General features: G+C 49.3%; 2 protein-coding genes across 6 annotated transcripts; both read left to right on the forward strand.

Moving 5' to 3' along the window:
- Positions 1–253: 253 nt before the first annotated feature.
- Positions 254–38,700, forward strand: LRRC27 (leucine rich repeat containing 27). Its single transcript, XM_075155403.1, has 11 exons — positions 254–501; positions 1,348–1,624; positions 1,947–2,077; positions 5,202–5,260; positions 12,507–12,659; positions 18,213–18,456; positions 30,312–30,435; positions 33,652–33,771; positions 34,299–34,362; positions 37,315–37,923; positions 38,618–38,700. Exons 2-11 carry the CDS (start codon positions 1,412–1,414, stop codon positions 38,698–38,700), a joined length of 1,800 nt encoding a protein of 599 aa, XP_075011504.1. The 5' UTR covers positions 254–501; positions 1,348–1,411.
- A 2,470-nt stretch (positions 38,701–41,170) lies between these two features.
- On the forward strand, positions 41,171–106,796 carry PWWP2B (PWWP domain containing 2B). 5 transcript variants are annotated; one of them, XM_075155318.1, is made up of 3 exons: positions 41,171–41,341; positions 49,353–51,006; positions 106,246–106,796. In XM_075155318.1, exons 1-2 carry the CDS (start codon positions 41,187–41,189, stop codon positions 50,986–50,988), a joined length of 1,791 nt encoding a protein of 596 aa, XP_075011419.1. In that variant the 5' UTR covers positions 41,171–41,186; the 3' UTR covers positions 50,989–51,006; positions 106,246–106,796. The 5 variants fall into 5 exon arrangements, with proteins under 5 accessions (XP_075011419.1, XP_075011420.1, XP_075011422.1 ...); XM_075155319.1 differs by lacking the exon at positions 106,246–106,796 and adding an exon at positions 103,814–103,923; XM_075155321.1 differs by lacking the exon at positions 106,246–106,796 and adding an exon at positions 62,969–65,581 and having other exon boundaries at positions 49,353–50,404.
- Positions 106,797–141,943: the final 35,147 nt, after the last annotated feature.

The following is a 141,943-nucleotide window of genomic DNA, read 5'->3' on the forward strand; positions in this document are numbered from 1 at the left end:
GTGCCCACCCCGCGCGGGGAGCAGGGGGCGGCCTGGCCTGGCCTGGCCCGGCCTGGCGGGGCGGGCGGCCGCCTGCCCGTTGCCGCGGAGACGCGAGGCAGCGGCCGAGCGGCGCCTCCAACGGCCCGCACCCCCGCGGCGGCCCGGCCTGGTCCGAAGAGCCGGTCGCGGTCCTCCTGCGGGCGGGCGGCGGTGCGGAGCCAGCCTCGGCGGGCCGTGAGGGGGCCGGGGCTGCGCCTGCGTGCGGTGCGGTGCCCGCGGCGGGGCATCACGGGGACGGGGAGAACCCGCAGGCAGCGCGGCGGCCGCCCTCGCCGGCAGGAGCTGCCTCCGCAGGGCTGCCGCTGCCAGGGCGTCCCCGCTGCCGCCGGGGCACCCCGCGTCTCGGGGCGCGGGCCCGCGTCCGCTCGCCTCCCGTCTGGAGAGCCGAAGCACAGGGCGCCCTCGGGCGAGGTTCGCCAGAGCGGTGTGCGTGCCGGGCAGGCAGAGCCGGGCCTGCAGGTAAAACGGAGCGCAGCTGAGCGCCTTAGCGGGGCCCTAGCACCCGCCAAGATCAGTGGAAATTAGAAAGACTGCCACACAGAGAATGTTCTCGTCTTCGCCTCGGTCTGTGGCACGGAGAGGGTCGCACGCCGGCCCTCGGGTCGCGGGGGCCAGGGAGACCCTCCCGGGAGCGCAGGCGGGCGGAGGAGCTGTAGGTTTGCTGCTCGCTGGAGGGGAGGGCAGCCCTCGCTCCCCGGGAGCGAGTGCCGTAGAGCCGGCGCCTGCCGGCGGCTCCGTGCCGAGCCCTGGGGAAGGGAGGGCGGGGGACGCCGCGGCGCCCGGGGAGGTCTGCGCTCCGCTGCAGGCCGAGCAGCTGAGGCCCCTGCGGCACCCGCCTCCTTGGAGAGGAGCTGGGAAAGCCCCCCCAGCCCCGCCACGCTCCTCCAGCGAGGTACCGCAGGAAGGGGCGAGTGCCCGTGTAAGACCTAGTAGACAGGGGAGGAGGAGGCACTGATGAGATAAGACCAAGAGGGCAGCCAGGAGAGTTGGCAGGACAGTATGCTGTCAGAAGAGAGATTATTTACTGCGTATATGTGCGTCAGTGTTTCTGCCAAGCCTACATATGACGTCGTGGGGGCGGAAATAGCCACAAGGGCCGATTGGTGATTTTTAATATTTACTATGCCTTTAAATACACATTATGATAAATTCTACCATTATTATAAGCGTCTATATATAAAGAACAATTTGACTTTTATATCATACAAAGAACACATAGCACTGGGGATAATCTGCAAATTAATAATATAAAAAACAAACTTGCTTTGTGTATGTTCTCTTTCCCAAATGCATTGTTTTTCTCAGCTCATTACCTGCCTTCAGCTGAACAGTTTGAATTACTGAGTTGGTATTCCAAGCTTGCTGACAAATGGATGACAACTACTCCAAAGAGTTTAACAGCAGCGGAGATAATTTTGGAGATGAACATCTCAAAAAGAGAAATTCATCTGGTTCTAATTCATCAGAAGTGATCAGGAAAGCTGTTGAACAGTGTCTGTTGTCATCTTCAAGTACTCTTGATATCAGCAGAAAAAATATTAAGCATCTTACTGAGGAAATACATAGACTGCCCTGCATAAAGGTGAGTAAATTGTTACGAGTAGTTCTGATACCCTTGGCTTAAGTATAGCACAGAGCAGTTAAGGGCTCATTGCTTTGTCAGACCAGTGGAAAAGCTACAGATTCTTAGCTATGATCTTTAATCCCTGTTTTTTTTAAAGAAAAAGTCCTTAATTAAATCACTTCCATGTGAAATTAGAGTTATGTATCCTTTAATCCCCTTTAACAGTGTTCTTTCTATAAAAGCATAGAGCAGTTCACAGTTTTCACGTTCGACATTTTGCATGCCAAGGAACGGCCCCTCTCTTTCTGGTTTGAAACATGTTTGTGTTTTTCTTTGGTAGTACTTTCATCTGGAAGGAAATGTCATATCAACGATTCCTGAGGATTTATTTCAAAAGCTGCCACATCTTGTTTGGCTGGATCTCCGGAATAACAAGATTAAAGCTCTTCCCCCTGGAATCGGTTATCACAGGTAAGATCATTGGTCATACAGATAACTTAATAACAATTGTATTTGTCTTCTATTTGCCTTACTGTAATTTCATTGTAACAGTCAGGCTTTTATATGCTTTTGCATTTGGCGTTGACCTCAGTGCAGGAGAGTGGTAAATAAGGTTAATTTTGTTTACTAAAACTCAGATGAACTGAAAGGTCCAATTAATATTACACAGTGAATTTCTAAACTCTTAACTTTAGAAATGTAAGACCTGTTAGTCTTTTCACGTAGGTTTTGCACCATTTTCATTTTATTGACTGTAGGTGACTATTTTCAGTGTTGTAGGTGGGGTGAAAACGGGGACCTACAGTTACAAACATCATGTCACTCCTAACTGACAATGAAGGACAGTTTAGTCAACGAACATTACCCATTAATCTGGTTTTGGTGGTTGTCTGACACGGTATTAACTGTTGGAAGGATTAATTGGCTGTCACTGACTGGGAGTGTGCAATACACCGTATTGCTGTGATCCTGAGAAGTGCTGACGTTGGCATGATTGCCAAAACTAACTTCTCACAATTTTTTTTAATGTTCTTGGACGATTCCTTGCTTCTCGCTCCAGAAGTGGAGGAGCACAAATCACAACATATGGTAATTTACAGGAACAAAGAAATGGCTTTGTTACTGGAAGGAAAAAAAGACCAGCACTGGACAGTTTACTGGTGGTTGTGGTTCTAAAAGAAATCTCTCTGTGAAGAGTGAGTAAGGAGGAAAAGGAGGCGACCCTTGAACAGTATATGCTACAGAATTTTCCAAATAAAAAAAAACACCACAATTTCATGGCATCTTGTGATTGAAACAAGGTGCTTAAAGATATTTTAAGATCACTTGTTTGTAAATCATTATATATTCAACTTGTGATTAGAAAAATACAGTAAATGAAGTTTATGCCTCTAAAAAATAGCTGGAAAATGTCAAGTTTAATGATGTCTTCAAATCTTTTAAATACAGCTTTCATAAATTATTTTTAAACTGGACAGGACTGATAGTATTTTAATATGGTTTGTAAATTATATGATCATCATTGCACGAGTGGTTGAAATCCTTTGAGATTAAGACATTCTCTGTGTGCATCTTCCTCGAAAATAATGTGTCAGTCATTAGTTCCTACATGTATTATGCTTTATCTTGTTTGTATTTTTCCACTGACTTCAAACAGCAGCTCAGCTTTTAGAAAATGCTCATTAGAAATATTCACCGAATATTACTTAGCTTTCTCAACATTATTATAGTTTCATTTTATCCTTATTACATGTTGGAGCATAAGATATATTTTAAGATGTTTGGAAATTCTCTGGGTATCCTTTTCTAGAAGCAGCCGAAAGTGTCATTTTTATCAAAAGAGACTCACTGAAACATGGTGCTGGTTTGGAGCCTGATCGATTGACCATTCGAGTTGTTCATGAGTCTTTTCACTGATTTTAATAGATATTCTGATAAGAATTTCTCCAGGTCAAACAATACCGTCGCCTCAGTTGTGGAAATGGTGTCTAGCCTGGCGTGCAGGGCGGGAAAGTACCACTCTAAGGCTTTCCTCTCTAGAAATCTCTGCGAGATCTGGATGTTCGGCTGGGCAGGGATCAGCCAAGGGCATGTCCCACATCACTGTTGCTGCAGAGGTTGCATTCAGGCCGGCGCTGGCGAGAACGAGCATTTGCCATGGCGCAGGGCCTGAGCTCTCCATGCACAGGGCCATAAACGCCGAGGGGTTCTGAGGCAGCGGGATCGCCCCGGTGTACGGTGGTGCCTCAAACTGCGGGCGAATTCGGCTTTCAGAGTCTGGAATCTTCTGTCACTTTCACTACGGTTTTTTGCTTTGAACAAAATTCAGTACTCCACATCAAAAATGCGAACATGAATACAGTGCTTTCATTTTTTGACTGAATTGAAATGTCTTAAAATATTGCCACAAATGTTAATCCGGTGTTGAGCAGCTGCCAAAATGTTTGGTTTGTTTTTCTTTCCTACAGGTAAAGAAATATTATAACAGAAACTAGCAAGCTTTCTTCTTGTTTGTTTTGTTGAATTTTAACAGTAAACAAGTCAAATTGCAACACTAGTAAATAAAAACCCATTAACTTTTCTGTTAGGATGATATTTCATGTTTGGTATGGACAGCACCTTGTCTGTAGAATATCGTTTGATCTGATATGTTGCTGGATATTGAAAGCTATTTGAAAGAATGCTATTAAAATGGCAAAATGAAGCAGTCAAAAATTAGGAAATAGGTAAAGTATGGTTTCTGTATAGTCTCCCATTTCATAGGGTGTCAGCGGCTGTGTGCTACAAGGGGAAAAAGAGACAACCTCCCTGCATTTGGATGAAGTGTTCCTGTATCCCAAACACGCAGTAGCCCAGAGGTTCCCATGAGAGACGCTCCAAACAACAGTGTGTACAGCAACTCCGGGCATTTTACTTGCTAAACAATACCGATTGTTTTCTGAGCGCAGTCATACTGACATTTTTTCAGAAGCTTAGGATTTGTCTAAAGTTAGCAGATTTTCAGCTCTGTCAAAAAAAATTATCTTTATGTGACATAAATGCCAGAAATGTTGTATGTGACCTATGTCAACCTTCTAGGCTGCTTCCAAGAAGAGGAACACTAGAGCTTTTCAAAAAAAAAGTTGACGAAATTAAATACAAATAGGGCATATTTCCTTCTAATCTCATTATCAAAAATGGCTGAGCAATTTTAGCTCAAATTTAGCCTGAGGAATGCACTCAACCCAAACAGTTGAAGCTCAGCAAAATTATAAACAACTGAAAATGATGTGTTTATAATTGGAACAGTCAGTATCAGACTTTAAAGTGATAAGCAGGCTTTGCAAAGAAAGATCAGATACTAAATACTGAAGTAGTATACAATAAATGGACATAAATGCAAACTTCAGATTGTCATACGAGAAAGCTTTAGGGTGTTTTATTTTCCAGCACGGATATTGGCGATGGACAAGTGTGGATTTGCTTTGTGGAGTCCTTTCTGTAGTAGGAAACAAAAGCAAGAAAAAAATTAAGAAGGAAAAATATTCTTGTGTTTCTATTTAATTAAATGAACTTTGCACTTACAGTTGCTACTATTTTCTGTTTTATTGAAAAGGCAATTGAAAACTCTGCTTTTAGAAAGGAATCCTATAAAAGAACTACCCACAGAGCTTGGTAAGTACTCACTTCTTTTTTTTGAAGGTATCATAGACATATTTTGGCCTATAGTGTTTATTCTGTGGTTAGACTTTAAAATACTTTGTTGTAAATTAAATTCTTTAGATAAATAAACGTGCTATGAGAGGGGGAAGTTTACTTATTTATAATGATTCTCTTCATTGATAGATTCTCTTCATTGATAAGAGGGGAAAATTCTGTAGTGTTCTAATCAGAAATGTTCAATATTGTTTCTCTGACTAAGGCTGAAGTAAAAAAACATGTCTCGAATGTCAGACATTTCACGTATCTGCATAGTAAGACACAAATAACTACATGTGATTAGAGCTGAGAACTTCTACAGCAGTTTCTTATACTTAAGGCTGTCTTTACAGTTTGTAAATTCATTTTACTAACTCTTTCTGCATTAGCAGTTACTACTTTGGAATAACAAATATTTCCAAATCAAATGTTCCTAAGGAAAACAGGTTGCATGCATTCCTGGGATGTTCCACCTGGGACTCCTTAGGCTCTTGGAGTCCTCACAGCATAAGTGTTGAGGGTTTTTTTTTTTATCCCTGTTTGTTATCTGAACTGTAGGGCTCCTTGCTGTAGTACCGGGAGATTAACCTCCAAAGCTGCATCTGGAGTCTGGGCTTGTGTCACCAAAACAAATGGCTTGAACTGAAGATGGCCAGGCAGTTAGGCCTAGCTTCCTTCTGCTTACACAGCTGATGTTCAGACTGAACTTCAGCATACATTTTGCAGCTGCCTATGATAGACCATGCTGGCTCCTGTGCTTCATTGAACCTCATTATATTTGTTTCCACTTTCCAGTACTCTCTACATACAGTATCTTACCTGCCTCTGTCCCTGAGATGATGTCTCTGCTAGTAAATAACATGTGCCCAGGAATATCCCCAAGTCCTGAGGCCAGCTGTTCCTATACAATTACGCTGTCTTGGCCCCAAACAGGGTGGCAGCATGCAGCACTCCTGTGGAGTGGATCTGGAGCATCTTAGTTTCCTGGCCTTACGCAGGAATTGCCTGGGAGAGGCCTGGCTGGTACAGGCAGATGTGTGTCAAGGACCAATACAACCCTTTAGTGGTACAGACAGTTGTTATCTGAGGCCCGAGAACATTCCCTAGCACTATTAAGTTTTCTGTTACTTTAATAAAGCTTTGCTATTCATACTTAATGCTGTGCAAGTGTGGTCCCTCCTGCTCCTTGGGCAATGCATTAAGAAAGCAACCAGACTCAGCAGTAAATAGCGTTACATCACCACCATTCTAACCCTGTATATTTGCCCAGATTTTGGCAGAAAATTGCTGATGCAATACTGACCCTCTTGCTTTCCACCTAGTAGTTATTCTGGGGCAGGCTGGACTGGTCCCTTTTTGAGGCTTCTGGCACCAGAGTCTTCCACGCAGACCTGGTAATCTTCAGCTCTCTAGGGCTCTGCTTTCTTCAGGCCAGCTACCCATGGGCTTCGGGCCAGCTCATCATCTCAGGTCAGGCCAGATTCCCCCCTGGCCTTTCTGAGCTCTGTGCTGAAGTCATTCACAACCAACGTGCTGGAGGGTGCAGGCGTGCTGTGCCCTGGCTGACCCGATGGCGTCTTCATACGTGCATAGGGAAGAAGAAACCCAACTGACCCCTGCGGTTCAGATGCTGTTCACTCAGACACAATTCACACGCGCTACCAGCTCTGCTGTACTAGTTAGCTTTTAGTTTTGCATCCCGAAGCAGGGCTTATTCCTGTGGAGTCTATCTCCTAGAAGAATTATTTGAAGTAGAGCTTTGAACAGGGGACCAAAGCATGTAAGAGTGCAGGAAAGTGGCCTCAAACTGGAGTTGGACTTGGTGACCTCTGCAGTCCTGCTGTTGCCCATCTGGCTGCTGGAGAGGAATGGCTGGTAGCCCAGGCAGGGGAATGACAAAGGGCATCGGTTGTTCTGTTCCTGCTTCACACGAGGCAGCCTCTTCCTGGAAGAACTCTGCTCTTTCCACCCCGAGCTGAGTGGTGACTGAATCAAAAAAATACTATTTGCTGATTGAAACATACTTGTGTTCCTCAAAGTAGAATGGGCCACTGGTATGCTCACCTTTCTGCAGCAAAACTTGTTTTATGCAATGCTGTTTTCTGGACAGATCCTAGATCAGGAAACTCTTCTACTGTAATACTTCAATCGTTACAGGTTTCCCAGATTGGTATTGAGACGAGGGAATTCCTACCATATGTGGCACTTACCTGTTTCCCCTGGCTCTGTGGATGAAAGGTACCAAAAAAAGGACGCCAGCATTCCTGCTGTGTTGGAGGTTTTGTTCAAGCCACAGCAATTGGAAAAGAGCGCTGCAGGATTTTCAGGGCGGGTTTTGCTGGGCAGCAGCGCAGGGATGGCAGATGGCCGGAGGCATTTGTAGAGGCTGGCAGCAGCCAGGCTTCCCAAAGCTGTGTATGTGCAGTGATAGCCTGGCTGAGTAGGGGTGGCCCAAGCCAGGCCCGTCCGCTCTGCCAGCTCTCCTAGCAGAACTTTCAGCATCATTTGCCTTAATCACTTGCAGGCATCCACTTCGGTGTTTCTAACAGTCACAAGGATCCTGGGTAAGGCTGGCAGGATTGTTGTGCTGGGGTGATGCTGTCCTACCATATGCCTTACTTTGGATGAGCTTTCCCTTGGCAGAGCGTGTGTGTCCATGGCATTGCCACCTAGCAGTCATATATACCACAATTGCTACTATGTAATACATATACATGCACACATGATTTGCGGAACCGTACTCCCTCTGCCCCACAGCAACTGAGCTACTTCAGACTTGACTCATTACGTAGTGGACAGTGTGAGACTTGGACTGGCACAGTGATTTGAACCTTAACTAGAGGATGGTAGATGTAATGCAAGGATTTGCCTTAATCCAGGTTACCAAAGGCTTCTTATTTCTCTGTGGTGGAGCTGTGCTTGTCAAGACTTTCAAGTCCCCTGTAGGTCCCAGGCAGCCTGCATCGCAGGCTTCTCCAGTCACAGGGACCCGAGGAGATTACCAACCAGTCTGCCTGGTAAGCTGGTAGAAAACCTGGGAATTGTGCCTGTGGCATAGTGAGGGGTTGTCAAAATCTAGTATATTTTTACAAAACACTCCTGTTTTGACAAGACAGCTTTTTCTGACAAAACCATGTTTCATGAGCTAATTCCCAGCCCACTTTTCCTCCTACCGTTCCCTATTGCTCTCTTGTCTGTACACTTGCCATCATAACCACCTATATCAAGAAACAGAGTAGGAGCTCATGCTGACAGCGTCAGCACTAACTTAAGTTTGAGTTACTGTCCTGCAGTGGCCGTTCTGTGATTCTTTGTCTTCTCTTTTCGTAGTAAGTAGAACACCAGTTCTATGATGCATCAATACCAAACAAAAAGTTTGCAATGTAAACTGAGATGAGTTTGGAGGATGATCCATGATAACTTTTATCTCAGCTGTTAGTCTCCATTTCTTACGTGTATTTTTCATCTAGATCTGGAATGAATTTGCAATGTTTGCCTTCATTCATTGAACTATTTTTTGTTTGTGGTGTTTTTGTTTTTTATTAAAAGCTACCTGTTCAGTGAATGAAAAATCTTTGGAAAGGGAGCAGAAGTCTGAATGATAACAAAACAGTTTTGTTATTCACCTGTGGTTGTTCCTAGGGCGTTTATACTGGTTCATCTGATTTGTGTAGAGTTATCCTGTGTTCTGAATTTAATTAGCAAAGATGAAAAATTCATTGCCAGCCAACATGTTTCAAAAAATGATCTCAGACTCTAGTGTACTGTGTGCTAGGTGGGCAGTGTTGTGGGAAACTTGGGATACATGCCTTCAGTTTCCAGGACTACCAGTGGCTTGCTGGAGAAGACAGGAGAGTTACCTGGCTTTGGATAAGTCACCGGACTGCCTATACCTCAGTTTCCTCTGCTGTAAAATGGGGATGACCATACTGTTATAAAACTCTACAAGCCTATTAAAGAAAGCATTGCATAGGAGCTAGGTAATATTATTGCTGCATCTACATGAGTGTTCTCTAGAATAATTTAGGAACAATTCTAAAGCATGAAGAATCTCAGTAGGTGATGCAGTTTTAAATTTAAGTAAATGATTTTGAAAAGGATGCTGAAGGGTATAGTGCCAATTTGCCATCCTCCCAGGCATGCAAGTGAAGTCAGTGCACACTGCCGCATCATGCAGCATGAGCTGTAGCTGCATGTCCTGTGTAACTCCCCCACTACATTCAAATCATGTTCAAACCTGAGTGGTTTACAGCAAGATAAAAAAGAGACTTCACTTTTCCAATACTGGAGTCATCTGTGTGATTCACTTTGATAATTTCTATTTAAAAATAGATTCAATTTCTTCATACTAAACTATTTTAAATCTAATTGTATTCCCAAATAGTTCTTTACAAGGTGCATTTTCAAAGCCATTTCCTCTTAATAATGTAGCTCTTCCATTTCTGCGTTTGTATTTTATGATTATTTGAAGTAATTTTCTAATCTGTGAATCGTGACTGTATCAAAAGGCATTCTGGTAATTGTAGCTCACTTAGCAAACTTTTGTTTTTAGATTGGAGGTTTATTAAATTTACTGTATTCTAACAAACTTCAGCATTCCTTATCATCACTGCCATATTGACCACAATCAATATGATTGTTTAGAGTTGGGAATGCTTGCTTGTTTGACAGCGATACACTCATATGAGCTCTGTGGATATATTTCTTCACAAAACCAACAGCAGTAATTACACAACAGTATATGTAGTCTCTGTGCAATAAACACGGATTTTCAATTTTATGTGCTTTTGTTACTCTAACTTAATTACGTCTACAGCACTGCAGGTCTGTTGTATTTTTAGTTTGTGGTAAAGTAATTCTTCCTTTGCGCTTTTTTTTTGGCCAGTTTGTCTGCCAACATTTCCCTTGATCTGTGGTACCAGGAAGGTAATTCCTCTTTTCTGACCTCTCCTCAGAACTCTTCTCCTTCCGCAAGGTGTTGGCAGGCTGATTCCGCATTGTTCCCTCATAAACTTAACTTACAGTAAAAAAAGAATTTGTCTGTTTTGCAGCCAGAATGTGGCACACATGTGGTGCAGTTAGATTTTCATCTAAATGTTTCCCCAGGGATTTCAACAAATAATTTTTTCAGTCCCATTCCTGTTCAGTTTCTCTAAATTACCTCAGTTGCAATTTGAGCGCAATTTCAGAATAATGATTCAGACAGTTCTGGTTTTCATTCGTTCTCAGTTTGAGTTCAGCTTTAGCAGACTTCAAAGTAATAGTTCTAATTAATATTTGAGAGTTCTAGTTCCAGCTGTGGTCTGTGCAGGGGAAAAAAGTTTAGAATGTTTTTGAGATTTGAGCTGAATTTTCCTTAACTCTCAAGTAAATAACTTCGTTGGTGTTGTGGACGGCAAAACTCAATTTTTCTTACACTACTGATAAGTTACCAGCCGGCTCTGACCCTGTGGCTGATCAAAAAACCAGATAAACAATGAAAAACTGGAATGTAAGTGAAAAGAAGTAAGTTTTAGGTGCATTTGTCCTCCATTTCAGTGAAGTTGGAACAATTCTGCATTCCACAGCAGAATAGAATGTTGCAGTAAATTCCCTGTGTAGCTGTGGTATAGTTTCACATGGAGCAGGTTGTACTTACTGTCTGCTTGATGTGGAGAATCCGTTTCTGCTTGGATCTCAAGTCTCTCTTCCAAGGGAGGGGACCCAGAGGGTCCAGCAGTTGTCCCCATCGTGATGCTTGGAAGAACTCCTTTGCGCTCCCCAGATTCCCGGAGAACCCTAGTACCTACTTCAGCTGCTCATTGCCTTCAGTTGCTGTCATGCTGGTTTTTATTTTTTCTTTTTAAGTGTACTTTCTCAATATTGCTGTAGTTGACATTTCTAGAGAAGTAATGTCAAATGGAACTGTTAATCACATTGTAAAATTTGTTTTGTAACATTCCTTTCAGCTTTAATTACTGGTAATTTAGAACCACATAGCTGTGCTGTTGGTAATATATTTGTCATTTCTGCAAGTAAGGTTTTACAAAAACATTTTAAAAGAGCAAATACACTATTTAATACTGTAATGAGTAAAGCAGATAGACACAGTCAGAATTTTAAGCAGTCAGTCTGTAGAAAGTGAGGCAGATCAGACTGTACAGTTAAGCCGTGAATGGAAATTTAAAGTGTGACTCCAATAATACAATATGAAAAATATATTCTGAAAAATATATTCAGATTGACTGGATTGAGACTGTGTTGTTTTCAATACTGCGCTTCCTACACAGTTATTATAAACCATATGTCAATCTAAAATAAATGTCAGGACAAAACATGACATTACCTTTGTTTTAGAGACTTGGTACATTTGTTTTGAAAGGTTTAACGTATTTCAACTGTTGTGGTTTTGTTTGGATCAAAACTGACTGAAAGTAGTATTTAATTCTGCAAATCTAGTTAGGAAGGCAAAATTGCTAATTTTATTTTACTTCTATGAAATATAATTTATAAATATTTATAAATATAAATAATCAGCATAAATCTGATTTCTGAAATTGATTGTGCGTATTTTGCACTTTGTTCCCATTTCACCAGACAGTAAGCAGAACATGACAGATAACTTCCAGCCTGCTAGTAATCTTTTTACGTGTGCAACTTGTGCTGCATATACTTTTGCTTATGAGACGAGTAGGAGGCTGCGGCAGGCCTGTGAGACACACGAACTCATTAGCCCTTGGGAGGCTAAGGATTTATGTCACTCTCTTGTTTACTGTGGAGGGATGGTGGCCCTTTGTTTTCTTGGGCAAGAATAGCTAATAGCGAGGCTAGGAGTGAGAAGCAATATAGACCCAATGATTTCAGAAGTAGAAAATCAGAACAATGCACTAGAAAGAAAAGAAGGAAAACTTTAAAATCTTTGATTCCTTTCATATTAAAAAAATAATACAGGGTAAAAAATTGATTTATCAACACCACAAATTACACTCATTTATGAGTAAAAGCATAAGATCAGCAGCTAGGGGATTGTACTGGTTAGCTAATGATGTAATAATGGTAATTGTAATAGAAATCGTAAACACAGTAAATACCAGTCATTCACTTTGACTCAACTACTATGTATATCTGAAAACTCGCCCATCTTTCAAAATGTTGAAAGGTTGGGCCCGATGACCTTTCAAGGTCCCTTCCAACCTGGGCTGTTCTATGATGCTGTGTTTGCTAAATTATATCGTTTTCACAGGAAACTTAACTTCATTGACAGCCTTGAATCTGAGACACTGTCCCCTTGAATTTCCACCTAAAGATGTCATACAAAAGGGATTAAAATCCATCCTGTGCTTTCTTCGGGATTCTGGGAATGGAAAGCCTTTCTGTATGGAGCCAGCCACTTCGGGTACGTTGGAGATGTATTTGTGTGCATTTACTGTAAATTGTTTTGAAAAAAGTGTGAACCAAGGAATGCTTTCCGTGTGGGCTTTTTCGCTAATGGGTGTCATCCAGCTTTGCACCTGAAAGGGATATTGCCAGCTAGGATAAATGAGGAAAAAGAAATGCTTCAGTGTTGTGATAAAAAAATCAAACCGTGAATCTTAAACCCGTAAGTGGAGAAGAAGAGGTTGTATTTGTGTAAGAGGAAGTCTTAATTACATGTGATGTAGTTAGAGATGCAGAAGATGAAGTTTCAGCCGAGGCTGTTCTGTAGAATCAGCAGAGAAGAAGCGTGAACAGAAGGTTGGGCCGTTTCATTAAGATGAAAAATGGCTAGTGTATGTGCCAGGCGCTTCACAAGAATAGTAGAGAGGATAGGTATAGAGGTAGATGACATTTTATAGGAGGAATTAAGATATTAGGGAAATGAAAGAGGACACGTAATTAGCAGAAGACTCTGGAAAAAAAAATGGAAATACACTACCTGGCTTACAGAAAAAAGGTGGAGCTGATAAAATTACAGATGGGTCAGCGTAGCTTCTATTTCAGGATATAGTCAGGAGGTCTGCGGTGACGAGCCATGGCTGGTCAGCCAGCTGCAGGCGGATTGCAGAACCAGCTTTCTGCTCACTCTCTGTCGCCAGTCTGCTCGGCCTTTGGCACGAGGCAAGAGGAAAATGAAAATATGTATGGAGGAAATTCCTTCTGTCTGCCTGTGTGTCATGAGGAAGGTGGGGACATAATTATCAAATTTGTAGACAATCTGAAGTACAGACCAACGTCTTAAAAAATTTAGTGCACTATAAATACACTGTAACTAATTTTTACAAGCTGCTTGATATTGTTCATCCACATACTAGAAGCCTGAGAGTGTTTTCATATTGTGTTTGAGCTCACATTCTTCAAAGACAAGCACAATTTGCTCTTTATCACACTTCCTCCTTTTTTCCCCACAGTATTGCAGTCATAAATTTACATTAAGAGGGTAAAATTAAGAAGTTGTCAGCAGAGAGGAAAAGATGCAACATCATTTGCATTGTTTGTGGTTCGATAGATTCCAAAAGTCATTAATAATAGAAATACTGGGCATATTCCCACAGAAAACCTCTTCTCATACTTAAGCTTTCCTGTAATGAAGGCTAATTACTGTGGATACCATTAGTATCAGACTGGAATTGGAGGTGTTAAAATGTGATATCGTTTAAAGGGAACGCAGTAAATTCAGAGTATGAATGTGCCACTTAAAATGCTAAGCTATATGGTGAAATGTAAAAATATCAGCTCAAAATACCATGATACTGAAAATGAAGTCAAAATACTGATGTAAAGATAATGACTTTTTTTAATTCATCTCAATTTCATGTATGGTGTCATTAAAGGAACCATGCGCATTTCCAGAACTTCACGTGATTGTCTTCATGTTTTAAGACCTTGTTTATAATTCTTGGTTTGAGACAAATTATATCCCAGTGGTGTTACTTAATTACCACTATTTACCTTCAAATTTCACCACATTTTAGTGTGACTTGGGAGCGAGCAGTGCATTTTTCTGTATAGACAAGTCTTATCTGCGTTACTAGTGCTTAATGTTAGTATCATTTTTTCCATATTGGTGGACATTTATTTTAGCATGCGTAATATGTAAACATCTGCTTACTTAACATTATAAGTCATCAGGATCTCAAGTGAAGTTATGGACTAAGAATACCGTCTGTATTAGCCTCCTAGCTTGGCTTTTATACTTGCAAGAGAACTTCTTCCTATGCAATCTGCAGATGGATTCACATAACATGTTAGAGAAGTTAAGTGGCTCAGCGGGTTGACAAGTTAAACTGTTTTCCCAGAAGGCCTAAATCAAGGCTTGTTTCAGACCACATTTTGTTAGCTTCACACTGATTTTGATACCTCCTCAAACAAGGATCATGCTAGATAAGAACCATTGTAGGTCAAGAACGAAGTTAACTGGAAGAGGTACGCTAGGAAGCAAGCCCAGCACCTGCCTGCATGAAGTGTTCCTGATACCTGCCTCAAGCCACATCGTATCACAATTAGCGTAAATTCATCATCTGGGAAAATTTACAGTGTCTTCCAGGAAGGAAGCCAGTGATATATCAAAGTAGACCTTTTAAGGTGCAAGACTGCTCTTTTAAATATAGTTTACTGTTTTAGAAGTCCAGTCCTAGTTTAATTTTTAATGTAGTCATAATAATAGAGCTAGAATCCCAAAGTTCTGTTTTTCATGGAATTGCCCATGCTGCAGGAACCAGCACAGGCCATTTCTAAATATTATGGAAGAAAATCACAGATGTCCTCTTCCTAGGAAGGTAATCAATGGCCTGTGGAAGCAGATGAGTTTCATTAAGTGTTTTGGGTTTTTTTTTTTGTTAAATACTAGCATTTTAATATAGGAACATACACTAGTCATTTGACTTATTTTCTGCTGTACCTTCTGCAGAATCTGTCATGTTTGCTGGTGCATCGTGCTACATTTGTTTACAGAGAATACTAAAATGAAAGGGGAAAAAGCTCTTAGCTTCATTTGTGCTTAATGTAGTTGAGGCTAATGTTTGTTTTTCTGGACATAGGCCTAATGCCAAGTGTAGGTGTTCACTTGGTATTTCCATGAACAGCAGAATAACATTTAGAATCGAAATAGGAAAAACACTTGGGAGTGGGAATAAAATGCCAAACATTTACCATTAATTTTCAATGAGAACTAATGTGGCTCTTGGATATTCAAAATTATGCCTTTTATAGACTTTCAAAGTGTTTTGGTAACAAGTCCTTACCATGGTTGAAATACATTGTAATGCTTCAGTCCAATTAAACTAAGCTTTCTCTAGCATGCAAGTGGACTTTTAGTAAGCAAGTTATGCAAAGCTGAAGCAAAACTTCTGCACAACAGAGGGCAGATTCTTACTGTACTTATTGATATGAATTCTCCCCTTTACAATTAGGAAACTAATTTATCTTTGAGCATTTTTAATTGTTACCTAAAGTAAAAAATTTAGGGTAGTAACAAAAGCATGTCTTTATGTTAGACTAAAGTAGTAAAACCCCTGAACAGAAGAAAATACTCATCTTAGGGACATGTGGCTGAGTTTATTTATGTACCATACTCGTAACACTAGTGTAGTGTTAGGAGCTCAGTAATGAGTTGAAAGAGGTTTTCTTGATTTTGTTTGCAGGCTATGAAAATAGGCTGTCTACTCTTTATCTTTTTATCTATCTGCGTGAGGTGAACTAGTATTATTTTTCAGAGATCACTTTCTATACTCAGCTGTAATGACTTAGAATTAATTACAGCTGATCACTCTTCAAGTTAGTATGTGAAGTGAGACTTTTGTTTGGAAATTAGCAGAGTAGTTTCTGACAATAGTGTGATGTTTGTATTGTAAAGTGGACTACTACAGCTGTTTTTCCAAGTTCCCTTACACATTTGTTATATGCTTCCTTTCAAAATAAACAAGTAATATACTTGAAACACTAGTTAGTTATTTTGGTTTTTAACTCCCCTTCAGTGGTACACAATCTTGAAAAATTTGAGGATTTTGTTAGTATTCTTCAAAATAGCAAACCAAAAACACTTTTTCTGCTGATTTTTGTCTGCATAAGAATGTGGGATTGCATTCTGTTCTACTTAATTCAAACACAATAGATTAGTATGACAAAACAAAATTATAAATTATGCTCTGGAACAGCATTGTAACTTAATTATGTTATCATGTTTAATGTTAGTTTAGATAGTGGTATATTTAAAGAAAAACAATCCCATGGACTTTAATATTTAGAATCTGTGGGCATGCACATGAAGTTTGGGAACCTTCTGTAATATGCAAGAGTTTTTTGCTCCCTCCCACATGGCCCATCTGTTCGTGTTGGATGAGAGCAGTGTGTAAGAAGTAGTATATACATACTTCATGCAGAGAGGATAACAGAATGTACCTTGGAATAATGCTTTTTCTCTAAAATGTGAGAAGAGGAGGGAGATGAAATCCAGTGTGTTTCTTCTCTAGGATTCAGGGAACCTTCTAAGTCTATGGTTTATATAGAACCAAACCTTTGTGTATCTTACGATCTCTCAACACCGCAGCTCAACGAGCTGCGATATATTTAGCTGTTGTGGTTATTGTTTGGGCAGCAGAAGATCTAGGGTACGGACCTACCCAAAAAAGTGGATGAATTCTGTGGCGGTCTATTGCTGAGCTTGGCACCTCTGTGGGTACCCTAATAACTTACTGGTAACTGTGGTTTGTGTACTTAAGTGTAAGTCAAGCTTTGGAGTGCAGCGTAGACATACCCTAGAATTAATCATTGTCGTGTAAATATGAAAATTCAGTTGTATGTGAAGATTAATACCTATAAAGGTGTAATTTGAGATAATGCTAAATTTGTTTAACCTGAGATGCCAGTTGGGATGAAATGCAAGGTGTGCTAAAGCTTTCATCAGTACTTTGGTTTTTGTCATTACGTTACATATTTAAATTAAGTATGTGAAAAGATCTTTCCTGTTTTGACTCACAGATTGCATTTGGGCACTTGTAGTATGTTAATGATTATTGTATCTGCTTGCTTTGCCTTTTTACTTCCTCTGATACATGGAACATATTTTTAACTTCTATTCATCATGCAGAGAACTGTCTTTAATTCAGTCATACACAGTTCATGTAATACTTATTTATACCCAAATCTACACTGGCAGGCTATAAATGCTGCAGAAAAATGAAGTGAGAGAAAAAGTTAGGTTTATATACAGCCTTAACTCAATCCTTATATGTACATGTATTTTGTATCTTAATTTCCACTCTATTTTTTTCCTCAAAGTAGAGATGCCAGTATAAAGCTGGGATTTTCCGCTTTCATGTCCTCCTCTGTTTCAGAAATCACTGTCATTTATACAGTATATTTGACATGGCCATATTTAAACCTTGCTGATGTCTGTGGTAGACTCTGTTTAGTTGCACGGCCCAGCCCTGAAGGAGGCAGGGGCTCCGGCGGTGAAACGGAGCCGTGCTCTTTGGGTCGCACGTGTCCGTGGTAGAGACAAGAAGGGACCGTCGGCGAGTAAGACTATGGACGCTACTCTCAGAACTCGATTTCTGCAGGGGCGTTGAGGAACGTGGCTCTTAAACTCGGTGTAAGTCAGAGGTATTGAGCACTTCACAAACATGATTGTAACGTTGAATCAGCTTCTGCATGGTGGAATTGTTAAAAAGCTGGGTGAAGAGTTTACCAAATTATGAGATACATAAATTATCAATGAAAAGGACGCCCCTGTTCTGCTCACATTCATCAATAGACTGTTGGCTTCTTCCAGAACACAGATTGTTTTAAACTTGTGAAAAATCTTTGAGAATAAAATATGTATAAAAAGGAGGGGAAAAAAAAGACCAACAGTTCCCACTTGTGTTAGATTGATTGATTGACACTATCTAACTGCTGTGTTTTGCTTAGGAAAAAATCTAACTTAACTTAATTGATAGATAGGATTACAGTAATCTCCGTTTAATTCCAACAGAAATGCCACCCGTTGAAAAGCTAAACTTAAGTGAACTGTGGCAGTCCAGTTTGGATTTGTCAGAGGAGTGGCCTAATGAAGAGGAAAAGCTAAGATTTCAGAAGCTGAAAGAAGAAATTATAAAACATGAAAGAGAAGAATTTCTTGCTGATGAACGTGTAGGTGCAGTCCATGATTTTACTGAAGCAGGGAGAAACCACAGAAAGAAAGAACAGCTCTACTTGGAGTCAGCTAGTCTTTGCAGGTGACTAAGCTTCACACAATGGTATATGATAAGGATCTTGCAAGTGCTGGAAAACTCTGCGTTTCTACTGCAAAATATAAAAGCAGCTTAATATGCATCATTATACTCATTGTCAAATACGTATTTGATGAATAAATGGTATTTTTGACATAAGTATATAGAATACAAAACAACTTTTATATTAGATATTTTCTCCAAAATTAAAAAACACTATCAATCTTTTATATTTTCTCATTTACTTCCTTTTTTATTCCTATTTTGGTAATTGTACCCTTGAATGTCCAAATTCATTCTACTGAAAAACAACAGAATTTTATAATAGAATTTTATAATAGAGAATAACAAAGGACTGTAGAATCTTGCAGCTAACTTTTTCATTTCTAGTATATGCGATATGCTAAATAACTAAGTATAAATACAAGATGTTAAATTCCTTTACATTTGCATACAAAGCATTTAATTAATGCTTTATTTGTCATATTTCACAATATGCAAATAATGCAATCCCTGTTTGGGAGAATTTGTTGGTGAATTCTTTCTGAAAAATGATTTGTGTAAAGGAGAGAATAAGTATGCTGGAAATGTCCTTAATTTTATTTTTTTCCAACTATTTTCAGTATTTACCATGATATCAATGATTTTTTTCCTCCCCAATATTCATGAACACTTTTATTGTTACTTAAAAATTATTTATTAACACTAGTTTTTAATAAACTAGAGCTGACTGATTTTTTTTAAATATTGACCATTTGATGAGGTTTCAGATTTCAAACAAAAATAGAAAGGGATTTTTACATTTTCTGTGAATTTTCTTTCTTGCCTTCTCTTTCACTCCTCACCCTTTTGCATTTGCCTCCCTCCATCTCTCTGATGTCACTCCCAGAAAACGTAAAATACTGTAAGTCAGTAGCAAAAAGCCATGTGCTTAATTAGCATGGAAGGGATGGGGGAAATCTCCAGTAATCGGCAATTTATTGATTTGGGAGAGTTGCTGACTTACCTTGCATTCTGTGTTCGCTGATAGTCCTACAGCTTTTCTGATGTGACCAGAACCTTGCTGTGTGCCTCAACGCCAGCTTGCAAACCTTGCATTGCCTGAGTTCTCCCTATTCACTACGTTTTATGGTGTATATTTTACATGCTGTTTGATATTGATACTCTCACATTTTAGGGTTTTTTGTTTTTGAACTATCAACAGTACGGAGAAAATCTTGCAGAATTCACGGTTTATGCTTATTTTTTTCCTCACAATACAACCTTGGGCTTGCAGTGGTTTTTGTGAAGTAATTCATTTGGTAAATTACTTAACATGTTTTTAACTTTAAATATTTTAATGGGTATATTGAAATAAAACAGACTGCGCGTATGCAGGATCACTAGTAAATAAAAAACTGCATTTTGAGTGTGTATATCACCATCATTAAATGTGCTTAGCTTTCTATTGATAATTAACCATATCAAACTGTCCATTTTAAAAGGAGGATGTCCACACAGAAAAATAAATTTATTGAGTTTCTATCCTATGATAGGACAATTCAGGCAAAGCAAGCTGAAAAGTGCAGATTAGTAGCAGAAAAGGAGCTGAAAGAGGAACAAGCTTTATTTGAGCAAAGGAAAAAGCAAGTATTACAATGTCTTTGTCTTTTAAAAGTTGTTACTTAGCTTGTTACTTAATAGATTGCCTAGTTGACTATTTATAAGGAAGGAAATAATTTCAAATATTTTGCACTGCAAGTGGAAATAGAGAGAGTGCTTTTCTTTACAAAATACGGTGCTTCAAGGCAACAAGAAAGGTGACTTACGAAGCTTCTTACCAACTCGGCCATGGAACTCCATGAATTCCCATTCCAACTGAGCAGAAAATAAATCCATTTCAGTTAATTCATATGTTACATTCCATGTAAACTTAAATTCAACTTTATCTTTGCTGACAGAAAGCTACAGCTAGAGGGCAAACTCTGCATATGACATAAAAATGTGATCTATCTAGGGTATAAAAAGTATATGTATTGAACAAATTTTGCTAAAAGAATTTGTTTATATCTCTGCATCTTTTCCCACTATATGCATACATTTGGACTGCTGTTGAGAAATCAATCTGCTTATTACAGCCTGGACCCAAGAAATGAGAAAATGTTAGTCCTAATTTGTATCATCTTAATACCTTTTTTCTTTTATAACTGGAGTTCTGAAAGTCACATTACAGAACAAATGCATCTCCATGGCACTCCTGGAAGCACCAGATGGTTGTGTTATGAAAGGGCAATGCCCTGGATGTGGTGGGTACACAAGGTGTTCCAGTGTTTTGGGTTAAATCCCGTGTGCTTTGCTGCTTCCTGAGCATCCCTGCAGCAGGAGAGAGGGAAAAACCAGGAGGAGAGGAGCAGGGCCAGGGAATTCTTGCCTCCCCTTCCAGTCAGGCAGGGAACGCTGTTGGTTGAGCAGGATTGCCCGCTCCTAAAAACGTGTATCTAGGTGCTCGTGACTGGGCAGTGAGCAATCTTTCGGGCCAGTGCTAGTAAAAATGAGCCCGCTTCTACTGCGAGTTACTTAACCAGTTGTGTGCACAGCGGGAGAGCGGCCACTGGGAACAAAAGCTGAGCTTTCACATGCCGTGACCTCCCCTACCTCTTAATCGTGGCTGTCTTGTGGTTTTTTCTGACCCTCATTCATTCTCAGGTGAGATGCTGACACAAAGGAAGTGTTCATTTAGCTGCTTGGACTTCGATGCGAGCGTTCCCTAGCTTTATGAACAGTTACAGACAGAATATAGGGGTCAAGAGGAAAACACTGGAAAGACTTTAGGAAAGTGTCCATACCAAGAGACTGGGCACAATGCCTACTGTTTATTATTAATTTATTGGGCATTATTATAGTTGACAAGTGTTTTTAAAGAGACAGTGGAAGTGAAGAGGATTACTCTGTTTATGTGCCAGACAATGGCAGTACAAGGAGAAGTAGCCTGAAACTTAGGACTGAAAGAAAGAAGAACTGGAGAATCACTGCGGACGTTCAGAACCAGAGTAGATATCTTATTAATGAGACCTTTGTTGATGAACCTTAAAAATGTGATGGGTCAGATTACGTTATCCAGTAGAACTTTTTGTGGTACGACCGTCCACTTCTTTATGTTCGCTCAAATTTACCCAGTTTAACTTACCAAGTTTAAACTACAGTCCAGAGATGAACCGTGTAGCTTGTTACCGGTCCTGTGAGCAGCTTCGTTACTCTGCTTGGCTCTTGTTTGAATCTGTGTCCTGCTCTTTGCTGCTGTATTCCTCCACTGAACTGAGAAGCGAGGGTGGGTCTTTGCAGTTCTCGTCTTCCTTTGGGAAGTTAATGTTTCATGAAGAGGCCCCTCTTTGTTTCTCTGTGTTAGGAATTGGTATGTCTAATAAGTATCATATATTTTTCAGCTGTAAATGGCTAAGCATGTGAACAAGAGTAGTAACATTCACCTCTTAAATTATGGCTTTAAAGGTTTGATAGAAATTAACTTTTTCAGAAATAAAGAAATGCTTCAGGAATGGCGCAGCCAAGCGAAGTTGATGAAAGAAAAAAAAGAAACGTTTAGATTTTCACCTACAAATGCAGATATGGTATGTAACAGAAAATAGCAAGGTCGGACACTGGAAAAAACAATCCATTAATGATACCCTTTGATTTATTTGCTTTGTAGCCCATATATTTAAATTTAAAACTTAAAAAGAGAAGACCAGGACTTTAAATGCCAGCACTTTGGCAATGGCTTTGCAGACCCTTTCTCAAATATCCATGTGGACTATGGCTCCTGCGTGAAGTGCTGCAGCCCCATGTGCAGTGTAGGAGTTGCCAGATCCTTCAAACTGCTATTCAAAATCTGTAGTGGCTCCAATAATCAGGCTACTTGGAGGCGTTAAAACAGAAGTGTGTATGTTGAAATATGTTTTTTTTTAAATTATTGAACGCCTCCAATATGAGATGTTGCCTCTGCCAAACTGAATTTGAAGTCGGCTGGATTTTCTGGTTCCTCTGGGCATTTGTAAATGCTGGCATATGAAAGGAGGGGACCTCGCTTCTGGTTCTTTCAGGCCTTTGTATACACTCAGAAAAGTTTTTTCTCCAAAGTAACAAACATTAAAACAAAAATCTCAAAATTATCCTGTTAGTTTTGCCATTAGAGATTCTTACAATGTAGCAAAAGATGAGATGCTGAAAATGAATACACATGATTTTTCCAGTGCTCTGGTGTGAAAGTAAACTGCCACATAGACACTGAGTAAGGCAGAGATAATCACTGAAGGAACTTGGAATGCTGTGAGAGTTTTTCTCTTGCTGTGAAGAGTTCTTTCATCTCAGTTTCATGATTGCTGGGCATATTACTTCTAACCTTGGAAGTGTAGAAGTATACCCAGATTTTTCTGACATGTCAGTAGGTTTTAAATTGAAATGAATTACACTCCTCAGTGATAAAAAGGGGATTTGTACAGGTTTAGTGTTAAATTTTATTGATACCTGCTTAGCAATACCTGGTGCTCAAACAATAAAAAAGGATCCTTGTATAACAGATTACAACTTTTCTAGAAATGTGGGAAAACTTGCAATTCAACATCTGACACAACCAAACAATCTTTTTAATATATTTTAAAAATAAAAAACAAAGGAAACAAAGCAGCCACACTTCCAGCTTACTAGGTTTTTTACTGTTTTTTTTTTTAACCTCATTTTTTTAAACTAAGCCAAATTATGTTACTAAATGCATCAGTGCTTGGAGAAATGTCTTTTTGGGCTGCGGTTTATCAAATAGGAGATTACATAGGTTTACCATCTAACTGTAGGCGTCTAACATAGGTGCCCAAGTTAGGAGCCTCAGCTCCCAGTGCATAGGTAAAGGCAGGCACCTAACATTAGTGATCTGAGTCATCTTCCATTTTCACTGACTATGCAGGAACCTGGGCTTCTGACTCGGGCAGTTTATTCATGTTAATACAACTCTTTTTCACCTTTCTACTCACCCATAGTGTGCCATTTTCCACCAATTCAACAGTATTTCTTAATCCTGGCAGCAGAACTTTGCTTAACCTGCAGAGCCGTGGGAATGCATTGGAGACAGCCTGCTGGCAAGGCAGCAGTGTATCGACAGTCCCCTTTTCTCTCACTGAGCAGCAGTACTAAAGATCGCATTTGGTTACTTCAGCAAAATAGAAATTTTGATTTAAACAGATTTTTTTTCTATACGATACTATATATGATACAATACTAAAACATTTTGGAACTGATGGCTGGAAAAGTGATACGAGCAGGATTTTATTCCACTTCATGCATCTTCAAGAGTTGTTACCTAAATTTCAGTTACCAGACATTTTAACCTGATTTTCTCAGACTCTGATTATTCATTGCTGCCTTTTATTGTCCTGGAAGTTAAATATATACATAAATGTAATGCTTCTATCTATGTTAATGTCATCGGCCAGTCTTACCACAGAAATAAAGCAAAAGCAAAGTAGGTTTGCTGTGGTGCCAAAGGAGGTTTGCAGGACAGTTTTTATGTGCACGGGCAAAGTGGGCTGCGGAGCAAGTACAGCCATATGTTCCAAAGGGTCAGCTTTTGCAGCTGCGTCGTCATGAAGTAAACAGCAGTACTTCACCAGTGACTTTACTGGCACCAGGAGCCCCTTCTGATTACTGGGTAGGATTAATAATACTTACTTATGCTTAACTAATTTTACACAGGCTTTCTGGTGTAAAATTATCCTTCTTGTGTATATGGATCAAACCAATGTGGGTCACTTATTTCCTGCTTTCTCTGCACTTCAAGCTGATGATGTAAGTACGACAGTTCCAGAAACTGGTTTGTTGTGTAGCAATATTCAACATCAAGGGTAATTACACAATACTCAAAGCAGGAGCATGACCAGAAGCAGGTTGTGTGAAGAAAAATGCATCTTTCTGCTATGAACAGTAGGGGTCAGATCTGAACACGCAGATTGTTTTTTACTGAAAACTTACTAGCTGAATTCGTGCTGAAGCCCTGAGAACTTTCCTGATGCATAACGGCTCCCGGGGGTTCCACTGCCCTTGTTGAAGCTGTGCAGTTTGCTTTCTCTGTGTGCAAAGGTCTTTGTTTTGGCCAACCTGACGATTGTTTTTAGGACTACAGAGATTCAGTTAGCATAGAATAGAATTGAATTTTGAATGACAAGAGAAGGAATAAGTATATTGTTATGTGATATATCTAAATATTCCTCATTTTTCTCTTCTATGTTCCTACATAAATAAATGGGGAGAATAATCTGTTCACTCACAGAAAACAATTCTTAAATTTCTCCTGTAAAAGTTTTTTTTCTTTTTAAAAAACAACAACAACAACAAGATATTTAGGTACTTACAATGATATAAGTGATACACATACACAGTGATAAAAAACGATGGGTTTAAAATGGCCTAAACCGTACAGGACATGAACTCTGTCTGAGCTGAAGTGTTCGTGAAGGTAAATACCTGCGTGTGCACGCGTTGGACACGGGATGGCACTGCAGGACCACATACAGACTGATGCACTTACTGTTACGCTCCTGTGTTACTATCGTTTACATTAACACCTGATAAATACTGACATTAATAAGAGCTTTGCAACACGTTCTCATATCTTTATATTAACAATCTTTAAATTTTTTTTTAGTGTATTTCTTTGATCATCTTGTTAGAAGCAGTTTTCATATTCCTTGAGTGTTACAGAGAATATTCCTTTGTTTAACCCTAAAGATTTTAGTTTTCAAATTGTTCTTGTTGGAATGGAGGGAAGAAACCACAAGGCAGCTACCCTTACTTAATAAAACTTTAAAATATTTTTCCTAAAATTATGGGATTGTCTTGGATTTAGAATCCTAGTTTTGAGTAATTATGATAAAGGCATGGGTGGGTGAGTAATGGTTGCTTGTGGTTGCCATTGCCATTGCATACCTTGACTTTCCCAAAAGTAAATACTCTCTTTATGTGTATGTGTCAAATCAACGTGAGCATGCCATGTCATTTCTGCTTTGTCTTCACCTTCATTGATAATGTCATAAGGGATAGTTCTGGAAATGGATTTGTTCTATGGCTTTCTCCTTCTATTAGTTGATTGACTTTCTTTACAGAAAGTTGAAGTGGTTACAGAAGATAGTCGTAGGCAATACTATTAAAATATAATTGGCAGTTTTATTGTAAGCCAGTTTGGAGGTAAGCTTTTGCACTGAGAAAAATGAAGTGGCTATAAAATATTTCAAATCTACTGCAATAATTTTTCTCGGTGCAAAACCTTGGGAATTTATTAACTTGAAGTGTAGGTAAGGTGGTTTGTCTGGGAAATAATTTGGCTTCACAGAATAGTGTTGAGTTTTTAAAGGCGTTCAACCTGGCAGAACAAAACCAAAATTTTTTTGTAGCTTTATTTGCAAAATGCTGAGGGAGGGGCCTAACCCTATAACCAGGTGCTAAGGACCAGGTTTCTGGGAATGTGAGAAGTTGAATGTGGAGGTAGGGCTTTGACTTAGCTCTTCCAGAAGTGACTCCACAAGGCTATTGAGTCAGTATCTGTCCGTATTTTCCGTTAGAGATGTATTCCACAAATAACTGAACATCCTCTGATATAAAGAGATAGAGACTGTGCAGCCCGGTGGTCAGAACATCTGGCAGAAGTCTGTTAGGGCAGGTGCCAGCTGCTTCTTCACTGGGGCAGAGGAGGACACTGAAGCTTCCATAACGAAAATACAAGGTTTCGGCTCTTCTGAGCCTTTTCCCACCCTCCCTCCTGGAACTACTGTTTTCTTACCAAATGGTCCTATTGTCCTACCTGCTTTTGCTCCCTGGATTTGGCTAACGTAATTAGAAAACAGATGCTTGGTCTCCCTTTCCCAGGCTCTGGTGATCTGGGCAGTGGAACCCCCGGGAGCCGTTATGCATCAGGAAAGTTCTCAGGGCTTCAGCACGAATTCAGCTAGTAAGTTTTCAGTAAAAAACAATCTGCGTGTTCAGATCTGACCCCTACTGTTCATAGCAGAAAGACCTGTTACTAGACAAGGGTTGGACTTGCAGGGTGTTGCCACTATCCACACACAGCCAGTACGTGAGAAAATACATTAAGTATGCTTTCTCAGTAACACGTTTTTAAGACCGATGCTTTTCCACAAAATTGACTTTATATTTTAGTTAAATGGAAAAAATATTGCCGAAACATCTTCAGTTGTTTCTACTTATCAATTCAGGTAATCAAGGGCCATGCTGCCACATTGGTGAAGGTTTTGGGTTAGCAGTCCCAAAATGGGATGATGGCAGTTTTATGAACTTCACCACCACAAGCTACTTTTTATCTTCTCAGATAACTCAGGATGCAATTCTATGCCATTGACCCGTGTTCTTGAAGCTCAGGTATCATTACGAATTATAGCTACACATGCCATTAGGATAGCTGTCTCCTGTGGGCTACTAAATGTGATACTGAAGTTACAGGTGAAAGTCATTTTCCTGTTCTTCAGTAATATGAGATTAAGCAAATAACCTCTTTCAGCTGTAATTAAAGGTAAATGCATATCTATCTGGAAAACAATAAGATAGGACAGAATTTGAAAAGATAGAATATGTTGCCAATTGCAATTACTGTTAGTACGGTATTCTAGATTTGAAAATATATCTATAAATTTCCCAATTTTTTCCCCCTTATTTTTGGTCCTAAACTTTGCATGCTGTCATGCCTGCCACCACCTTGATATCTTTCGACCTGAGTACCTTTTATAAAACCATTCTGTGCTTCTACTAGGAATAAAATTGACATATTCTTCAAAACAATTACTGAACCATCTAATTACATACCAACAAAGGAAACTCAGTTCTCTATGAGCAAATCTGCAGGCCAGACACTGCTGCTGGCACGTCTTGCTTTTCACCTAGGTCTAGTCCTCACTGCGAACGCCGCCTCTAAAACACCAACTGGTTTTAAAACTGTTTCAGAGAAAACAGTCTTAAGGTGGTGTAAGCCAAGAAGTGTAAAATGTCATGGCACCCTAAGGCTGTTTGCTAAACTCCTGAACTGCACAGGTACGTGTTTAATTTAGCTAGAATGGATTTGTAAAAGACCGGGAGAAGAACAAACCACGCAGACCAAAGTCAAGAGTTTCTGAAAGAGTGTCGGTGCAGCAAGTTTTACGAGATCTTAGGAGGTTAAGATGTAGCTGGATGGCACCGTTACCAGCCCTCACAGGAGGGTGGTCTGCCTGGTTTGTTCTGAAGTCATAAAGTAGTATTTTTTAAGTTTTTCACTTTATGGTAGGAGTTTATGTAAAGCATCAGTGTTAATCTGAATTTAAATAATCTAAACATGTTTTTTTCCCCCAGATCTTGGGGAAATAAGACTCTTGTAAATAAATACAAAAAAAATTGCATTTCATCTGTGAATGTTACAACCTAATTGAAGGCAACAAAAACATAGGAGTACAAGATGCAGACTTCAGTTATAGGACTCTGACTTCAGCTGTTGTAGTCTTAGCAGAACTATGCAGAATGAGCATAGTCATTATGCAACTGCCATTGGCCTCCACAGCATCGTTATTATTTTAGCAAAAAAAAAAAAAAGGGGGCATTCAAGCCAAGCCTTCTCACAGCTTTGATTCTTGATTTACTAGACGCTGTATTAAACCCTCTTACAGAAATGGAAGCATGTTCATGCTGCGTGACAAGTGGGAAAACATACGGAAAGTGTCTTCCTAAGGGCACGTCCCCAAAGTGTTTTACGGCATCGTGTGGCGCTCGCTCCCGGCCCTGAGCTGCCTGGGAGGGTCCATAACCCAACGTCAGTCGCAGCATTTCCCCAGCAGTCACTGGTCACGAACCATGACTTCAAAGAACTACAGCCTTTACAACATTTTTAATTTCAATATGAAACCAGTTTTTAATTGCTATCATTTCCATATGATGTGTTAGCATTATATTTTGCTGTAGATACCAAAAAATGCACTATATGCCGCTGATAACCTCAATTACTACACCATAAAAGAGGGAGCTGAGAAACAGGACCGTACACCTGAAATAATGGAAGAAAGGTTGCTGAGAGTAAAAGATGAAGCTACAAGGTGAGTGCTAAAAAGATAAAATTATAAACTGTTCCTACATAACACTATTGATGACTTCCATTTAATTTTGTTAGTATGAAAGTATTCATTTCTTCTTTTGCTATCCTGTGAAATAAAAAATCTTGCACCCTAATGAACAAACACTGGGACTAAAAGAGAAATCAAAAGTCAAGTTAATTCCAGGCTTGCTTAAAAAAAAAAATTTTTTAAAAGATAATCACTGGTGCTTCGAGACTTGCACCTGAGCTATATGCATTTGCTCCTTCGTGTGCAATGCAATACCAACACAAGAAGCATGCTGTTAAAGCAATTCTTACTTTATTATAGTAATAATTTATAAAATAGTTGGTTTATTATTAAAATAGTATCTCTATATCATCTTAATACAGTGAGTGTGAGCCAGAGGGCTGATTAGAAATTGAGTATCTCTGGTCCTTTTTGCAAAATGAACTAAACAAAACTCAACTGATTGATGGCCTCATCTTGACAGGCTCGTCCTGCAGTATAAATTGACATACTTTTCTCAGTTGTTCTAGTCTGTCAACTGGGCTGGGAAATACTTAAAATCATTCTTCTTTATGAGTGTTTTAAAAAAAAGAGGAGAGAAGTATGAACATGTCCCAAATTTTTAAGAGCCTGTAAAATGTCTGATGCTATTTTTAGAAAGTATTCAAATTAAGTTTGAGGGTTTTTTCTATTTGGTTTTAATGTATATGAGGGGAAAGCTTGAAAAGTTCTGTTTGTTTTTCTGACTACAAGATGTGTTGGTTTGCTCCATTTTGCACTTCTAAAAATTTGCTTCTTTATAGGCGGCTGTAACTTGACTAACTATACGTTCTAGTTGATAAGCTCAGGACATAACTACAAAGAAAACTGTAATTAGCTTTTAGGAAAAACACACTATATTATGCTATCTCGTAATATGGAAGAGAGGTGGATACAGATACCACGGCTATGGCCAGACAGGTCTGATAAGCACAAAAAGTAATGTACTGTAAATACATTTATTTAGCCGTCATTGATATTTCAGTCCTGTTCTTGTATTAGCTTTCATACCTGCATGACTATCCCTAGTGCATTGGAAAGGGCTGTTCTGTAGTCCTCTTTTTTGTATTTCTGCTGCCCAACATGATTAAAGTTACAGGCGAGACAGTCGAAAGTCGTTTGCATGTGCTGTAGATGGCTCAGCCACTTGCACTGGGTACAGCTCAGTTGCCCCTTCAAATTCTTGTTTTGTTAGCATGCGTTCTGCAGCGTTTCATTTCATTTCACTTGCTGCTTGTGCTGAACTCCCCATCGGCGTCCCCTCCCTTGAATTACAGGACCTCATTCAGCTTCCCTGACCTCTCCTTTTTTCCTTTTTCATTCCACTGCCTTCTTCACTGAAAGCCTTCCAGCTTCTACAGCAGCCGTGCAAAAGACCCACCAAAACCAGTCTGCTGCATTACCAAACTCTGATCTATCCCCAGAGCACCATCGAGCTTATGCACTGAGCTAGGCAAGGGGCTGATTTACATAAATAACTAAACAATAAAATAGATCCCTGCAAGTGTGAGAGCCAATGTAAGATACAGCAGTGCAAGACCACCACGTGGTGCGTACACCACAGAATGCATATTAAAAAAGGCAAAGGCACAGCATTTGCTCGGTTTACTCCCTGTGTCTATATTTATATTTTTGGCAGAAATGTGTTGAAGTATTTGAAACAAGAAACAGAACAGTCAATGAATATAAAGCAACTGAAATAATAATTTTATCATGTTTACTTAGATCCTTCAGAGAAAAACTGGAACAGCGGGTCAAACAGCACATGCAAATGATGAAAGCAAGAGAAGAAAAATTAAAAGGAACATCCCAAGGGGAAATGAAGAAAGCAAAACAAGACATTGAGACAGTGAGTATCCTCTCTTTTTCTGGAAGTAGAGTAAACACAGTGCTCTGTGCTGATCAACATTTGTAAATTTGACATTTTGTTAATTTCACAAAAATCTCAGGTACCAAATATTTTAAAATTAAAATTGTTAAAAATTAAAAATTGTATTTTTGCTCATGCTAAAATTGTGTTTGTGTGTGTGTACATGTACACAACATGCACATATATAAACAGACAGAAACATCTATAACGCTTTGAGTCTTTCAAAAGCATAGCCAAAATTCTAAGGTAGAAGACAAAAACCAAGAAAAGCATAAAAGACGGCCAAAGACTATTATAAAACTCAGTAGGCAAGGATGATGATTTTTATCACGTGCTATACAAGCCATTCAATGCAAGTGGTTAATACAGCAAAAAGTTGAAATTCAAAATTATCCATTTACAATTGGAAAGAGGACTCATAAATCTCTACCTTGAGACATCAATAAGTGTCCTGATTGGGAAGAGAAAATTGAGAGCTGTCATTAAAGTTCGTGTAAGTGTAAAATCTATTTGCTTATTGTAACGTTAGGAATTATTTTGTCTTGACTGAAAGTATTACTTCAGTTTTCCAAACTGCATAGCTAGTCAAAATGAAGTTATATATCTCTCAATAAAATGAGGCAGTGCTTTGCATTTAGTTTGTTTGCTGTGCATAATCAAAACACTCAGCTCAAAATCAGTTTTGCCTCAGGAGCCCGGACTGATTTTTGATTCCCGTGGGTATGCGATTGCTGCTGAGACTGACTGGCTTCCGCAGGGCTGGGATGGCGATTGCTGTGAGAGCTGTGCCGGAGCGCTCTCCCCAGGGACCCGCAAGCCGGCAGCTCACTCCGCTGTCCCATCTCCTTTTTCTTCTGCCTGCCGGGTCATTCTGTGTGTGTAATGTGCTCAAGTGATGATTTTGGCAGATTCAGAAAAGCAAACTGTCTTAAAAATATGTTTGCTGAGGACAGAGCAAGTACAAATGCTCTACATGGTTCTTTGAATGCCATGGCGCATTGTGTAGGTATCGTGCATTGTAATCAAGCAAGAAATCACTTTCATGAATGTGTAGAGGTACTATCGGTAGTACAAAATCTGGCAAAGCCTTTTACCAGTAAAGAATTACATTGTAGTAATAAACAAAACCCTCTTATAATGCAGAAGGAATGTGAAACGGCTCCAAAACTGTTCACTTACTCCAAAGAGGAGCAGCAGTCCATCAAAAGACTGTTCCATTGCAGCTCCTTCCCACGCGGTAGTGAGAACTTGTGCCTGTGGGGAGTCACCTATGTTTGAACCTTTCACTTACGTGCGGGCTTCCAGGTCCCGGGGAGTCCTAGCAGTCACCGGGTAGAAACACTGGAAACACACACGTGGCTGTAGCTGTGCCAACTGATCATGTGAAGGCCATGGATTTCGTAGCCTTATATTTTTGCGGTGTTTGCGCCACTTTACAGTACGTGTACTTTCGGAAAAAGGAATCCTGATTTCATTCAAAGCATCTTTTGGCCTCCAACCCGAAGTGATCTAATGCACTGAAAGCACAGCCTCCCTGCTACACCTAACAGGGCAAACAAGTCACACATAGTGCAAAGCGCCTGTCCCTGTGCCAGGAAATCGTGACGCTGTTCTAAAACTACCCAAGTCCCTCACGTTCCACAGTGTCACGCACTGCACAACGCAAGCTGCATGCTCCCAAAATGGAACTCGTCCCTCAAGCTAGGTATAAGAGTCGCGCATGACAACATCACCCTGGCATTTAGGAGTGGGCTCCGTGTGTCCCATACCGTGGGCTCCTGGCGCTCTGGGAGGGTCTCTCTGCTCTAACGGGGTGGCACGCAACCGCAGTTCAGGATGGGCTTGGTTGCCTTCACTGTTTCCATTAGCAATCTGCCCTTTTGTTTCCCAAATACACATTTGAGAGCCTTGATGCTGCTTAGGAGATCCTGTTCCTTAATCAGTACCCCCAGGCGCTCAGTAGCGTGGTGGTTGGCTTGCAGAATGTCTTCTGGTTAGCTGCAATGTCAAGTATGTCTACACAAACTGCTGCGTACCCACAGTTACGAGCCTTGCAGAGCAGGGGAACTGCTCTGTCTGCAATGGCCTGCTAATATTTTAAAAGTGGTAATTACCACCCAAAAAGGAATGCATCACGATGGCAACTGGGAAGCTATGGGACTTGAGGAGCTTGAGCTCATTCACCAAATCTGAATGACTTTCAGCTTCACAGCATGCCATTAATATGTGGTGCCTCGTGCTGGCACAAAGGAGCGCGTTTTGCAGAGTGCACACTTCAAACAGTGGAAAGATGCAATTCGATTCGCTTAATTGTTTTCATTTTTTTTAAGTTGTTTTAAAAAAGGTATGTGGAATGGACTGTCAGAAGCCAAAGCCTGCGAAGATCTACTCGTGGACTTCACTGTGAGCTTTTGTGTATGAAATGTGTGTGAACTTGGCATGATGATCTTAAGTTACTTTGGAACCCCCAAGGTTATTGTGTTTTGAATATGACTGTATTGTATTCCATAATATAGTGAATAGCAAAAGAAATAATGTTTTGAAGTCTCTGGTTGTATTTCTAAAAAGCAGAATATTTTCATGAAGACTTGTAAGAGCTTTACTGAATTTCCATCAACTTTCAAGTTTATTACAATTTTGTGAAATATGTAAGTGAATGAATATGAATCTTAATCTGGTAAAAAGTGTATTTACGTATCAATATTGAGCTGAGACTATTCACAAATATATTTATTAGTAATAAGTTTAGTTTAGTAATGTCGTTACTGTTAATTACTTTCAAAATCTGTTTAGCTTTAATGCTTCCAGCCCTTTTATAATCGATAGCTTCTTTATTCCTACAAACTGACCTATGCATGTATTTGCACTAATGAGGTTAAAAAACCCTGTTTTCATTTCAGCTATTCTAAAACATGCACATATTTAAATGTTAGCATGTGCATGGGACTGGAGATGTAAATCCCAGCACATTCATATGCTTGCACAGTTAACATGGATGGACAAGTCAATTTAAGTGTGTACTCCAGCTATTCTAGGTGTTCGGCTTCATGTGTATACAAATCGAGGCTGCAGAAGGAGCAGGTGAAAATCTGGCCCAATAGACCAGTCCGTAGACATATGCACTACTTTCTGCTCTTAATTACACATACTTATATATCCATTCTCTATTCTTTTTTGTTTTGTTTTAAATCCAAGGTTGAAGATCTGCAGACCAAACTAGCAAAAACAAAAGGAGGACTCCCTCTCCAGGAGTATCGTCTCACGGCCTTCGCGGGGGAGTTGCCACCTGAGTCACCCAGAATGCAAACTCAAAAGGTCTTTTCCAGTAGCAAATTCTGATTGCCTGGAATTGTTAAAGCATGAAATGTTTACTTCATAAGAATGAGAATTACAAAAGCCTCCTCCTCTCACTTAGTCTTCCCGACTGCATTTGACAATGTTAAACCTATAATGATAATCAATCTGCTTTAACCAACTGTAAAATTTCTCTTTTAGAGATTGTCTCTTTTAGAAGATTTCTGGTACAGTGTTGTAAAGTGTTTTCTTCAGCCTGTCTGCACATTCTTCTCAAGAATGCTTATGTAGGCTTACAAAAACCTCTGAAAATAAAATTCAAAAAATGTCCCTAAGTTTGGAGCAGCCGTTTTACTAATATGAGGAACTGCACACTCTTAGTTATTTCATGAATAACACATCTCTGGCCTTGCACTGTATGTCCTAGTCATATCCGACCAGTCTGGGTTTTCATCACAAACGCTGTGTTTAGTGTTAAATCATAACATCAGACTTAAAGCTAGTCTTCAAATGTAGAGTAACCTTATTTGCGTTTTACTGTCATGAAGGCTGCATCCTTCTCCTGGACAAGAGGAACCTGGCGGGAGCCCTTCTCAGGGTGTCTGTACTTTGGTTCGGAGCCCTGCTGATGTTTGGGAGCTGCCCCTTCTACACCTGGGAGTCTGTGGTGTGGCCCCTCAGATGCCGGCTGCAGTGAGAGCAGAGGATCAGAGAGCACAGGCAAACAAGATGCAGTAACAACTGAGCCTGAATCCCAGCAGTGTTGCTCCTCTGAGATACGTGGAACTACGCAACGCTAAGACTGGAGCTACCAGGACGGGATATAAGGAGCTTTTACCTTCTACTCCCCCAAAACGGCAGCAATACTCTGTAGGGGGCTTTATTAGAGAGATGTGTTGCAGGAGCTGAACCAGTGCAAGTGATCTTCCAGTTCCACAGGAGCCCCGGGAAGGGGGTCACGGTGCTGAATTTCACAAATAGCAGAGGTCTCCCCCCGTCCCGTGCTTTCTGTGTTCTCCCTCTGTCCCCACTGTCTCTGTCCCCTGCCATGGTCCTGTCATTTGTCCTCCTGGGACAGCAGAGGTACCTCAGGTGGGTCTTGCCTCCACTTGCTGCTAAGTCTACATGCCTTAAAACATGGGCAATTTTAGTCACGGGAATAAACAGTAATGCCACTGAACCTCTCTCTGTGGGGGCAAAAGTGGCAGTGTTTGGCGGGGAAAGATGAATACTCAAAAGGTGGAATTTTTTTTTAAGGAAAAACATGGAGCAAGCCCACCCGATTCTACGGAGCAGAGGTTCTTTAATGGTAAAGATGCACTAGGGCTGGCAGGGCTGGCTGGTGCTGCCTTCAGACCTGTCCTAGGGCTTTCTGCGCTCCTATGCCCACCTCGCTGGCTCTGCCGCCCAGAATTACACATCTTTGTCTTCCTCATCTCATATGGGTTATTGACGAGGCTCGCTCAGCCAGTTCTGCTGCCACACAGATGGAAAGCTCAGAGCAACTGACTTTGGTGCACTTTTTCTGAATGGATGCTATTTACAGGGATGTTAGTTTGATCAACTTTTGACAAGGTTTCCTTTGAATGTCCATAATATGTGTGTTTATGCAGTCTGTCCACTGTTTCCATATTGGAAATTGTGTATTGATTTATTCTGTATATTCCGAAATGGTCTACATCTGGCCCAACCACTGGATTTAATGAGTGCATGTCACACTAGAAACTGCCTTAATTTCTGAACAGTTCTGGAGGTAGACTTTCTGTAAAAGTGTATCACCCTGTTTTGGTTGATGCTTCAAAAAATCCTTTTCCTTCTGAAAATTAGTACAGATTTCTTTGTCCTTGATGACATCAGAACTTGCTTGCACGTTGCTCTCAATGTATTTTCAAGGTTTTGCAGATAGTCAAGGCTGCCTCAGAACTACAGCTTGTCCTGTCCTGCAACTGCAACATTTAAAAATTTCCGTAATAAATAATACCAGATACCAATTCAGTTGAGGTTTTTTGTTTTTATTTTGCTGTTTAGATTAACCAAGAAAATAATGCGTAGTACTATTCATGTGAGGAAACATTTACTAGCCCTTTTTGGCAAGTCTCTACTTGAAACCTACGTTAAGCTCCAACAGTTCATGTTTGGGTCTCAGTCCTTTCTGTGCAATGAGGATTAAGCTTTAGTCAACAGCAGAGGCACTTTATTAATTCCATTATGAATCTAGCGTACCTGACTGTTCAGCAAGTCAGATAAAAATGGGATCCTTCCATAAAAGATTAGTAAAAATACACACATTATTTGCAAAGGATGGTTATAAAAGTAAGTTAATGGATGTGACTTATCAAAATGTAGATTTCAAAGAAACGGAAATGAGTGCGACAAGTACTGCACTGAATGCAGAGCTGAACGAGTGTGGGTTCACACACACGTGAACCGGAGTAAGGGTGAGGGTTTAGAACGTGTCTTGCTCCTGGTTCTAGCTCATGTTGTCTGTAGTTATCAGTAAAAGCATTAATTTACGTACAGCAATCCTGTTTGGCCTATGTGTAAACCCTAAAGAAACCCTGAAGGAAATACTAGTACTAGTTACAGAACTGCACTGTTTAAGTAATTACCAAATCAAGGTTAAAAAATGGGTTTTCTCTACTTTTTTTCCTAAAAGTCACATTTAAGAAGGACTTGACTTTGCTTTTTCATGCTTTTGACCTTTGTGTCTTTGAAGTGGAAATCATCCCTTAAGGCTGAACTGGTGGATCCCAGGGGATCTGTTGCATTTGTAGGTTTGTGGCCATTCCTTCCGTGTGAGGTGTCGCTGAATACACTTCCAAATATATCGGAGAGAGATTTGTCTTGCATACTTCTGGATCAACAAGTGATTAATGAGAGGCAGTGACTGAACAGAACATTTCAATTAATTTTGTACAAACACAAATGAGATGATTGATTTCTGTGCTGGTATTATTGGTACTTGCTCATGGAAAACTGGGAACGGACACTTCCACTCCAACAGGAGGGCTGAAATTAATCCATACTTGTTTACTCTGTTTTCAGGCATGCCAGACCTCTGAGGGGAGAGGAAAAGAGGGAGGATCACCAAACACAAAAACTAATTGCTTTATCCTTTTGTTTTGGCATGCTTTACAGGCAGAGCACAGCAGGTCTGGCAGTGCCAGTGCCCAGCACGGTGCAGTTTGACTGTACCAATAACGCCTTTGGCTCTTGATTCAGTTCCACAAATAATACTGATTTGTGCAGGTATCGGTAAGTATTTAACAAGCCAGTTGACACATCTGCAACCAAATGTCGCTTTGAGACCGTAGGAGAATCAGCTGCTCCTGGGTGTTTATTAAGGCTCAAGGCTTGGAGCTTTTCCCAGCCAGTTTCGGTTCTGTGGTCTCACTGTCACTTTCTTCTGTTTTTCAGGTGCTATTGGGGCTTTCACCAGTTAAAATCTCAGCGTGTCCGGGCAGAAGAAAAGGCTTAAAGCCTTGAAATTTGCAAGTCGAGCTTTCCCAGTTAGGAGCTACCCTGCCCTCTTGGGTGCGCACCACGGGTGCTGGCCGCCTGCAGTGACGGGTGACGTGCCGCCAGCTGCCGGTGGCCAGGATCAGGGCGTGGTGGTGGCACCGAGGCCGCGGAAGGGCCTGGCTGCGGGCGCTGGGTCGGAGCCCCAGGAGGAGCGGCAGAGGCCGGGCGCAGCCGGCCTGCCTGGTCGGTCCGGGGGCTGCAGGCTGGCAGAGGGGCGAGTGCCGGGGCTGTGCCCGGGTCAGCGTCGTGGCTGGCTGTGCGTGGGTCTGCGGCGCTGCGGCTGCACCCCTGCGGTGCTGGCGCCGCGCACTCTGCAGGGAGCAATGCAGAGGTACCCGGGCGGGTTGTCGGGGAACAGCCTGGGCCCCACAGCCCGGCTGCGTTCAGGCTGCGGCGCGCAGCCCCCGCCCTGGGAGGCATTCCTCCCCCGCCGGCAGTGCCGGGAGCGCAGTGCGAACACCCCCTGCAGGCGGCTGCGGCTGCGCCAGCTCGGGCTCCGCGCCACCCGCGACGAGCTCAGCCCCTTCCAAACGCGACGTGCGCCTGGAAGCAGTGCGGCGGGGCTGGCTCAGCACCGCGCCTGCACCGACACGGCCAGACCCGCGTCCCTGGCCCGGTTCATCCACGCCCCCGACAAGCGGACCCTGGGCAGTGAGGCACCGTGCCGCGCCTCACCTCCCGCAGGAGCGTTACTTCTTCTGGATCCCTTAGTCCCGACGGCTTTGTGTCTTTTCCATACCGTGAACGGCTCAAGCTTTCATTTAACGCTCGCTCTCCAAAGTCCACGTAGGAAACCAGGCATTTTGGTTTCAAATAAACCCGTTTCTGTGCTGCTCCCACAACATCATCAAGAGATTTGATCGTTGTCTCTGTGCTAGGAAGAGAGAGTATTATCCCCATTTGGCAAATGGTTAACTGAGGCAGAGAGGGGCTTAAGCCAAAACTAATGAAATTGTTTCTTTTCGGGGATGTTAAACCAATGCAGCCGAGACAATGTCCTTGAAGCAAACACCCAGAAAGAAAAAAACTCAGCGCAAACCATTATGTTTGGCAAAGTTAACAGAAAGGCGGCTTACATTGCAAAGTGTTGGGTGACCCTAATTTTCAAGGATTTCAAGTCACAAAGCAAGGTAGGAAAACGCTACTGCATTTTGTGTACAAAGGAATAGAGAGAATTATCTGAACCTGCTGTGCAGCCTCACAAAACACGCTTGATAACATTTCCTTTACAAACGAGGAAAAAAATGCAGAACTTAAGTGTTAGCAGAAATGTTTTCTCTGTTCCCTCGTATTTCAAAAGCAATGTAAATGGCGTCTCACTGCTTGACTTTTCAATATTTGTCAGACGATGTGCAAGCTTGTTGCAGGGTGATTGCAGTGAATAAGCAGCAGAAAATCTACCCGGAAACAAAAGTGGAATTCAATTGAATTACTTCACAGTGGTGAAGTGACAGAAGTAAACATTGGAGACAGGTGAAGTAAGTAAGATTTAAATTGCTATCTAACCTTAAAATCTGAAGTATGTTTTAGTAACTTGGGAGAAGTGATATTACAGATATTATCTGACTCTGCTGAAGTCACCTGAAGTTTTCTCAATGATTAAGTGGCCCAAATTTCTCTCCATGTTTCCATGCTCCACAGAACAATTGTGTCTTAGAGCCATCGTTATGTTTCTGATGTGTGCAACGCAGATGGGGAAAAATACCATGGGTTGGCACAGAAGATCACCAAAGAGTATTTTGTATGTTGCTGACATACTCACGATACACGTATTTCTCACTTCGGACTCCTGGCACAGCTGGCACAAAGGCCAGTACGGTATTTCCAGTGAGTCTGTCTGTAGACCAGTTTCTGAGGTCTGTTTGTTGCTGATGAAACTCTGAGCAGATACTGACAGATGGACAACTCTGAGCTATCACCGGGATGAGAGCGTGGAAGTCGCTCAGAGCAGTTGTTGCCTCCGCATCATTTGGATCCAAAATGTACTGCAGCTGAGTCAGACCTGAGGATTTCGGCTTTCGTTCGTACCATAATATGTCTCAGAAAGTAGGAAGGATCTTTCAGATGTATCTGGTGTTAGAAGGCGTTTGGCAGAGGAGGCCCTTCTGGTGCTTTGGTAGCACTGGATTAGCACTGGTATGAACTGAGGTTTGAGCAGAAGCCGGTCAAGGGGTGACTCGTGGGAGCTGGGGAAGGAAGGCTCCTCTCCGGGGAAGTCTGGCCGCAGAGGAGGCAGATTTCCATCGGTAACAGCATCCAAGTGCTGGGATCCTCTGGCATCTGTAAGGCCCACGACTGAGCTGGCTGCACTCACTGGGTGGTGACTGCGAGACCCTGGAGCGGGGGCAGCTGGAGCCGATTCACCCAACCTGCTTTCCGTCATAACCTGCGGGTGTTTCTAGTGATTGCGTTTTGATTACTATTCTAAAACAGGAAAACGCAATGGCATGTAGCTTGATGCGCAGTCTGTTTCATTTTGACAGAGGCCACTTGTTTTTCTAATTGTAGTGTCGGCAAAAGGCACTGTAGGTGCCTAGAGTCAGACCCCCAAAACAATAAAAATCTACCCAAGAGATGCCTTAATACATACATTTTAGATTTTTCAGACTTCCCATAAGCCTCTAAATTCACGTACAAGCGTTTTCTTACAGGTGTGAAAAGCTGCAGAGCACTTGGCCTCCCGAGGTCCCTCCCACCTGGAATTACCCTGTCCTTCAAAGATGGTGACGCCTGCCCTTGTCATCCGGACAAGCAATTTCAGGTTTCCAAAGGGAACGGTGGAAGTCACCTCCGGGCCCGGCATCCCAGCCCCTCTGCTCCCCCACAAGGTTGCTCTGTAATGCTCTGTTTGGGGTCATTCCCTGTATTCGGAAAACGTATTTTCTTGTACGTGTTCTTAGTTATTGCTAATTGTACCAATAATCTTGAACGTGTACAAATATTTCCAGTGTGAGTACATTTCCTCAATCTCGTGTATTCCAAACAAACGGCGATGGAGTTTAAACACCTCCGCTAAGGATCAGCCCGGACCGAAACCGCCCCTTCGGCGTCTGCTCTGCCCCAGGGGCGTCTGCGGTGCCTTCCTCAGAGGTTTTGCTTTCTGCTGCATCGATTCACCGGCAGAGCAACCCCGGGAGCGCCACGGGACGTGCTCCGAACCCTGACGCCGTCCCGTGCTGCGAACGCAGCCGAGGGTGGGCCAACGTCCCTCTGGTCCGGGCTATGGGCCCGGCCCTCCCGTCTTCCCCTCGCGACGCGTCCGCCTTGGGTCCCAGCAGCCCGCGCTGCGCTGTGTGACGATGTATCCCGTGGGTACATGATGACGTCGCTCCGGTGACGAATGCCCGGACCGGGGTATCCGCTTCTCAGCGGGACTCCTGTCCGGCCAGGCCAGCCGGGGCTGCACCCGCCGCTGTGTCTCCGGCGCCCACCCTGCCCGGCGCCCGCCGGCCGCGGCTCCCCCCGGCGCGGGCCCAGCCGGGCTGTGAAGGACGCGGCCCCGTCCCGCCGGCGGGGGGAGCGCGGAGCGCGGCCGGGGGCTGCGGAGGGCCGGGGGGCCCGGGGGCGGCAAGGGGCGGGGCGACCAGGGCCCGCCCCCGTCTGGCCCCGCCCCCCGCCAGGCTGGGGCCTGCGCGCCGCGCGGCCGCCAGGGGGCGGGCGGGGCCGGCCCGCTGCGCCCGCCCCGCCCCGCCCCGCCCCGCCCCGCCCGGCACACGTGCGCGGCAGCCCCGCCCGCGGAGCAGGGGGCGCTGGGCCGCCCGCAGCCGCGGGGGCGGTGCCCTGACGTCACGCACCTACGGCAGCGGCGGCCGCGGGGCGCCCGCACCGTGAGGTCATCGCGCGGCGCGGCCCGGCCCGGCCCCAGCGGCCGCCGCCGGCGGGGGAGGGGCGCGGCGGCGGGCGGCGGCGGCAGCATGGCCGAGGCGGCGGCGGAGGCGGGGGCGCCGTCGCCGCGGGTGGGCGCGTGGCTGCCGGTGCTGGTGGAGCAGATGGTGAACGACACGCTGGTGGTCACGCTGAGCTGCGGGGAGCGCCGCTTCACCGGCGTCCTGCTCGACTGCACCAAGAAGTACGGGCGGCGGCGGGGGGGACCGGGACCGCGCGGGGGGGGGCGGCCTGCGCCGGGCCGGGCCGGGCCGGGCGGGGGGGAGCGCGGCGGGAGGAGCGGGGCTGGCCCGGGGCGCCGCGGCCCGACGGCCCGCCCGGGGTCGGAGGCCCCGCGCTGCCCCCACCGCCGGCGGCGCTCGCCCTTTGTTCGCCCGGCCCGGCCCGGCGGGAACAAAGCGGCCCGGGGTCGCCTGCGGGCGGGAGCGGGGCCCGGCCGGGGCGGGGGTGGCGGTGCCGGTACCGTCCCGCTGCCGCCGGGGCCCGCGGCGGGGCCGGTGCGTGGGAGGCCGGGCCGCCCGCGGGCGGCGGGCCCGTCCGTGCGAACGGCGCGGCTTCGCCGTGGCCCCGCCGGGTCTCGGCCTGGAGGGAGCGGCCCCTGCCCCCGCCGCCCTCCCGGCCCCGGTCCCGCCGGCCGGCTGCCGCGGCTGCCCGCTCCCCGCGCTGCGGGAGCCCGCCGACCTTGCGCCGCGACAGCGGCCGCGTCGCCTGGCCGCCCGCGGGAGGGGGCAGGGGCTCTGCCGGCAGCGTCGCCCTCCGGTGTCTCGTTTCGCCGTGGCACCGCGGCCCCCGCGGCCCCGTCCTCCGCCGCGGCTCGGCTGCGCGGGCGTGCGGCTCCGGCGCTGAGGAGGCCGAGACCCCCTCTGGGGCGGCGGGGGCATTCCTCTAAGGCAGGGCACGGGGGGCTGGCCTTCTGCAGGGCCGGGGGGACGCTCACGCAGCGGATGCTTTATTTCCAGGCGATGCTAACTTCTAGCGCCTGGTTAAACGCACTGGTGGTGGGTACGGCTGTCCTGGGACCGAGGCGCCGAAGCTTCTCTGAGCTGTCTCGAAGTTAAGAAGAGGGCTTTGGTTTCTGTCTGCTCGATAAATGAATTGTCGGGTTAGTGCTGGGTAGGAGTAAGCCAGCTTCACCTCTGTAATTCTTCTCAGAAGATGTATGAAGCAAGACTGCTGCACTTAATTTTCATGGTTTATTTAGTTTCACATGGCTATCCCAGAAAATTGGAGCCAGATTTTCAAAAGTATTCAGGCATCTAACTCTATTAAGAGTCTATAAACCCTGCCTGGTGTCTAGTTCCAGCCAAAACAGTGAGCGGGAGGCATCTCCTCAGTCAGTTCAAAAAGCCAGCTGTTTCTATCTTTTCACATTCCAGTTGTCTTCCTCATTAGCGACAACACACACTTTTTAATGTGGTTTTTTTTTCCCCCTAACCTTTCCCCATGATTTTTTTCTTCTTTCTTCCCCGCTCTACCCCCAGTGGATCCAAGAAGCGGCCAGATGGGTGTTTCCCCCCAGGCTTTAAGGTGCTTCCGGAGCCCGTCGCTGCCCCGGCCCTGTCGCTAGTGATGCTGATCTCTGCTGGGGTGGGAGGGCGGCAGACGGCCCGCCGTCGCCTGAGCGGTGGAGTTGTCTCCGAGGGTTGGTGCTCGTTCCGCTGCCATCCCGTAGACCGGGAGACCTGCGGCATGACCTTCCTGACTTGAAGTGGAACGGGGAGGGCAGAAAGAAGGCATTTTGTTGATGTGTTTAAACTCATGAGGAGGATAGCTGCCCCCATCTCTTCCCACCCCCAGAGTAGTTATTGTCTCTAATGATCAGGCTTGTCTGTGGCGAAAGTGGGCCTTTGGAGGGGCCCGCCTGCCCCCAAGGTTACACAGGGGTGGGATTGCTGCCCCCTCTCGTCACCTTAAAAGAGGCTAAAATCTTTGAGTGGGCCCGTTGGTGGTCCTAGCCCATTGGTACGGTAGTGCTGCTTCAGGTAGAGAAATGGGAGGAAAAGCAGTCTGGCTTCTGGGTGCCACCTGGCACTGCATTTTAAATCGTCTCTTTAGGGCTGCGATGGAGTGGGAGCACATCCCGCCTGTCTCTCCAGGAGCCTTGGGTAGAGATCTCAGCCTCCACGAGTCTCTCGCAGCACTGGAAGGAAAGCCTCTCCCCCTCTCCCCGTGGGGCCGGAGGCCCAGGCGGTGGGCCAGGAGGTCTCCCCCCTTCGGGCGTTGCACAGAACTTGAACACAGAGCAACTGCTGGGGCTGCATCCCATCTGTGGTGGTCCTGAGCGCTGGCTGGCCTGTGATGACCATAGTAAGCCTGTGACATGGTGGCCAACACGTGGCTGGAGAGCCGTGGCCTCTGATCATGCCTGGTCAAGAGGAAGGAAGTGTTGTATGTGAGGCGAGTGCCTGGCTCCTGGTGGACCTTAGTGACCTTGGGTAAGCATGGGGAATAGGCTGAAAGCACCTTCTCCTGCAGCGACCCTAAATTTGGGATGCGGAGAGAAGAAGAGGTCTTGCCCATCACATTAACAGCAGACTACAGGAGTCGGTCTGATAGTGGTTGGAAGGTAAAGGTTGAGATGTGTCCCAAAGGCAGGAGGAATTTGTCAGCTTGGTGCTGAACTTTGAAGGCGCCAAAACTAGTCCAAAACAGAGACGTGGCAAAAGCGTTTTCCCTCCTGCTCCCCGTTGCCATGCTGATGGAGAGAGGCGTCTCGCTGGCCTGCGCCCTGTGCGGGAGTTACTGCGCGCTCTGTGCCTGTGCCCCCGGGCAGCAGTCGATGCCGTGCGGGCAGAGCCGCCCCCCCGCAGAGGGGGGGCCGTGCAGGATGGTGGGACAGGACTAGCAGGAGACAAGCGACCTGAATGGGTTGTTTTACCTGTACAGAAAGAGGGGAGAACCCCAAAAGAAAGAGAGGGAAAGCCTGCATGGTAGCTCCTCAGCTTTCTTTTATGTTTTAAACTGTTTTTAGCATTACATAGAGGATGAATCTGTTTTATTTCTCCTAAAATGTAGCGGGGACGTGGGGAGCTAGGCAGGAGGCAAGCCTGCGACCCCGAGCACCCAGGAGATCCCTCTCCATCCAGGTCCCACCGTCGGACTCCCGTTATTTTAGCTGCGAAGAAGCAGGCGCAGGTTTGAACCCGAAACCGCCTGCCCGGGTTTGCGGGGGCTCGGCCCGCAGGCAGCCTGCATGGGAAGGGGAGTGGCTGCGGGCAGGAGCCTGCCTGCCTGCCTCCAGCCTGCCCGCTCCCCTGCGCAGCGGGGTGCCTCAGCCTACCTTCTCCCCTCTGCCTTTGGGAACAGTGGGACGTAGTTAAAAATACATGCCTGACTTTTCCAATAGCCATGGAATTATTTGAAGAAAAAAATAGTTATTGGCTTCCTACAGGCATCCCCTTTTGACCACAGCCTAGAGAGTGCGTGCAGCAAGTACCAGTACTTATTATCGAGTGACTGGCGGTTACTTTGTTTTAATAAATTCACTCCTCTAGACAGTAAGCTACATAGCATCCATGCTCATGAGATTTAAATGCGTTTTGACTGCAGTTAAAGTGTTTTTGGTAACATGACTTGGCAATTTTGTTCAATTGAACTTATAATTAGTTGTTTTTTAATTATGCATTAGTATAAACAGGAGGACGATGTCTTCAGTTCCAAGCAGAGGTTGGATTGTGGCAACTTAGTCCATTTAGCTACGTCTGGTCCAGAAAGGAGGATTATAAGCATGGTGAAATCACATTCTGCAATGTTTCCTGGTGCTTGTAATACCTGCACATGCACTTATGCCCCTAACCCACCTTCATCTTCGTTGAATGGGTTTAGATAGCAGAATCAATAGTGACATTAAGTAGCTAGAAATACATTAACTATACCCAGATTTGTGCAAAAAAGTCTGGGTGATGTAGGGAAAGCTAGTGAAATTGATATTTCTCCTTGTGGTAAAAGTGAGCTTCTCCTGGAAAGTGAAGTGTGTCAGATGAAACGTTTCTTGTTCTGCAGTGGGTGGAAAGACACCGGAGCTAAATCCTCTTACAAGGAGCTGTGCCTGCGTAGAAGGCGGCTTCAGGCTGGGTGAGGGGGGCGGCAGCGGGCGGAGCACTGGGGGCTGAGGGCACGGTCCCTGGCGAGCGATCTCCAAGGGCAGGACTTAATCACTTTTAGTTGGTCTTCCTGCAGCTGAAGGAGCCTGAAGGAGCTCGGCCTTCCAGTGCATCCCCTTAAGGAGTACATAGTGGGGAGGGATAGAGAAACTGAAAGCAGCCTTCAGTGATGGTGGTTGGTTGGTCATGCCGAACAGGCGCTGCTGGTGCCTGCGATGCGGTGACGAGATATGAGATACCTGTGCGTGGCCTCCCTGGAGCTGTTTTCCCTCCCCTGTGCCTGGGAAGTAGGGATGGGGTGCACATCGCCGCGTGGCGGGGCAGGCAGGTGGGTAAGACGGCAGAACTCTTCTTGCCTCTGCCGAGAACTGGCGTGGCAGGCAGACTGGAAAAGGGATGATTCCTCAGCAAAACTGATTTCTTAGCCTTTAGAGGCACTTGCAGTATGAATGAAAAGAGCTAGAGGCCCCTCGGGAGCAAGCGCATCCGTCACCCATGCGCCCTTGCTGTGGCAGCGTGCCGGGGCACCCATGCGGTTACCTCGCGGCAGGCAGGGGCACCGGGTTCCTGGTGTCCTGGCTGGAGCCGGAGGCGCCGCTGGAGGAGCTGCAGGGGCTGTAATGTACCACGGCTGCCCTTGCTGTCTGCCCATAAGAGCGCCTGGTCCGGGGAGCACGGCTGCCGTGGGAGGTGCTGGGTGCCCTGCCGAAGCTCCCTGAGGCAGGGATGCTTGTGAGCGCCGGCAGGGAAAGGAGGGAGCCTGTGCGCTCCCGCCGCGCTGCCTCTGCACCATGGGAGCTCCAGTACAGGAAGGCATGTCAGGCCGGCAGCTGGGGTCCCAAGCCCAGAACAGGAAGGACTTAGCCGCTTAAGTCAGCACACCAACCTGCGTATTTTACAATTCCCGGCACCCTGTGCTGTGGCCGTGCAGAGCGCGGCTCTCCCCGGCGCTGTTGGATGCCATGGCGGGATGCAGGATGCAGTGGTGGGCTGCCCACCCCAGAGCCAGCGTAGGAGCAGTCGTGCCGCACCACTGTGCTGCAGCAGGATTTGCAGAGCTCGTCTGTCGCTGCCCGGGCATGGCCCTCCCTGGCAGCGCTGCTACCTGGGCATGCGGAAGCCACTGCTGTCGAAAATGAATCTTAAGCTGCTTTGTTGTTCAGCCCGGCAGTTTGTGTAATCCCTTGGACAAGGCAGGTGGTATATTTTCTCTCAGACCACTGGTGCTGCTGCATCTTTGGGCTGAAAAACTACTGAAGCGATGCCCTGGCACAGGGTGGTGGCTGATTCTGGGTGAGGAGTCCCTGCTGCGGGGGGCTCTTCCAGATGGCTTGGGCTTTTTTCCTTGTATTTTTGTAGCAAGTCTAAAATAGCAGGACCCTGGCCTAAAAGGCTTCTGGTTAAAACGGCTTAACAGCCATTGCGCTTCTCTGAAGCGCTTGTCACGAGCTGCCCGCGCGGTGCAGGCCTGCTCCCTGCTGTCCCCGCCGGCCTGCGCCCCTCCCCAGCCGGAGCGGGAGGGCTGCCGAGGGCCCACGGCTGCCCCCAGTCCCACTGCGGTCCGGGTTAGCCTTAGTCGAGGGCCAAGCGATGGCAGCAGGGCACAGGTACCTGAGCACAGGCACGCTCGCTTCTTGCCCCGCTGCGCTCCCCAGGGAGGGCATTGACCCACGTGCTGCCGTGAGGCTGGGGTCTGCGGGAGCACGTTCCTGTGGCGAGGTGGGCTGTTTCAAACCTAGCAGGGTTACAACGTGCTCATACGTTAACTTTGCTAGCATAAATCATCCCGTGAAGTTACCCTTCGAGCGCTTTGCTCCTGCCAAGCGAGAAGCTTCGTGCCACACAGGATCCTCGGGAAGGATTTGTGGATTTGACGGGCCTGCCTGCACCTTTGCCTGCTCGGAGCCAGACTGTGGAAAGCAGACAGGATGAGGGCTTGCCTGCAGGAGCAGAGAGAGCTGGGCTTGTCTCCATGCGAGGAACAGAAAACTTGTACAGTTTTCTGGTGTGACCGAATTAGACAATCTCATTGCATGAAATAACCAAAATTTATAGCCAGAGCTTCGGAAATGATATCATTTTCAGTTGTTTTATGAATGATGCTGACATCTTTGGCTGTACAAACTGTACTTGCTTTCTTGGTTGTCATTTGAAAGACACCTACATTCTCAGTTGTCTCTGTTTAAAAAAAAAAAACCTCTTGGAACAAAAACATTTTGTTCCAAATTGTGCAGTTTCAACAGCGTAATCCTCTTGACTCACTAGCATTCGAACTCTGAGCTTCCCAGTTAAACTAAGCTGTCATCTAAACAGCAAGGTCTTGCACTCTTGGTCTTTGAATAATGGGAGAAGACTTTTCAGAGTCCAGATAACTCAGTGGTTCTTTTTATTTCAGAGAAGGGAGGTGACTTGGTACCAGAATCAGAGTAATTCCTGCTTGCTTAGTTTATGCAAGCTTTATTTTTAAACTTGGTGGGAGTCTTCATGGAAATCAGGTGAGAGACATACAGTCTGTAGTTGTCTGAGAAAAGGAGAATGAAGCCAGTGGATTAGAGCATATTAGATGGGATCCATGTTCCCCATTCTCCTGTGATCTGCTTAAAAAGCCCCACTCTTTTTGTCTCTAATCTCAGGCGGTGCGTGACCTTTGGTAACGCTGCTTTCTGCTGGTGCTCCTGGGAAGGAGACACCTCCTCGCCTGTGCCTGGTGAGGGGGAGTGAGGTTTTTAGGGTCCGTCCCGCAGCAAAGCGATGCGGCCTGAGGGCAGGGCTGGGGAAGGCGCTGGGAGCCCGGGTGCCTGGAGGGAGGGGGGAGGCTCCTCTCCATCGGCGAACCTGCGGTGGTGACTTTGTGCTTCCCTTGATAAGGGGATGTGTGACTGAGTGGATGCCTTCAACTTCTCTTCAGTGCCCTTCTGCGTAACGGTTGCCAAAGTCCTCCTCTGTAACACCACCAAGAAATTCCTCTCTTGCTAGAAATTCCTCCTTCCTTTCTTGGAAGGAAAACGATGGCTAGCGAGGAGGGGAATGGGGGAATGTAGCATCCTAAACGAAAACTAGTATTTGATCTGTGACTGTTCCCCATCTCTTTGTGGCTTCTTTGTGGCTCACCCATATAGCATTTTGTTATTATTAAAAAAGCTGAAACACCTCACTGGTGGTGTACTCTCTGGAAAAGTATCTCTGGAAAGCCAAGGCAGCGAGCACTGCCCATTCTGACTGGATGTTTCAGGGCAAATATTTGTCCAAGTGCTGTGTTAGCATAATATTTCTAATGTCAGGCCAAGGGCATAAATTCTGGTGCAGAAACCCAGAGACATGAATCGTAGTTGTGTGTTTCAGTGTTTCAGTGGATTTGCTTTTGCCAATATCTGTGCAAGATATTGTACAGAGACTTTGGTAGCCTGTAATGAGACTTAGCATTGAACAATAGTACATCATCATTCTTAATCCTGCTATTCTGAAGTAGTAGTGTATTGCTTATTTTAACAAATAAAGTCATACGTGGAAAGACTGGGGGCAGAGGAGCAGAGATGTGTGGACCTGTGGCTTGAACATGCAAGTTGTACATCCGAGTCAGGTTGTTCAGGTTTTGAATAAGAAGCTGAAAAATCAGCCGTGCAAGTACAGTGTGAAGAAAGGAAGTTTAATAGCTCCCAGAAGGCTTGCATAATCTGTACCACAGTCCCCCTCGTGGCTTTACCAGCCTATTGATAAAATAAACTGCTTTGCGTGATAAAACTTAAAACTTCTTAGAGCAAAACTCTGTGCAAAGGGTTCATGGAAATAGAGATTTTGATCTCCGTGCCTTTTCTTGCAGAAGAGTAGGACACCTTTCCTAAATTTTGAAATGCTGTTATTTTCTTCAGTGGCAGAATTGGCTGCCTTGTCTTAAAAGTCGAGGGAAAACGTTGTGTTCTTAATATGTGGAAGTTGTGGGGTTTTGCTTTTTGCTTTTGTTTGGTTTTGTTTGTTTGCTCTTTTAAAAAAGAAACTAGCATGTTTGTTACACACAGTCCTCCCAGAGAAGTGCCTTTCAAGCATCCTGACTCTCTGTCTTTTTCCCTCCCTGTCCTTCTCGCCCCATTTTAGATCCGGATTGTTTTGTCTCCCGTCCTCCTTTCCCAAGCACGAGGACCCTCCTGCTGACGCTTGCGCTAACGGAGTTGCTGACGGTGGAGATGCTGTGCAGGGCGAGACGGAGCCACAGCCCGCTGGGGAGAAGCCTCCCAAAGGAAACGGTGATGAGCAAGTACCCCCGCTCCTGCCTCCCCCGCCGCCTGGCAGCCTTCCTCCTTACCCCCCCTACTTCGAGGGAGCTCCCTTTCCTCGTCCGCTATGGCTACGGCACACGTACAACCAGTGGGTTCCTCAGCCGCCGCCACGGACTATAAAGAGGACGAGGAGGCGTTTGTCACGGAATAGAGACCCAGGAAGGCTTATCATGAGCACTATCAGGCTGCGGCCAAGACAGGTGCTCTGTGAGAAGTGTAAAAACACTCTGAACCCTGAGGATGCGAACACAGCTAGGCAGAATGCTAAAACCAGGAGGAAGCTGAGCATTCAGGACAAAGAGCAGAAAAAGCACAGTGACTCCGACTACACGGAGAAAAGGAACAAAAGAGAAAAGAGAGAGGATGACAAATTTTCTGGGGAACTAGTACATCGAACACCGGTTATAAAAATATCCTACAGTACTCCACAAGGGAAAGGCGAAGTTGTAAAAATCCCTTCCCGGGTTCATGGCTCAGTCAAACCGTTTTGTCCAGAGCGAATATTGCAGAACGGAGGGGAGGACCAAGAGGAGACTAGAGACTCTGAACGGTGTCGAGAAACCAAATGTTTAATGGACAAGTCAGCAAGCAGCCAGCTTGCTTCCATTCCAAAACTGAAGCTCACGCGGCCCGTGCATTCCAGTGCGGATGTCCCACCCCCAAAGATACGGCTGAAGCCCCATCGCATAAATGATGGTCAGAGTGTTTCCATTTATAAGGCAGAACTTATTGACGAAATAAATGTCCTTCAGAACAGCAGGGAGTCCAATCCTGGCGCATTTTACAATGATGAATCCACAGACAGAAGTTTAGCTGAGGTATCTTCAGGAAGTTCATGTGAAGATGAGGACTTTAAAAGATTTCCCCAAGGTAAAGATGGACATGATAACTTGGCTTTCCTTATGAATTACCGTAAAAGAAAAGCAGATTCTTCTAGCTTATCGGTGTGTAGTAATGACAGTCTAGATGAATCCAAGTCTTCTAGTTCAGAAGTAACATCACCAGAACTGTGTGACTTTTTGCCTGGTGATGATGCATCTGTCTCTTCATCTTCAAAAGATGAGCGTAAAATTGTGCCACCACTAACAGTTAGACTGCATACCCAAAGTGTGTCCAAATGTGTCACAGAAGATGGAAGAACTGTTTCAGTGGGGGATATTGTTTGGGGTAAAATTCATGGTTTTCCATGGTGGCCAGCACGTGTTCTTGACATAAACCTTAGCCAGAAGGAAAACGGGGAACCTTCGTGGCGAGAAGCTAAAGTATCATGGTTTGGTTCTCCAACGACTTCATTCTTATCTGTTTCAAAACTCTCTCCTTTCTCTGAATTTTTCAAACTGAGATTTAATCGCAAGAAGAAAGGAATGTATCGGAAAGCTATCACAGAAGCTGCAAAGGCAGTAGAGCATCTGACTCCAGAAATAAGAGATCTCTTAACACAGTTTGAGACATAACTTTGCCTCCAGTGTCAGGTGAGTGCTTGCTGGACTAATGCTTCCTGTGAAAAACCTCCTTGTTTTTTAACCTACGTTCCACTGTTTGCATTTGTTTTTCCTTAAAAGCTGAGGTGGACAATTGTTAAACTTAAATGCCTGGCTGTTGGTGGTGGTAATTTCAGAGGTGATGAGAGCCTTTAGTTCCAAACGTTTGGGGGGTCCATGGGAATTGGAGCCCCTGCTCCGATTCAGGGGAGAGTACAAAGCAGTTGGCATCGGGAGGAAGCAAGCATCGCTTGCTCAAAGAGCTAATAAAATTGTAGTCATCTGTCAGCGCCGTTTACAGCTAGGATGTGGCGAGTATTGAGGATACTTCATTTGCATCAAAACTAATCCTCTGTGGTTGGAGGACTAATAGCTCCCAGACTTTAAGTTTCTTTGAAATATCTCTTAGTTCAAAAAACTAAAACTCTTCTTGGGATCGAGGCTATATTTATCATATCTAGATACTGATGCCCAGCAGTTACCCATGACAGTTAAAGGGCCCTTGGAGGCCCTTTGCTCCCCTGCAGTTTCTGTGACCCCTCTGGTATTGATTTCTTACGAAGACACTTTCTTTATGGCTCTTCAAAATGATTGTACCAAAAACTGTCTTTAACTGGGGAACAATATTTCAACATTTCTCACAGCACTTGGGGTTTGGCTTGTGTCTGAAATGTTGGGGCGTTGCTGGGGAACGGCCTGTATCATCAAATTAAATTATTTTGGGCTTTACCTGGAACCTCTTTGTTTGAGGACCTAAGGTGGGAACATAAACATGGGAGCTGATTCTCTGTAATGCCTCCACGTTTTGCTTTTACTGGTTGCAAGCATGGAGGGAGATGGGACTCCCTTTCTCATCAAACAGTCAAAACTTTGCCCAGGATGAAAATTTGGTACCTAAAAATACAGGATGTGGTGTGACAGGGAATAGAAATACCATCTGTAATTTCAGTTGATGCTGCCTACTACACTGCCCTCAGTGAAATCCATGGGAAAACTCCAGCAACTTGAATAAGATCTAGAATTGTTTCACGACCTTCCAGTCATCACTATCTGGATAAGACCTCGTCTGTGATACTGTTAAACGAGGGGAGGGATTAACTTTTTGTCTGAAAAACATAACTAACCATTAGAGTGAGTCTTGTTGTCAAAGGTCTTGCTTTATACACTGTGGTTCATTATGTTGTCACCTAAATTTTTCTGCTCTTTTTTGTGCTAGAAGGACTGTGTGTACACAAGCAGCTACTACTCTTGCTGTAGACTGTCTGTTCTTCTCTAAGCTATTTTAATGCAGTGGGACTATGATGGTCAGTGCTCATGTAAATCCTGAGGGGGGAAAAAGGATTTTTTTTTGTACCCTCTGTCATGGGACTTCACCACTTGCTTGAGTGTGATGAAGGGCTTGATTTGCTTGAGTTATTATTCCATCCCAGCAAGCCTGGCTGGAGTAAATAATCAGAGCGTGGCATATTCATCCTGTGTGCTCAAGGTGTCTGGACGACTGGACACTCGAGCAAGTAAAAATGTGTAACTGCAGCAGCAGCAGCATTTAAGCTTCATCCTTGATCTTGGCCCTTCAAATGCTGCTTAACTCTAGCTAAAGACTTTATTATATCAAGAGCATTTGGGTTGGACCCAAATTCCTATTAGCTAGATCTGGACTATAAATAAACCTGATGCTTAGAATACGCCATCCTCACCAATGAAACAATCATGGTCAAAATCCATCGCTCCTGTACGAACAGTGCTCTATTTAAAGGAGCAGCAAAGCTTCATCCTTCTTCTGAACTGTCTTCACTGTGTTTGTATGTGCAGTTTGGGACAGCTTTAGCAGAACAGATGTCGTCACCGTTACTGACAGCTGCCTTTGCTGTTGTGAGCTCTGGGTGGGCTGGTATGCCACATCTGGTGGCTTCTGGGGAGGAGAAGGGGCAGGGTGAAGAAGCACCTAATGCTTCAGATCAGTCACATTGGCCATGCCAATCAGTCCGCGCGGAGTAGGAAAGTGCGTGGCTAAGAGGAGCTCAAAGTCCAGACCTGGAAGTCAAAATGGGAGGATATTTGCCCAATCACGTGTTAGCCTGAGGAAAATGCTACCTGTTCTCACCAGTAGGACCACTGCAGATGTGGTGCTAACAGTAAGACCCGGCCATGAGATGGGGGGTGAAAGGCTGTAGGGCAAGGCCTCAAGGAGGAAAAGAAGCACTTGCTCTGGAGGAGACCTGAATTATTGCAGACACGGTGGGCATCTGAGCTATAGGTACAGAGCAGAAGGGGTGGAGCAGGTCTGTAAGCTGGGGGAAAGAACAAAATGTTGAGAATGATAAGAAGAAGTTGATGGGATGGTCTGGATTAGGCTAGATCCTTCCTTCCTTCGGTACTCTTCAGCCAAGCCTCTCCATGTATATATCGGTATATAGATAGATTTAACACGTATTGCCATTTCATTGGCCTCCTTCAGCTGGCTTTCTACGGATGATTTTCTGCCTTACATGTGTCTAAGGTGAGCTGCCCGCCCAGTCTGCCTGTCTGGCAATGGTATAATAGCTGGATAACAACTGCAGTTGCTCAAAGCTAGAAAAGCAGAACAAAACTTCCCATGTTCCGCATGTTACACTTACTTAGATTCCCTATCAGATCAGCATGTCTAGTGTTTTGGTATGTCACGTACAAAACAATTCATTATTTCGGAGACTTCCCCTGTATCTAATTCTCTCCATTCAGGAGGACTGAATTTTATTGCTTTCCTTGAGTTTTCCTAAGGTGGAACTGAAACGTTTCCATCAGTTGCTCATCGGCTGTTCTTTCCTGAAGGGTGTAACTTAAGTTTTCACTAATGTTTGCAATTCCTGGGTCCTAGGACCACAGTGACACTTGAGCTGCAGTTAAACATCCGAAAGCTTTGAGGCCTTTTCAAGGCAGTACAGCCTTACATCTGGTTAAAGTAGTTTCTAAGAGCAGGCATCTGACTGGTAATATTGCATGTTGCCGCTGTAAAATCCTTCATGCTGCGACTTCACTGGCAGCTGCACTAGGGCTTGTTATCGTTAGCACAGAACAAGAACAAGAGTCCAGGAGGTGTCTTCAGCAGCAGCGCTTTGCTAATGCCGGTTATGCTAGTCCTGGGCATGGCAGAAGTTTGACTGTTGACGTTTTCTGTTGTGAAGCTTTCTGTCTTCTGGCATGTGATGCTGTTCTGCAAAGCGTGGAGGGTAATTACTGGAAAAAATGTTCAAACAATTCAGGTAATTTGTGAATGCATATAAAACTGGAAGCAATTGCAGTTTTTTAAAAAACTTGATTTGAGTTGGAAAAGCTGGTATGAGCATTTTATGTTTTTATTATTCTGTCCTTATATTTTTTTGCAAAGAAAATACTTTATTAAAACCCTGTCATTAACTGACTAGTAAAACAAGGTTTCTGGAGAAAAAACAGACTAGCAACCCGTAGAAGTCAAATTTGTAAGACCTTTGGTTTAGAGTAGTGCCAGGAGAAAAATGCCCACGCGGCATCTTCTCATGCCGCTTTATAGCTCCTACCGCGTGTCACGTGCAGAGGGCCGCTGTGCACGCTGCCCGTGCTGCAGGGCGGGCTGCGCTGTAGCTGGACACTTGGTGAGTTATGCTTACCTGGTTTTAAAGCTCACCTCCGCTCGTCATGCTTTTATGACCGCAGGCTCTGTCGTTAGCAGAAGGTGGCTGTGGCCGGACCCAGGGCTCTGGCAGTGCCAGGGTAATGGGCAGCGTTACTTGCGCGCGGAGCCAGGCCCCCGCGCTGTCGGCGGCCCTGTCCCGCAGGGTGGGAGCCGGGGTGCGGCCTGATCCCTCGCCATGGCGGCCTTGAGCACAAAGGCTGGTTGCCGCAGCCCGGGGCGAAGGAGGTTTGCCTTTCTCTCAAGGAAAGCCCGTCGTGGGCCAGGAAGTCGGAGCGAGGCCGGGGCCCAGCTGCCCTTGGCGAGGCCTGCGCTTCGCAGCTCTGCTTCCTCCCCCCGCGTGGGACGCCTCAGGCAGCACTAGCTGGGGTTGTGCCGTTGTGTTTGCTGCTCCGTGGGGTTGCTGCGGCTGCTCGCTTCCCTCCCCTCCTGCCCGTGGCTGAGAGCTGAAGAGGGGGGCCTGGGGGCGCCAGTGCCGCAGAGAGGTGGCCGGAGGGGCAGGGGGCACAGCTCGGGGCACGGCCACGCGTGCCGGGAGAAGGCCAGAAGCAGCTGAGCCTGCTGTTCGGGGAGAGACAGTAGTGTCACCAGGGATGGACATCTCGGAGCCGTTCGCCCGGGGCAGTACGAGCTCCCCGTGGGGCAGCGGTGGCCGCAGCAGTGACCGCCCGCACAGCCGAGCGAGGGGCAGCCGTGCTGCCAGCCCATCCTGGCAGGGGTGGCTTTGCTTCCCCCTGGCTCCTGCGGCATCCCGCCCCCCTTCCCCGTGTCACTGCCTGAGGCCGTGCTGCGGGCCTGCTTGGACGCTCGTCATGCGTCACCCGCTTTGGTTGCAGGGCTCTTGTCTCCAGAGCTGTTCCAGAGGGTCAGAAGGTCTCCCGAGAGCTGGAGTGTTGCCTGCGGCGTGCCGAGCACGTGTTTCTCAGCAGGGGTGGTAGGCCCATGTGTGGGACCTGCTCTGAGAGCTGGACCTGCGGGCTTCGGCACTCCTGCCTTGGCTTTTTTCTCAGGAATAAGAAAATCTCTTGTGCTTTTGCATTTTGCTTTCTCTTCACTTCCATGATAATGTCGTATTAAAACGTGCGCTGTGTAAGCTTCAAGTTCCTTGAGCCAAACATATTCCACAGTGATGAGCACCCCAGCTTATTTCTGGTTTTGTAACAGAGGTTTGCTGGCGTACCCAGGGCGTTGCGTTCAGCCTGTCAAGGGCTGTGTTCCTACTGAATGGCCCCCATGACAGATCTCCCCTCCCTGGTCACAGCCCTTTCATGCAGTAAAACTTTTTGTAAAAACTGCTTGTAAATTTTCATATACATCTCTGCGGGAAACAATGTATATTCATCTGCTTTTTCAGTCTGGAAAATCCTTTATTCTTCCTCACTCTCTTTATCCCCCCCTACCCCCAAGCTGCAAGCTGTGGCTGTGGAACCATTAAACTTGAAAATAGTGGCTTTTGAAGGTTTTAATTTTACTGCTATTAGCTTAATAGACCCTCAGTATCAGTACATTTAGCCATTCATCACAAAAAGCACACTGCTACTATGTACAGCAAAATCAAAGCTTATTGCATACTTGCTATATATAGTAAGCTCTAACGTAAAAGTTGGAACATTGGGTTATGACTTCACCTTCAAAGATGTTCAGGGCTTTGTATGTGCATGTAGCCAGTACTGCTTGCCAGCAGTTTATGAAGCAACATAAATCACTCTTCTTTTTTCCTTTTACCTCTTCTCTTCTGCTCTACCTGTGACACAAAAAGGTTATATAACTTTATATAAAGTTGTGGTGACTGCTGTGATAGCTAATTTTTTAAAAACACCTGCCTGGTCACGTGAAATATTTCAGCCCAGAAGATGAATGCTTGAGATTTTTCTTGGCCTGGTTTCTAGATGGTTCAGTCAACTAAAACCAAGCATCCAACTTAATTACTGTTTCTCAGTCTTCCTCCAAACTCCTTGGAGTCAGCGTCTCTGCATACTAATGCAAAGTAGGAGAACGAGTCTAAAATAGACTGCACTGCATACTTGTGTGCCCCAGCACTGGGTGTCTGAAGCCGCACGTCTGGTGGCATCCTCCTGATTTTCCTGTTCCCGAAAGCACTTGCATGTTTGGCTTTGACCACTGCGACTGCATTTGGAGACCTCTAGATCCATGCTGCTTCTCCCTATTTGTGCCATCTGTTGCCCCTCTTTCCCTCTGCGCTCTGCTTCCAGGCGTATTTTTTGGAAATGCCAGCAGGCCATACATTGTGCTATTTCTAACTGCCCACAAGCTGCGCAGATGCCCAAGAATGCGATCGGCTTACGTGAGCTGTAACTTCAGCTGCCGAAGGAGATTTGTATCAACCGAAGGGCTTAACAGCTCCCTCGGAAGCACAGCAAGCTGCTCTCTGGACTGAGGGTCTCCAAGCCCCATCTGAAGCTTTGGGCACCTGCTGGTTGTGCTAGCCGAGCATGCCCGCGGTGAGCAGAGAGGGTGGGTGTCCCTCTGCGGTGTCAGTAGCCTGCTGTGCGCTCAGTGCTGGTTGGGTCTGTGCAGGAGCAGGGTCTGTGCTGGGGGCTCGGGGCAACGGGTGCTTTCAGTGGAGTGCGCAGGGGGCCAGGCTCCGCAGAGCATCCCCCGCTGCTTCCCGGGACGGGACAGATGGGCCACGTCCACGTGGTGAGGAGAGCTGTCTGGACGAAGAGCCTGGAAACTTGCTGCTTTGAAAAGTTTTACAAATAATGTAAAAATGAAATTTCTGCAGCTTTTCCTGAATTGCATTATGTAGTCATTTCATTTGTAAACTCAAATGGAGGTGTCTAAAACTGCGGCTACAATTCCCCTTTCCACACCGAGCACGGCTGACGTGCAGCTTGGAGCGAGCAGCGCTGGTCAGCCGAAGGGGTAACGCCCTTACTGAGGGAGTCCTCTTGCCTCTCCGGGTAAGGCTCAAAAGTTCATCCTACTTCTGTTGCGGTTAAGCAGATATTTGCAAAGTATTGAGCACCTCCAAGTTGCGCATACAGAAAGGCTAATTTGGGGCCAGAAGGAATAGGGGATTTTTGGAAACTTGGGGATAGCTCTGTGTAGAGAAGGGTGCTTGTTACTCTGAAGGAGAGGAATGAACCAGGTCTTCATGCAGGAGCCGTGCATTGTTAATGGCACGTGCAGCCGCTTGGCTCGTGAGGCCTGGTGACACAACAGGGTGACACAGATATTTCCCATTTTAATGCTCAGGTGTGAAAGGTAGGACTTTGACTCCCAAAATCGATGTGAAGCCTCTTAGACGTTGAAAAACTTGCAAACTGTTGTTTTTCGGCCTTGATACATGTTTTGTTTTTTTCTGTAAGTACCCATCGTTGACACTGGGATCAAGGTGAATGGGAGTGTGTGGACTGAGTGACAAACTCTAACTTCTGCCTAATAAAAGACTTAAGGAAGCTGCTTGCCTGTATCCTGCAAACTAGATGAGGATGAACTGGTGCCAGGTTTATTTTTTTTAAATCTGCTTGATGCATCTGTTTTGCACTCTGTATGTACCTTTACAGAATATGTGGGCTTTGCATTAGCTGGTTTATGAACTTTTGCACATCCTGAGATTATGTACATCTGAAATAGGCTTCTTATGTCCAGCAATGATGACGGATATGGGGCTTAATACCTTGACGTCAGGAGTGCTTGTGCTTTTCATACCTACAGTCCCTGCACCCCAAATCTCCAGCTCTTCAATCAGTTGGAAGGTGCTCCCTCACTTCTCCTAGTGCCGACTGCCCCAGAGCAGGAGCAGCGTGGGATCCTGCATGCACCGGCAGCGACGTCCATCTGGCTCATGAGGGCGAGGGCTGTGTCTCCCGCCCGTCCCGAGGCCGCCGGGCTGGCCCCGGTGCCCGTGGGCAGCAGAAGGCGCTTTGTGTTCCCATCCCTACAGATGCGGCATGGAGTGAAGGTCCACGTGTGGCTCCTCTGCCTGTGCAAGCGAACGTGACTCATCTCGCCTTAGCAAGAGGGTCACAAATGCTCTCCGGCATCTTGTGCCTGAGCCTTTCCCACATGAACTCTGTCAGCTGCCCTGCATTAGTCGTATAATCATCTCTTGGTCACTGGGTATGCATGTCTGTCTGGAAGGGAGGGGCTGGGCTTTTTTTTAATGAAGGCTTTTTTTCATTAAGTTGATTAATTTCTGAAGGAGCGAATGCTTTTAACTGATGTACCAGTTCCTGTTTAATCTGCATTAGATTCGTGCTATTGTAGGATCAGACAGACTTGTTTTCTTTATAAAGCGTATTTCCTGTGTGCTCTCTGCAGTTGAAGAAATGAATAGTAGCAAAATTACTGGTTTAACTTCCCTTATGAATGATGATTTGCTCTATTTTGATTCAAGCCAATAGCTTGAGCCTTTTCTTTGCGCAGAAAGCAACCCTTCCTAAAAGCAGAAAACCCTCGAACCCAATACAAGATTTTTTATAGAGATGCTCAGATGATAGAGTTTAATAATGGAGAACATAGCTGCCAGCCTGTTCAAGCCAGCTGGATACTCATGCCTTGGGAGTTGGAGACAGTTCCAAAACCCCATCTGGCAGGTCAGGGATGGGGGTCCCTGCTGTGATCCAGTAATGTGTGATCCTCCTGTGATCCCTGCTGTGATCCCCCACTCGCCCCAGTCCTCCTCCCGCAGGAGGAAAGCCTGGGAAGGAAGGACTTTCCCAGACCACTGCCAGCAGTGGCCTCTCTGCCCTTCCCCTCGCCTTCCGATGGTGACTCCGGCTGTTAAGCAGGTACTGTCTTTAGAACCCAAGCCCTGCGGGAGCCACTCAGCTGCCTGTCAGAGGTCCTCGGGGTTCCCGGCCCTCCTCCTCAGGGCTGCAGGAAGACACGACCACTTGATCCTCCGGAGCTTGAGCCAGGGCTGCCTCGCTGCCCTTCCCCAAGGGAAGATGTCTGGAGGGAGACTGATTTGGTGATGCTCAATTACAGCCTGCTGTTAATTGCATTATGATTAGAAAATATTCCTCACAATAATTTGCTTGGGTGGAGAAAACGACCGGGCTTCTTGCTGATGTCGCTTCCCAACCTGCCAGGATGCACAGGGTAACCGGGGCTTGTGCCGCTCACAGGGCTGCGATGGGAGAGGGTTTCAGCGCACAGCGCTCCGGAGCTCTCCAGATAAACCGTCTGAAGGAGATGGGTTCCTCAGTCTGGCTCGGGCACGTGTGTGTCTCGTGGTCTCCCCCTCGAGCCTGTGAGTGTCTGCTGGTGGTGGCGGCGCAGCCCTGGGCGCCCGGCAGCCCACCGGTACGCGCAGGAACCCCTCAGTGCTGCCCCTGGTACTCCCACGAAGGCACAGGATCCCCTCCGTGCCGCGGAGCGGGTGTTAGGCATGTCCTGCACTTGTCTCACCTGAAGGGTCAAGGCGCGAGTCCCCCGAGCGGGGCTGCGGGCAGAGCTGGTGTCAGCAGGGTCCCCACGCATCAACACACTCGGGATGCGGTAACCTCAGAAGATAAATAGGCTTTCTGCACTCTGCTGCAGCTGTTAAATCTGAATTTGTGAATGGCTTAATTTGATCCAAAACTTCGTTTTTTTATTATGAATAAGCACTTGGCTTCAGGAGAGCTTTCTTGGCTTTTCTTTCAACATACAGCTTAGCACACAGGCTGCTAGATCATGCCGTCGTCCTGAGTCAGTCGGTCTGTTATGTATTCATTACTCATATGTGTATCAAGGCTACAGCAATGTCAGAATGTAGTGTTTGAGCCGCTGCTCCATCTTGAAGATTTTTTTTTTTTAACACAAATCTCTGAAGTTTTCCAACGATGAAGTGAGAGCATATGAGTGACTGTCGCTGTGTTGCTCCTCTTGAACACGTTGAAAACTCCTGTGGTCTGCTCAGGGGTTGCTTAAAACAGACACCTGAGCTCTTGTAGAAGGCAGCCTCTGCCCCCTTGCCGAGCCTGGGCTGCGGAGCTCTGGGTTCCTAGGCTGGGGACAAGCGCGCGCCCGTCCGCAGGCACACAGAGCTGAGCAGGGTAGTGAGGTTTTGACATTTCGAGAGGTAGAGCATCAGCTGTTTTAAAGCAGTTTGCCGTTTCGCGGGTAGCACCAACTTTCTGCACTCAGAGGAGATTTTTGCCCCCGGGTAACCTCGGCGAGCAGCTGCAGTTCGGCCTCATCCCTGTCCCTACGAAGGGGCAGCGTCTGCCCTCGCACAGGCAGAAGCCTTCGCTGGGAGGTTGTTTGGCATCGTGCTTCTGTTAGGATGCTTCCTTCCTCCAAGCGTGAAAATCGCAAAGAATAAAACCAGCCTGAGGGCTTGCTGTTACCTCCTCAACAAGGAAATGCATTTTTTTCTCTTTAGACCAAATATTCTCAGTCTGTAATCTGTCTCTAAAAGGGTCAGCTTTTTGCAAAAACCATTTGAGGGATATTCTGCCAAGTCCATGGACCTCACTAAGGCTTTGGTAGGCGTAAGATAATAAGCCTGCAAGAGAGTTTGTTGTGTGCTCTTGAAAATCTCGCCATTCATCAGAAGGCAAATGAATAGATTCTCCTGCAAGATTAAGTATAAATCTATACTCTGCCGACTACAGGTAATAGAGCCTTGTTGTGAGACATCCCAGTTTCTTAGGAGCGGGATGATTCTGCTAAATACTGAAGGAGTTTATGAAACCTGATTGCAGTTCTCTGGAATATAGGTTTTAGGGCAGATGTTCATGGTGTATTGAATCAGCTCTTTGAAGTCTCAATTGTATGGGCAATACTGAAGATCATTCTGGATGCTGAGTCTGGGCAAATCGGTGTCGCTTTTGGTTCCGTGCCCGCAGAAGAGGTGCTGCTGCGTTTTCAGCAGTGTTGGAAATGTGATCATCTTCCTGTGTTTGGCGTTGGCGTTCTTGGTTTATTGTGCTCTGTACTTGTAAGTCACAAACTTCAACTGTGAGGAGTTTTTAAAGGTCTTTGATCTTTTGCTTCATAGCATTAAATCCTGTTTGTCAGGAACACGGATTTGAGCTCCTGTGTCCTGTGGTTCTGACTTGGCCACGTTAGTTGATTTGGCACAGACGTGTGTTAGGGCTGGTCAGACTTTTGAACTGGCTTAAGCTGAATGGCGTTTGAAGTGTGGTGCAGTGATGCTTTTGCAGATGAAAAGTGTAAGTGTAGATCTCCATGCCATTTTTTCATTAATTTCTGTATCACGGAGTTGTTTCACATGTCTTCTGTTTCTTCACTTGATCTTGAAGACAAATGGATCCTCCTTTTGAACTCTTTCAAGGCTTCCACTCTGTAACATGACTTACAGGGCCAGTGCAAGTAGCTCTTGCGTGCAGGGGTTCAGATGAGGACTTCTCTCTTTCGTAGTTTTTTGTTTTGACAGGCACATCCCTCTCCAGCAGATGTATCTTTTCCAGGCTGTCATCTGCCCTTAGTCGTAGTGGCTGGTATCTGGCGAGAAGGCCAGATGACGACAGTGTACACATCAAGCGTGGGTAGCTTCATTACCTTTCGGCAGCTATGATTTGGAGTGCGTGGTTTTGCACTTCTGAATTCAGAACGAGCATCTCGCGTGCTCTCATTGCCTGAAGGCTGGTCAGTCGATGGATACAGCCATCTTCGGACGGCTGCGCGGGGGGGGAGCAGCGCGTGGTCCTTGGAGAGACGCTGGCCGTCCCAAGGGCTCCGCAGTGCTGCTGTGGCATGCACTTGCTTCTGCAGCCGGAACCGAGCAGTGGTCCGGGGTGGGAAGGGGAGCCTGTGGCGGGTGGGGGGTCCGAGGGGAAGCGGGGTGTCTTTTACCTCTGGAGGCAGAATGAGAAGGTGGCGTGGCTGCTTTGGCTCTTCATTAACACGCGATTGGGGCGCTGCGGCAGCGGTTGATATCTTGAGCAGTTGCAGGTACTTAGAAAAGCTTCTGTACGGCTTGCTCTCAAGGGGAAAATAATCCTATTTTATAGACTGTGTTTGAAAAGTGGAGGCAGACGTTCTTCACGTGGCGCTCTCTGTAGGGACTCGTGGCAGATTAACCTACAGTAACCCACCCCGAATGGGGACTTAAAAGTCTTTAAGCCGGAGACTGAAGATTTATTATCATCGCTGAAATTCATATCATGACTATCTTGGAGAAAATTCCCCCTCTTACTTTGGGTTTGTTAACTTGACGAGTTTCTTCCAAAGCTGTAGCTGCTGCTGGTTTTGCCTGCTGGGCCAGCTGGGAGCAGGAGAATTCCTGGCTATATTTAGAGGAAACCCGGAGCGTGTGCCTTGCCGCTAACGCCGGTCCGTTCCGTGCCGCCTGCAGTAACCTCTCCCTCTTTCGCTTTCTTCAAGGTAACAGAAGATAAGAGCACAGCTGTTCTCCTAGAGGGTCACGAAGTCTGTAAACATCCTGACACGCTCCCCAGGAGAATCTGGAGGTTGCCGTGCGCATGGCAGGAGGACGAGTTTCCTCGTCAGATTGCACTGCTTTTCATCTGGGACAGGTGACAGGCACCGGGACTTGGAGTTAGGTGGCTCTTCTGGTGTGAGGCTGGCAGGAAAGTCTTAAGGATATCTTACCCTAAAATGAGAATTTGACAAGTCATATGGCAATGAACTAGGAGAACAGCAAAAACCACAACTTGGAATGTATTTATGACTTAAAAGTTAGCTATTCTTGATAAAATCCCAAAAATTATTGCTGCTGCTTATTTTACTTACAGATTTCACACACTTGTTAATTTTAAAGCTATCAAACTTTTACTCAATACTGTACTCTGAGAAATGTAATTGGAGCAGGACATGCAATAGAATGAAATCATTGTAGTGTCTTAAGTACAATGGACTCACTTTTGTGTCTATTAAAACTTGGAAAATGTGCAACACATAACTGTGGCTGTCTTGCATATGTTAAAGCTTTTTCATGTCCGTCCACTGCAGAGCTGAGAGAGTCAATGTTTTCAGGTACGTGAACCTTGGATAGGTTTGTGTCCTAAACTGGTGCTTTCTTAAGTCACCTGAAGCAGCAGGCAGCGCAGCCTTGGCTTGCTCATGCTGCATGCGTAGATGTGGGTGGTTAGCCTAATGGCTCCGACTGGAAAATGAATTAACGTTTTGAACTCACTTCTGTGTTCACACCTAGTCAACGAGTGTAACTTAAGGCCTCTTGAACACATGTTATTGGATAGAAAGGATCTTTACCCTTACACGTGACCAGAAATGATTAGCAGTCTTTAAAAAACAGAAAACAAACGGCCTACAGCTTTTGTACCAAATTTAGAGTACAAATGGTTTACAAACTAGAGTGACCTGTGGACAAGCTTTTGAAACTGTATCGGTTAACTTTTTTGGTTTTGCATTAGTCTAGCTTTCCCTTGGATTCCCTCAGTCTAGAAACATCAATTTGTGGTAATCCGTTGCTTCTGACGCCGGAGAAAACAGTTCGGAGTTGTCCCTGCTAGGTAAGATGTTGTCTGCATGTAGAAGATTGCCTTCGAGCTACAGGATCGTTGCACAGATGCTGCTTCCTGTTTGTTCTTAATCTGTTGCAGCAAACACTGTGATGAACTATTGTCGAATTAGGAGAACGAGCGGATCGGAAAACATATAAGCTCGTGTTTTCCTGGTTCATGCTGGTTCATATTGTGGTCTTTTCAATGTCAGCAAGAGAGGTCAGAGCTTCCCTTTTCTGTTTAACAACAACAAAGTTTAACAAGAAGAGTTCAACCCAAAAAAAAACCCTTCTGCTGAGTCTCAGTAAGAGCATACAATGAGTCAAAGATATTTCCCTTAAAACAGTTGGAAGACTGTGGTATAAAACATGCAGACTAAATGCAATGCTGAAATAGGACATCTGTCTCCCAAGACCGATTTTGGCCACCTCTGCAAACAAATCAATAAGCTTCCTGTTTTCCAAAAATAAGTGTAAAAAGGACAGCAGTATATAGCGAAGGAATGTGTTCCTGCACCTTGTGTAAAGCCTTTATGAAGCAGTTGTTTACCTGGGCATCCACTTTGCCCATCTCCAGAGCAGACTCCTTGGCTGGCAAAGATGCTCTCCTGCAGTGAGTACTCCCACTCATGGAGAAAACAGTTCTACCTTTCTCAGCCCCTGTCTGTCCGCCTTCAGGAGTTTCTTTGTGGGTTTTTTTTCTAGCATCTTCTCGAGCTAGGCCTAGGGTTAGCTGATGGCTATGTGAGGTAGTTTTTGTGTTTTCTGCTCACACAGTTCTTTATTGTACAAAATCCCTGCCAAAAAGCGTTGCCAAGCTTTTTGGCTGTAGCATTACAGCAGTTAGCTGAAGGGAGTTACAAGCAGCCTTCTGTTCATTTAAAAAAATAAAATTAAAAAAAAGGACAAACAAAAATAACCAAGCCCCCACTCCCTTACGCTCTCGGGAAAAGCGCTTGTCTACTCCCATCTTTAGTGAAGGGCTGCTCCTGCCTGCGCGTGGAAAGGCTGCTCTGTGGTTGAAGGAGATGCCAAGAACAACAGGTGAGTCCTGGCCGCTTTCCTGAGAAGACTAGCAGATGTCACTCAAGTCCCGTGAGCAGGCAGAAACATCCTTAAGACCAGGCGTTGAGTCTCTGCTGGGTGTGAGAGAGAATTACGATACCTCACGCTTGGGGCCACTGATTTTCTCTAGGCTTGGGAGAAGGGTTGAGAAGGTAAGCTCAAGTCCAGCGTCCGTCCTCTAATGCTGGATGTGGTCCCCAGGATGGAATTGTTTAAGAGGGGATGTCCGAGAGTTTTTTCCCATGATAATTTGGCTCTGCAGTGAAACCCCTGGTGCACATAAATGTGCTCTGCCAGATGTTTAACCGTACAGTGGAAACCTGTCTGCCTTCTGCTTCTGCCTTGATAGTCACTGTCATCTCGTGCCCTCAGAGCAGTTGTGCTCCTCTGTGCTGATGAGGAGTACCTGGTATCCCTGCGAGAAACCTTCCCAGTCTTCCCTTGCAGGTTGCTGTGTCCTGCTAGTCGCCTGTCACCAAGGGCGCAGCTTCTGCTGTCCTTACGCCTGGCTGTGTGACATTCCTGACATTGCTGGGCCCTGCAGAAAGCAAACAATGGGCTTTTACTGCCTGAGACTCCTTGCCAATGCAGAGGTGAAGGGAAGAATGTCAGTGTTACGCCCTCGCCAGGTCCTGTGTCAGCAGCCGAAGGTTAGAAGAGCTGGTTTGCTGCCATTTTCTGCCAGGAGGGCTGGGAGAGACCCTCCTCCGAAGAGGACTGGCAGGTTGCGTGTGCTGGGACTCCTTTTTTTGCCTTTACCCTCGTGATGCCAGGTGGCCTGACGCGCGCGTGTCTGTGTCAACACCAGCTTAAAGAATGAAGCAGATGAGTGGAATTTAAGCACTGCAGGTGAGTCATCTACTAGGAACTGCTACAGAGAGTTTGTAAAAACACAGTAACAGAGAAGACGGTGCTTAGGAGGCGTGTGAGTGGATTGGGCGCTGGGGTCCTTCTCTGAATCGGTGGTTCAGTGCCAGCGGTGGGTTTAAACACCAGCCTTAAACAGCCTCCCAACAAAAAGCAGAAGTTTGGATCTGCATATGGGATCTGAGGAAGCTGGCTCACTTCACCTCAGTGAAAGATGATTTTTCGGTTTTGGCAGGGCTTAAAGAAAAAATCCTGTAGCAAATTGCTTTTTTTGCCTCAGCCATTCTGCAGATAAATGAAAATAATTTCTCAGCAAATGCAAAAGCATAAACCAAGAGCACAGTGATGTTTCATTTCTTAACTGATTTTATAAAGCTAGTGTAGAAGTTTCTAAATGTTATTTTTAATAATGTGAAGTTTGAATGGCTTACTTTAGTCTTTTATTCTGTCAGAGGAAAACCTCCGTTGCGTTAAAACCTAAATGGCAATGTTCAGGAATAGTAAGTGGTCTTTAGTATGCTCTGTGCTGCCCATTGAACGTCGTTAACAGCTTCCTATGTGCTGTGAAATTCCACTTTTTGTTCAATTTTTAAGGTTTCCCTCCTTATACTTTTAAAACTTGTGCATGGCTTTAGGAAATGGTGGGCCTTTCAGTCCATTTCAATTCTTGTTACACTAGAGGCTTATTATAGTCTCCGCTGCTCCGCACTGTGGTTTTGGAGGTTTCCTCCTGAACCCTACAGCTGTGCTTCAGCTCACACAGCTGATTTCCTAAATGCAAGCCCTGCAGAATCTGAGTATGATTTTTGGGGGCGGGGGGGAGGTGTGTGTGTGTGTCAGTATTTTATTCTGACATTATTCAAACCAATATAAATGTATCAGTATTTTTTGTAATAAGGCATTTTGCTAATATTCTGAATCTATAGATTAGATTTTGTGTGCATAATCTGCATTCCTTTTACTTGGCCTCATGTCTGACATGCCTTGAGCCAGTTTTCAGTCCCAAAAGCCCCCTCAGCACCCCGCTTTTCCCAAGTGGAGATAGTATTTTCTGCAACTGGAGTGTGAGCCTGGTTATTTCTGTTGAAAAACATGATTTCTTACCAAATTTTTGTAACCTATCTTTTCTGACTTGCTAAACTTATTAAGAAGAACCAGCTGTATAGGTGGCCTAACAATAGTTTCTGTTGCTTCGTGAGCTGTTGGTGAGGGCTGGTGACAGCGCTCCAATGCCCATTTGGGAACCCAGCCATCGTTCAGAAAGTGGTGGCTTCCCTCGGGGCCGGGGGCCGGGTGGCACCGGCGAGTGGGCGAGCAGGGAGCCGCAGTGTCCCCCTGACCGCTGTGCCTAATTACCTTGGTTGGCACTAATCCCTGTGGTAGCACAGCTGTAGGGTCGGGGCTGGGGCCCCGCGGTGGGTGCCCCGGCGCCCGGCGTCCCGGGAGGAGCACCACGTAGGCGGAGGTGAGCCGGCCGTGCTCGGGAGCGGCGGTGGTGCGGGGCCTGCTGCCCCGAGGGCAGGGTCCCTTGCAGGCTGGGTTAGCGAAGGGGAAGGATATTTTGCTGAGCTACTGTTGGAATTGCGGCACTTAACGACATGCTATTTAAATAACCTTTTGTTCTGTGCTAATAAAGCCATCCCAGTGACTTGCAGAATGAAAAAAACCACACGGTTTTGATTCCATCAGGGATCCTAAGGCGCAGCCGAGATTTCTACTTCTTGCTTTATCGTGGCTCGTAGTTAGCGTACTGTCCGCTCCACGCCGGTAAGGGCTCGCGGAGCCGCCAGAGCTGTTGTACCCGCTGCCCGGCAGCGTCTGCAGCAGAGCGGCGTTTGCCTGCGCTGGGCAGCGGGGAGGGCTGCTCCCGCGGGGCTGTGCCATGCCGGCTGATGGCGGGAGCGGGGCCGCGTCCGCTGTTTTCCGCTTTTCCCGGGTGCACAGGGATGTCGCGGGGCGGTGGGGCTGCCTCCCCGGCCCGGACTCGCCTCAGGACCCTTGCTCTGCAGGTCCTGTGCTGCGGCCCCATAAACGCAACCCCCTGCTGAGCACTTGTGCCGGTACTGTGGTAGCAGGGATAAAGGGGACTGACATGATGGTGGCAAAACATCGCAGCACCTCCTTCTGTCCAATTGTCATCGTGGTGTTTTCCTAAAGCTTCTCCTTTTGTCTCCCTTCCCGTTCCATGCTTTTCTGTGCTCCGTTCTCCATTCGGACACTTCCCGGGGGTCCGGGGAAAGCCAAGCTCTGCTGCTGGGCTCCCGGCCTGAGCTCCGGTTTGTGCACGAGGCACCGGCCTGAGCGCAGGCGATGGGGGTCGTCCGAGCTGACGGGCATCCCGGAGAATTAGACACGGGCGCCGGCTCTCCGGCGGTGCTCCAGCAAGCCTAATTGAAGGGGAAGCTTGCTTTAATCCAATCAAACGTCTGTCTTGTATGGAAAATATTTTCTTTCCCATAAACTCAATTTTTTTTTTTTTTGAAGTGCATATTATAAAACACAAAGTTGGGCAAGTTGTTTTTAAAACTAATTTCTCAGGAAAAACACATAAATTGTAAGCTGTTTTTCATTAGACACCAAAACCTGAAGCATTTGGCTTTGATAACCAAAGCCTAATGTGGCTTGAAACAGAATATAGTTGAGATAGAAAATCTTCAGTGCAGCTGAACTGAGTGCGGGGCAAACCCCCACCGACGGGCCTGGGGGAGGAAGGGGGGGTTGATTTTCTTTGTTGAAAATCCTCGGTGTCAGCGGTGTTACACTGGAGGTGTGTGATGTGCCCAGGGGCACAGGGGGTCCAGCGCTGGAGGAGGCGTGGGGCCCTGCCGTGCCGGCGGCGGGGGCTGCTGCGCCGGGCATCGCCGATCCCCCCGTGCCGGGCTGCGGGCAGCGGGTTTCCCATTGCCCAGCCTTCAGCGGGGAAATGAGTTGGGGCACCGAGGGACGTGGTGCGGGCGGCGGCTGGGATGGGGCCACTTGTTGCCGGCAGCCCGGGGTGGGGACGGTGACACCAGGTCACCCAGCCCCCGTGTGAATGGCTGCAGAACGGTGAAGGTGGTTCTGGTGCCGGTGGAGGAGCCCGGCCTGGGCAGCGGCGGGGGCTCGTGGGGAGGAGAGTGGAGGGGCCAGGCAGGGGGACGCCAGCCCCATGGGGGGCCAGGGGTGGTGGGGGTCCCAGCCCTGCGGCCCCACGCAAGCGCATGGGACCTGGGTGCGGAGCCCATGTTTACTGCGGGATTGAAATTTGGTCTTGTTTTGCGTCTTGTTGCTGGTGTGGGGGTGGGGATCCTTTCTGCTTTGATTCAGTTTATGACTTTTCTCCACCCCATCATTTTGCCCAACAACGTCGTTTGCAGAAGCTTCTAATGATTCGGCATGGTTTTAATTTGCTTATGGGTGTGAGCTAATGAGTGGTTTGAAATCAGGCTTTGCTGGTTGGTGCGTTGTCACTGCGTGCTCCTGCTCGGCTGGACCCTCTCCCGCTCGGCACCGCGGGTTTGCCGTCGGGGAGCCGCGGCTTTGCCGCAGAAAGTCCTGGACGCGATCCTGTGCTATTGCAAGTGATCAGTGATGTAGTTAGTACAGGGGCATCATAGGCACAAATATCTGTATCAATGAGTTTTAAATAAGAATCCTCATGTTGCTGTAGCCTCTCCAAACCGTATTTATTTATAATTTCCACAGCTGAAGCTCTGTTGCTAAAGAAAAATTGAATTTTCCCAGCGGCGCGGAGGCTTGGCTGATGAGTCACCGCGCTTCATTAGCTAATCTTAGATCTGCTGTGAATTACTCAGTGACAAAGTGGGCTGAGAAAATGCTCGTTTTGAGTGGATAATTTTAGAATTTGGGTCTCTTCCCTGGCAGGGGAGGGTGCGAGCGCGCGGGGGGTTCAGAGCCGCTTGTGTAGGCGCGTGCTGCTCTCCCGAGCGTATCTTAAAACATAAAGACAAACCGAGGAGCCTGTGCCACTTTCTCGAGTTAAAGCCATGTGTGAATTCCAGTTATGTGAAGATGCTTTCAAATTCAGGCATAGCTCAGTGTAAATAAGTACGTATTGAATTAGATGGATTATGTAGTTGGGGTAATGGCCCTAGCGAGAGGGAGTTGGGGAGAACGGGGCTATATTAGCAACATTAAGTGTTAAAATCTGTAATGGGGGAGCACAAAAGTGTTTTGGGGGGAATTCAGTGGTTTTCAGCTTTTACTCTGCAGATGATGATGTTTTCTTCTGAGGTCCCTCAAAAGGTGACTGAGAAAGCGAGATCATACGTGTTCTCTGTGAAATGTCTATGTTTCCACTGGAAAATGTGAAGAGATCGCGAACCCAAAAAACCTGGTCCCTGCTGGGTCCCTGGGGCAGCACAGCAGCACCGCCGGGTTTCCACGGCCAGAGCTCCGGCGGCCGCGGGGCGATGCCCGTGGGCAGCTGCCGAACCGCAGGACCTGGCGCTCTGCCGCCCAGGGAGCGCTCCGTGAAGGGCCCCGCCAGGCGCCGTGCCACCGCGCACGCTGCCACGGGACGCCGCGTTACCGGCGCCATGCTGCCAAAGTCATCCCGTGTCGGACTGAAGAGCTTTTGACTCTGCATCCGTCTGCTTCTGGAGGAGAATGCAGAAAATGTTCTTGAGGACTGTTATAAAGTGGCCTGGCTACCAGGAGGTTGCTCATTTACATGGCTAATTTGCAGTCTGGAGTGCAAGGAGCAGTAAGTCATTTGTGCGATGATTGCCGCTTTTAGCCACGGCAGTGTTTGTTCTGTTTCCTGAAAGTTGACTTGTCAACACAATACTTTGTGATTCGGAGTTCCATGACACTAAACCGATTTGAGAATCATTTTATTGGCTTTGTTTCCTCTGGTATCAATAGTTAAGTAAGTATTGCGCTTCCATTATTAACCTTGTTCTGCATTAAAATTGGACAATTAGTACTTTAATTCTTTCTTGTCTCTTGGCTGGTTTCTAACCTTAGTTGCTCAATAGGTTCACGTGAGGGACTTGGTAAGAAGATGTTGCCATACAAATCGTGTCGGCAGGTCCTCCTTTATCCGTGGTTTCGCTGGTGTATCGGGGGCCCCCCAAGCCCACGCTGCTGGAGCCCTGCCGGTTCCCTGCGCGTGCGCCCAGAGCAGCAGCGGCCGTGCCGTGCAGGGTGACGGCCCCGTCCCGCACCTGCGGGCGTCTCGGGGGGGACGAGGCCACCGGCGGCCGGCGCTGTGCCGCAGCGCGGGGTCTCCTCCCCGCGGGAGCTTTTTGGGCGGTGGGAGGCATTTCCCAGGGGAGCAGAGGCATTCCTGTTAGTATAATACTTTTTATCTTTCTTTTTATTATGCCTTGCTTGTGGACCAAAAATTATATCAGCAGTTTCCCAAGCGGCAGTTTCCACTGTGGCTTGAACTAATGAATTTTATTGTAATATACAGGTAATTTTTTCTTCCTGGTGCCAGACGTTGTCAGCTGCTAATAAACGCTGCCGGGCTCAGCCCCGGCGGTTTGTCCCTGACATATGAAACACGTCTTGGTATGATAATTGCAGCAATTTCAAGAAATAGGAGTAGGGGTCTGGACAGGAATTGCCTTTAGAAACATCTGTTTCACCTTTCTATCTATGACCTCTTTCTGAAAAAATCTTTTAAATTAAAAAAAAGATTGTTCAATATAATACAGTCCCTAGAGTGACTTACAAATGGCTGTAAAAGCTACACTAACGCAACTTCACCCTTACAAGTTGATACCCAGTGGGATGAAAACTCCACGGCCGCCATCTGCAAACCTTTCCTCACAGAGCATGGAATTTGTAACGCCAGTTTTTCCGAATTTCATCTTCTCTGATGCTGCCTTTCCCTCCAGTTTGATTTGTCCTCCCTGTAACGTACCCCGGGCACCGGCTGCAGAGGCATGCGAGGGGGTTTGCAGGCTGGGCACGCGCCGAGCAAGGTCGAAGTACGCGACGAGTGCTGTGTGCCAGCGGCTCTTCTGCACCTTAGTCCAGGGCGATGCTGTGGACGGGTGTTGGGGTGGCCCCAGAGGTCCAGACTAACCTGAAAGCCCTTCTGCAGCAAACATCTGGTCTCGGATGATCCTGGCAGGACAAAGGCTGTCAGGAAAAATGGGGCGTTTGCTCAGTGCCGGTCGGCGTGTCAGCAGCCTGCGGGCAGACCCGCGGCAGCGCCGCGTGGAGGGGGACCGGCACGGGTATTGCCTGTTGTCCCTCCGCTGACCATCCCCTGTTCGGTGCTGCGGAGCTCAGAGCGGTGGCCAGGATGCTGTGAGACGTGTCCATCTCCACATCTGGCTGTGCCCCAGCACTGGTCCCTGCTGGGCATGGGTGCCACGGCTGCGGGCACCCATGGGGGGGTGAGCTGACTGCTCCCGCAGCCCCCCGAGGCGGAGAGATGGGGTTTGGTGGGAGCCCGTCTAGAGCTGGCAGGTGATGGCACAACCATGGGTGGGTTGTGCCCGCCGGCCTTCGGGGGCTGCATGGGGCTGGGGAAGGGGGGGCGTTTGCACGAGGATGGGATGGAGAACAGGTTATCTGTCAGGTGGAGCACTGTGTGGTGCAGCTGCTTGTGTCCTGACAGCCTGGGGAGCAGGAATGGGGGGTGCCGTCCCCCGAGGGCAATGCGAGGGAGCGGTACGCCAAGCCAACGTCAGGCCACCTGGCGCAGGTGGGAATGGGGTCTCTTGCGAACCGTGCAGCCAGGAAGAGTCTGGGTTTGGTGCCAGGCTGCATAAGCTTTGTTACGTTCAGAGACTTGGAAAACGTGACTTCCCACCGGAGAAGGCTGTTTGTCGGATGGGGAAGGCCTGACTCAGACCCTCTTCTGCTCTGTCTGCAAACTTCGGCTGGCTCTGCATCAGACTGCTGTGCCAGGCAGAGTCAGCGCAGAATTTTCCAAAGGAGCTAAATTTGGCTGTGCAGTGCAGTAGAGAGGGGCGGTGAGACACGGGAACCCCCCCGGTCCCTGCGAGGGGACAGCCGTCCTGCCGTGCGCAAGGTCCGCGCCTGCTCGGGCCGTGGGCTGCAGAGCTGCTGCGGGAGCTGCAGGCACGGCGTCTGCCCTGCGTGATGCTGAACACGTAAAGCAGAGAAAATCAGCAGCTTGCTGACATGCAAATTGATATCTCCTCCTTTGTACAGACTGCAGAAGGCTTTGGAAGAAAGCTAATGCTTGCTTGGCTTAATTAAACCTGTTGGATAACGTTGTTATCTTTGCTGTTTGCTATGCCTGGTCCCAACCCCACTTCTTGGAAGGGTCTGTGGTAGAATAGGGTCCTGCTGCTGCTCTCACTGGGGGCAGCTTTGCGCCTAAATTCAATTCATCCTTATTTCCAGGTTAAACTGTTCTTCCCATCACAGATGTTAATTATCAGCTGTAATTAATGTTTCCCCCCCCCCCCCCATCACAGATACTTGGGACTAGTTATGATCAGCCAGTTAGGATCAGTTGCTAGTACACCAGTGATGGATGCTCTTTTTTGGGTAGAATCACTAGTGTTTCCTTTGTTATGAACTACTGATGTCTCTCTGGGAAGCGTGGAAAAGCATTCTGTTTAGAAAAGCATTTTTTGTGCAGGGCTTTGGGCTTTTCCCTTTGCTACAAGTCAGCAAACAAAATTGTTGTTTACCAGTGCTGCCCGTACACGTCATCTGTCGCTACAAAATGGGACCTGTAATTCTCTACATGAGAGAACGAGTGGCTGTGGCCAGAAGTCAGGACTTCCATCCTTTGGGAATTTATAGGTACAATAATCATTCATTTTAGAAGTACTTTGCATCTGCTGCAGAAGAAAAATCCAGACACGTTTCACCCTCAAATAGGTCACCCAGCCTTGTGTTCCTGACGGTCTCGATCGAAGTTGGACCTGGAAGGTGCTGCGGGGAAGTGCTCCCGGGCAGGGCTTGCCAGGGCAGCCGACATATGAGCATATCCCCCTTCTCTAGCTCAGATAAACCTTACCAACCCTGCCACCCACTATTCAGTGTTACAGGGAAAAAATGTAATGGCTGATGGATGGAGGAGAGCCCAGCGAGGAAGGGACGCAGCTTCGTAGGGACAAAGTACTGGCTGGAAATTAAGCAGCCGACTGTACTGAATGGTCTGGAGAAACCGAAAATAAAGAGAAGTGAGGTCAGGCAGTGGGAACAAAATAAGGAACACATTCCTGTCCAATTGTGTTGTTTTCCTGTCTAGAAAATATGTTCTTAACACTCACATCCGCTGTTGGGGCTGGAAGGAGCGTTGTCTCCGGTGCCAGTGAAGGTCCCAGCCATGCCCTCCATGCCCGTGCTGACACGATGCCTTGGCACGGTGCTCGCAGGGAGCGCGGCGGAGCTCGGCTCCGCGCCTCTGCTCCTGTTACCGGAGGGTCCAAAGCAGTTTCGGTGGGGCTGTGTTGCTCTCACACCTACGGCAAAGCGCTGCCAAACTTTGTAAGGGACCTCTTAACAAATTACTTGTCCCTATGAGATTTGAAAGCAATTCTGCAGTCTTGCAAAAATTATATTAATGTCTGCTGTAGCAACTTACCACTCATCTCACTCAATTGACTTAAAACACAGTACCGAGTAATCAAATCACTAATGCACTGCTGCAGAAATGCTTAAAGAAGAAGAAAGTGCCACTGAGGTCAATAAACTTTTTTTTGCAGCAGAACTTAAAAGCCAGACCAACATAGGGAGCCTGTTATTCCAGTAATTCAGATCATCTACTTGAAGGAGATAAATGAATTGTTTATCTACTAGAAATTTGGGATTTCAGGCATTTTGTTTGGGCTTTTTAATTGCATTTATTAGGTCTTGCTAACTTAATTGCAAGCACTAGCAGTAACTTTATCGCTGTTACTTGCAATTATCTTGGGCAGAGCATTCCAGACGGGGCTGGCTCGTACGCTCCGGCTGGGTCCGGCTGCGGAGGCGGCGCAGCCCCGTGCTGCAGGCAGGCGCTCCCCGAGGACGCCCCTGCACCGTCGTGTTGCAGGGAAGTTTGACATTTTTGGTTTGATGTCTGTAACATAAAGGCAAAGCCGGCCTCATGGCCCTGACTTCCCTCGGGGCTTTGCTACGTGCCCCGCTCTCACCAGCCTTCCCGGCGGCACACCGGGAATCGGTCTCGCTGTGCCCAGACAAAGCCACCCTTTCCTGGCTTCGCTCATTTGCTGCCAAAGCATCAGCAGCAAAAGTCTGGTGGCGGCGAGATTTGGGAGGCGATGGAGGAGCAGATCAGACCTGTGCCCCGGGCACCTCTGCAGGGAAGAGCGCAGCGAGAGCTGACCCCGCCGCGGCAGGCGGCCGCGCCGGCAGGAGCCGGGCTGGCTTTGCAGGGCCGGCGGGTTCGCAGCAGTTGCCGCTTTGCCCGGTGCGTCCCTGCGGGCGCTGAGCATCCCGAGAGGAGATCCCGGCAGGCGAAGGGGAGGAAGAAGGGGGATGGAGGGGTGGGAGGCGAGGGAGAGAGTCTGCGCTTCTCCTGGGAGGAGACTGAAAAGTGGGGTGTCCTCAAAGCTGCCACAGAAAAGTGCTCTCTGCTCCCGTTCTCACCTCGGGCTTTTCAAGCGCAGAGCCTGGCTCGCGCGTTGTGGGAGGTGGCGGCGCGAGGAGGCCGGCAGGTCTCGGCAGGCGATCCGGCAGCACGCGGCACCGCGCGGCGGCCTCGGGGAGAGGCTGGTGGGAGGCCGGGTTTATGCTTTTCATGGCGACGTTCAGCTCCGAACCCCATGGGACCGAAATTCAGCGTGCTGCCAGGGGAGAAGCTCCATTTTGGCTTTTCATGCAGCTTACGTATTTCTCCGTGCCTGGCGCAATGCGGATGCAGCAGCCCAGGGATGGCGGGAGGTATCTTCACTGTGTTTTTCTCAGCCTGGGTGACAGTGGTGTGATTTGGGGAGCCTTTTGCCTTGCTGTGTCCAACGTGCAAGCCCAGGCCAGGATCCACGGTACTGCTGTTGGTTTGTTGTTCCTTAGCTGCTGATAATTATAAATATATTTATTGGGCAGCTATTTGTAATACATTCAAGGCTCCTCATGTAACAGAGGCAGCAGGCTTGCAGGCAGAACAGCAAACGGATGCATTACACCGAAGACCTTTCGAAATAAGTCAAGTTCTCAGGCCCAACCCTCTAAGAAGAGCCCTTCAGAAGTTGATGGAAATTCACCCTCTCTGTGGTGGGTGAGCCAGGCTGGTGACAGTGCCTTTGCTTGTCTAGTTTGAATAAGCATAAAGCTGTTAGAGATGGAGGCCAAACCCAGAAATTGCTCGGATTCTGTTCCTCCATACCGTTAGCAATGCACAGCTCTGATTTGCAGTGCAGGCAGTGCTGCAGAGCGAGGCCTGCGGATGAAAGCGCCCCAAGCCCCCCGGGCACCCCAAGCCCTGCAGCCATGCTCCGGGTTCCTTTGCAGCGCTAACTCCACGGCGCTTCACCTGTCACTAGCCGAGCTCCGCAGGGGTGGGCACAGCTCCCGTCCGCCGGTGCCGGGTCGGCACCCTGTGCCGCAGGGGCGTTCGGTGGCGGTGCCTCGCCGACGCGCTCCCAGGCATCCTCTGCGCCGTCCACGACGCAGCGGGAAGCCTCCCAGCCGGGGGAGTCGTCCCATGCCTGTATGTGCAAAGGGTCTGAGTGCCCCGGCAGGACCCCTCCGGCAGGCCATGGCCACCGTGCCCTGCGTCAAGCCCCTCGCTCCGGGAGCCACAGCTTTCTGCTGAAGGGAAACCGAGCCCAGGCGATGCGGGAGGAGACCCTGCGAGTGCCCGGGGGGTCAACTGGCCAGGCCCCAGAGCACAGAACCCCCCCAGCTGCTGCAGACCCGGGATTTTAATGGGACACCCGTTTAGCTGCTGTTGTGGGAGAGCCCCTGTCTTTGGCCAGTATTGGTCCCAGTGGGATACCTGACAAATTAAGCTCCTCATCCCTTCTGCCGAGTTGATCTAAAGACCTCACCCCTCAGACAGCCTGATTGCTAGCTGTGATTCAGTTAGCCAAGATCACAGAAAAGGAAAAAGAAATTGTCTGTTGCTTCCTACAAAGCAATGACCTCATTTATTCATGGTAGGAATAAATCACTCCTTGATCAACGCCCAATTACACCAGCCAGCGAAACCTTGTGCATATTTACAGCTGATATTCCAGAAGTGGGAGGGTTGCAATCCAGCACTATGCTGATCATGTTAATAAAGCCTCTGTGCCCTCTCCTCTTCTTGTAGTTTGGGTCGGTCCCTGCCCGGGTGTGGCGGGTTACTTCCATGAGCGTTTCTGTGTGGTCCTCACAAATGGAAGCCCACTGGCATGCAGATGCCCTAAATACTAGCGATGGGAGAGGCTCGGGTGGCACTTTCATTCCTACCTGCCACTCTGGGTGTGATTCAAGGTGCTTTTATTTTTGAAGTCCTCAGCGGGAGTAAGACTGTGAAATGCCATTTGTGCCTCTGAGGGTGGCTGGCGTGGGGACGGCCACATGGCCGGGCCACCAGCGAGGGCTCCGGTGGCTGCTGCACACGTTGAGTAATTGCCCACAGCAGGAACAGCACAAGGAGTTCCGCTGCATGCGAACTCCTCCTCTCCACGGGCATGCTGGAGAAGAGCCCGAGGAGCGATGCAGGGACAGGGGCAGGGAGGGACGCGGCGGCGCCGCGGGCGGGAGCCGGCTGGCGAGGAGGGGGCAAACTGCCTCAAAATGAAATCATCTGTGCAGTGAAAGGATGATGGAGAAAAAGGTAAAAGGAGAAACGTGCGGGGGGTGAGAGAAACTGAGCTAGTAAATGGAAATCACTCCTCAAACCGGCCAGTAAACAGGGGAGCTGTGCAGAGGTTTCGGAGCAGCTCTACCAGCTGAACGCTGCCTTGCCCAGGGCAAATGCACAGAGACCCGAAATGTCCCGAACGTGGGAAACGACTGCCGTAGGCACCAGTAATGCTGCTCGTTGCCTTTGTAGCAAGTGCTACATCTATGCAGTTTACTTGAACTATAATGGAAATTTCCTAACTGCATTGAAGCGTGCTGCTTCCCCCCCAAAGCCTGGCCCACCTCCTCCCGGTCCCTTCCTCCCTGAACAAACCATCCCAACTGCCAAGATGTGGCTCTTCCCATGGGATGTGGCCGTGGGCCCCGAGGAGCCGACCTGCGGGTCCTGCATGGCCACAGCTCTCGAACCGCAGTGGTCGGTGCCATGCAGAAACGGCATTCCCAACATTTTTTTTTTTCCAGCTGATTAGAAAAAAAAAAGAACATCACCAGGAAATTATTTATAATGATTTCTCTGAAACTGAGTTTAAAGATTTGCTGATCCTCCCGCCACGTGGTGAGTTAACGAGGTAACATTAGAAAAGGGGATGGAGAGTGCTTTAGGTCCGTGCTTGCCGCCTTCTACGTGGGAGAGAGACTGCCAGGCATTTGCAGCTCTGGCTTTTTAAACTTAGCCATGCTGCTAGCAGTGGGAGTGAGTGCCGAACAGAGTTCATCTATTCTGAAATCATGAATTTTGTGAATTATGTTTTACATAAGATTGTGCTAACAGCACACACGCTCCTGCGCAGCCGCACGGCCGCTCTGCCCTGCGGAACCGGGAACCGCTCTGCGGCCGAAGCCCCCGGCGCGGTGGGGCTGACATTCATCCTTGCTCCCAAAGGACAGCTGGCATCGGGGTACGGTTGCACAAGCTTTTCAGACCCACATCACCAAACCCTGCTCTCAGCTTGCGCGTTTTAAAGGGGCACAAAATTAATTTCCTTCAAGTAACTTGAAAAGCAAATAACCCTTGTCTCTTAAAACCTAACCCTAACCTAAACAACTACAGGAATCTCCTTAAAACATTTGTTAAACAGTTATGCGCTGAAGAAAATGTTCTAACTTTGACCGTTCTGGAAAAACTAAGTGAGTTTTTTTTAAGAGCAGTAAAAGGCCATTAAGAAGAGTCAGGGTCACCAACCTCAAACATTTGCAAGGCACCGATGAGCGTCCCCAGAATTTAAAAATTAAAAAGTGGTTTTGCTGTGTTCTCATGTGGGCTTGGAGCTTTGACTCGGTTTAGATGTTGAGATTTTAGTTCGTATGCGTGATGGCTGTAAAGCTTTCCTGAAGGCAGAGTTACCTGGGAGCTGGGATAGTCCCATAGTCCTGGGAGATGTAAGAGAAAAGCATTCGAGTGCAGGGAACGGGAGGTACCAGCGGTGGGACTAGTGACGAGGGGGCTCGCCTCCGTCGTTTAATGTTTCAGCAGCTGAAGGATCCGTCTGGCAGGCAGAGCGTGCCCGTCCCCGGCGCCCGGGGCTCCCTCCCGCCCAGCCGCCCCGCACAGGGCTCCCCTCCCAGGGCTGCGAGAGGCTGGAGCCGGTGGCCGGGGCTGCCCCCGGTGAGCTGCTTACCCGGCAGCCCAGTCCCCAGGTCCCCGGCAAAGCACCCCGGCACGCGGCGGCCCGGGCTCCCGCAGGCGGGCAGGGGCTGCGGTCTCCGCAGGGTGCGGACGCCTGTGTCGGCCTCCCCGGAGCTGCTGCGGTGGCTCACGCTGGGGTCGGCAGCTCCAGCTCCACGGCCTGCTGAACGCCGGGCAGAGCAGGTTCGCGTAAAGCCGCTTCCTATGGGGATGCACCTGCAGACATTTTAGGATTCCGTGTTGCACGGAGAACTACCGGCCTCGTTATCTTGGGAAGCTAAAATGGATTGAAGAGTTGATGCCCCAGCTGGGGCTGCAACGGCCCCCGCCTCGGCTCCGCTCCGGCGGCAGGGGCTGGCGGCTCGGTCCCACCTCTTGGCGAAACGTCCTCCCGCAGCAGCGAGGCGCGAGGGCGCTGCCGGCCTGGCCCTCTGCCGCGGAGCTGCCGAGAGGTGAAACGTTCTCTGGAGCTGCGACCCTGCCGCGGCTCTGAAAGACGAGCCGGCCTAAAAACCAGGAGCTGGTGGGATTCATTGACTAAATAATGTGCTTTTACGTGCCCTTTGAGTTTCTCTTCGGTGGGCTTGAGTCTCTCTTCCTTCTTCTCAGATATGAAGACTAGAAGTTAACTTCTCTTTTTGAGGCAGAAATTTTCACTACATGGTTTTGCTCTGGGTGCCAGGACTGAGGGGAAAAATACGGTGAGATGTTGAAATGATGAGCACTAGCAACAGCAATGCTGTTCTCCTCATGACTGTGTTTTGGGAGGGGTGAGCAGAGAGGGAGCTCCCCCCATGGCGCACACAGTACAGAAATAAGCTACTCTGCAGAAATCCCAGCCTGCGTTTTGCTGTTAAACTTCCCTGTTGCAGGGAGGGCGTTCCTCAGAGGGCTGAGGTGGGTTCTCGTTGCACCTCTGATTTTTTGGTGATATCTAAGCAACTGCACCAACGAACCCCTCTTACCAGAGGGCTGTAGATGGGACACAACAAAACATGGCGTGCTGGTGCTGGGGGTCAGTTAATTGCAGTCAGTCACCGAGCGAGCAGTCAGCCCGCTGGCAACTTGTGGCTGGTGGAAAATTGACACTTCCTCCAAAGAGGGTATTAGATAGAGAACTAAATTTAGATGCTGTTGCTTGGTGAGCGTGGTAAATGGATGGCTGTAAGCTGCTGCTCCACCTGCGCCCCCGGTTCCGGTTCCTCGCCGGGGCGGCTCTCGCACCACCAGCGGCGGGGAAACCCTGCTGGAAGTGATCCGTGGGTAACGAGAGCAAGAGGACATACGGAGTTTTCATAAATCACAGGTTTTTAAGTCATGGTTCCTGAAAAGAACAGTCGTCTTGAATAAATCACTACAAGAAACACTCTGGAAGCCTTCGTCTTCCCGGTGCAGGGCGGCTGCCGAGCCGTCCCAAATGTCAGGCTCGCACATGGTGATCGGTGGAGATTCATGGGCACCTCTGTGGGCAGCAGCTTCTGACTCGGGAAGGATGGCAACTTTGGGTTTTAGGGTGATTTTCCAGTAGCCTGGAAAATACCCTCATGGACGATATAGACATACCCGTAGTTTCAGGAGGTGAAAAACGAGGCTGTGGCAGCTGGCTGTCCACCAGGCCAGCCAGAAGCGTTACCTTAGTCCCAAAACTTTCGAGGATCCCAATCAGAAAACTTTGTTACCTCGAGCAAAATGTTCCTTGCCCTTCTGCTTGTTTTTGCCCCATTTGTTTTTCCCCTGCCTCCCCCAGCACACAAGTGCATGCATGCACACAGAGCATGCACGCACGCTGCCTCATCTGCGCAGGCGTTGTGGTGGCTGGCGCATCCCAAAACCCTGTCCCGGGAGAATAAGACCAGCGGAAGCTGATGCTGTAAGTCTGCCTGTGCGTGCCGTAGCTCTCCGGCACTCTCTCTCCTGCAGGGCAGACCGGTCTCTGCGCAGCCCCGGACCGAGGGCGCCTGGGAGACAAGCCGAAGCGCAGGCTGCCGCTCACTGGAAAGGCAGATCCCAGCTGGACTGGGTTTGGGGTTTGTAAATCAACCAGTAAGTCAGCTGAAGCATACAAAAGATCCGTTTTCACGACCAGGTCGTCTTCTATATTTTGCTTTCTGGACATGAGGGCCATGCTGTAGCTGGCAGCGCTGGGGGTGCAGTGGTGTGGCTCTCCTGTAGTAATTTATGTATTGCATCTCTAGCTGGAACGCCCCAAAATACTGATGTAACTGCGTTGTCTGATGGAGTCAGCGACTACAGGTGGTGTAGGTTAATGCAAAGGTGTCATATTTAAACAGAAAAGAAAATGTCCTCTTCCAACTCCTGCCCACCTCGGGATTGCCCTGATTGCAATTAGGTGGGGCATGCTGACGAGCTAGGCAGATTAGAGGCACATAAGCTTCTGGCAGGACATCCTTCATGATGTGCGTTGATTGGAAATCCTCTTGCTTTGGTATAATCTGGCTTTGCGAGCTCCCAAGGACTCCTCTGAGACCCACTGAAGGAGCTCTGCAAACAAGCGATGGGGATGGCCTAGGAATTTGTACCTGAGACTGTCCCAGGTGTTCCTGTGCAGTTTATTGGGGTTTGGTCTTTGCTTTACTTTAAAGATTTGTATTGGTTTTATCTTGCTGCAAGTACTTTATGCCCTTGCTCTTGGCAATCAGTGGAAAACAACTCAATAAATAGGCAGGCTCCGCAGGAAGTGGCCTCGATGATTCAGAGCAGCAGCTTTCACCCAGAGCCGGCAGCAGCAGTAAATCCGCTGCCTGCACCCGGCAGCGCTCCGGAGGGAGCGGGCAGGCAGAGCGCTTCTCAGCCACGCGTGTTTACTGTGGGCAGCCGGTGGGGTGAGACCGCCGTCGCTTGTGGCACTGCCCGTGCTGACACAGCGCAGAGGCGCCCGCCGCACGTTCTCTGCACGCCTGCCCCGCGCCGGGCTGCAGCTCCCAGTGCGCTGGTGGCACGCGTGTGCTCAGTGTGCCCGCGGCCTGTGCCCTGGGGCGGTGCACACCGCTGCTGCGCTGCAGGCAGCGTGCTTTAAGGTCTTTCTCCTGGTTTTGATCTTGCTTTGGCACTGACAGATGGGGCTGCCCTCGGGGGGGTGACTGACGCTGTTACCTGGCTGCTCTCAGCTGGAGCAGGCAGGGTGCGGGGAGCCGCAGAGCAGAGCCGGGCAGGAGCCACGAGGGCAGTTTTTCCCCTGGGCACACCAGCTCGGCGGCTCCGTGGGGCGGCCACCCCACGTCCCTTAGGCCGCGTCCCGGGGTGCTCAGCACATCCCGGGGCCGGTTAGCATCACCCTGCAGCCATCCCCGGAGCCGGTTAGCATCACCCTGCAGCCATCCCCGGGGCAGGTTAGCATCATCTTGCAGCCACGCATGCTCTCTGTACAGCAACCAGGGGCACAGCGCTTGCTAATGAGCTCTGGTAGCAGTGTTTAATGAGCACAGTTACTCTGCTGAACGTAGCCGAGAAATTAGCTATTCGTGTGTGGCAGTGTGACAAGAGGTTCCGAGGGACTTCACACGGTTTGCGGTACCGGCACTGCCGTGCGCTGGCTGCAGGGCCATCCCCCCCAAGCAGGAGGGTGGAGGAGGGCTGGGTTTTCTGATGCTCGCCTTGGGTTTGAACACTAGTGAAATGAGTGGGTTTTTCTGATCAGCTAGAGTTGCCCATCCATCGTGTGTCTGCGTGACACTCCCGTAGCTCTTTGGGCACACTTCTTGTCTCCTGCCAGTCCGAGCCCCTCAGGGGTGAAGGTTGGTGGGCAGCCCAGGACATCTGCGTGCTTTAAAACACCCCCTGAGGCGTGTGGGGCTACACGTGAGGACGGAGCGGCTGCACTCGTGCTCAGCCCGCGCGGCTCGGCTGCCTCGCAGCCATGCGGGGAGGCTCAGCTGAGTCACGCCAAGGTGCAGCACTGGGATCCGCCTGGGACCTCACCCCTCCCAAAGCAATCAGACCTCACCCTGATAGGGAGCAGAGTTCCTCTCCCTCTGGTTTAACCTCTTCAAGTACTGCAAAAGCGCAGACAGGTCTTGTCACCCTGATCTGAGTGAGGCCGAGCAAATTAAAGATGGGAAGGGGAAGGGGTGGTCGGCTGATGGAAGTCGAGCGGTGCCTGTGGGAATGGCGGATTGGGTGTCGTGGTTTAACCCGGCAGGCAGCTAAACGCCGCACAGCCGTTCACTCACTCCCCCCCAGTGGAATGGGGGAGAGAATCGGAAAAGAAGGTAAAACTCATGCGTTGAGATAAAGACAATTTAATAGGACAGAAAAGGAAGGAAAAATAATAATAATGATAAAAGAATACTCAAAACAAGTGATGTACAATGCAATTGCTCACCACTGGCTGACCAACGCCCAGCCAGTTCCCGAGCAGTGGTTGCACACCCGCCGGCCAACTCCCCCCAGTTTTTCTGTTCAGTATGACGTCATATGGTATGGAATATCCCTTTGGCCAGTTTGGGTCAGCTGTCCTGGCTGTGCCCCCTCCCAGGTTCTTGTGTACCTCCAGCCTCCTTGCTGGCAGGGCAGTATGAGAAGCTGAAAAGCCCTTGACTTGCAAATGCAAAGAGCATTTCCTTTATTAGCAAAGCTTGTGTTTGAAAAAGCCGTTTACACTTCCAGCACAACAAAATCTACTGACCACAGAGCTTTAAAAATGCATTTTAAACTCCGGACAGTCCACACAAACTACTTCTCCAGCTTGCTTTTCTTAATCATTTTATTTCATGTTTTATGTTCATACTAGATGATAGTGAAGAATATGGACACTGTCTGCGTCAAACCACTTCTCACACAAGCCCTGGCATGCATCAGCCCAAAGTTTCTTACCTGGCTAAAGGAGCTGAGGTAGTTTATGGCCTGAGGTGAAGAGAGGGAGAGAGATGTTTCTTTACACGAACATTTGACATTTTAATAACGAATTGACCAGTGCAGGTGTTAGTCTCCAACAGAAACCCTTGTCCTTCCTCTGTAGTACAAGTAACGTGAGACCAATGGAGCACAATCTGAGTCTGCTTCCAGCACTCACGCTTAACCCATCAAAACCAGATTATCATCTCCAAACAGTAGACAGTTTACTAGTGGTTTGTTTGTAAACAAAGTAAACTAGCGCATTTGAGTTAATACAGTGTTCAATAGAAATATACATCTAATACAGAAGAGGAAATCACGTTTAAAAATATGACAGTTATTTATGGCTAACATTTAAAAACATAGATTGTGTTTGACGTGAAATTCATTGATGAGTCATCTACATTAAATGCTTCCTTAAAGCAGTAGTCAAGAACATGTTATCTGCCAAGGTCTGTGCTTCTGCTTTGGACTTGACTGTGGAAATCTGTAAATCTTTGCTGCGATGTTTCCAAGGGGAGCAGTTATACTCTCTTCAGTTCTTTGAGCCAATAAAGGAGAATTTCATAAAGTTTAGGACCACGTGTAAGGATTGGTCTCTACTGGAGCTGAATCTGATGGGTGATGCATGCCTGGCAATTAATGCATTGTATGTCTATGTTATCCTCCCTATCAGCACTGATAAGCACATTTCTTAGGCTTAAAAAAAGGAATTGGAAACAACAAAAAAAGAAATTTCTATGCATCAGCAGCCCAACGATTTACTTTGAAAGAATCCAAGCAGTGGCTTATCATCTCCTTCGAAAGGAAAATGTTTTTCTTCTTCAAGCAAGCAATGGATCTCATAACTCCAGCTGCCCTCCCCAAAGGCAGCGCGCTGTTTCTGTGCTGGCTGGGGGTCTCGGGGCGGCCGCAGCAGCTGCCGGCATCGCCTGTGCTCCCCTCGCCAGGCCACGCCGCTGCTCCCCAGGTGGGGTCCCCGGGCCCCCGGGATTTACCCTCCACAAATGAAGCAGACTGTTGGAATAGGAAGCCCTTGTCTGCTTTTATTTATTTGCACTGTATTCTTACCTTGGGGCTGTCTCACAGCATTGTGTGTGCTTTGGGCTGACTCATTGTTGCATTTAAATAGACAAAGGAATTAAACGACATAGAACAAGGAGGAGGTGGAAACCCGTCCGGTGAGTGGCAGGGAGAGGACAGTGTTGTTGCTTGGACTTCAGCAGTTCGCTGACAGGGCAGGGTGACTTGCCAAGGTGATGAAAATGGGCATATGCTTGTTTTCCTTCTGTATGATGCATATCAAGAATTCAAGGATTTTTTTATTTTCCGCTGCTTTTCCCCCCGACCCCAGCTTGTTTTTTTCCATTAGATGTTGAGGTTTCATCTGTCCAGGAACTCAGTGTAGAGAAATATAAATAATTACGACAGGGGATGAAAGCTGAGTGATTGAAAGCAGAGGAGATTTATAGTCAGATTGTTTAAACGCTTTGCTTTTTTGTTAGCACCTATTATACTTCAGTGCCTTAAAACCATTTGGGGGGAGCGAGCATTTTGTGCAAGATTTGACAGCCCTAAAAGTGCAGTCCAGAGAGAAAACAACCTGCCTGTGTTCGAGGCTTTGCTCGATCTCCTCTCAGGAAAGGGGGGTGACAAGCCACCATTCCCAATACTTTTATTCTAAAAACCAGAAGGCAGAAGTAGGCTTTGCCATCTCATTTTTGCCCTTTGGCAATGAATAAACATTTTCTGTGTCTGGGCTGCTTCCTTCCAGCGGAGCAGTGGCGTCGGGGCCAGGACACTGGACGGACAGACAGCGGCAGCAGCAGGGCCAGGGGCCAGGATGCTGGACAGACAGACGGCAGCAGCAGCAGCAGGGCCGGGGGCCAGGACACTGGACAGACAGATGGCGGCAGCAGCAGGGCCAGGGGCCAGGGCACTGGACAGACGGACAGGGGCAGCAGCAAGTCCAGGGGCCAGGGCGTTGGACAGACAGACAGGGGCAGCAGCAAGTCCAGGGGCCAGGGCGTTGGACAGACAGACAGGGGCAGCAGCAAGGCCAGGGGCCAGGGTGTTGGACAGACGGACGGTGGCAGCAGCAAGTCCAGGGGCCAGGGCATTGGACAGACAGACAGGGGCAGCAGCAAGTCCAGGGGCCAGGGCACTGGACAGACGGACAGGGGCAGCAGCAAGGCCAGGGGCCAGGGTGTTGGACAGACGGACGGTGGCAGCAGCAGGGCCAGGGGCCAGGGCGCTGGACAGACGGACGCTGCCCCCCTGCTGCGGGTCCCCCTGTTTTGTGGCTTTGGCTGGGGGTCCCACTCCGGCTCAGGCTCTCTGAGCCCGAGTGGTTGCGTGGTGCTTGACGAGACACAAACCAAGCCCAGCCCTACCCTGGCGAGCTCGCTGCCCGCCGCAGGCAGGCCCTGCTTGTTCGGGAAGAGGATCGGCCCCGCGAGCAGCGGGATGCTGACGGCGCGTGTCCCCTGGGATCGGTGGGGAAAGAGGCGCCCGGGGCTCTGCACAGGCGTTCCCTCGGCACGCGCCGCATGGTGTTAGTGCAAGGAAAGGCTGTTTTCGGCCGTGTCGGACAGCTCCACGCGTGCACGTGTGTGCAGGCAGGACGCGGGGCCGTCCCACGGTGTGGTTCAGCACCCAAGAACCTGTGCTTCAGGCAGGGCCCGTGTTCCGTGCTGCCTGAGTTTGTACAGAATCCAGTGTATGGAGTGTCCAAGCCAAAAATAGCTTCATCCTTGCACTGTCCAGTGTCCCTGAAAATGCAGAAAGCTGTCCTGCCAAGGACACTTCCACTGCTCACCTCCTCCAACAGTTCACAGGCTCTCCAGCAGATTGGCTTGCTCCCCGTGGTGGTGGAGCTCACCTGCACCCCAACGTGCAGGGCTGGGCCCTCTCCGCTTGCAGCCCACCCTCATTTTACCGTGAACCCACTCCCAAAAGCGGCAAAAGCCCATTTGTACGTGCGATGGTTTGCTCTTGTGAGACACGTGCCTAATCCCATGGCTGCTTTTCTGGTACAGACCAAGGCTCTGGAGGGTTTTCCAGATGCCTAAAAGCAGGGCAGGATTGAGAGGGGAGGAGGAAGCTGTGAAGGGCTGGAGGCCGCACAGAGGGGCTGGAGGAGGTGGAGTGGATCTCCAGAGGGTGAGGGAGGGATGGAGGATGCTTTTTAGCAGCAGGAGGTCATTGCTCTGCGACACCATTCCCCGGGAAGTGCCAGCTCGTCTGCGCACACAGCAGCCGCTGCAGCTGGCGTGCACCCCTCTTCCCCCAAATACCCGTCACAAGCCTGCCTATGATTAGGAAAGAGAAACTAGGACAGAGAAAGCAATTACTTCTTAGAAATTGTCTTTCTTCCAAAACACATCCCCCATATTCATTCCCATATGCAGCAACTGAGTGTGTGTAATATGCAAAAACAGGTTTTGGGGTGGGTTTTTTCCCTCAGATGCTTTAAATGTGGTGTGGCGTTTCACCTCCCTCCAGATGCAACCTGAAACCATCCAAGCGGAGCGCTCTGAGTCCTGCACAGTATTATGCTCCCTGTATTTTGAGAGCTACGACATAAATGTTTGACAGCCTATGCCTGTACAAATTACCAGGCCTGGTCAACATTTTTCTTTCAAAACTTGTTGTTCAAACTCAGATCTCTGGCCTAAAAATGTTTTGCCCAAGGCCGCACGCCGGGGCACCACACACGCCCTGTGTCCAGCTCTGCAAGGTCTCAGGCAGAGGATGGTGGCTGAAGGACAGGGCTGACGGACGGACCCGAGGTAGCGGGAGCGTCTTGGGCTACTTGTCCCTGACACCGGTCCTATCTGCTGCTCTGGGGAATCCCATGCTTGGGCAGGCTGAGTGTTGATGGCCACCAAAGGGACAGTGGTGACCACCTGTCCCACCCCGTGCAGTGTGGAAGGGGTGCCGGGGCGTTGTGTGCACGGCGTCCCCAGGGACGCACACTGCAGAGTGCCTGGTTTCCTAAGGAGGTGAGACAACCTCCCTGCAGCCAGACTCTTCACTTCAAAACTCAATCTTTAGAGGTAAACCCACCGCTCTCCCTCACGCAGCATTTGTCACCCGCGTGTCGGGAATGACACCGTCAGTGACACAGCATCCAGGAAAGGCAGACACTGGTGCCACCCTGCTGGTCCCACTGCCACCACCGGTCATCGCAGCAAGGCTAACCCAGGCACAGCATGGCGGGGGGCACGACACAGTTGGAGAAGCCGTTGCCCTACAGGGAGTTAAAATCAGGTTTGGGAAACAAAAGGCTTTTTACTAAACCTCTCCTTTTCCGGGCTGCAATGGCCTAATTCAGGTTACAAACATTACTGTGAGAAATACAGGCAAAAATCTTGCCGGACCAGCTCTGGGGAGCAAGGGAGCGCTTGGGATTTTGCAGCAGCGACTGCTGGTTCAGGGTGAGTCAGGATGCAGAGCCAGCCCCGTGTGCGTGCACGTGTGTGTACATGTGTGTGCGGGTGTGCAGATGCGTGCGCAGCCCCGCGGGTCTGCGGGTGGTGTTGCAGCAGCAGCGAGGCCAGATGCTGTGGTCCCAGCTGCAGGTTCAGGGCAGGCTGTCACAAGGACGCTGGCACCTGGGTTTGGTAAAACGTCCTGATGGCAGAAAAAGAGCAAGGCATGGGCTGCGAGACCCCCTGAATTTGTGCCTCGGGGTACGCCTGATGCTGTTAGTGCCCCCATAAGGAAGCTGAGCACGAAGCAGCAGCACCCGTGAGAGCTTCGAGGTCCTCTCTGCCTCGGCAATTTAACGTTTCTGTGCTTGTTAGAGGAGCACTTCAAACGCAGGGTTGGGAAAGACCTCATTAATAAAGTATATAACTGACATATATGGCACAGAAAGTGTGCAGTGAAAAGGCCATTCAGAGCACTTGCCTATGCTTTACTACCGCCGGAGTCCTGAACTAATGCATAATAGCCCCTCTAAAAATACTGGCAGCATCTGACTGCCATCAGATGACTCCTTCGGCTGATGCGGAGAAGGGCGGTGGGGAAGCCTTCGGCCTCCAAAGACATGCATGGCTTTGTTTCCCAGGGCCAATCCTGTTTCTTTTTTGTTCATCTGAGGGTATTTCTGAAACCAGGGTAAGCTGTGGGGACACAGAAACCTAAAGCTTGGCTGTTACTTTTTGCACGGCCGGTTTCTTTTTCCATGGATGTGAGCTCCCCAAGGCAGATGCTTGTTTGTGATAAATTTTGTGGTTATTTTGTGTGTGTGTGTGTGTGCGCGCGCGTGTATGCTATACTTGTGATACTTAAATACCACATCCAGCTGGCAGAACTTCCACATGCCATTGCAAACCCTCCTAATGAGCACTAATGAAACAAGAGGAGACGGTTGGTTTGTTGGTGTAGGTTTTCTGGCTGGTGCTCAGAGCTCCGGGCAGGGACCGGGTGCTGCGATATTCAGTGACAGATTCTCTTTAAGTGCCACCGACAGCTTTTAGCTTCTGATGCCGATGGTCACTGAATGTCCCTGTGCCTCAACTGCTCCCTGCAAATTGGAAATGATATCAGGTGAGGGAGGGTGCCGGGCTCCACGCCCCTTCCACTGCAGAGGAGATACTGAAAAATGCTGGGTTTGAGCTTGCTGTGGATACTGTCCACAACAGGTGAGCTTAAAATGGGCTCCACCGAAACAGAAAATGCGTGTCACTGGTGAGCGAGACGTGCGGCAGCAGCTGAACTCCGCGTGCCCCCGCTGCAGCGGGGTGCTGGGCGTGCTGCACACGAGGGGCCAGCGGCGACGTGAGTGGGGCTGCCAGCTGCCTCCCCAAACCTGGCTCGGGCCCTGCGCATGGGAGGAACAGCATTGCCCGTGATTGCTCAGACCCTCGAAGGCGGCTCCGTCGGTCACTGGCAGGTGTTTCCCGCGGAGCAGGAGATAGAGGTTAGAAATTGCATCTGTGCAGGCACGACTGCAAGCATAAATGTCAGCTCTGGCAACTGCTTCCAGCACTGGGAATGTTTCTGGTGCCTAATGCAGCCCAAGTTCAAAGGCTATCATGGGAAAAATATTCCCACTGTAACAGGGATGAGCAAGCTGTGCCTCTGCGGCAGTGAAGGAATTAACTGCATTGTCTTTCCGTAAGAAGACAAAACAAGTTTTGCTCTCCAGACTAACGCTTGACATGTTGTTGTTACTGCTCACTCTCACTTAGACTCCCGTTCAGGAACCAGGTGCCAAAGGAAAAGCTTCCCTCGGTGTCTGTGGAGGTGGGCGCTGGCCCTGCCCCAGCGTCCCTGCTCCTGTCCCTGCGGCTGAGCAGGACGCTGTTACGCTCCCGGTCCCGAAATCGTATTATCTGACCGCAGTTGGCTGCATCAGTCAAGTGCTTGGCTGCTGCTTGGGGGGCTGTGGCAGAGGTGGAAAATACTTGGAACTCTTGAGCTCTCAAGAAGACCTGTGCTTCTGGCCGACGAGGAGCGATGGAGGCGCCCAGCCAGGGCGCCCGGCCCCACGGCCCCGGCGCAGCCAGCCCTCCGCCCTCGCTCTGCTCCGGCTGCCAGGCGTGGGTCTCCCACGCAGCGAGCAAAGGGCACAGCTGGGCAGGCCCTAACCTGCGAGTGGGCGCAGGGGGTGAGCCACGCATTTGGGACAAGGGGTCTGGCATTTATTCCCACAAGCTCCCCAGCAGCGTGGCACCAGCGGTCCCCAATGCCCGGGCCCATGAACTGCTACCATGTCCTGGAGACCCCGGCCGGGGAGCAGGGTGCCGGGGAGCATGGTGCACGAGCAACTGCACACGCGGTGCTGCGGGCACTTGCGTGACGGCAGCCGGGTCTCCCCTTCTGCACACATGGTGCTTTATTTCCCGAAGCAAGACAGCAGCAGCGGGAGGGTGGAGGAGGCCCTGAGTGCCCGCGGGGCACACGGGGGCCACGGGTCCTCCTCGCGCCTGGGCACAGCTCTCGGGGTTCGGGTCAAACAGCCGCCCCACACTCCGCGTTCTACGCCCGTGCAGCGCGTTTGCTTTCCCTGCCAGCAAACCCGAAGGGATGGAGATGAGAGCTGCTGTGTGTGATGGTGAAGCACGGCTGGAGAGCTCAGACGTGGCTTACCCACCCGTACCTCTGCATAATAGCCGGCTTAAAATCTTTTTTATTTCCTCTGCAAATTCTGCAGTCACTCACAGAAATGCCTATTTTGAAATAGTCTGTGGGAACTTGGAAAAGGCAAGTGGCTACCTTTTATTTACTTGTTTGTTTATTTATGGATAAGGTTTATTTGTCTCTTGGTTTTATCCCATGCCATAACCACCTTGTTTGTTGCCGTTTTCCATCAGGTGTTATATTTAGCCATGTGTATGCGATGGCCAAATACACTGTGGTTTTTATTTTCAGTGGTAGCAACAACTATTTCTAAATACTGCAGATCTGCTGAGATGTATGAGAGTATTGAAAGCTTAGGGGGAAAATTGCAGATCTTGATTTTTACTAGATAGTTTCCAGGTATATCTTGCTTAAAGCACATCGATTCGCAATGAAAGTTTCCCTTGAAGCCTGAAATTAAATCTCAAATTTCTCAGCTGTTGGGTGTGTGATCCAACCAGCAGTGTTGGCGAAAACACTATAGTTCAAAGGACACAGTTTCAAAGGACATCAAAAGAAGGATTTTTCTAGCCATAAAAGCCAGAGTAACCATCACGCTCAGCAGTGCAGGGAATGTGAGGCTGGAGTGTTTGCTTTCCTTACGATTAATTTTCTACAATGGTGATATGTGTAAACAAATGTAAAAGGCACCTGGTCCCATATGCTAAGTGTACGTGATCGTCCCCCCATGCTCCGTTTAGCGCATGCATGTTTGTACATGCTCAGCGTGGGAGCCTCTTAGTGCCAAGTTACGAATATACGTAAAATTTAAGAATGATCCAAAAATAATGGACAGTTGGTACTTTTGAGCCTTGAACCTGCTCACCCACACATGACACCCTGGCTGTGTTGAAGAGTTTGTGGATGGTGCTTGCCCCGCTGTGGACCCTCCTGCCCAGGCAGCAACTTGGTTCCTGAGGCAGGAACAGCCCGGGCAGCGCAGAGCGAGCCGTGCCCTGGAGCGTGGCCCCCCGTACCGCACGGCTGTGCCACTGCAGCCCTCTGTACGGCACGGCTGTGCCAGTGAGGCCCCCCGTACCGCACGGCTGTGCCAGTGTGGCCCCCCGTACCGCACGGCTGTGCCACTGCAGCCCTCTGTACGGCACGGCTGTGCCAGTGAGGCCCCCCGTACCGCACGGCTGTGCCAGTGAGGCCCCCCGTACCGCACATCTGTGCCAGTGCGGCCCTCTGTACCGCACGGCTGTGCCAGTCCAGCCCTCTGTACGGCACGGCTGTGCCAGTGAGGCCCCCCGTACCACACAGCTGTGCCAGCAAGGCCCCCCCATACTGCACGGCTTTGCCAGCACAGCCCCCCCGTACCATGCGGCTGTGCCAGCGTGGCCGCCTGCCGTGCACCGCGATCGGCTGGTCCCAAGCCCTCCGCCTTGTCCAACCTTCCTCCTCCGCCGCCCCGGTGCAGGCGTGCAGAGCACAGTGGGGAGCGGCGATCTGGCCGAGTGATGGCCAAGGAGCTTCCTCACTGCTGCAGCTCCCTCAGGGGCCATTGCTTTTTAGGCTTTCTCCTTCCTCCTGTTCGGAGTAGAGCGGCAGTCGAAGGTGCCGCACTGTGTCCCTCATCTCGAGGATCCCGGCAGAGGTCAGCTCTGGTCTCCTTTCGAGGGAGTCTCCAGGACAGTTCTCTCCTTCCAGCTCTCTGGATCTCAGGTCTTCACCTTGGCATTGCTCCTCGGGCTGGAGTTCGCCTCAAACTTCACCACCATCGGCCTCACAATTTCAATACAAGACCCACGCTCAAAGCCCGCTCCGGGCACCACTGCTCTCGCTTGCGGCCAGAATAGTCACCGTGATTTGGGTTTTTTTGGGTGGTTTTTGTTTGGTGTTTTTTTCTAGTGATACCTAAAGTACTTGTGCTGTCAGACATTCGTTGATGATAGATCCCAAGGGCAGGTTTTATTATTGGGCTGTAAATGCAATATAGGCAAAGAAAGTGCTTCGTGTCAGTGAAGTCAGCGTGCCGTTGCTCTGCCAAGGGGGGCAATTACACCATGATACCGCCACTGAAGAGGATTAAACATAACAGAGGTGAATTTCTCATATATCTGAATGTGTTTGATACTCCAGCTTTCACTGCAAAGATAAAATGAACAGAATTTTCCACCTGGCTGGTGGTCTTGATAATTATTTTTATTCACATATTCTGCATTAGATGTGGAAAATAGAACTGTATTTTCTTTGTGGTCTATTGATTTCCAAGGACGAACCAATTGAATTAAAAGATCAAAACAAGCTAAGAAAGTATAATGTGGTTCTAAGTAGATTTTTTGAATGAGTCTTTTAAAGGGTTGCACTGGAGATCCATGTAATTTTCCAAGGTTTTAAGTTACTCTTCTTTCTCAGTTAAATTTAATGGTTAAAATTGAAGAGTTTTTCTATGATCCAGTAATGATAATAATTAACAGCAGTATTTATCAAGAGGCCAAGTACAAATGGAAAGGTTGGTACATTTAGAACCAATAGAAGAAATGTTCTTCTCGCAGAGCGTTGTATCTCTCTGGAATTCACTTATGCAGAAGATTTAAACAAATAGGTTGGCTAGAATAAAAAGAAAAAATTTGGCTGGATCATTTTGTGTCCATTTATAACATCTGCAGCTATGCAAGGTCTGGCCAATTATATCTGAGTTATCAAATACCCTGTGCCAGGGCAAAGGAGGCTGCACAGTCAGCTGGCAGCATCGCGCCTTGTTTGGGGCCGGTCCCTGCGGCACAGGGTACCGGTGCCGGTTTGCTCTTCGATAGCCACCCCACTGCTGGTTTATGACAGGGAAATTCCTGCAAGGGAATGAAGGATTCCCAGGAGAACTGAGTATCAGTGCAAAATTTTCGGAAGCCCCCAGTCATCCTGGAGTGAAATCTCGCTGCCCTGGCAGTGCTGGCGCATCAGCAGCTCGCCGGGCGCCTGCAGGAGCGGTGCCGCTCCTCCCGAGTGAAGTGGGAGACTTCATCCACCCTTCCCTCTTCAGAGGCGTTTGGACGGGAATAACAGAGCAGTCGGGCGAGCATTTCCTTCAGCCGGAACAAGCACATTTACCCAGGCTGGCTTCTGCAATTTCCCCATTTTATCTTGATTGCAGGCCCCAGAGCTTTGGTGTTATCAGCTAGGAGGTGAGCTCAAATACCAAGAGTTGTAAGAGAAGGAAATAATAATAATAATAATAATAATAATAATAATAATAATAATAATAATAATAATAATGCTAACGATCTTTTTCTTACTGCAAAGTGAAAAATAGAAGTTTTTCATAATGAAGGTGAATTGGAGCTCATTGAAAACTTTTTTCCTGTGAAAGATGAGGTTGGGGCTTTTTGGAAAACTGCAGTTTCACTTAAATGCATTTTTGTGATTTTTTTTTTTTAATTCATTGCAATGGATGGGATGAGAGCAGCATGGGCAGGAGGTGGGAGCAGCACGGGCAGGGGAGCTCAGGCCGACGGGTCGACTCCTCTCACTCAGGCAGCTCAGATCGCAGGCTCACTTGGAAAATGCAGCCGATCCTTGGTGAAAGCATAGGTTAAAGACCATGGAAAACAGTTGGGATGCTTTTGGATGTGAGTGAAATGAGAAAAAGGGAAAAAAACCCAACTTGGTTATCCTCTGCACCCGACCGGAGGAAACATCCTCCTCCCTCCCTCCTGAACCTGCTCCTGTGCTGGGCACGGTTATTTTCTCTTACTCGGGAAGTAGCTGGAGTCTAAATGGTACTTTCCCAACAGAGGAAAGGATGGCGTATTATACTTTTAGTGAAGTCATTGTTTTTGTTACAAAAAAAGAATGAATTTGCTCTTGTTTTTGTCTGCAGTCCATCCTATTCCCTGTGCAGCTATAAAAATTTCCAACTTGTATATAGGAAATGACAGCTTGGCATGTCCAAAACTCTGTGACACATCAAACCACCTTTTGGGAAAGGAGGCTGAGGTGAAACCAGAGCAAATGTACTTTTCTGGTCCATGGTCCTGCTGCTGTTCTAACCAAGCGTGGAAACGGACGTCCCGGAGGAGAGGAACTCACTGCGGGTGTACACCGCGGCACCGGTGCAGGGCGGCGCTGGCGGGGGGGCACCCGTGGGCGTGCTGGCAAAACACAAGGCAAAGCTACTGGACCAAAGTATTTCTGAGACTAAAGCAGAGATGTTAAGCTGCAGAATTGCTTTAGTGAGTGTTCCTACCCCAAGCAAACGAGGTTGCTAGCTTTGTATTGCCTCTTTGCAGCGTCCCAGCTGTCGTCACTCATTTCTCCCGTTTTTCTCCAAGCGGCATTGCCTTTCCCTTGGTGAGTGACACTGATGCTCAGCCGTGGCTGGGCTCCAACAACTTGAGGCTGTTCCTGATGCCGGGGCGGAGGTTGGGAGCCGGGTAGGCGATCCTTAGGGAACCGGCTTCCTATTTCTGTTGGAAATGCCTTCCCAGCAGTCAGTGAATTGCGGCAGGGCTCGCTCAGGGCTCGGCCCGCGCAGGCACGAGGCCGGGCTGCAGCTGCAGGAGGGAAGCCCGTCCGCCCTGCAGCTCCAAGGGATGCAGCGGGAGCCGGGTCCCCAGCATGGCGCAGCGCGGGGCCGGCTGGGCCAGCAGGACCGGGAGCAGGGGCTGCTGCAGCCCGGGGCCTGTGACCCGCCGCCGCAGCCCGGCCCCTCCACGGCCCCGGGGCGAGACCAGCACAGCTGCCCATGGACGGCAAACCCGGAGTTAAGGATTTCCAGGCTGCTCTTAGATTCATTTGGGGTTTTCTTCTCCTTTGGCTGCCTTTTGCCCGCTCAGCCCCCGCGCTTGCCCACGACCGCCCTCCCATGCCAGGGCAGAAGGGGCTGAAGGTGAGGCGGCCTGGGAGGTCCCTGGCACCTCAGGAGCCCCGGCGGGGAAGGGTTCGTGAGCACAGCCTCGTCACCTCAAAGGAGACGCTCGCTTTTAAAGACAGCAATTTAAGAGGAGGGTGTTTGAAGGGGCATCTCACAACCCTGTCAGCTCTTTGGCTTCTTGGGTTTTTCTAGCACCGCGCTGTTACTATCCGGTGTGATGGGTGAGAGACACCCAGGAGACACCTGGGGAAGTTCCAGCTCACATATCGTTTGGAGAAATTTTGGTAAATAAAAGGCAGGCTTGGGAATTCAGCAACCTCTCCAGCGTGGCTGGCGGCTAGCTCAGCCCTGCCCTCCCTGCCGGGCTGAACAGCACTAAACTCATCCAGCCACCTGCACTCCCGGCCCGGGGTGACGTCCCAGGCACACCTCCTCGCGCTGCAACTGCTGCAGACTGGGGCGAGTGTCATGAAACTTCCTAAATTAAACACACTTTGGGCTTCAAACGGTGAAACGCTCCTTGTGCCACCAGCCAGGAGCTCTGCCCTGCGCTCCTGGTGCTCAGCGACTGCGGAGGGGACGGAGCGTGGAAGTCCCTGGCAGGGTCCCCAGTGCCCTGGTGCTGCTGCTGCCTTTGGCCCGTTGCACAGATGGACCCTGCACCCAGCGCCCGGCCCGCTGCCACCCACCCTCAGCACAAGCCTGCGGGTGCTGAGATTCATTTTGGGCCTTCAGATTTATGCTGGGAGTGTCCTGCGATGTTTCCAATTTGCAGGATTTCTTGTGTAATTATTTTCTTAGCCACCCCTTGCTGTTAACAGTTTTTCTTATGAGTCACTAAATAATGTGTAATTTATACAGCTGTATTTTGTGTTTGGAATAAGCATTCAGCTTAGCAAGCATGGCAAAGGAAGTTTAGGATTTTTGTAAAAATCGGTCTCAAAGCCCATTAAAAGCAACAGAGATGATACTGCTGTAAAATAAGCAGAAATGAATGTGACCTTTTTGTAATTAACTACACAGTGCTATGCAGGTGAACCTCCTGCTCTGGAAAAGTTTTCATTCCCTATTAAATTCAGTGTGACTTTCCAGTAAGCATCATCCCCTTGTCCTCCTGCATTTTAGATTATAAGCAACTCCAGCATCTACAGAATTGGCACTGCTGGCAGAGTGTGGTTAAACTAAAACAACCAGGCATTCAACAGACAGCTCGGTCGTTTCCAGCAGGTTGCGGCAGCGCCTCTGAACTCACACCGTTTTTGGACCACCCTGCCAACAGCACCTTTCTACCCCCTGATTTAAATTAGGCGGCCCTAATTTAAACTTTGAAAACTCACATCATAAAAGAAGAGGTAAAGTTTATGTCCTCACACCTCTGGCTGGAAATAATGGTGCTGCCATCAACTGCTGTGCAGTAGATGAATTAGTCTGGAAATTCACTGCCGTGCCTCGGGGGTGCTGCTGCAAGAACTGCTGGCCATCCCCATGGTGAGTGGCCGTTGGCCAGCGCTCCGTCGTGCCGGCGGCAGCGGTGGGGACCAGCCTGCCCGTGTGCCCACCCCGGCTGGGAGGAGGAGAGGCAGCGGCTGGTGCTGAGGACCTGGGCGAGGGTGCAAACCCGCGCAAGCGAAGGGTGGAAACAAGCAGCGGGCCCAGGGAAAGTGGCTCGAGATGACTTTTGGGAACAGTCAGGAGTGATGTACAGTCAGCGTTCATGCTGTGCTGAGGACCACCAGATCTCTCTTGGGGTGTGCATGGCCACCTCCTCCCAATAAAAGCCGGCAGCCACCGGGGCTGACCGGGCGGTCCTGGAGGGCGCGAGTCCAGGGGAAAAGTCCAGTTTAAAACTCCAGTTTAAATCTATGGCTGTCGCAGGCATTTGTGCAAGGCTAAAATGTGTCCCAGCAGCTTTCAGACCATGGCAGCCACTGCAGCTCCCAGAAGTCATTAACCACTGCTCCAAGGACCCTGCAACCTGCCAAAATACATACCAAGGGAAAAACTGCAGCGGGTGGAAGGGCTGGAGGCCGCAGCCTGGCACGCAGGGCTGCCAGGTCTCGCCGGCTGACGAAGCATTGGTGCCACAGCTTTCCCCCAGCTGGCGGCTGGCACGTCCGCGTGCCGCTCTGCAGAGCAGCCTCTGCCCGGCGAGGGGCCCGGCGGCGGGCGGCGCGGGGCTGGGGCAGGGGCCGGGCATCCCCAGCTGGCCACAACCCTGTGCCTTCAGTGCCCAAACGCACGGGGGTGTCTCGTCAGCAGGCCAGCTTTTGAAGCAGCAGTAGCTTTTAAAATGGATTGGATAAAATCCGAGGGTATAAAACACTGCAGAAAACTGTGGAAAATGGGCTCGTTCTGACTTAGAAAATGGAACCAGATTTGATGTTTTTTACTGCTTTGTGCCATGGCCAGCTGGGGAAAGAGCAACCGTAGAGCTGCTCCAGCATCCTCCTTGGCTCCTGTGCAGAATTAATACAGTAATGAGTCGCTTGGCCTCGCTTCTGTCATCAGATAGGCCCCAGGGCTTTTTTTTGTCTTTCCTGTGGCTATGATGAGAGCTTTAGTTGGTGCTAAAATTCAGGTTTTGGACTACATCTGAAATCTTCTGGCAGTCCCCGGAGTCACAGTATATTTAGGCAAAATTTGTTGGAAAATTGTGAAAAGACCCAACAACAAGTAGCTGGACTACTATGTCCATAGCAAGAGGCAGATGTTTGTTAGCAGGGAAATAGTCTTATACAGCTCTACTATATCCACTTTTTTAATAATTTATTATATAATTAAGTTGCGGTTTCCACTGGAGACTCATCTGGCCAACACTTTGCTGTGTACTGCAGGCTGGCTTTTTTGTACAACGGTGGGATCCTGGGGGTCTAAACTTGGATTTCTTTGAAGTTGGGGAGTCCAAAAAATGTTCACAGGCCACGTAGAAACTGCAGGACTGACTCAGTGCTCAGGAGATTTAATCCAAGGGTTGGCTCTGCACTCTTCACGAGTACTTGGTTTCTTCCTGACTTCCTTCCTCCTCTTCCAATCACTAAAGTAAAATATTTTGAACGTAGAAAAGATGTTCCAGCTCACCTCATCTCATTGATGTTCTCATTTATAGGTACAGAGAACAAGACAACTACACAGAAGGGTCCCAAAGCTCCATTTCTTTGCAATAAAAATAGATTTTAGGGGACTCACTCTTTAAAGTTGTTTTTCATAGCTATAAAAAGAATATGGAAATGTTTCCCTTTGGTATGTCTACATCCTTCCCACTAAATAAGTGATTTCCTTTTCTCTTTGCTGATTAGGAAGTTCTCCTCTGAAGGTTCAGCTTTGATGTCTCAGGAAAAGAAAAATCAAATTAGCAAATCTGCAGGAAAGAATTAGCACAGCCCTGTTCCCTGGGCCTGAAATTCAGGGATTAACCCTCTGGCGTGATTCAAGCTGGCTTCAAGTGGGCTGAGAAAATGGGAACGCAGTCAGCTTATTTTCAGTTAGAACGGCGTTCCCTGCCGGGAGCTCCTGACGAGCAGAACAAACCCGGCCATCAGGACGGGTGCTGCAGGCAGCGTTTTGGGAAGCTTGGAGAGTGTCGTACGCCGCTACTGCTGCTGGGGACAGGCACGGGGCATCCCGCCATCCCCCACGGCTGGCCCCGGCCCCGCACCACCCTGGGCCCTGCTGGCGCGGGGGTACGCCAGGGAGCCGCTGCGGGGGCGGTGCCGTGCTGCGGCGTGCCGTGCTGTGCCATGCCATGCCATGCTGTGCCGTGCTGTGCCGTGCTGTGCTGTGCCATGCCGTGCCGTGCCACGCTGTGCCATGCCACGCCATGCCATGCCGTGCCATGCCGTGCCGTGCCACGCCGTGCCATGCCATGCCATGCCATGCCGTGCCATGCTGTGCCGTGCAATGCCATGCTCTGCCGTGCCGTGCCACGCCGTGCCATGCCATGCCGTGCCGTGCTGTGCCATGGGGTTGCCTGGGGCTACCTGGGGCTGCCCAGGGCTGCCCTCCCCACAGCCCCCTGCTTGGCAGACCCCACTCTGTTGCAGCAGCTGGCCCCAGCTGGGCCTCTTCGATGCAAAACTGGGGATAAAATAAAAACCCTGAACTCCAAAGTCTCAGGGCACAGAAGCTGAGGGAAACCCCTGGTTGAGATGTATTTGCTGTGTATTCCTTCCCCCTGGGAAACTCAGTTGGATTAGTTCTACTTAACGCGTTTAGGGTTGTTCAAAGTTAATGTGACACAGAGCTGTGCTCTATGTTTTACTTTCTGCCTCATTCTGAATAAATACCTTTGTTCCTGCTAGCCTGGCCAAATAAGTGGCCCGAGCATCCTCCCTCTAGTCCCTGCCGACGGCAGATTAAAGCCCTTCTGCCCCGGTGAGTCACACGGCAGCAATCCTCTGCAGGCTGGGGCAGGACGTCCAGTTTTTAGGGCAGAAACAAAATTCCCACTCAGCATTTATGTGAAACCAGAAACGCCCTCGACAGCCGCGACCCCGGCTGGTGTCCAGGGGTGGCTGCAGTGCCCATGTCCCCATCCCCGTCCCCAACCATGCCGCAAGGACCAGCTCCCCATCCTTGTCCCCGTCCCCGTGGGCTGGCAGGGACAGCGGGAGCCTGCCAGCCTTTCCGGGCCCAGGCAAGGGCAACGCGTTCAAGGTCTATGGCTGAGTGCTATTTTTCCATTTCCTTTCGTTAAGCAAAACCTCTGTCTTGTTTATCTGAGCTATAAATAGTTTCCTCCATGTCTGCGTTTGCTCTTTCTGTGGTCAGTAACAGGCAGTGTTGGGGTTTGGGGGTGGGGTTTTTAAACCTAGTGGGTTTTTTGCCTATTGCTTGTGTCAGAACGGAGTGAAAAAAGCAGATTAAACAAGGAGAGATTAAAGTGAGAGACGTATAAATGGGTCTAAAAAAAAACCCTGGGCTCCTTAAGACAACACGGGTCTGTTGCACATAGTGCAGCTCAGTGCCTTTAAAAGTAACGAGTCCTTTGATTTCTGTTGATGATAGAAGGAACATGTATAAATCCTCTGATGAAAGCAGAGTTCAGCTCTGTGCGTGTGTGTGTAGGGCTGGGGAAGGGGGTGAATAAGCTGTTTCAGTGGCATTTACCAGTTGTGACTGAGCTCGTTTCCAGGCCGCTCACAGAGCACAGAAGATTTATTAGGACTATCTCCGAGTTCAGTTGCACTAACTTTATTTAAACCACCAGTAACACACACACAGAGAAAAATTAATTTTTACCGTCTCAGCGCACATTTTCCCAGCACCAGCCCTGCGCTCGAGCCATGCCGGCCCTGCGCGCAGCCAGGAGCTCGCAGGAGGCGAGCGAGCCCTCGCGCCGGGTGCCTCAGCTGCCGAGCGGAGCAGGTCCGGCGTGCGTGTGCCAAAATCCACTGCCAAACGCGGCGCGACGCTGTGCTCAGAAACTGCTTTACTGAGAAGCCCGCTCTGCCCCCGGCGCGGCGCTGGGGCTGGTGCAGGCAGAGCCGTCACGCTGCGGCATGGTGCCTTACCAGAGCCGCCAGCTCCCCGTGCTCTTCCAGCGACGGCTGCCTCAGCCCCCACCACACCTCGCCTGAGCTAGGGGGTCAGGAAAGCAATGGCAGACACCGACTCTGTCACCCGTTTTGCAGCAGTTCGTCGCGGCCGGAGCAGGGAGAAGCTGCCCCTGCAATGGCACGTATAACCTTGGGCTCCAGACCATTTTGGAGACCTTGCTTAACCCCCCTCTGAGGCAGCCCCGGGGTGGCCATTTGGTCGGAAGGTGTGAGATAACAACTGAGATGGGGATCAGGAACAGCAGCTGAGCAAAAGATGGGGTGGGGCTCCCTGCTTTCCTCCCTACCTGGTGCACGCTGCTTCTCTTAATAGAGAGCAAAAAGGCTCATACCTTTGCATTTTCTTGTTTCCCCCTCTCAGTGTGCAAAAGTGCACACAAAAAAATTGGAAAAGCGCAAAGTATGTGACTATAATATCCGTAATATTGCCAGACGCAGTATCCCTCCGTGCGCAGCGTAGGCACTTGGGGAGGTGTGCAGATGTCTGCACACCCGGACGGGCGCCGGGTGAGCTCCCAGGCGCATGGAGGGCAGGGGCAGGACTGCCACCTTTGCCAAAATGATTTTAACCTGGTGGTTGTTTCTTAAATAGCACTCTGTCTTTGTCATGGTGACACAAAGCCTGGTTCCTTCAGCGTGGGGTGCTGCATGGCTGCGGGGCAGCGTCGTGTACTGCAGCCTGCCGCAGCCGCCGGCGTCCCCCAGAGGCCTCCGCAGGGCAGGGACCCTCGCACTGGCCTGCGACGCTGCTGGCCCGTCAGCTGCAGGGCTCGCTGTGCACCCAGACACACGGGCTTAGGGAGGACGCTGGTCACCGCCTGTTCTGCAGCGCAAAATTCAAAACTGCTTTTAACCCCCTCTCATGCAGGAGATGCAGGAGTGATGCAAAACCCCTATGGGCGGGGGGTTTGGGAGCTGGTGCCCGTAAGAAATACGGGTGTTGTGGCTTTCATGGTTTCTGATCTGCGTGTCCTGCCTTCCTGGCCAGGGAGGCCGGGGCTGAGGCAGGACCTCGTGCTGGGGATGCCACCGCCGGTGCCCTGCCCGGCTCCAGCCTGGGGACACGGGCTGCTCGTGGCACAGCGGGAGAGGATGCTCCGCTCCAAGGGCTGTCTGCGCTTGCCTCTGAGCACCTGGAAGGGCTTGGACAGCGTGAATACCATCGCAAAGATGGAGCCGGAGCCACTGGGGGGTCATTGTGCAAGACCTGCGCGGGGAGGAAATGGAAAATCACAGATCAGGGGAGACTAAAGCTGATTTCTGAACAGGGAGGTCATGCCTGAATAACACAGAGGAATTTTTGCTGATGCTCTGCTGCTTATGCAGCCCGGCAGGGCGGGGGGAGCCGCGCAGACAGGCCCGGCGTGCCGTAATTAGAGTGTGTGTAATTTCCTATCAGAGGCATTAGCAATACGTAAGGTGTGGAGTAATGGAAAATGTGGAAAGCTGGCACACTGGCTTGAAAACTAGCTAAACGAGAAATAACCTTGTGCTTGTGTAGGTGTATAATTGAGAAGTGTCAATTATATACAGTTGGTGCATAAAAGGATTACTGTGCTACAGAAAAGACTTCTTTGTCTGCAAAAATTACTAGTTGATAATGGAGATATTCCCCTCCCTCCTCTATTGTGTAAACAGTATTGGTTTATTTGCATTGCCTTCTCTCTTGTGAAAATAGAAATGCATTTGCTCGGCATGTGTGTCCCCGCGCTGCCAGGACTTTAACTGCTTCGCTGCTGGCACCTCGCTGCTTCTGCTTCTGGAAGTCAAAAACTTTTTGCAAATCCCAGTAGCAGAAAGAAGGAGAAAACCAAAGAGCCCACATATTCTTATATGTTTCATTTAACATGCATCATCAAACACTTGGCCTTAGTCACGAGGAAAAGCTTTCAATTCCCACTTTTATTTACAGAAAAAAAAAAAAGATGATTGGTTTGGCTATGGGCTTTGCATAATTTTTTCACAAATAAAGGTTATTAGTATTTATTGACATCCAGAGCTTTGTTCAGGGACATGTGTCACATTTGGGGAAATTAAGACTTTTACATGTAGTAAGTCTTAGGAAAACTAAGAAAGTGTTTCCTGAATGAATTTTCAGGTTGCTGAATCTAAGCCAGCACCTATCAATTGACTTGTTGCCCTCTGCTACAAGCTTTCCTGCAAATTAGAAATTGTGGTCAGAAATCATCTAAACTGCAGAACGCCCAACATACGTATATGCCGTACCTGTAGTACCAGCTATCAGCTTGGATGAGTGGCCTAAAAGGGAAATTACGGATTTTTGTAGCATAAATCGTGTCTAAGTTGTAAAACCTAACTCTGTGTGAGCTATAAGCTAAGAGAGTGAGCTATTTTCCCCAACTTTAGTTTGAAACCCTTGCAGCGTTCTCCATAATGTCTGCTTTTTCCTTGTAGATGGATTGACTTGGCTTTACACTGTTATTTATACGCTTTTGGGGTGATGCAATATATTACTTTATGGAAAAGGCCAAGAGAAGACTGGGTATTAATTCCTATTAAAAGCAAAATAAGCCTCCCTCTTTGTCCCCCAAAACGAGGCCGCTTTATTTACTGAATTTTGAGAGACTGGTTTGCAGGCTCGAGGGCTCCGCTCTGCCCCGGCTGCGGCTCGGGGCGTTTTGCTCCCAGCTGGCAGAGCCGCGGTGGCGAGGGCAGAACCGGGCTTATCAGAGAGTTTCTGCTTCTGGCCTTGCCGAAACGCGGGCGCCCTGCGTGCGCCCCGCAGTGACTGTCGGGCTGCTGCTGGCAGGCAGCACAGACGGGCGAGATTATTCGCTGCGGCGCTTCTGAGAGCAGAGTGCCTGCAGCAGGGAGGTGGTGGAAGTTAAAAGTGGCCCTCAGGGCAATTGGGGAAAGTCCTCACCAAATTCGAGGCTTTTACGAGACCTTTTGCTGTGAACTTGGTAAGTTGGGGCAGCTGAGGGCAGGACGGCTGGGAGGGACGATGCTACAACGGTGATGACTCTGGGGCTTGGGACTGGGGCTTGCCATTCGTGAGCAGGTGGACTTTGCTGGCTTGCATTAGTGGAGACGATCAGACCACCCCCAGCAGGGACCCCCATCCCTCTCCCGAGGGGCAAGGAGTGACCCGCTGGGGGACACCCCGACTTCGGCAACTTTATGGATTGCAGTGCTGGCAGGAGCTCCCTGGGAAAAAGCAACGCTGCAAAAAGTGCTGCTCGTCTGTGTGTCAGGGCTGTCTCACCAGAAAAACATCCCTAAAACTTGCAGCTCTCCGCTCGTGGCACCATGCTGGCCAGGTCTCTGGCAGAGGCGGGTGAGATGCTCTAGAGACATGGAGCCTGACGGCTGCCCCGGGGGACTGTCCCAGCGGCCCCGGGGGACCATCCCTCGCCCCAGCACGCGGCTGTACCTGATGGTGTAGAAGGAGAGAAAGGGAGGTAGAAAGCAAGTGTCACCGGGCCCCGCAGGGACAGACCCTCTTACAGGGTCAGGGCCGGGGGTGCTGCTCACCCCAAGCGACGGCCCTTCACTGAAGCCCCATGTGAAAGTTCTCAGCTCTCAGATTTTCCATTCTAGCACGTTTTTATATGAGCCTATCTATCTTTCCACATCAGATAACAGCTTAATAAGAAAACTTTATTAGAAGTAGACTATGAGTACTCTTGTTTAAATACTTAGGAATAAAATACTCAAATTCTTTCTCCTCCGCTGCGTGTTGTGGATTAGATCAAGCATTGCCACACATGAGGGGGCTGGGTTTCCTCCTTGAAGAAGTCTTTGGTGGCTGTCTAACACTCACCTGCAAGGGCATTTGGTCCCGGACGGTAGCATCACGGCCACACGATAACAGCCCCGCAGACACCTTCACCTGCACGTGTTGTATTTTAAATTCATTACTCTAATTTGGATCTTGATGTCTGGTCTGGGGTGAATCTCTGACTCACATTGTCTGGGGACACCTTGAGTTTTTCTTTAATAATTGAATGTATACCTTCAGACGTGCCAAATTTCTGCTCACAACCAACCGGGTTTTCTCAGATACCCGCTACTTCAAAGTGTGGATTCTCTCTGGCGTTGCTCCCTGTGTAGCCAAAGAACAGATTAAATCCCTTTGAATGCCACAACTTTCCGTAAAGCATGCCGAATCAGAACGGCAGTGTCACGTTTCCGCATGGCAAAGTAACATACACCAGGCTTTTATGCCAGGGGTATTATTAGTGACATGTCGTGATCCGAAATTAAACCTTTGAACGTGACTGCCTGGGGCTGGTGGGCATTGGGAGCGGCGGCCGGCATCCCCCAGCACCGGGGCCACCTGCTCAAATGCTGCGGGGGTTGACGAGCACCAGGGTCTTCCCGATTCCTGATGTCCCTGTTGCTGACTGAGGTGATTTAAAGTGATGTACATTTGCAAAATACTTACTCTTTAATTTCAACATTTGCGATGCGTGTTTCTTTAAAACTTTATATTCAATCAAGCAAATTCTGAATGTTATCTTTTCTCTGATTTAACTTAATCCCAGCGTTTATGCTTGTGTTTTGTAGTGATCTTAAATGCAGTAAAAAGACTGGGCGAGTGCAATGCCTGGAGGAAACGTGCAACGTCCGGCAGCAGGAGCCGCCTCTCTGCCCTGCCAGAGCATCCCAGCAAGGGCCACGGACAGTGCCTTGGGACAGATGAGAAAGTCACCCCAAGTCTCAGGTTTTTTGGCCAGCTAAAACCAGATAGAGATTAACGTCATCTTCAGGGAGAGAAAAAAAAAGGAGCTCCGTAGGTCATATGTATAATTCAGGGATGAAGTTTCAAAGTCTGGATTTAGAAATGAGAGCCAAAGGCTCTGAGAGTGCAATCTATCGCTGAAACCATGCCGGTGACTAACTAAAAGGGTCTGCCCCAGAAATGTAAAAATCATGAATCATTCCTGAAAGTCAGAAGATGTTTCATAACCTTCATGACTTCAGATAAACTCTCAGCATCCTGTTTGCTGCCGGCCTTTGTTCTAGGGCTTTGACTTACTCATCCGTTAGGGAGGTTTACCCCGAAAGCATGTAGGCTTGAAACTTATCGTTGAAAAAACTGAATAAAGAGAGATGCAATTTTGACCAAAATGTACGGGTATATGTGTATTGATGCTTCTCTGTCATTCGTCTGCGAGAAGGAGGAATATCTGTACTTACTTATTTCCCAGGGCCCCCGTGCACGGCTGTTTATGTCTACGGTGCCGGTGCAGAGCGGCAGGTACTTGCTGGACGCCGTCACACGTGAACACCCCGCCGCCGGTCGCTAACCCCTGCGGCCGTGCCAGGAGCAGGACACGCGGTGCCGCAGCAGCGTGGGCATCGCCGGCGGGGAGGGGACCGGCCCCTGCTGCTGGAGGGGGCTCGTCCGGGGGGCCCTGCCTGCTCCCTGCGGCGAGGCCTGGACCCGCGGCTGCCCTGGGGTGCTCTGCAGCTGCCGGCACGCCGGGGTCTCTCCCCGGCCCGGCACTCGGTGGGTCAGCCAGGAGGGGATGCAGCATGGCCGAATGGTGGTCTGAGAGGGAAAATAACACCTGGGGGGACTGCCTTTCCATCAGTCCACGTCCTGTGCATGAAGGACGTGTTGTGAAACACTGACAGAGAGCACACACTGCACAATAGTGGCAGATGTTATTTAAGAAAAAAAAAAAAGGTTTGTGTGTGTATGCATATATACATATATACAGACACATATATAGCTTGCTGTGGTTTTACAGAGAAATATAATATGAGAGTTTCTGGCCGTGGTTAGTTTGCAGTTTTAAATATACCTATTCAGAGACTTGAGGAAATAACTGACGGCTAATTTGATGGCAGCAGAATGGAACTTCAGTTTTCTGCAGGACTTCTAGTAGTCAGGCATTGCTCAGTGGATCTTTTCTTCCTCCAGCAACGTCCCACCACAATGATTCAGACCCGGGAAAGAGAAATCACTAGTGGGAACTTCTGCACTGATCCCATTTCTCTCCCCTTCCCAGGGCAAGGGTCTGCGGCATCAAATAACGCTTAAAGCAAAGGCACCACCTCTTGTGTTGGTTTTTAGTATTTTCTTTCCTTGTGCAGATCCCTAGAAGTTCTCCATTGGAGTCAAGTGAATTCCAGTCTACTGAGAACAGTCCTGCTTTTTTTGGTTGCATTTTGTGGACCCCTTGGACCCGCAGGGGTCTGGGAATCCCAGGCCAAAGTCCAGTAGCTACTCATCTGCTGGGTAAGACTCTTGTATTATGCATGATCCCAGCTGAGGAGAACCTCGGGCTGCTCTGGGTTCCCCATTTTCAATGCCATTATTTTACAAATGCCGAAGAGCAAATATTAATTATTGAATTATGCTTTAGGAGAGACATGAAGGGATGCGATTACTGTCTTGCATTTCAGGCTGAGAAATAATTGCTTTACGTAATAGATCCTCCCCTGGGATTCCCTTATGCATTTCCATTTGCTGCAGTCATAGGAAAATTACCGGCTTCACAGCAGGGCCATTTGTCTTGACGGTGTCGTACGGCCGCCGCACGTGTAAATCGACACGCGGGGAGCTCTCAGTGCAGTGGCTGGCGTGCAGCCCTCAGCGGCAGAGCATGCCACGTTAATTTTCTTTCGTTGGCCCCAAAATGATAATTTTCCTCCTGCTCCCCTCCGAGCCCCTGCCTTGCCCGGTTTTCGTACATAAAATCCATGGAGCCCTACCCCTCTCCTACAGATGACTCAAGGGACCGGCAGGTATTGCTTATGTGATCGCGCCTGCTAGGTCCGGGTGTAAGATGAGAATAAAAGCCCCTGTGTGCAACGGGAGAGCAAGTACAGAGCCCGTAAGTGCAAAGCTACGTATGTGTATATAAACTGCCCGATCGCCTTCATCGCCGCCTGCGCCGGGGCCGGGGGGAGCCGCCGACGGGTACGCGCCGTGGCACCCCAGTCCCGACGGGGCATGCGAGCCTCGCGCTACGATAAATATGAACAAAACTTACAATCATACAGCACTGCAGGGCGAAGTGTCTTTCTGGGGAATTAATTAGAGGAAATGTGGAGGCAGTGACCATGATATGCAAATCAGGATGAATCACAGTTACTGAAGAGAGATGAGTTTCTGTGCGCTGCGGTGTGGGGAGAGGTGGGTCGGGGTGCTGGGGCCAGGAAATGCGCTCGGGGCAGGACGGAGTGAGTCAGGGTCACGAAAAGCATTCTTTCATCAGTTCCATAAACAGGCTCGGCTGCACAATCCAAAGCGTCCTTTGTGTCAGAAATGGGTGTTTCTTGCCTTCACAACAGGTTTTATCTCACGTTTTATTGTCATGCAAGGTGCCATTTCACAAAGTGGATTTCCACACTGAAAAATGCAAATTTCATTTCTTGTGGAAGACAGTTAATGAATGCTCCTCAACAGTTACCCTTGTTAATAGCTCTTTAATTCTCTAATGAATATTTATGAGTGGTTGCCTGAAAGCAATGAACCTTGGACTGTATGGACTGATATTTCCTATTGATTGTGTTCGAAATTAAAAGAATGGTTTGTGGTTTTTTTTTTTTGTGAAAAGTGCAGTGAAACAGCTGAACGAGATGAAGATAGCTACCAGTTCAGGGTGGTTTTTTTAAAAATTTTGGCAGTTAATGAATTATTAAAAAACCCCTTGCCAAAAGAAGTGCATTTGGGAGGGTAATTTGGTGGCATATCAGCAGCGCCTGCCCGTTTCAGGGATCCGCTCATGTGCCACCTATGGCAGCAGCGGCTGTGAGCCAGAGCTCCGGCAGCCCCAGGCAGCCCGGCTCCCCCTCGCCCCCGGGCAGAACCCCCTCTCCTGTCAAAGCACCGTCCTTCTGAGCTGCTGCCACCAATCTTGTGACAGGCAATAGAAAATGAGGGTTCAGGCACCTGGGCCCTGGTTTTGGCCAGTTGGTTGAGATTTCTTACACGGAGCCTGAGTATTCTCGTAGCACTGTGTTTCTAGATGGATTATGTTCTCGTCCTACTGTATATCTAATGGACTGTGGAAATCTCCTTACTAGTTTTATAGTCGTATATCATAATAGCTTTGATTTCTGTCTGCTAGCCATTGTACGCGTGTAGACTGCAAAGACGATTTCTGATCCAAAGAACAAAAAATCCTGCAGGGAAACACCATCTTGTACTTATGTAGCGACATAATAAATGGTAAGATAAAGCATAGTATTATATAGAAATTCCTTGTGGTCAATGATATTTTCAGTATCTTTCCCCCTCCCCTCTGTCGCTCTGTGTGCAGGGATAAAATGCCATTTAGCAGAGGTAGCTGTTTGTCTCTCCCTGCATGGAGCCTTTTTTAATTCAAGGTGCTGCGGGCCGAGGGCTGAAGCTGGTGTCTGCACTGCGAACTGCCAGATGCTTTGAGCTGGGATGTGTTTTTGCTGTGCAGACTGTGTCCAGCTTCTATAAAAGCGAAGAGAGTTTTTGCTGATTACCTCCCAGCTTCACTCCTCGGAGGGAGCTGCCCGGGCCCCGCAGCACCCCCCAGGCCGCCAGGGCTCGGGGGCAGCGTCGGGGCGGTGTCGGTGCCCGTCAGGTGGACACCGAGCTCCAGCTCCCACCTGGCTTACCCTCCTGCCACCTCGATCGCAGAAGCCTGCCGGGCAGGGTGGAAAGGCACCATTTAATGGAGCCAACAAGGAAGAAACAGATATTAAGAGGCTTCACACTTAAAATGTAAAAAAAGTGTATCTTTTTAAATTCTGCTTCAAACCTGCTGCTGCTGATGTTAACCTTACTACAGTATTCTGCTTATTTTTACAGTACCTTTCAATATATACGTCATGAGAATCTGGATGTTTTGTAGAATATGGGGGACACTTATCCTCAGAAAAGTCCTGTTTCAGGGCAATGCTTGGGTATGCTTATCTCCGTGAGTTATGCATTTGCCCTTGCGCACGCAGGGGTTTGAACTCCTCCCATTCCTGTGCCTGGTGAGCCCGAGGTCACCCCTCGGGTGACACGCTCAGGACAGCGCCAGCCTGCTTGAAGTACCAGCTGATGCCAGCCTTTGCTCCGCGCCGAGGCCTCACCCACGCTTGCGATAACGCCCCAGCTTCCCTGCAGTTACTCCTGCCTCTCTGCCGGGGCTGCACCGCCTGCCGGCGGCCAGGCTGGAAAAGCCGGGACGGAGGTGGGGCGAGGAGCGAGGCGCTACCGCAGCGCGGGCGATGCTCTGACCGCCCAGCGCCGTGCGGTCGTCCCCAGAGGCACCTTGTAGTGCTTTCCCTTGGGGACACCTGTGTCCTCCCCTCTGCAGAGCTGGCGACGGTGGTCCCCTTCTCGTCCCTGACCTTCGTGAACCCGGCGCCAGCCTGAGACAATACCACAGCGAAGGAGCGACTAATCCCCTTGCGAAGCAGAGGTTCAGTTTCTTTGGGAGGACAAACACTCGGAGGAGAAATGCCCGGCGCAGTGCACGCAGGCGAGAGCAGATGCTCCCCCGAGATGGCAGGGCGCGGACACGGGCACGGACACGGGCGCGCTGCTTCCTCACTCCACTTGAGTCGCCAACGGAGCCTCTTGCCGGATCAAAGTTGTCTCTTCAGGCCTTTCGTCTCCGTTTGACTCATATTCAGCAAGGAACAGAGCCCGCGTGTGAGGGTTCCCACACCGGTAGGAAGGCTCTCAGAGTGGTTTTCCTGCCAGGGAGTTCACATCCGTGCTCCCCAAAGGGTTTCGGCAAACTCCCAGGTACACAGAGCTCCTGCCGCCCCGGCACGCCGGCCCCCGCGTCCCCCCTGCCCAGGGCGCCCGGCACAGCCCACGGAGCCAGCCTCCGAACACCGGTGTTTTGCAGGTCCCTCGCCTGCGACGGATGCTCCCGTGGCATTTCCTGCACACTCCCAAATCCCAGAGGTCCCTCTGCCTTCCGAGGAAGGGCCGAAGTGGGTCTTGAGCAAAGCTTCACCTTTTTCTTTTGGATAGTCTTGCGCTGGTACCCAAGAATAAGCGTAAGGGCAGCATCCCGGGCAATTTCTCCCCTCTAGCGACTGTGAGCTACAGGAATGGCGATTCTCCGTTAGAGCGGACAGCAGCACTGCAGACGAGTGTCCGTCCCCAGCCGGGGCTGTCCCTGGCCCCTGCTCCCGCCCCCGGCCCCCACCCCGGCCCCCAGCCCGCTGGGGAGCTGCCCCGGGCTGCGGCCGCAGAGCGACGCTCCCAGTGCCAGACCGAGCTCACGGCCTCCTCAAGGGCAGCGCTGGGGGAAACCTGCGCCCTGCCTAGGAGGCTTGCAGGGAGCTGGCGCTCTGTGGTTTGAAGACGTTTAAATCTGCGGGTGCTTTTCAAGCAAGTAGAAGACAATTTGTCTTTTATTTGTCTAGAAATGATGCCTTCTTATCAGACCTACAGCCAGTAAGCAAAATAGTGTAACGTAAAGGCCTTCTGTTGAAACCATGGAACGGCTGTTAACAGTTCTGTCAAACTTGGCCTAAAAAAAAAGAAATTTGCAAAATGTGAAGGAAAAGTGATGAACAGCTCCATCCCCAGTGTGTCTAGGCCTGATCTAAAATGTCCATATTACTTTATCGACACCATCACACCTAGCCGCAGGGGGGTGGCTTCACCTTCGCTGTGCGAGGCAGTCCATCGTACAGAGCGCCGTAGGGGCAGCTTTGCCCCGTGCCCTCTTCTGGTAGATGTAAAACATCGCCGGTGGCCCTCACACCGGGGCATGCCTACGGCACGGGCTGTGCCTGCAGCCCGAATCCCTCAGCTGGGTGGTCGCACCGGCTCTAGGCTGCCCCACGCCGGGGGGGCTGGCCTGACGCCGGCCGCGGGGCTGATGGAGGTGGCTTTCTGCCTCCTCCATCCTGCTGTCTTCCAGGACTGAGACCTTGCTGCGAGCTCGGGGCTGGAAGGACAGCACTTCTGCTCAGGAAAAATGATTCCGTTCCAGAAACACGCCCATGGATCAGGGTCTGGCAAAGGCTACTCTCCCGAGATACCCCCTACAAAGAGATAGCTGAAGGCAACGGGCTGTGATCACTGCTATGAACACGGCGCAGATTGTGGAGATTGGTTTATCTGGGCACTTTTTTGCTCCAATTTTCTTGTTTCTTCTGGGTTTGGGCATAAAGAAAGCAAGTAATAGAGTATTTGAGAAGAGAAACATCAAACACATTTAATACTGTTTATCCAAGGGACGCCAGATGAGCTCATTTGGAGGAGGACTTTAAGCAACTTGCCGTGCTGGTTCAAACCAGTCGGGTGGGGAGAGCCAGGCCCCTGCTTGCCCAAGAGCGGCTGCAGCGGCACGGCGCTGCCGGGGGACGCGGGTGCCCTCGGGGGCAGCAGTCCCCCGCCGGGGCAGGGGCCAGCCCGCACGGCCCCCCGCGGCCCCGTGCCCCCCGCGCCCTGCCGTCAGCATTGCCCCAGGCACGTGGCCATCAGCCCGCCCGCCCCGGTGTGCTCTGGACATTCTCAACACGCTCCTCTTCAGGGGTTATGTCACTGCTGGGCATCCTCCAGCTGACATGGAGAAGATCCTAAGGCAGAGTTTTGTCACCAGAGTTTTTATAAAACGGTAGAAAATTTTCTGTGAGGGGGTTATTGGCTTCCTTGCTGTATTAACTTTAAAAAAATAGTATTTTAAAACACTAGTAAATGCCAGAAGCTGCCAATTTTGGTACTCTCTAAGAAAGCAAGCCAAGAGGGATGCAGGGAGGACAGGAGTAGTGGGCAAGGGGGAGGAAAAACAAGTAGAAAACCTAAACTGGAAATCACGGAAGAACTTACCTGAGTGTGAGGTGGGAGGAGAGAGCGCGGCCAGAGCAGAGACCTCGCGCTGGGGTCTCTGGCCACACGTCCTGGCCGCCCGCAGAGCTGGGTGCTCGGGTGTGCGAAACGCTGTTGCCTTAGCTGCAAACCCACTGCCCTCCTGCAATTTTGGGAGAAAAGTCTTAACACTTGCAATAAACAGCGTATTAAAATGTGAGGTACATGCACCCGAGCCCTTTGCTGAACGCTTCAGGCCATCCCCTCCGCACGAGGCTGTCACTGCAGGCGCCCAAACCCTCTTTGACTGGCAGATCCCTCCCAGCCCGCCATTCCTCCCACTGCTCTCCCTGCCCTTCCTAACGAGCTGTAATCATAAGCAAGCCAGAAACAGGCTACAGCCCATTTGCTCTAGTACTTTATTCCAGAATATTCTGGAATATCCCATACTTTATTCTCAAATACTTTTGTACCCATGAGGACATGAAAATCCACCAATTTGTAAGTGAAAAGCAGCTGTTTGCAAACAAGAGCAGCACAGTTTGTAGTCACTGGCTGATATTAATCTCCAGCTTTAGATGTTTGTGATCAATACAAATTAAGTTTGCAGTAAGAGTTGATTAAAAAGGACACAGTCAATATTTGTGAGCATTCATTTGAATTTCAGATTGGGTTTCTCTGATAGCATCCATCCATATTTCCCTGAAATTTACTTTTTCTATGCAGGACTTTATGAAAGAGAGATGAGAAATAGCTGCTCCTCAGATGCAGAACAGCACACTTGTGCATAGGCAAATTGGTTATTAGGTATTTAGCTCCTACATATTCAGTATTAAAGTTGGTTGAAACATTTGTCCCTGGAATTGATTCAGCGAGAGGGCACAGCTTTCCCTAAATTGTGCTTCTAAAATGGTATTTCGAAACGAAAGATTTCAAATTAGAGTTTCACGCTGAGATTTCAGCTCATTTAGCTGTTGTTTGAGCTGAAACTTGTGAAACTACTCAGTGTCTCCACTTCTCACCCTAATTCTGGATAAAACCAAATGTCAAAGTGACAGCATTTCCCACAGCAAATTTCTCTCTCTGGCTGGCTGAATTCATTCCTTGCCATGCGTTAGCTGGTGCCAAAGGCAGGCCACCGCATGCCAGCGGAGAAAATAGCAGTACTCCTTCCCGGGCTGATGCGGCCGCAGAGGGGAAACCAAGGCGGGAGCAACGCAGCGCTGTTAGCGCATCGTGCTGGCTGCGGCAGCACCTACCCTCCCTCCATGCCTCCAGCGCCTCCAGCGCCTCCAGTGCCTCCAGCGCCTCCAGCACCTCCAGCGGCTCCAGCGCCTCCAGCGCCTCCAACGCCTCCAGCGCCTCCAGCGGCTCCAGCGCCTCCAACGCCTCCAGCACCTCCAGCGGCTCCAGCGCCTCCAGCGCCTCCAACGCCTCCAGCGCCTCCAGCGGCTCCAACGCCTCCAGCGGCTCCAGCACCTCCAGCGCCGGGGCTGGCTCGATGACCTGCGGGGCGCTGAAGTTGGACACACAGTCACCCTGCTCGCCCTGCACCTGGGTTAGGGGAGGAGAGGCTTTTCCGGGAGCAATTCAGGGCTTAGGCACGCTGAGCCCAGTTTTGAAAGCACCCTTCTGTTTAGCAAAGGTGGAGCGAGCAAAGGGACTGGCCTGGGCTCGCTAATCAGTCTGTGACCAGGGTCGTCTAACAGAAGGGGGGACAGGAGAGGCAGAAATACCGCACAGGTTCCTCCCCTCCTGTGCCCCTCCCATGGGTCCAAAAGCGTCTCCACGCTCTCAGCAGTGAGATGACCCCAGGTGCTGCAAATGACAGCAGCAGCCAGCAAAGGCACATGGAAGGTGTGAAAGCTTCCCCTTGCCTTCCTTTCTTCCTGAATATTGAGTAATATACACCCATGGGGCTGCTCTGCAGAATGGCCCACGGAAAGGAGTTCATTTGCAGCCTGAATGATTTGCAATGAATGACCTGAGTAGCTCTGGTCAAATACGGAGCTGCTGAACTATCTCTGCAAGAAGGAACTTTTCCCTAGAATATTAGCAAACTTGTTAACATTAGCAATGAAAATGGAAGATAATGATGGGATTTTAAATGGACTCAGCTTACCCTAGTGCTTTACACAGAGGAGAAGAATGGCACCTGTGGTTGCAGTAGCTAAAGTAATGATTGGTAACACATAACAACAACAGTGGATCTTCCTGATCTGGGCTGATAACTGCTCACTAAGCCTGAGACAGGGGATCCCAAAGCTTGGCAAAGCACAGGTAAAGAACTTGTACAAAATACGATGTTGTTATAAAGTGTTATAAAGTTCATGCATGACCTTTAGCATTTGGACGTTGTTTTGCCAGCCTCTGATTTTGTGCCCGGAGCTGGGCAGGACGCTCAGTGCTGTGGGTGCTCCGCCGCCTCGCTGCGGACCTGGGCACAGGGGAGATGGGATCGGGGCTTCGGTGAACTCCTCGCCTGCCTTGCTCGTCAGCCCTTAGCTGCTGCGGTGTGCAGGAAGCTCCCTCCCACCTTTCTCTGCCGCGGGCTGATTTATGTTGCTGTTTACTCCATGGCGCTAAAGCTGCCGGGGATGGAGAGGTCTCTTCCCCGGAATCAGCTGGGCAGGACGCCCTTTACAGCCCCGGGAAGGATGGTTTATGGGTGTGTGGCTGCGAGGCGTGCGCGGGGCGGGGAGCGTGCAGGCCAGCAGCACGGTGACCGCCGGAGGACGGTGCAGGGCTGCGGTGCTGGTAACGTTATCACTGCGGCAGTTGTTGGCCACACCTTGCAATTTATGGAGGGCACATTTCTAAGAATAACAGCTGATAATTTCAGTAACAATGTCTGGCACCGTGTCGCCGCTGGCGGAAATGCCACACGGTATCACGATGGCACGTGATAGCGGTTATCTGCCTGCCCAAGAGGGGACCGGCAGTGCCACTGGGGTACATCTGAGCACCTAGCTGCTCCTCCGAGGGAATGAACTTCTCCTCCAGCCCCAAACGCGCAGAGCAGACAGTGGCGTGGTCAGAATAGTGATTAGTCTGCACGTTAATAACACCCCAGCCGTGCTCGTCACGCGACTAACGCATTGCATGGCGGCACAGCAGCTCTGGGGAGGCACGGGGGGGTCAGTGCCGGCGGCACCATGCTCCCAGCCTCCCCTCCAGCCGCTGCCCCAGGTAGATGAGCGCTTGCGAAAGTGGAAACCACCGTCCTGTTGCGAAATCGTCTTTGTCTGCATTTATTGTATTTGCTTGTTCCAGGGGAGGCCTCCTTCCTCTGCTGCCCAGAGGAGAGGATTTCCTTGTTGAAATGTCACCATAATAAACACCTGCATAGTATTTACTGTAGCTTTGCTGTGAGTTTAAGTCTTGTATAGCTTCTTTCATTTCAAACAGGAACTGACCCACACTTCCCATTCTTTATGCATCCCACAATAGTCAAGTCAAAACATAATGTGCAGACCTGGCGGGGTGATGGCCATCTGTTACGCTTTGTTTTCTAGTCCTGGCTGTCGAGGCTCCGTCAGAAATGACAAAGTCTGTTCTTGCAAAAAAGTCTGAAATACTGTGACACTCAGAAGCATTTTCTCATGGGATCCCAGAAAATGCTGGCTGAGTTCATTTACATCAAGGAGGCATCCGCTTTAAATGCTTTGAGAGTTTTAAGTCAAACTCCTGACGTTCAGAGGCGTGTTTCTGACGGTGAGCTGCGCGTGCCCAGGGCTGGCTCCGCAGCACGTGCCGGCCACCGCCTCCGCGGCGGGACCGTGCTGGGACTCTGCCGGGCTCTTCTCCTGCTCCTCTGCAGGACTGAGGGCACTCCGGCCAGGAGTGCGAGCAGCATCCGCACGGCTATTTCTGCAGGTATGGATGTGCAGGCCACCCAAAGTTGCTTTCAAAATCCCAGCTGTACGTGCATTCTCATCACATCGCTTGTCTTTTTGTGTATGCTCAGGACTTGAGAAATAAGCTTTGACATTCAGAAAAACCAAACCCAAACAGAAATCAAAGAAGAGATTACTGATAAAAAGGAGCGAGCAGAGACAGAGGAGCAGCTGTCAGGCTGGACAATGAATACTGCACAAAAGAAAGAACAAATCTGCTGAAAATAATGCCCAGGAAGCTAAAGCTGCATTGCTGGTATGTGGGTAGAATTGGGTAGAATTGTAATTTCTGAAGTAAATGTATAAGCTGTTTGGAAATGTCCAATATTTAAAAACCGAAGACATAAATCCCATTTCATGGAGCTCTTTGAACATGCTGCATTTACATTTTAGGTTTCCCACATAAAACGGGGACATCTTCATGTTTTGCAGGACCGCATGTTTGTACCATTTATTTTCTCAGAAGCAGGTGCCCCTGTCTGTGAAGGTGCCAAGGTGTGCCATTCCCCCGGACTTTCTGTTTTGCAGAACAGTGCTTTCACCCTCCAACAGAGCAATTCTTTGGAGAGAGCTGTGAAAATGGGAAAGCCCAGCATGCCCACCTGATGAGGAGGAAGACTGAGAGCTCCCGCGCTGCAGCACAGAGCAAGGGAGCGAGGGGGCAGCGGGGCCCGGGGAGGCTGCCCAGAGCACCCGCGCAGAGCACCTGTGCAGGGCACCCGCCCAGAGCACCCATCCTGCCGTGCTCGCCCGCCAGCCCCTCGCTGCTCTGCGATCGGAGCGAGCGCAGCCAGGCAGCAAGCGCACAACTTGGCCGAGCTGCTCTTGCCCCTTACCTGGGCACAGGGAGGCCGGGGAGACCCGGGCAGCCCCCAGCCTCACCCGTGCGATTGCACTGAGTTCAGTAGCCCTGTGCCAGTGTACATCAGCTGTGAAAACTTCTGCTATTATAATATGTAGGACAACCCCATTTCCCTGCCCAGTTAGTACTAAGGCACAGCTCTCACTGATGCCAGCTAATTTTGCAGAAATAAATAGGAAGTAAAACAATCAAAGATGTCTGACTTTGGAAACATTAGCTTTGTCAGGTCCTTGAGGGCACTGGTCAGCCGTAACGTCCCTGACCAGCCCCACCTGGGTCCCCCTCACCCCACCCATGCCTAGGACCCCAGCCCAGCCCAGCTGCAGGCTGTGGGCTCCAGTCATGCCTAATGCCTGTGGGAGATGTGACTGATCCAGCTCAGTAACCTCCAGTCGCGGAAGGGTTTCTGCGAGGAGCTCTGTACATCTAGTTTTCATTTAGGTAAGTCGAGCACGGCGCTGCTGAACTGCAGGGTTTGTCGTCTGTGTCCTGCTGTTGGCTCCTGGGGATCTAAGCATTTCTAAGCTGGTTTGTCCCGTGTTGTTATATGCATAAAGGCAGGCAGACTTCACTGCTGGGAGAACGGCTACTTGCTCTAAAATGTAGGTCATCTGCCTGTTAGACCTATGGTACTCAGAGCGCTGTTGAATCCATGTGCTGTAGTTCTATAAATCTGGTTTTAAGTGCTTCCAGAAAACTGAACTGCAGAAGGCAATGCTGCTAGCAGAGTCTCCTCTTCCTGTAATTGAGTTAACTAAATAACAACAATAATTAAAAAAAAAAAAACACCAAATCTGAAAATACAAGGTATAGGAGTTGCATATTCTGCGAAACCTTACAAGGAAAATCTCCTTTTGCTTTCAGGATGTGATGGAATCAAGTTCCTTTTGTAAGGGCTTATTATTATTAAGGGAGACCTTATGCAGCATGTTTCTGTTTCAGAAATCATGAAGGCTTTCCAATGATGCATCTCAGGGGAGTCCCAGTAATTGAGGCCACCTCTTAAAACAAGGCTCAGACATAAATTATAACGTGTGCATGTGTTCTGTGATTTGGATGAAATGCTTTAACTTGTGAGCTCTACTGTAGATGAATTTATGACATGGAGAAGGCTTGTTACTGGGTTTCCTCTGTCTGGCTTTTTTATTAACATACTGAATGAATGGCTGTACTGATTTCTGAAAATTACTTAATAAAATTGAAACTATTTCCTAAAAATAGGAGAGCAGATAGGCAGGATGCTGGGCTCTGCATAGGTGGGCTTTGATATAGGTGCTAGGCAGCTTTTGCGAATGTGTTCATTACATTTTACTTTGTTTCTGTGCTTGCTGGTTTTCCACTGGAAGACTGAATTTACGTAATAAATATTTTTTCTTTTCTTAAGTTCCAACAATACAGTCTTAACCGTTCTCAGTATCACTGCTCATCAGCTCTTCCGAGGACAAGCTGGATCGCCTCCGCACCCTGTCCGTTGTTTTGTTGGCTTTCCCTGCCTTGCCGAGCTACCACCCCTGGGAGGTGTCAAAGGTGCTGCACTGGAGACGGGGCACAGCGCAGGACTCTGCCGACGGAAACAAGGCCAGAGAGCTGATCTCCCAAATGCAAGCTGCTAAAGAAGAGGTTAGTGATCCGCAAAGCTTGTCCCGGGCATCGTGCCACCCTTGCGTCAGCAGTGACATACGGTCACGACCGTCCCCTAGAACAGACGAGCTGAGCTCCATGGCGTGTCCCTCGTCCATCCCCATCGAGGCAGAGTCCAAACTGCAAAGTCTCAGCGGGTGAGATTTGCCCCACGGGGGCTGATCCGGCCAGCTGAGACCGGCACGTTTTGCTCTGTTGGAGTGGCCCTGTTGCCTGGGGGAAGTAGCTCAGGGCATGGGTTGAAACTGTACGCAGGCTGGCTTTAAGACTGAGTATGGGGTCTAAAACGATCTGAAGCTGTCCTGTGCAGTGTCCCAAGCAGAGAAAGCCGGCTGCCGTTGCCTGTGCATTAGCGATGCCTGGTTTCTGTCGCGGTGCATCCCCAGCATCCCTGTGCAGCTGGTGCAGCTGCAGCAGTTGGTGCTGGTGCTGCTTCCTCTGCCCAACTTGCAGCTCGCGTTGCAGCAATTGCAGCTTTGGCTGAAGTGCTGCTGTCTGCACATCCTTCCTATCAGAGGAAAAAAACAAAATGTGCTGATGAACTGGAAAGTGCTGGATCAGAAGATCTGGCCGGTTTCCCAGCAAGCGGCTATGTGCCTCTGTGTGACCCGTGGGACCCAGATGTCCCCCGCTCAGCTCCCAGCTCGTGAACGGCAAACGCTGTCTCCCCTTAGCACGGGAACGACTCTGCTCTACTGTGAAATACCATCGATGGATAAAATATTTCCTGGATTTCAGGGATACCTTTCCGAAGCACAGATCAGTGTTTTAAGCATGTAGTTTCTCTTCTCACCAGTGGCCAATTGCGCCTGCCTGTGTCCTGACCGTGGATGGGGATCCTGGCGTTTTAGCTCTCATGAGGGTATGGAGATGTGTTGGGGGGAGGAAAACAAAACAAACAAACAAACAAAAAAAACTCAAACCAAAAACCCTCAAAATTTATGAGACCTCTTGGTAAACTAGTGCTAGTATTTTACCTGCCAGATTCTGTACAGGGAATAAGGAAATGATACCAGGCTGTATTTTTATAGCAGTGTGAGGAACCCTGCCTCTTTACTAGGTTTTCTTCTGGTATTCATCTTTTGAAGACATCTGAAATCCTGTAACTGTGACAAAGGAACAAGGCTAATTGTTAGGATTTTCATCATTAGCAAAAAGATCTGTAGAGGGAGAACTTGTCTTACTAAATTCATTGCACTGTTTGTCAGGGGAAGGAAGGGTCAGCCCTCAGGAAGAAAGTCTAGATCACAACGTGCTCCCTCTGCATTTTGGCATAGTAAAATGCTAAATATATAAACAGGCCCTTTATCATGAAATAGATTACAAACTCTTTCAGTCCATCAGCCACTCCATCACTGCCACGATTTCCCAGAGCTGAGTCGGGTCAGTAAGAGGTTCCTGGTGCGGGAAAACATCCTGTTTTTCCTTTCAGCCTGATCATTAGAGGGTTTCCAGCCTGCCGGGGAGCTGGACCAGGGTGTGAAAAGGTGGGTTTGTGCTGCTTTGGTTCTTCCACAGTGCTAGAGCCAGGGGGAGGCTGATCAGCTCCAGGTTTAAATTGGTGTGTCCTGAAGGCTTAAATCAAAGCATTTCAGGTGCCTGGCTGCCAAAATGGCCCTATCAGGCTTGCAGATAACCTGCCTGACTCCACTGTTCACTGGGGCTGAGTGGGAAGGGGTATGAAGCTGCCACAGAAGCATTGTGGTTCCCACGGGGAGTCTTCAGTGGTCCCTTAAATTTCAGCTTTGATTCCTCTGCCAGTGCTGGGCGTACGTTCCCTGCTGGGCTCGGGCTGTGTTGCACCCTGTGGAGGCTGGTGAAACACTGTTCTGCTACGAAAGCTTGTTAGAAGCAAACTGTGTGCTCAAAAAGTGTACTATTCTGAGAGTCATAGTTCCTCCCAAGGTGATTATAAAACACCTCAAATCCACACACTGAAGCGTTCCCAATAGTGAATGTGAATGCCAAATATTTTGGCTTAAGAGCTGTTGCAGTTGCAATGGTTTTCAGACCCACAGGGCAGCTTCTCGGCCTTTGCTCAAAAGCAAGGGGGGAGGCCAAGGAGCCCCCAAGCCCCCAGGTCAGGGTGAAGCCCTGCGACCGGGGTGGGCAGAGAGGGGGATGGCTGGGACCACCCTCACCACTGCCCTAAGCACCAAGGATGGCTGCGGAGGGCGATTACTCACTGCGCTTGTTTTTTGTAGCTAAACCAGTAATAACTCGCGGCTCGGAGCGTGCCCTGGGCACGCGGGCAGGAGGAGGCTGGGTGTCCGTGCGGGGATGGGTGCTGGTGATGTCCACTGAGGCCATGTCCCCCTCCCCTGGTCCTTGCTGCGCCGCAGGAGTCAGGCTCTCCCGTGCTCCCGCAGAATTAAGTTATCCAAAGAATTTTTTTTTTAACCTTGTTCAGTATTTTTTCCCTCAGTCCCACCAGCACTGTCGTCCTCACCAATCCACACTGCTACAGCCCACTGCCGTGCTGCCCCGCTCCTGAGGCCGGGGTGTGCGGGGCCAGGTCTGTCAGACCATGCCAGGAGCAATCCCCATCGGCTGCCCCCCACCCTGGGTGATCTGCAGCCCCCCGGCCGCTCTGGGCTGGGGACGGAGTGGGGGCGGCGAAGGCTTCCTCTGTGTCAGCCCCGGCTTCTCCCCGCACGAGGTCATTTTCCCCGGGACGACAGTCACTGCTCTCGGGCCTGGTTTTGTTGCTGTTTCAGTGCGTAGCGCTGAATCAAGCCCAGGTAGACAAAGCCTGTATTAATTCTGCTGCAGTCTGGTGCATTAATACACTAATTATTAACTATTATAAATCCTTTTTATGAGATTCTGAGCAATAACTTCTCCTGTTCTAAAAATATACCAGGAACATAAGGAGGCACAAAAATGTAAGTGCCAAAGAAGCTATTTTAATTTCCTAATATATTTCATGCTATTAATTTACGAGAAAACTGTTTGCTATGGATATTAAGCAATTAAATTGCAGCTGCGGGCTGAAAATTTCAAATTAGGTAACATTTTCCCGCAAATGGCCACTCCATATTTGGAGCCCAACCTGTGCTGGCTATTTTGGCGTTTGTATTTCACTTGTAAAATTTAAATGTATATGCAAAGAGGAGCATTTTCAGTCCTGGCTATGTTGCAGCTGTGTCATTAAAACACAGATAATCAGATTTGCGTCTGCGGCTGAACTGCGAGTACAAGCCGCGAGCAGGGGCTGGGGGTCGGGGAGCCCCGGGTGCAGGGGGCAGTGATGCTGCGCCTGCAGAGCGCCGTGCCGCTCCTCGGAAGCCGCAGTATGTGTGCCTGCAGTGCTGCTTCTGTGCTGACGGGCAGGAACTGCTTAACTATGTACCGGCGCTTCATATAAAACCTGAAATAATACCAGCGAGCTGCTGACACTAGTGGGAAGTTTGGCAGTGACAGAAACTTAGAGGAGCTTTTTTAAAAACCCTAAAAAGACATTTCTCAGGGGTGTTGGACAGGGTTAGTGTTAGACCTGTTGCACACAATCCCTTGTTTTCTCACCCATAATCGAACCTGACTCCAAACAAAGGAGCTGTTTGAAACCCCCAGGTATTGTTAAAGATGCGGATCTGCTTTCACATTAAAGCTCAACTTTATTCTCAGCATTTCGAAGACAAGTCACTAATTCAATGCTACACATTGCTTGGCTGGAGGCTGAGGCTCGTGAACCTCCGTTACGGCCCGGCCAGCATCCACAAACGCCGCAGATGGGGCCGGGGCCGGGCGGGGGCCGGGGCCGGGCGGGCCGGGCCGGCGCCCCGGAGCGGGGCTCCCCGCCGGCGCTCGCAGCCGCGCGGTCCCACCTTCTGGCGGACCCTGGTAACAGCAGGCGGTGGGGCCGCGGGGCAGCGGGCTCTGCGTTTTGGTATTTGCGCAGCATTTCATGCCTTTGGAAAACGCCAGTTTCTCAACACTGACATTTTGCAGAGAGGAAAGGGCAGTTTTGCTTCATCTTCTGGCACAAAGATCTGGAGGAAGAACTTGGGAGCTGTATAAACGTTTCGCTCTGGCCTTTTCTAAGTTGAAAAGCTCAGCTGATGTATTTCACAATGATTTCTGGTTTGGGGAATTACTTATAATAAACCAAACTGCAGCTGAAATCCAAGCGCAGGCCCCATCCCAGCACGGCAGAGTGATGGGGCAACCAGCCCCAGACTGAGACGTCTCCCCCGGAGGGGCTCTGGGGGCTTTGGGGGGGACGAGGGCACCACCACCTCGCCAGCACCGCTGGGGAACGACAGTGGTGCTGCAAGGCTCCGCCATGCTCTTCTTCCACCGCAGCTTTGCTGCCAGTCCGGGTTGTCGGCTGCAGGCATGTGGCAGGCGGCTGTGGCTGGGAGGTGACACGTGGCCGATGGCCACGCGGGTGCTCGCTGCCACGCCATGCCACCCCGGGGCTGCTCCCGCTGCCGCCCACCTGCCTGCAGAAGGTGCCCGGTGGCTGCGGTGCCACCCCCTGCGCTGGCTTTCGCGGAGGAGGGGGAGCAGGACCCCGGGGGGCAGTCTCAGACGTGGGTGTAGTGGTGGGCAGAAACTGGTCTGGTTGGTTTTTAACGTACCACCCCACTCCTACACGCTGGCTTGCGAGACAGTGGCCTTTTCATTCCCTAGAAGCTGTGGCTTGCAGGGAGAAGACGTATATGTGTCCCATTCAGCATGAAAACTAGGTGTTTTAGGGAGTGTGCCTGCTCCCGGTGTTCCGAGGCCCCGCCAGCAGACGCAGACTGCCTGCCTGCAGGGAAGCACAGGGCACCTGCTTCCTGCCCATCTCGACCCCGTAGTATTTCCAGGGAACCCCCCCCCCAAGATTTCCATGTATTCCCTCCAGGTATGTCGGGTGAGGACCTGTCAGTGGATGCATCTGCTTTCGTTCAGAAAACACAGAAGCAAAGAGAGAGTCTGAAGGATTTTATTGTGCCTTGTGGGAGGGCCTGGACTCGTACCGCCTTGCTCACAGCACAGCATGGTGCTGGACGTCTGTCCCCATCTCTGCGGGTACATGGTTGGGGGCAATGGGGGGACCGCCTCCTGCCCCCCTGCCCCATCTCCTGGGAAGAGACACAAAGCCAGGAAGCTGATGACAGCAAACCATGGGGTTAGTAAGACCGAGCATCGTTAGGTGGACCTTCCTGCAGGAGGAGTGGGGACCAAAGACCCCACAAGCAAGTGGGGTGCAGCGCCCGTCATGCAAACAGGGTGGGCTGACGGAGTGTGCTTCATCCGCCCCGGGCCTCCCACCTCGTGCTGGAGTGACAGACACCGAGCGGTGAAGGCATGTCATGGCTCAAGGGAAATTTTATGTTGAGGCAAAATTTTGGAAGTAAGTTTTAACATTTAGTGAGTTTCCAAGTAGGAAATACAGACTGCATTTCATCTTGTCCTAAGAGGAGAGTCTCACATGGCTCCTACCCTCACGGCTGTTGGAATTATTATACTTGAGTATAACAGGAAATATTGCATGTATCCATAAAGACAGAGGCCACCCACACAGCTGTCAAACGCGGAGTACTGGGCAGCCATCAAACAACGTCGTCTGAGCTGCTCACTCGGTGTGATTCCCCACACGGGGTTTGCATCAACCAGAGACCGGCAGCAGCAGCGCTGTCTCTTGTTGACATCAGTTGGCTCTTTCACACCTTATCAAACATCATATGCAATCTGTTGAATTAAAAGAAAAATCAGGGACAAGTGTTGGAGCCTGCCTGGGACATGAGTGATTCAGCCACAGAGACCCACAGAAGCACTAATTCACCAGCGGCTCCGTACCTGCTGCTTTGATTTACAGGTTGTTTGGAGACCCACTGTTCCAAAACAAAGCCCTCGGGCTGTCATTCTTTGGCAGTTACTGGCTGGTGGCTTCTCTACAGCACATGGGATCGACTATTCAAAGCCTTACGTGTTCGGTGGGTAACATGCCAAAAAGACTGAACTAAACGGAGACGATACATTTTTTTTAAAACGCAGTCGTCCTGGCCTGTAGCAGTCCTTGGTATGCAAAGCCAACAAACTTTTGTATCAGAAGGAAAAAGTTGGGTATAGAGGACATCAGCAAGGAGCCCCTCTGCAGCGAGAGGCATGCAGCGTGCTGCCAGAGCTGCCACCCGTGCTGCGTGGATGCAAACACGCAATGTAGAGTGCTACATTTTCATAGTCTAGGATAAATACTGAAGAGCTTTTAAAAGCACAGAAGAACATGTACACAAAGGGAAGTCGTGCTATTTAGATAAGCATACCTTGACCTTTAGAGCTGCTGGCAAAGCAGCTGGCATTCGTCAGCTCTCCAGCTCCGCAGGCAGCGCTGAGCCCTCCAGGCTGGCAGCCCAGAAGCGCCTGCCCTCTGCCGTGGGCACGGCGGGGGCTCACGCCAGCTGGCTCCTCATCCTCCAAAACGCATGTTAAATGTTAGGGCATGCCCGCGCACTGGCTGCTTTTGCACAGGGGCATGTACGCGAAGGGTGGGGCTGCTCCCCACGGCACGTGGTGGTGGGACGGGGCTTCCTCTGGGGCCAGCAGAGATCCATCGCTTCCAGCCGAGAGATGGAGAAAGAGAAGAGCACAGGGTATTCCAAGCTTTTAATATTTTAAGGCCTGTTTTCAAAGTCCTAAAATAGCCTTTTTCCTTGTAATAAAAGACAAAAACTGCTTGACAGTGCCCAGAATAATCCGTTTCCTATTCCACATCCTAGAACTACGTAAGCAGCTGAGTCACGGAGGGATAAGGCCTGCCATGCACGACATGACAGATGTGGGATATTGGTGCTCACCTGCACGCTTGGACACATTTGCACGCCTCTGACGAGGGAAGCGAACAGAGGTTCACCTGATTTGCTGTTAATTGTCTTTCAGGTTCTGCATTCCAGACAGTACTGTGAAAACCCGTTTCTGAAAACTGGCGTTGTGGGCAGCACAGCCTGGGTAACGCCTGCTCTCCCTCGCCGCGTGCGCGGTGTTTCAGGGCGCTCGCTGCGGTGTTTCGAGAGCGGTCACACCAGTGTTTCAGAGCGGTCGCTGCCCATGCAGCAGCCCCGGGAGCCGTTCGTTCTGCAGATGCTGTGCCAAGGCAAGGCCTGCTGGCTGGGCAAAGGCTTTTCACTGCTGCTCGGCTTGGTATTCATTTGCTGATCTGTCGTAGGAGAGCCATCAAGATCACCTGTAACCCTCAATAATTATTTATAGTTATTTCTTCTTGAGTGTTAGCACTTCTCATACGTGCATGGTCATTTTCTTATTGTCAAGCATTTGAGAGAAAAAGACGGTTTTGTGGTTTAAATGAATCACTGGTGTTATTCACAGAGGCACTGATGTCACGAGCAGAATCATTTCATTAAGAAGCATGGTTGGTAAAACATGATTGCTGCTTGAATTCTTAATAACTAAGTAAATCAAATATTTACCCCTTAAAAGTGAATGTTGGTAAGCCCCACAGCAATGCACTGATTTACAAGGCCAATACAAACATGATTTATTTGTACCATAGTCTTTTATGAAAAGTTACAATGGCATTCACTTCAGGCAAATAGCTTTTCAGAAATTGGGACATAGTTATTTGTGACCTTTAAAATACAAGTTCCAGACTGTGGCTCATCCACCGGTCTTAAAAACACCATATTCCTCTGTCAGAGCACAACCAGAGGGTGGAAGGCAGAAACAAGGGACTGAAAGATTTCCCTACGTGCCCAGCCTGAGCCAAAGGGAATCCCATCAGCAGACTTTGACTCTTTTATCTGGGAACCTTTCACGACTCCAAACTCCTGCTCTTCTGCAAACCAGCTCCTGCAAATTGCAAATCCTTGCCCACCTGTGGCAGAAGCGGGGATGTTGACAGCGAAGGTGGCAGGTTTCAGCACCCGAGGGAAACATTTCTCATTTTTCCAGCCAAGGGAAAGCCCCGCGGCCCCGCGGCGGAGGCAGGGCTCAGTCCCGGCAGAGGAGCCGTTCCAACACCCCTGCACCCAGGCTGCCCCTGCAGCCGGAGCCCCGAGTCCTGCAGCAGCGCCGGTCCCTGGCAAAGCCCGGGGCTGAGCAGGGGCTCCTGTTGCTGGGGGAAACTCAGGCAGACGTCGGTGCCGGGCTCTGCCTTGGAAAGGGCCAGCAGCGCGCACAGCAAATGTTGGGAGACTCGTGTGATCGGTCCAGGGCTGTTTGCTGGGAGGGGCTGGGCAGAGGTGCCTGACTCGGCTTCTCACTGCTGTTTTAAAAGGAGAAAAAAGTAATGCAGATGCTCAGGAAAATTTTTAACAAAAGGAAGCGCGCCAGTGGATGTAGAACACAGAGGGGTCAGTTTTCTCCAAGACACATCTCTCACAAGTGGGAATTTAAAACCCATGCAGTTAGTTTTTCACCGAGAGATTATCCTACCAAGGACACAGAAAATGCATGCGAGGGAGTGGCCTCACGTAGCGTCTCAGCCTCTTGCTGAGACCAACATGCAGTTCTTGTGCAGGCTGGCCCCTGACTCATGAGCAGCAGGGACAGAGTTAAGCCCAGGAAGGAAAAGCTTTTAATTTCTTTTCTCTCCAATTGACCTCCTTGGCTTTGGTGTTGGCCAGCTGAAACCTGCCGTTAAGGCTGCGGGCTGGAAGAAGGTGGGGACGCCAAGAAGGCGCCTGTGACTTCCATTTCGGCGCAGCAGGCAGGACCGACTGCGGTGACCACTGCCGGGCGAGAGGCACTGGAGCAGGGCGCTGCCCCGGCCAGGTGCGTCTCCTGGCCGATGGTGCGGGGCCGCGCTGGCGCCCGCCGGCGCCCGAACCCGCGGGGAGCCGCCCCCACCCCCGGGCGGGCTGGCCCAGCGGGCACGAGAGGGCTCCCTCTTTACCGATGGCTTGAAACTGGTGGGTGAGAAGGAGGAGCTCTTCCCCGACGGTGAATTGTTGCCTCCCTGCAGGTCCCGGGCTCCCCGTCCCAGCCAGCCCCCAGCACACCAGCAGCCGGGGAGCAGAGGGATGAGCCATCACGGCTACGCGGGTGCCACCCTCGGAAGCAGGGACTGGTTGCATGGCCTGCTTTGAGATCATACGTATCAACGTAAATGGCAGTGTGGATTCTGCCGCAGGGTCATTTCTGTCTGAGGACTAAAAGCTTCTAAAAATACAAAGGGAATTTGCAAAATGAGAAAATGGTTTATACAATGAAGCACATTGCTCTGCAGCAAGAGCAAACATCAGCTTTGGAGCTTAAAACATTTTGTTCCTGGAGTCTAAGCACTGTCAATGTATGGTACTCAGAGGGAGGTGAGATCAAGCTGCTGGGATGCAAGGAAAATGGAAAAAAATCACTTTCCTTTCCTTTGCTTTGTGTGCTTACAGCGCTGCTGTGCTCCAGGCTCATAAAAGCGGTACTGTCCTTTCGGTACCTCTCCCCCAGCATTTACCCGGGCTCTTGCTGCATCTTTCAGAGAAGAATGAATACAGTTCTAAAATACATCTCTCTACCTACCCCTTTTGTTGAAATTTTGGCCTGTGCTTTGGCCACCTCCGCTCTGAGCACTCGCAGGCTCCTGCCTGCTGGATTCTGTGCCCGGAGCCAGATCCCTGGCTGTCCGCGTGCCCCCGCCCCGTGCTGGGCTCCCCGTCTCTGCCGCGTTCGGGGGGTCCCACGGGCCAGCGCTGGGCTTACGGCAGGCAGGCACCTCCCGGCGCAGAGCAGCTACAGGCAAAAGAGAGCCAAGAGCATCCCGGAGGCAGCGCGGCAGGAGATGAGGGGGTGAAGCGAGGAAGGTGACTTCGTCTCTCGCTGTTCGCAGGAGGAGCAGAGGGTCCATGCCACCCATCCCACGGCAGGTCCCATGGGGTCAGGGTCCCGCTCCCCCGGGAACTTGTAGCAGCAAGAGTAAAACCCCTTCCCAGCTGGCGAGCGGGCTGCGGCGGGACGAGCCAAGCTCCTGCTCTCGACGGGTCCCCCAGCCCGCCGGCCCCCGCCGGCCCTCCCCCTGCTCTTTTCCCAGCTGCCTTCCTGCACCTCTCTGCTGGCACTGGCACGGCCCGCGGCTCCAGCCCCACGTGCCAAAAGGAAACCTGTGCTGCTGGCTAGTAAGCTCAGTTCTCCCCAGATGCTGGCCAGGGCTGGATGCTTATGGGAAGGCTGGTTTGTGAACTATGGATCAGTTCATTTCCTTTGGCAGAGCGATGCCTAAAACCCTTAGAAAAGCAAAGCTCCCAAAATCTTTTTCCTGTCTATTTGTATTTTTTCATTTCTAAATTGCTGGTAACACGTTTCACAGCAGCTGAGGGCAACTGGTCAGACAAAAGATGGTTCACTGCATCAGAGACTAGTTCCCTGCAGCCTGTTTCTACTGGCCTCCTGAAAGCATGCCATGAAGCAAGATGCTTCTGAAGTCAGAGCAGCAAAATGCTGCTTCTGTCTCCCGGCAGACTAAATTTAGTGATGCCGCAGGCAGCAAACATCCTGCTGCTTAAATAACGAATAGCTATTAGCACTGGGCAGAAGGGAAGAGGAGCACTTGGGTCTGAGAGGGGACCAAGGCAGCGCCAGCGGTGCCGTGCTACCCGTCACATCCCCGGCGCGGGAAGGCTCCGCTCAAGGCATGGAGATGCTCCACCTGCTCAGAGCAAGGGTCAGCTGGGACTCCAGGTGAATCAGTCAGCAGCAATAATCTGTTAATCATTCAGCAGGTTAATAACTGTAATTACCCTTGGCACACTTTGCTGAAGACTGGAGTTAATGAAGCTTCCAGAGAGAGCGAGCATAAACTTTCCAGTAAACAAACACCTGCCCGCGGATGTGATGCAGGGCTCGTCTAGGAAGGAGAGGGGTCTGGTTCACCTTCAGCAGGGATCGAGGCGGGATGAGCTCACGGCATGCGGGGAGAGAGATGCTCGAGGGATCAGCACAGGGAGCGGGTGGTGGCTGGTGGCGATGGCTCCGGTGCTCGCCCCGCTCGCCGCACCATGGGAAGGGGGAGAGCGAGGCGCCGATGAGCTCAAGGCTGGCATTTGCCTCGGATCTGCCTATACTGTAAGATGGTTACCAATAGTTGAAAAATGCTGAGACTGAAAATGATGCATATAGCTGCATTTACCAAGTCATGGTAAATGACTTTCGACATTACTTCCTCCGTGCAAAAATTCATCAATGCTTCTGGAGGCTGCATCTAGTCCGGAGCATCTAGTCTGGGCTTAGGGGTAAAACTGGATTTTACACGAGTATTTTCATCACCATTATTTTGTTTGTGCTGGTCAATGAAGTAGGAGCAGGAATAAGTCCCTTGGGAGAGGCCCCTTCTCTCTTCTTCAGGCATGAGTCTAGCAGCCAGAGGGTAGAGCAGATAATTAAAAATGAGCTTCTGCAAGAGAACGAGAGACTGAAAACCTGCTAATTCTGTACCTCCATCCCACCCCCACCCCCCCACTCTGAAGCCAGATTATGCTGTGCAGCTCAGGACAACCGCTCTGTGCTCTACGGACCCTTCCCTGCCCACATACTCACAGCTGTGGTTATAATAGGTGTGTTCTATTTTGGGAAACCCACAGAAACAAAAATAAATTTCAAAGCATTTGAGAGGCAGAATGGTGGGATTTAAACCCATGGCGGTTTCTGCTGCAAGGGAAGGAGGCTCGCCTGTTGCATGGGTGCATTTGTCCATGAGTAGCACGGCACGTGATCCCTCACTTCTGATCACTGTGCCTTTGATTTTAAAAGCACATGCGTTATTTTACGTTCCTCTGACATGCAGGACTACAGAGCTTTAGTGAAATTCCATGTAGTATTTCAAACGAAAACTAGAAATGCAGCTGCATGCTTATACGCAAAGTTTGGAAGTTAGCAAAGAACATTTTTAGCTGTGATAACAGGCTTTAGTTTTGACAGTTAGACCATGCTGGTTTCAGAGAAGCTCGCTGACCACACCAGCAGCACAGACGCCGGCACCAGCAGCTCTTGGGTGGTCGGAGAGAGCCCCACGTGCAGCCGGCCGGGGGACACTGAGCCCCTGCCTTCGCCTGCCCTCCCCTCCCGCAGGCACCTGCTTTCTGCTGCCGACAGTGGCCACTGGCCCATGGGGACGACGTGGGGCCATCGCTGCTGGAGGCAGCCGGAGAGAGCGTGCCTGCCGCCCACGCGGGAGAGCTCGTTGACTGCTGGGGCTGTGGGTGCTGCCTCGTCCTTCAGAAAGCTGAGTCCCGGGGCCAGCTCCTGCCTCCGACCTTCATTCTAGCGTGATGAGGAATTTTTTTTTTCAGGTAAAACTCTTGTTTATCATGTGCAAATTAAAATACCATTCCCACCCCCTCCAGTGGTCCCACAACTGCCAGCATTATCTCAAATGTCTCCAAAATGCCTTCTTTGCAAGCTGCTGTTACGTGATGTTGGAAAGACAGCCTTGTGCAAGGTCTGGAGCTAATTTTAACAACTCGAACCGCAGGAACGACCTCGCGCCCAGAGAAGGTGAGCAGGTTTGCAAGTTGCAGCATCTGAATCGGGGCAGCTTTTTCTTCCTTAGCTGTTTCAGCATGACAGGCTCTTCGCTCCGAGAGCACACCCCAACTCATGTAAGTGGGGTTCCTGTAATACCATTAATGATGCAGAAGATGTAAATGTTCAATAATGTGAGCAGGCTGCACCGTACTGATCAGGGAACAGCCCTCCAGGAAGGTCTACTTGCACAAAAATGTAATTTATTAAAATAATACTGCCCATTAGGGAAAAATTCAGATGCTGGCTGGCCATGGCACATACGCTGCCTGCCCACAGGTGGAAACAGCCAACATGTTACTCAGTGCTTCTGCCAAACAAACCGAGCAGCCAGGGGTGAGGAACATGAGCTCCTGGGGAAGGATGCGGGGAGGCTTGTTCCAAGGGCTCAGCAGGTTTGGAAGAGAAGCAGCAGAAATCAGGGCTTGCTCGCCCGCCACTTCATACACTGCTATTTGTCCGTATTTCAGGGAGCTGAAGCGTTTCTGACGATGGAAGATCCCTCCCTGTAAAGCAGTGCAGACCACCTTTCTCCAGTGCGTGCTCACTTCAGAATAACCCCTCGGGGTGCTCCCTAACAGCCCTCAGCGATGTGCTGCGGGGGCAGGAGCTGCTACCCGAAGCCAGCATCTCTTCACCAAGTAAACTGAAGAATAATCACTGCTTGTGTGGATTGTGAATACTAAAAAGGGCTCTACACATGGTGAAAACCTTCCTCATAAAAATAGTTCCATCTCACATGAGCCAAAATTATCTAGTATTAAAATATTAGGCTTGGGACTCAAAGCGCTTGGACTAAAACCCTCCCCTATAATTTTAGATTACACACTTATTTAATTACCTTTGTTTCTCACATATAAAATGGGAAGAAGACAATCTCCCCAGCTGCCGTGCAGTCCTGGCTCCAGCGGCCCCAAGGGTTCGCGGGAGTTTCGGCTGTGAGCTTGGTGGGGCTGGGGTGCATTTGCTGCGCACTTCTGTAACATGGTGCCAAACCTCAGCTTTTGCTTCCCACTAATATAGCTCATACTCAGACAGAAATAGCTGCAACTTGACCCTTGAAAGTCCCCCAATTTCTTCTCTCTGCCGTAGCATTGAGCTCTGAGTCAACCAGCTCCCAGCCAACTGCTGGCTTTTGGCTCCCTCCCATTCATCAAAATGCAACTTTCTTGTGGCTAACATGGCAATTGCTTGCACATTAGAAAACAATTTTGGGATGGAGCTACGTGCTTTTAAGCCATGTTTTATATCATCATTGTTGACTTCTCCCAGTTTAGAAAATAATTTATTGTGCTGTTGCGTTGGCTTTTCCTTTAATCTCCTTTCACAACCAATCAATTTGGAAACATCTGTCTAAGAAAAATCACCTCCAGTCTCTAGTAGATGTGATCTCTTCTGTTCGTTATCATGTTATTTCTCACTTACATGATTACAAAATGCAGATGTTTATCAGTAGCACATGTGAGGATGTGAATCAGTAGCACATCAGAAGATGTGAATCTAAATTTCTCAGATTCTTTCTGTGAAACGTGACCCTGTTTCTGGATGGGATGCAGAATGATGGCAGAAATGCAGATTTCTCACAAAAGTATAGAGCTTTGTGAGCTCTATTTCAGGGTTGCCACACCATGCTGCAAGTTTAATACACCGTGTACTGAAACAGCTACAAATACTGCTGGAATAAATGGGCTTGCCGGAGCCTGTGAATAACCTACTGAATCAGGAGTAGCTACTTCCCCAACCGCGGTGTGAGATAGATAGATAGAGAGATAGAGAGAGAGAGAGATAGATAGATAGATAGATAGATAGATAGATAGATAGTTTTATATACATAGCACTGTAAGAGTCCATTGTGATTTATTGACATGGACTAATAAAACACGTTTCTTTGGCCACCAGAGCATGCAGGGCAGTTAGGGAAGCTGTAAAAGTAACTCCCATGAAATGAGACCCCATAAAGTACGTTCTCCGAGCGAGCACGGAGCCATTTCCTGGCGAAGCGTGCGCGACGGTTACGGAGAGCCCGCGCGGGGTCAGGCAGGCTGCCGGCTGCTGCGGGGAGGCGCAGGGCGACAGTCCCGGTCACTGGGCTCGGGGGGTGAGAGCTCTGCCGGGGGGACAAGGGGTGAAACTGGGCAGGCGCGGGTGGAAAGCCGGCCATGGGGAGGGGAGACGCATGGTGGGAGGGAGCGATGGGAGAAGGGCAGCCCTCTTCTTCAGGGATCAGCCGCCCGTTAAAATCCAGCTTTCACCTGTTCACCAAAGACGCAGGGCTCGCGCAGCAGAAGGGGAAAGGAGCAGCCAAGCGCCGGCTGGGTCAGCGACGGTGCCCTGAGCTCGGGGCTCGTGGGCAGGAACGGAGCTCGGGGTCAGTGCCCCGCCGTGACTGTATTTCATTGACTCACAATAGTGTCATTTTTTTCTTTAAAATTTCCAGTAACATTGCAACACGTTCCACGGCATGCTATTTGAGGTCATATCCTCTGCTGTTTGGTACTAAAACCTCCCAATTGTAATTTTCCACTGCTAAGAGCAAAGCTATTTAGCAAAGGCTTTGGTGCAGACAGGGAAAAGATTAGGAGCATGAAGAAGTTACGTTTCGATGTAGAAAGTATTGTTTAAAACACACACAGGTATGATTTTGTGATGGTGCATACTAAGCAACATTCACAGGTATGCCAGTATTGGAGCAGGACATGTTCAGTACATAAACAGAACTTTGGAAAAGGCCTGTGCCTTGAGATGCAACTCCAAATGGTGAAAATTTAAAATTGTTTTCTTCTTAATAATGGTTTTCTAAAATCTATATGAAAGTGGGACTGGTACTCAGATTTCAACAGAAAAAAGATCAAACAAATAAGCAGTTGTTGTATTCTGCACAAACCAGCCCAAAATAACTGAGAGATTGGTAATGGGACCCTTTCCTACAGACACTTTGTTTCTGACATTCTTGAGAGCAGGAATTTGTCCCCAGTTACACACTCTCCTTTTCGCTTATGGCTGTAATATTTAGTTTTCCCCAGAACTGAAATCCTCAATGCAAAGCGGAATCACCCTTTGCATTCAGCCTCGCCGCAGACGTGCCGCTGGACACGCTCCTGCCCCGGCGAAGGAGTGGAGCGGCTCCCAGCCACCCTCGGCATTGACTCGGGTGCGATTGCTTGCTTTCAGCCGCTGCTGCTGACATCGTCCTCAAACCCCATTTAAACTGCAGCAGGGGGAGATATTTTGTTCCTATTAGCAAAGATGTCTTTAGTTTTGTTTTGTTTTCTTTTGGGGATAGAAAGGAGACTAGAGTGTACTGAAAGTATTTTAAAAGGCTTTTTAAAAGAAAGTGAGAAAGTGAACATCTTGGGTAGTTTGGACTTTAAAATTGGGTAAAAAAGGAAACGAATGCCATCTGAAGGATGTTCGGGAGCTCATGACATGAAAAATGCTCTTTCCACATGTGTGGATGTTAAGGATGTAGCAGTCGTCAGACTGGAAAGCAGTGCTCCAGCTCATCAGAGGATCAGCCCCAAAGGACCAGTGTTAGAGATGAGTCAAACTCGCCCCGTCACAGACAGTGACATGGGACAGGCCTGACTTATTAAAGGGGGGGAAAAGGAAGAGAGGAGATTCCTGTCATTTTTTTCTGCCACTTTATTGCCTTGCCCCCGCAGGACACGGCAGGGACCGTGGCACCCATCCCCTTAGTCCCGCTCCCCAGGGACGGGTGTCAGCCGCTCCTCGGAAACCTGCTCACCTCTGCACGTGAAGCACCCGCGGGCTCCTTCCCCACCTGCGAACAACCGCGGTATTCCAGCACCGTAAGCTTCCCCTCTCTCAAAAGCAAGCAAGAGGGAAGCAAGTCCTCCTCGGCGTGCCAGCGGTGCTGGCGGTGCCAGTGGTGGTGCAGCCCGGGGCCGTGCGTGCTGGAGCTCCCGGGGGCAGCGCATGGGGACTGCCTGGCGCTCGGCGGCGGTCCCTGTCACGGTGAGCATCGTACCTGCCCGACAAATTGTTCTTTTTCAGGGTCTCTTGCTGACTCAGGTTTCTTTTTGCTTTTTAACTTCACCTTACAACAAGCCAGAGGAAGTCTTTCAGAAGCTGAATCCAGACCCCAATCCTGCTTTAAACGTTGTAAAATCATCTCATGACGGTTTCCCGGCAAAACGATGCATTACTACGTACCGGTCACCTCACACTTTCAGCCTAACCGTTTAGACCGTTCATCGCTCAGCCAGGAGCACCGATCTCTGCAGAGCACCCTGGTCCTGCAGCCGGGCAGGTGGCACCCGTGGCGCGCGGCCACTGCGTGCGATGTCCCTCCCGGGGCCCCGCGGGACTCGCCTGCTCCAGCGCCTCTCGCTTTGGCATCGCCTCCGCCAGGTGTCTGCTCTCCAGGCAGGCGTTTTGCACCAGCCACCACAAGCTTCAGGGGTGGTCCGAGGTGTCGCTGAGGACACGCCGCATGTTTCTGGAGCTCATGACGCTACGGCAGTGACACCGCATGTCACCCGCGTGCAGGTGTACGTGGACTGGTTGGAAAGAGATGACTTGGACGGGTTTGGTGTGGTTTGTTTCGGCTTGTTTCTGAGCCCGTTTTAAGCCCCATAAACTTTGTCTGTCTTTACAGAAGATACCACAACTTGTATTTTCCATATAATTTCTAATATCATATCAAGCTGATTTTCTGATATTAGGAAAATGAGATATGTGGTATTTCTGACTCCATTTTCCTAAAGCTAAAGCAGTAATAGTATGTGTGACATGACAAAAACTCAACGTTCAATCTAACCTTGTAGTTGGGCATTATTAATAGTAAATGCATACCAGGTAGTCTCATGATGACCTTGAAAATGAGTAAGAAATCTTGTCTGCCAGGTCACAGTGCCCCAGGCATTTTTGAAAAGGAAATCCATATTTTTACTAATTTTTTGAAAAATATTTTTCACTATTCTGCACACACAGAATTTTACCCAGTGTCATAAAAACACTTACACAAAAAAACCTCACTGATCTCGGTGTTTTATGTGTAAGTACTATATTTACTATGGGCAAATGAAGAAGAAAGAAAATTCAACTTCAACCCCATTTCAATTTGCAAGCTATGAAAAATGTTTCTAGAAGGTAGCTAATAAATGTGATGGATGAGCCCAGCAGTAATTGATCATTTATTTAAAAAAAAATCCTGGCAAACATTTAATTCTACTATTCATTAAAATGTTGCCCTTGCGAGACATAATCCATAAAAATGATCTATCCAATAACTATGCTGTCAGTGAACTACGATAGAGGGTGAAGGTAAACCGGGATTCCTAAGAGGCAAATTACAAACGCTGATTCTCTTGCAGGTTAACGCAAGTGGTCCCTGCGTCCGTTCAGCCCCTGTGTAACACATGACGACCAGCCTTTCTCCCCCTCGTTTGGAGTACATTATTTTGAAATACTTCTGTACAATTTAAGGTTTCCGCTGTTGGGAAGAGCAAAAACAAGTGCTGGACACATATTTCTCCTGCTCGGCTGCTCAGCTTTGTTGCGAGGAGCAGCAGGTCCTGCCGCAGCTCTTGGCTTGGCCCTGAGCCCCCACTTCAGCTCTGTGTGACCTGAGCCCCCAAAATCGCTTGGGTCTCTGTCTCGCCACATCCCCCCTTTCCTCTGGGCTTCATGAAGGTCCTTCTCGGCTGGTGCTTGAGGGACCTTGCCCGAGCTGCGCTGGGGAGATCCACCACCGAACCGCTCCGTGGGGCTTCAGGGTATCCATGGAGGGTATTTATCTGCCAAATCGAGGTGTCCTGCACACAGGGGAGGAGGGGCCGTATGGGCAGCGTGGGCAGTATGGGCAGTGTAGGCGGGATGGGTGGTACGGGCAGGATGGGTGGTATGGGAGGTATGGAAGCCATGGGAGGTATGGATGGCATGGGCAGTATGGGCATTGCTCGGGGCAAGACTACGGTCAGTGCACAGCGTTGGGGTTGCACCGGCTGACGCTGGGGCAGAGCTTCTCGGCTTGGGCTGTTCACGTCACCTGCAGGAGGAAACCGGTGTGGGGTTTCTTCGCCCCGTACAAGGGGAGAGTGGAGCAGTTAGGAACAGCTTTGTGTGCGGGACATTTGCCCAGTGAAGGAGAAAGGCCAGGCTGCGCTGGGCCCCTCCGTAAGCACTGAGCGTGCTGCCCATCACCGCCACCGCTAGCTTTGGGCACTGCGAGGGAAGCACGTTTTTTGTCCCATTTTTTCCTTTGTTTGGGTTTGGGGCTGCTGGAGGCCTCTGGCAGGTTCAGAGTGCGGTAACGGGAACTCAAGCACGAGGCAGAGCAGAGCCCAGCTCTGAGCTGTGGCCAGAGAAGACGTCCAGAGCAGCTGGGCAGAAAGGATTTTTACTCTCTTAGGAAATGCTGAAGGATGTTCATTGATTCTGATTTTGGACGAAGAACAAACGCAATCATCAGAACTGCCCTGTCTGTGAATAATCCGGTTTTCCCCCAATGGGATAAGACAGTGAAATGTAAACAAACAGCTCAGTTACTGAAATTAAAGTGCTGGTGAGAGTCAGCGGCAAGGTTAGCTGGGGTTTTGGCCTGGGATGAGGAATAGGCGGGTGAGGGCAGCCCGGAGAAGGCAGCTGCTCTCCCGCCACTCGTGCCCCCGGCAGCCGGCCGGACGCTGCGCTGGGGGCCGGTCACCAAACCAGCCAGGCTCCAGGAACCGCGCACCGCCTCGCCGTATCTACAGGATGAAGATGACGTCACGTCAGAGCGCAACTTCTGTGTTTCACCTCTTTTTGTGTTTCATCCCGAGAGACCTCTCCTCCAGACCAGCCGCCTCCCTGGCACCACCGGAGAGACAGCCAGGAAAGGGAGATGGCTGCTCCCACCGCGGCATCCTGGTAGTGAATTTTGTAGATGGCCGAATGGCAGGTCCCCGAGTCCCTGACCACGATCGCGGGCGAGCCACACGGCCGTCACCCAGAGCCCAGGCTGCAGGCAGAGCCGGCAGCCCCCTCCTGCCTGTCCCGGCCACCAGCTGCCATCGTGTTTAAGGCTGCGCCAGCGCGACCCGAGTGGAGGTGGAGGGAGAAGCGATGCGGAGCCGTGCAGCCGTGCGGGTTCGGTGTTGGGGAGCGCAGGGCGTGCGAGGCCGTGCCGCTGCGGGGCAGCCTGCCCGGGGATTTGCCAGATCTGCGCCGCGCCCTCAGACCCGGGGGAGCCCCGGGGTGCGTCAGAAGTGCACGTAGGCAGGCTCCTAACGCCGGCTGCCGGTTACCTAAATCAAAATCCTCATTAAAACGAGCAAGCGAGACATTGCAATGTAACTCTAATTAGTTTGAATGGCAGGAAAAAAATAAAACCAATTAAGGACTAATGGAATGGTTGCCCTATTTTAGGAGGTGGTGATCTGTTTTTGAGCAGATAAACAGTAGAGTTTATCCTTGCTGGGGAACTGCAGTGCATTGGGGGGATGTCATGTCTGTGACTCAGTATCTCACAGGAAAAGCAGCAAAGTCCTGCTTTAAAGTTTGGTTTAGAAAATTGACAGAAACTTAAGCACAGACCTAATGAAGGACTGGCACACCTTAGAGCAGCGTCCGGCTTTTCAGTGCCGGGTCTTGGACATGAAATGCAGCCCCCATGTCTGTACCACCTCCGCAGCACACAGAGACGCCGGCCCCTTCCGCCGGCGCCGGCGCCAGCGCCCACGCCCCCCAGACTCCCAGCAGCAGCTGCCCACCCTTAGCCAATAACGACACCCTCAGCTTGCCAGGAGTCTTAAAACCTGTCCCACAAGGGCTGTGTTCAAGGCTGTGGGAAGGACTCTGCTCCCCTGGGAGGTGCAAATTCAGGTAGGAGTGTTTTGTCTCTCTCTAATGTGGCTTGTGAGGGAAGAGATGGTGATTAAAGCGCTCATTTCCACAGTGAGCAGTGTTTAAGTTCATACTCTGCTGAATGAGAGTCAAACTGCTGTATCTCCTGGGTGTAGGATGGTCTGCAGACCCACCAGCCCTGCAGCTCCTCTTGTGCTTCTCCCTGTGGGGCATTAAATGCTCCAAGTGAAAAATAAGGTTTTTGGGTAGCGTGGCTGCCTGCAGGCAGTGGTAGCTGCTGGGTGCTTGTGTGCTTTGCTAGCAGACCCTTGAAATACAATCCTGTTTTAGGCACCCAAGGCAGGTCTCGTTTCCTCTGCTGCGCGCTGGGTCGCTGCAGCCAGGTCCTCGCTGCCCCAGCGGGAACCGAGGTTTGGTGTGTGGCCATGGGGCTGCCCCGACAGCCCATGGACCTGTTTGGCAGTCAAGCCCTGGGCTGCCTGTGCCTGTGCACGGGGCTGCAGATGTAGCAGCAGCTCCTCACGCTGCAACACAAGCGAAGCTTTCTCTGTGGGTGGGCAAGCTGTGAAAAAAATATATCTGCTTGTTGCTTGTGATCCCCCGTGTCAGAGGCGTTAGTCTCACCTCTCAGGCTGTGCTTCTCCTCTCTTTGTCTTTTCTTCCTGTGGTGCTTGTGACTCCTCCAGGTCTCAGTGCCCTTGAGGACATCAGTGAGGTGCAGAACATCCAGAGAGAGCAAAAGGCTTAAAAAAAGCAGTCTCATCTGCAGAGGTGGCTCTGATAGAGGTGGAAATAGAAGATGAGGTAGGGGTATACTGAAAACAAAGTGTAAAAAATAGAGAATACAACCCCAAAAAACCTAACCATCTATTTTTCAGTACTGGGATCACTTTTTCATCTTGGTGGGGTCAGACCTGCCAGTCCCTCAGCTGGCCTGCGAAGCCGGTGGGTGGCACAGCTGCCTGCGGAGGGTCAGACCCCGAAGCTCGTGAGTGCACTGCGTCGGCCGTCCTGCGCCTTGGCCCCGGTGCCCGCGGGCTGGAGAGGTGTCTCCATCGGGACCTGCTCCGGCAGGGTCAGGCCGTGTCCCCTGTCCCAGGGCCGCCTGGGCACCTGGCCAGCCCCTGGGGACAGCGCGGAGCCCAGCAGGGCTCCTGGGCGGGGGCCGGCTGCCCCAAGGGCCGCTCAGCCCCACAGCTTCGCCTCCAGCACTGCTAGCGAAAGCCGCGCGGTGCACGCGTGGCGTGGGCGCGCTCGGCGGCAGCTGCGGCGCAGGCCGTGCTCCGGGGCGCCGCGCAGCAGGTGGAGCTGTCGGCGAGACGGAGCCGCGCGCTCCTCCGGTCCCACTTCTGGACGTGCACAGCCGGCGGCAGCACTGCTTCGCAGCGCCTGGGGGGGAGAGGGAGGCCGCTGCCCTGCGGCAGCGCTGCGCGTCTGCCCGGCTCAGGGGATGCTGAAACAACAGAGACGCTGCATGTGCGCGTCTCGTCAGGGTAGTGCAAAAATTGAGGATTAAAGTACCAGGGCAGAAATGAGACTAAATCCCAAGTGATAATGTTTTGTGTTTAGTTCCTGTGCATTTTCCAGGCTCGGTGTGTCACAGCCTGTGAACGCTGCAGAGCTTTGTGGGATCTGCACCATGTGAACGGGAGCAGCGCCACACGCAGCATGCTTTTTTGATAGAGTACTTGCGAATTACATTGAAAACAAAAGCAGTATTACTTGTAATTGCTATTAGTAATGATCTGATTCCTTTCTTATCAAAAGAGTGAGTCTGGAATAACTTCAAATAATTTGAAAAACTGTATCTGTAGCATCCTGGAGCAGTGTCTGGGGAGGCACCAACCA

Source organism: Calonectris borealis, chromosome 7, assembly GCF_964195595.1.
Source record: "Calonectris borealis chromosome 7, bCalBor7.hap1.2, whole genome shotgun sequence".
Classification (NCBI taxonomy): domain Eukaryota; kingdom Metazoa; phylum Chordata; class Aves; order Procellariiformes; family Procellariidae; genus Calonectris; species Calonectris borealis.

Excerpts from the sequence above, each read along its gene's own strand:
- LRRC27 (XM_075155403.1), top strand. The coding sequence starts at position 1,412 with ATGGATGACAACTACTCCAAAGAGTTTAACAGCAGCGGAGATAATTTT. Across the intron at positions 12,660-18,212 it reads TATGGAGCCAGCCACTTCGG|AAATGCCACCCGTTGAAAAG; the intron begins GTACGTTGGAGA and ends TAATTCCAACAG. Across the intron at positions 37,924-38,617 it reads CGACAAGCGGACCCTGGGCA|ACGATGTGCAAGCTTGTTGC; the intron begins GTGAGGCACCGT and ends AATATTTGTCAG.
- PWWP2B (XM_075155318.1), top strand. The coding sequence starts at position 41,187 with ATGGCCGAGGCGGCGGCGGAGGCGGGGGCGCCGTCGCCGCGGGTGGGC. Across the intron at positions 41,342-49,352 it reads CTGCTCGACTGCACCAAGAA|ATCCGGATTGTTTTGTCTCC; the intron begins GTACGGGCGGCG and ends GCCCCATTTTAG.